General features: G+C 45.3%; 2 protein-coding genes across 2 annotated transcripts; one reads left to right on the top strand and one right to left on the bottom strand.

Moving 5' to 3' along the window:
- The first annotated feature begins 2,771 nt into the window (after positions 1-2,771).
- On the top strand, positions 2,772-73,765 carry LOC111156520 (SV2 related protein). Its single transcript, XM_022517466.1, has 16 exons — positions 2,772-2,950; positions 25,531-25,691; positions 28,761-28,846; positions 30,126-30,224; positions 34,061-34,132; positions 43,118-43,242; positions 52,575-52,638; positions 54,508-54,633; positions 54,953-55,081; positions 56,545-56,618; positions 59,604-59,680; positions 62,864-62,971; positions 66,055-66,166; positions 67,063-67,144; positions 70,461-70,550; positions 72,113-73,765. Exons 1-16 carry the CDS (start codon positions 2,916-2,918, stop codon positions 72,317-72,319), a joined length of 1,647 nt encoding a protein of 548 aa, XP_022373174.1. The 5' UTR covers positions 2,772-2,915; the 3' UTR covers positions 72,320-73,765.
- Positions 73,766-77,887: 4,122 nt separating this feature from the next.
- LOC111156521 (D-amino acid oxidase) lies at positions 77,888-96,640 on the bottom strand. The gene is made up of 10 exons (XM_022517467.1): positions 96,447-96,640; positions 93,146-93,260; positions 91,846-91,922; positions 91,124-91,189; positions 89,639-89,693; positions 88,279-88,383; positions 87,301-87,383; positions 85,717-85,834; positions 80,319-80,417; positions 77,888-79,092 (listed from the first exon to the last, which is right to left on the bottom strand). Exons 1-10 carry the CDS (start codon positions 96,638-96,640, stop codon positions 78,961-78,963), a joined length of 1,044 nt encoding a protein of 347 aa, XP_022373175.1. The 3' UTR covers positions 77,888-78,960.
- Positions 96,641-107,996: the final 11,356 nt, after the last annotated feature.

Below are 107,996 nucleotides of genomic sequence, written 5' to 3'. Positions count from 1 at the left end.
CCCGGTGGAAGAACACTGCTTCCCTCTTCCCCAAAAAGCTGGTGATCCTGTTACGTGAAATCTCTGTTTAAATGTTGACAAAACTGGAAGTCAATTTTATTATTTATTATTAAAAATTATTGAAGGTCATTTTTTAAAAAACGGCTCTATTAAAGTTTAATTACACGCCACACAATTCACTCTTTTTGTTTGTTTTGGGTTTTTTAAAAGATTTTATTTATTTATTTATTTATTTATTTGAGAGAGAGAGAGAGAGAGAGAGAGAGAGGGAGAGACAGAAAGAGAGAGCATGAGCAGAGGGAGGAGCAGAGGGAAAGGGAGAGAGAATCTCAAGTAGACTCAGTGCTGAGCTTAGAGCCTCACCTGGAGATCAATCTCATAGCTCTGGGATCATGACCTGAGCCAAAAACAAGAGTTGGACGTTCAGCTGACTGAGCCACCCAGACGTCCCCAATTCACTCCTTTTAAGTGTAAAATTTGATGACCACCTGATGAACTTTCGGGTGTTTCCACTTTTTGATGTTATGAATAATATAAACATTTGTGTACAAGCTTTGTGCACACTGTGTTTTCATTTCTTTTGGGTATTTACCTGCAATACAAGTGGTATTACAGGGTCATGAGGTAACTCTGTGTTTAAATTTTTGAGAAACTATCCAACTGTTTTCTATAGCAGGTACACCATTTTATATTCCCAGCAGCTGTGAATGAGGGGAATGTCCCATCTATATCCTCACAACACTAGTTATTGTCTGTCTTTTTAATTCTAGCCATTCCAGTGGGTATGAAGTGGTATCTCGTTGTCATTTTGATTTGCGTCTCCCTAATGGCTAATGATGTTAAGCAATTTTTTTCAAGTGCTTATTGGCTAGTCACACATTTTTTAAAAATATGTATTGATTTATTTGAGACAGAGCATGTGTGCGAGTGGGCAGGGAGGGGCAGAGGGAGAGGGAGAGAATCTCAAACACACTTCCTGCTGAGCGCAGAGCCCTACGTGGGGCTGGATCTCACAACCCTGAGATCAGGACCTGAGACGAAATCAAGAGTCAGACGCTTAACCAACTGAGCCATCCAGGTGCCACATCTGGTCACACATCTTCTTTGCAGAAATATCTATTCATATTATTTTTCCATTTTTATTTTTTATTTTTTTAAAGATTTTATTTATTTATTTGACACACAGAGAGAGAGAGAGACAGAGCAAGAGAGGGAACACAAGCAGAGAGTGGGAGAGGGAGAAGCAGGCTCCCCGCTGAGCCGGAAGCCCTATGTGGGGCTGGATCCTGGGATCCAGGACCCTGGGATCATGACCTGAGCTGAAGGCAGTTGCTTAAATAACTGAGCCACCCAGGCTCCCCTATTTTTCCATTTTTAAATTACACTGTCTTTTTATTATTGAGTTGTAAGAGTGCTTTAAATTGTTTGAAGTAAGTCTCTTATCAGGTATATAATTTGCAAATATTGTCTCCCATGCTGTGGGTTGTCTTTTCACTTTCTTGATGGCATCCTTTGAGACAGAAAAACTTTTAACTTTGATCCAGCCCAATGTACCTAATTTTTTCTGTTGTCACTTGTGTTTTTGATGTCATGTCTAAGAAACCACTGCCTAATTTAAGGTCATGAGGATCTATTCCTATGGTTTCTTCTAAGAGTTTCATAGTTTTGAATCTTTACACTTAAAAGTATTCTTGTTAACCCTTCAGGCTACTCAAAACACATCTCTCTGTGGATCTGGCTTATGACTGTCGAATAACCAACTGTCAGGCTTGCCTGGAACTCAGGGCTTCCAGGACTTGGAACTTTCAGAGCAAAGACTCAAGTTCCTCGGCAAACCAGGATGAATTGGACACACTACCAATAGACCTCCAACCTGCCAGCTCTAATAGAAATCATTACCCTTCCTCTCCATAGCTTATAATAGATACTGAATCCCTACTCACCTGGAATGAAAGATCAGTTTGCTTTCAGTTTAACAAGCGTGTATTGAGTGTACACAATGCAAAGCCCTGGGGTTGCGTTTAATGGGGAATATTAAATTCCAATTTCAGTGTCCATAAATAAAATTTTATTGTTCTAGGCCCTTGGGGTACCGAGCTTCAGTTCTAAGACGGCAGACATCCTAGACATTCTAGGAGGATGGGGAAAACAGATAGGGAGGATTTTGAAGGTGGGCATTTGGTTTTATTAATCTTTGATTCCCCAGGGTGGCTATAGAAATCACGCAATAGTGCTTGTTTGTGGAATGAATGAATGAATGAGTGAGTGACCTTTGGCTTTCTCATACTTAATTTACATCTTTTTTTCTTGGTTCACTTCACTAGACAGCTCCATGATGACAATGACGTGTCTAACTTGCCTTGCATATGCTTGGTGCCTATTACAGTGCCTGGCATACAGTAGGTGCTCAATAAACGGTGTTTTAATGCATGCCCACATCTTTGAATTTTTCATTCCCTTCATTTGCTATACCAGCCTGGGTTTCAAGAATATTACACCGGTAACAACATTAATGAATCCCCACAAATAAACATTTAGAGAGGCGTTGTCAACCAGAGTGCTCATTGGTACCTCGACAGCCATTTCACAGGCTGTTGTGCCCTATAGGCACCCAGTAAAACATGGCCAATCACAGAGAGCCTGTAAATTCCTCTAACCAGAAGGGCTCTTCCCCGCCCCCTCTCCCCGCGCCGCTTGCTCTGCCCTCCGCCTCCTCCTCTCTGCCCACTCTCCTGGCGGCGGCGGCTTTGTCTCGTGGGCTGGTCCCTGGCGGCTCCCTCCCCCGAACAGCTGCTGCCGAGGGAGGAAGCGGCGCGGGAGCTATCCAGCACCCTGGTGCTGAAACCCCGACCGCCCGTCATCCACCAACACCATGTAAGGGCCATGAAAAGGGCTCGTCCTGGCTCAGCGCGGACATGGAGGAGGATTTATTCCAGCTAAGGCAGCTGCCGTGAGTATCATGGGGGCGAGGGAGAGGAAGGCAGGCTTTCCTTTAAAAAATGAAAACCTGCAGGGGGGCATCTCTGCATGGTTTCTTGAATGTACAAGGAACTGTTGGAGAGGAAAGAATTAGGCCCCGAGGAGACAAGCCATTTTTCTATTCCAGCAGTCCAACCTCTGTATCTCTGACTCAGTTCTATTTTTCAGATCCGTCAGAATCTTATGGGGAGCTAGGGGTGTTATGTTTTCGCTTGTAATTTCTCTCAGTCCTAAAGGGATTTTTGAGGTCTGTGTTTTAAGAAAGCATTAGCTGCTGTTTTGAAATGTGGACTGAATTGATGAGTCCATGCAATGACATCGGTTTTTCCCAGCCTTTTCTCCTATGCCGTGAAATTCCCAATTTTTCTGCAAGGTCTTTTGGAAGGGAATGGTACTGCTGTTGCGAAGTGGTTTCTAAAAAGCTGGAATGCCTTCCTAGAGGGGAGGCTTGGACAAAGTCTTGTTTATGAAGTGTGTGAATGAGAGGGCTGAAACCTCTTGCCTTCTTCTGAATGAAAGGTTTTTGTAAGAGCTGGCTAGAGTGAGACTCTGTCTATGGCTATCCTTGAGAACATCAGGAATACAAAGCTAGAGGATGGGAATTTTTAGGGGATGTCAGATTTGCTCTGAGAATCTTGGAGAAATACAACCAAGCAATGGAAAGGACAGGGGCCTTGTGGAGGGGTTTACAGATTTCTCCTACTACAAGCCAGTGGTAATTTGTTAAGCAAATCCCAAGACTATGAGATGGGGCATTAATGCGGATTTTTGTTTTAATTTTCAGACGCACTAGCCATTTGGGTGGTAAAAGTAGACACTGTTTGGAGTTGTTGTAAAAGATACATCATTGTTAGTGTGTGTATTTTCTTGACTTAAAAATTTTTCCCCCTCTCTAAGCCACAGAGGAATTCTCCCAAGTGACTTTTAGTGTGATTGATACAGCTCTCTGAGGCTCTGAATACTGAAGGGTATTGTAAATGTTTACTTCTCAATTGGTGTAAAAGTTAATTTTCATTTTAAAATTTTAATTAAATTTTACTCTCAAGTTTTTATTAATTGATCCACAAATAGCATATCTTATGTAATCAGCATTATTTCACAAATGCCAAAAGATGCTCAGTTATAATATCCAGAGGTCGATGTATGAATAAATAAAAATACACATATCTGAGTGTAAATCTCTCGAGGAAAACATACCACTTTCAATGAAAATAATATCATGTTAAAAAAAACAGCCTATTATCTCAAAATTAAAAAATAATTCAGAAACTGAAATATGAAATCTCGTACTCAGAAGAAGAATACAATACATATTGGAACTACCGCTACTGAGATGAATTTTCAAATAATGTCAGAGCATGTGAACTTTGCAGATTACTCAGGGCCCATGTATATTTAATCTATTCAGCTATAGACACGACACTATTGTGACAAGTCCTTCCTTAATTAAAAAGAAAGTAAAAATGATGAGGCTTTTATTAACTTAAATTTTAAAAATCATTTAGTTTTTTATACTATTGTATATAATATAATGTACTAATATAATCTCTGAATAGAGTAAATAAAGTTCAAAAATACAAGAATAAAAACTAGTCTCTCTCTTACCAAACCACAGGTTAAGTTTCTTGGTTATTTTCATTGATACTTTAATGCATAAATACATGTAATATCTATTAGCGAGGCCAAATTGTGTATTGGCTAAGAGCATTAGCTCTTGAGTAAGACAGACTTGAGTTCAGATCCTGGCTTTGCCACTTTCTGGCTATTTGACTTTGAGCAAGTGATTTAACCTTTCTGAGATTGAGTTTCCCTCACCATGAAATGGGGCTCACAATTGTCCTTGATTCACAGAGTTATTGTAATGACCAAGTGAGAAAATGTGTGCTGAATGCCTGGTAGACATAAAGCATTCAACATATATTAACTAAGGTTATTATTATCTTTAAAAATCATTTATAAAAAATCTTTAAAAATCATTTAGGAAAATAGATATAGACTCCCTATGTTGGAGTCTTCAAAACTGTAATCTGCAATTTGAATGAAGCCAAAATTAGCCCTGAAACGTGTTGACGTCTATTTATAAAAAGGGAGTGAAGTAAAAGGAACAGCCACGTGAATCTGAGTGGGTTACAAATCACGACTTAGATGTTTTTTTAAACCACACCCTCTGTATACTGGTGCACAGACTGCAGGCAACAGATTTCCTGAGAGCAATATGGTTTTTTTAAAAAAAATCAGAATGCCTTGGAGAGGGTTGGCAAGAGTGGACTTTGGAACAGCTCAGTCCTGTGGGAATCCAAGTGTTAATAGATTATAAGCTGCTAAGTAGTTTACAGGGTTTGGGGAGGGGAAAAGGAGTTGAAGGTACCTAAGAAAACAGTCCCTCCTTGCACTTGGAAGCTCGTTCACACAGCTCTAGGATGGTTCATTTTAAGCCCCAAACAACCTCTGTCTTTCACCTGTTGTCCTTTCAGGCATGGTACCATGTACTGGAGACTTCAGAGCTAAGATTTTGTACCTAGTTCTGCCTTTTGTGTGACCTTGTACAAGGCAGACTTCTCTGGGTCTTTCTTTTCTAGGATGATTTCTTTTTTTTTTAAGATTTTATTTATTTATTTGACAGATGGAGATCACAAGTAGGCAGAGAGGCAGGCAGAGAGAGAGGGAAGCAGACTCCCTGCTGAGCAGAGAGCCCGATGTGGGCTCCATCCCAGGACCCTGAGATCATGACCTGAGCTGAAGGCAGTGGCTTAACCCACTGAGCCACCCAGGTGCCCCTAGGATGATTTCTTGAAAGCAACTTTTGCAGACTGCATTGGTTAATTGGTTGATTGATTCATTCATTATATTCATTTGGGCACATGGTACAAGGGATTCTGCAACTGAATAATATACACACGGTCCTTGCCCTCAAGGTAGTCACAGTCTGGAGCTGCAATGTCCAATATGGTCGTCACTAGCCATATGTGGTTATTTAAATTTTTTTTAAGATTTTATTTATTTATTTGACAGACAGAGATCACAAGTAGGCAGAGATGCAGGCAGAGAGAGAGAGGAGGAAGCAGGCTCCCTGTTGAGCAGAGAGCCCGATGAGGGGCTCAATCCCAGGACCCTGAGCCAAAGGCAGAGGCTTTAACCCACTGAGCCACCCAGGCGCCCCTGGTTATTTAAATTTAAACTTAAATTATATAATTTGGATATGAAATCATTTCTATAGTATAATATACAACATAAAATGTAATTTATAAATAAAATATGTGAAATTTTAAAAAATCATCTTTCTCAATTGCACTAACTACATTTCAGGTGCTCAATAGCCACATGTGGTTACTGGCTACCATATTGGACCACGCAGGCCTAAAACATTTCCATAACTGCAGAAAATTCTATTGGACAGCGCTGAACTGATGCTGGGAGAGGCAGACATCAAACACATATCATTGCCCAATAATTATGAAGATTGTTTTAAGGGCTGCAAAGGACAAGTGCAGGGTACGGTGAGACTAGTACTAGGTGGGGAAGGAGGGGAGGATCAGTGAAGGTTTCCTTGAGGAAGTGACATTGCTGTTGAGCCCCCAGAGATGTATAGGAGTCATCCAAGGAAAGAGATGGGATGAGGAGTATTATGGACAAAGGGAACTGTGTAGATAAAAGCACTGAAGTAGGAAAAAAGTGTTGCATCTCAAAATCAGGTGAGTGGAGGGAGCATACAAAACTAGGGACTTAAGGGAGGCTGCAGAGGACGACCTAGACCAGGCCATACAAGACCCTGCAGTCTGTGACAGTGAGCTGGAACTTTATCCTCTGTTTGCCCAATTTTCTCTCTCCCTCCTTTCTTACAAACTTTGTCTTCAAGATTAAACTTAAGCCCATTGTCTCAGTGAATCTCTCACTGACTTCTCCTGGGCTTAATCAACAGCCTGGATAAAACTGTGGCCTCCGAGGCAGGCAGACCTGGGTTGGAACATCTGGGTGGCCTTGGGCTAGTGACTTCACCTCCTGAAGGCTGGGTGTTCCTTCTTAAAGTCAAGATGATGGCAGTCTCTGCGTGACAGGTCTGTTGTGAAGATCAAGATAGTCATCATTGGGAAGTTCTTAGCACAGTACCTCCACACTAGCTTAGTTTCCCTTAACCTCCAACATTACCTAGAAGCCATGGCCTCCTTCTCCAAACACTAAGAAAATGTTCCCCAAAGGGGGAGATTCCTGGCCAAGGAGGAGAAGGGGTTTCAGTATCACTCACTTCACAGACAAAAAAGAAAAGAAAAGAAAAGAAAAGAAAGGAAAGGAAAGGAAAGGAAAGCAAAGGAAAGGAAAGAAAAAGAAAAGAAAAGAAAAAAAAGAAAAGAAAAGAAAAGAAAAGAAAAGAAAAGAAAAGGAAAAGAAAAGAAGAGTTATTTCAGTAGCTTAGGTCCGGATCCTCAAGGTCAACCCACCAGAACCTTTTAAAACTTCAAGTTCAAAGCTGTTAATACCCCATCATTTCCAACACATGCCACCCAGCCTCACCTCTAGGGGATATGTGTTTTAGTGACTTAAGGGGAACAATCAATCTGGAGTCCAAATAAAGAAGCTCCCTTGCAAAGAAGCCATTGCTTGGGTGATTTTAGGTTTCAGGGAGGATCGTCGAAGGGTCTGCTGGCCCAGAGAGTAGCTTTACCGCCCCAGTCAAACTCATCTCTGGCTGTCTAAAAGAATTATGCAGATATGCATGCAAGTCACTGTGTGATCTTAGGTAATGTATTTGCTTTCCCGAGACCTAAGGGGTGCCTGGGCCAACTTTAAGGGCATTTTTAACTTTATGATTCTAAGCTCTCTAGATGGGTGTGCCTGGTACCATCCTGGTTCAGGGAAATTTTCCTGCTCTAATTATTAATTACATCTCTTTTACCTTATAGTACCTGGTTTCTCGACTTTGACCCTCTACACATTGTAGACCAGATAATACTTAGCAGTGGGGGCTGTGCTGTGCTTTATGGGATGTCTAGCACCGTCCCTGGATGCTTTACCCACTAGATATCACAGCCGTCCCCCCAAGTTGTGACAATCAAGAATGTCTCCTGACATTGCCAATGTTCCCTAGGAGACAAAAATCACGCCCCATTGGGAACCACAACTCTAAAGTATTTTAGTGGAGGCAATGAATTATTCAGTCTCTCTATTTCTAGAGCATCCTTGGGTCTCTCTTTCAACCTCATTTCTCTGACCTTAGTCATGTCAGGACCCTAGTATGTGTTTTACCAGCAATTTGTGCACCTCCCTCCATCCTCCGTATACCTTTGGTAAAAGATTGTAAGATCCATGAGGACAAGAGCTCAGTGTCACACACAGAAGGTCCTCATGGCATGCTTATTGAATGAATAAGTTAAAAACTACCCAGAAACTTGTCACACAGACCTCTGTCCCCCATCCCTCTCTCCACTGAAGCCATGGCATAGAATGATCAAGTGTAGAGGCCTCTCTACTCAGGCAGACCTGGATTCAAATCCTGCCTTTCCTGATAAATTGGAAGGTAGTCTTTTCTTCTCCAGGCCTCAGGTTCAAGTGCTTAGTGGAGCTAGCAGCACATGGTAAGGGCTTAATAAATGTTAACTATTATTTACTTGTGATTGTTAACTTTTGTCCAGAATATAAACTAGTGGTCCACTACCCAGGGAACAAGATCGATGCTATTCAGGTCGATGGGGGTGGCAGGAAAGTACAAACAAATAAAATCCACAGAAAATTAAAATCCCCTTTAATGTTGGCCTTCTAGACATTCAGGAATGGAAGGGACCTTAAAGTCACTGTATCCAAACCCTCACACCTTATCTCCCCAAATCCAGAGCAGGAGGGCATCAAGGAGTGCCTATCAAACATCTGAGGCCACCATTAATAGCTTATTAAAATTCAGATCCCTGGGCTCTACTCTTCAGAGATGCACTAGCATTAGGTCAGGGCAATGACCCAGGAATTGGCATTTTAATCAGTTCCCTAGGGGTATTCTTGGCCTCAGAGAAGCATCAGCTAATTGGTTGAGACCACAGGCTGTGGGACCACCCAGGCCAGTGACTGTAGTACCCTATTTACAATCTGGGGAACCCGGGCCAATTGGTGTAATATCTGAGCTTCCATTTACTTGTTTATAATTTGGGGATTTTAATAACACGTCTCTCTCAGGGTTGAAGAGATTATATAAGAGAGTAAGTAAATATAGCATGTAGGCATATGGAAGTGCTACATGTTAAATATCCTCTACCCCGGGTCCATTCAGATGGATACCCTCCTCTCCTAGACCATCTCTCACGAAGGGGAGCTCTCTGCCTCTGAAAGCAGCCTTTTCCACCTCTGGACTTCTCTGCCCAAGAAGGCTCTCCCGACTGTGTTGAAATCTGCTCCCCTCTTCTCTAAACCCAGAAGCTCAAGCTCTGGTCTCGGGGTCCAAGTTGAACAAGCACCATCCTTCACTTGCCCAGACCTCAAATACTTGAGGACAGAGGTCCAGTCCCCGAAAAGGCACTTCCCAAATCACACAGATCAGGGAGTGCCCACGTCTTGTCTTGAAGGAAACAAAAAGCAAGTCCTATTTTAAGGGACCTTGGCAATTTCCACTGCTTCGGGTCCACAGCCTTTAATCCCATTTGTCAATAGGCCTCAGATTCCAAAGAAGCCCCTGTGTGATAGCTGAGCTCCTGGGACAAAACAGAGGGGTGCTGGTCATCAGCATTGCCGACTGTGTTCCCCAGATAAGTGGGTACTTGTCATGCCCTGCAGAAGGGTCTCCCAGGAAAGGTGTCTTCTGCCACTAATGGGGGCCAGTGGGGAAGGAGGTCAAATGACAAAAGCTTCAGCTCCCTCCATCCTTCCCTCACTCTAGTCCCTCTACCAAGCCACTGTCCCCTCTCACACAGCTGACCACACAGCCTCGTCCCTAGTCTCCCTGCTTCCTTTCTTGCCATCCTTCTGTGTTAAGCATGCCCTTTATTTCCTATCCTATAGTGTTTTGACATCTTGGGGCTTTGCTGACCCTGAAGGGATTGACCCTCCCCGAGATAACTGTAATGATTCACCTGCCAGTGTCCGTGCACAAAGTAACCAATCCAGAGCCACTCTCCACCTGTTCTCAACACCCCAGGGTCAAGTACCAGACAGCCCCTATGCCCCAGAACCCACTGACATTATTCGAACTGGCCAGTTCCCCAGCCTGGTTACCTTGCCTCGACTCTTCCTGTGGAAACCAGGATAAGGGCTCTTACCTGCCTTTCCCCCTCCACTCCCTCTGCCTTTTTACCAACTCAGGTGCTTCCCCATAGGGTGCCTGAGGTGTGACAGGCTATTGCACTTGTGATCTAGGAGTATTACAGGGTATATTTTTCCCCCTGGCAGTCATCTCCTATTCTGTTGGCCTCGCTCTACCCAAATAATAATAAAACCTGCATTTTATTTTATTTTATTTTATTTTATTTTATTTAAAGATTTTATTTATTTATTTGACAGAGAGAGACAGAGAGAGAGAGGGAGCACAAACAGGGGGAGTAGGAGAGGGAGAAGCAGGCTTCCTGCTGAGCAGGAATCCTGAGGCGGGGCTCAATCCCAGGACTTTGGGATCATGACCCGAGCAGAAGGCAGACACTTAATGACTCATTCAGGTGTGCCTAAAACCTGCATTTTAAAATACTCTCTACAATCTAGTTCCTCCTCTTGTGGACACATGTGTCTGATGAGTGATCTTCTCAAACTCAACTCTGATCATCTTCCGTCCTCTCTCGCCTACTTGAAAACTTTCAGTGGCATCTCCCTGGTCTCAGGAGAATATGGAAAATCCTCACTGTGGTGTCCAGAGCTCTGCGTGATCCAGCCTGTCTCTCCGACCTCCACATCTTGGTCCTGCCTCCGAGCCTTTGCACTGGCCATTTTCCCGGCTGTCTCCCCACCATCTGTGCACCACCCTCCTGGCCTTGCCGTCTTTATCTCAGCCTCTGTAGGGAGGTCTACGCTGACTCCTCCTTCCTCCAATTGTTCTTTATCTTGGCACCCCTTTTTTTCCTTCTCAAAATCAAAGCGTGTGCAAATCTATTATAATTTCTTCATTTACCATCTCCCCAACTAGAGCACCGGCCCCAAGAGGGCAGGGACCACATCTATTATTTTTGTTTCCTTTGGTATCTATCCCAGCAGTCAGCACATAGTCAGCACATAGTCAGCACTCACTCAGTAAACATTGAAATACTGAACGATTATGCCAGGCTCTGGAGACAATCTGTCAATATCAACTCCTTTTGTCTCCATGGCAAACCTGTGAGGTGGGCATTATCATCTCCATCCAATCAGGGAGGAAATGAAGACTCAGAGAAGTAAAGTAACCCACCCAGGGTCACACAGCAATGGAGGGGCATGAGAAGGGATCCAAACCCTGATCAGTCCGTTTGTCAAAGCTGGACCCTCTTCTCCCCTGGGGCAGACCACCTCCCTTCATGATAGGACACTAAACACCACCCTGTGAAAATCAGTTAGGAGTAAGCTTCTTTTTCTGTCTGGTAGATTCATCAACTTAGAGGATCGAAGTCCAGAAGCTCAGATGAAAAGAGAAGAAGCTTCCTTATCTAAAATACCCTAACCAAGCCTCAGACCCTAATTTAAGGTACTGGAGAGAATTACATGATGGTACAAATAAGACCTTTAAGTTGACAGCCATCTCCTCGAGCTCTTCCCTTCTTTAAATAGCAAAATTATGTGAAATAAATGTTCTCTGCTATTTTGGTAAATTACATGCTGTATATACACAACAAATGCCAAGAAATTGTGAGCCAACTTGTTTCAGAGCCCTCATACACTTAACGGATGTCCCTTCGATTTTTATCTTTTGTATCACATTCCCCATCCCCCACCTTGGGAAACCTTGGCTCTGGTGGTTGATAGATACTTTCAGGAACCCGACCGAATCAAAATGTAGTTTGGCCAATTTCCGAGTATAAGTTAGTGTCAAAGGTCTCTTTGTACCTCTGTCTTTTTTTTTTTTTTTTTTTGACAGAGAGAGATCACAAGTAGGCAGAAAGGCAGGCAGAGAGAAGAGAGAGAGGAGGAAGCAGGCCCCCCAGTGAGCAGAGAGCCCGATGCGGGGCCCGATCCCAGAACCCCGGGATCATGACCTGAGCTGAAGGCAGAGGCTTTAACCCACTGAGCCACGCAGGCGCCCCTGTACCTCTGTCTCAAAACAAGTTTTCCTAAATACAGGTGCCCTGGCTTCTAGTGATATACCAGAGTAGGAATATGAACAGATCTGGTTTACAACTGCAGGGAGGTAAGCTGCCTTCTCGGAGTCACATTGCGCAAACGTCCGTATACTCCCAGCTCAGGCAGGAAGGTGACTTGAGTTGGGCCAGGTCAAGGGAAGCTGAATGCCCACCGTCTTCCCTTTAACCTTCATAGCAGTCTTGTGATCCCACTGTCATTCCCATTCCACAGATGAAAGCATCCCCAGCACGCTTAGCAGATGCCACATGATCAACAAGAGCTCTGTAAATAGTTGTTATTATTATTTACATGGGTTACTAAAGGAATAGATGCGCAGGTTAAAAATCACAAACAGGGGCACCTGGGTGGCTCAGTGGGTTAAGCCACTGCCTTCAGCTCAGTGCATGATCCCAGGGTCCTGGGATCGAGCCCCACATCGGGCTCTCTGCTCGGCAGGGAGCTTGCTTCCCTTCCTCTCTCTCTGCCTGCCTCTCTGCCTACTTGTGATCTCTGTCAAATAAATAAATAAAATCTTAAAAAAAATTTAAAAAAAATCGCAAACATGGCAGAAAGGTCCAAAATGAAAAGCAAAAAAAAAAAAAAAAAAAAATTTCCTACCCATGCAAAAAGTCCCCATTCCCAATGCAGTCCTTCTCCTCCCCAGAAGCAACTAGTCTTTGGTTTTTTAGGGATCCTTCCAGAACGCCCAGGACTGTGGAAACATAAGTACTCGGCAGCCACGCTTCTCAGACTTGAACACGCACACAGATTGTCTAGGGGCCGCCTTAAAATGCAGATGCTGTCTCTGAAGGTCTGGGTCAAGGTCTGGGACTCTGAATTTCTAACAGGCCTGTGGGGGATGCTGGGGCCCCTGATTCAAGACCACGCTTAAATCTTAGTAACAAAGAACTTAGATCATGGGACCATATTCTAGCATATTTAATGACAAACCCCAGGACACCTGGGTGGCTCAGTCGGTTAAGCGTCCGACTCTTGATTTCAGCTCTGGTCAAGATCTCAGGGTCATGAGATCGATCCCCACATCAGGCTCTGTGCTGAGCGTGGAGCCTGCTTAGAATTCTCTTCTTCTCCCTCGGCCCCTCCTCACGTCCCCGCTTGCACTCTCTCTCTCTCTCTCTCTAAAAAAATAAAATAATAAGCCCAACAATCTTTTCCTTTTGGCTCTTACAGATCAGATCGTGTGTGTCTGTGTGTGTGTGTGTGTGCGTGTGTGCGTGTGTGCTGTGCGTGTGCCTGTGTCTGTGTTTATTGTGGTAAAATATACATGAGAAAATTTGCCATTTCGACGATTCTAAGCATAATTGTCGAAATGATAAATTTTCTCTAAGTACATTCACACTGTCCACATTCTTGTGCAACCAGCACCACAATCCGTCCCCAAAACTTTTCGTCTTCCCCAACTGAATCTCTGTCCCCATTAAACACCAACTCTCCCTTTCCCGAGCCCCTGACAACTTGCCCTTCTTCTTTCTATCCCTGTGAATGTGACTATTTTAGTCCCCCTCACATAGGTGGACTCACACGGTATTTGTCTTTTCAGGTCAGAAAAGACCTGCTTTCATTCTGCTTATTTCGTTAAGCAGAATATCTTCAAAATTCATCACGTTGTGGCATCTGTGAGACTCTCCTCTTTTTTCAAGGCTGCTTAATATTCCATTGTATGTACACACCGCACTTTATCCATTCATCCATCGATGGACACTTGGGCTGTTGTGATACTGTGACACGGATCAACAGACAAAATTTTTTTCCCCACATTTTCCTACGTGGATGTGTCATAATCTATATACTCATTCCTCTTCTGATGATTGTTTCTGGTTTTGCTGCAAACAGCACCAGAAGGGACTATAGCAAAATGGCTGGGCGTGGGGACTCAGCAGGCAGGTGGTTTTGCCAGCATCTGGGTTAGACACATGCTGTGTGACCTTGGGCCACTCTGGGCGTGACTGTCCTCATCTGTAAAATGGGGTTAGCCACAGCAAAGATGATATAAGGTAATCAATGCAGAGCACAAACATGGCACTTGGCACACGGCCAGCTAACAATGCCTATCAGCCATTGTTCAAATGGTAAGTCGTTGCCTACTCATGTCTGTCCCTGCAATGAGTTGCCAGCTGCACAATTCTGAGTGAGAGCACAGAGGACTTAACATTTTGAAAGCTATCCAGAGTACCTTCTCCAAAGTCGCAGTGGTCACTATTCCGTCACGGGGAAGATGTGTGGAGCTCCGGATGGTCCTTGAGGAGAGGATGTGATGCAAACAGGATTCAGGGAAGATTATCAGGCCGCAGAGTCATTTTCTTCCGTGAGGTTCCCCTCAGAGTCAAGGGTGATCCATCGACCTTCCCTTCATCCCTGAAAGTGGGAGGATAATGCACATAAATGTCCCTTTCCCTCTCTCCTCTGATACTTCTCTGTTCATGTTTCTGATTGGGGGGTTGGTTCTTGAGGATAGAGAGTCCCACTTATTTGCAATTCCTTCTCATTGAATACCACCCCTTACTCAGTGGGCAGAGGAGTGGACATGTCACCACCCACCCCCAGCTAGCCTTTCATGACATTTGTTATTTGTAGCATTTCTCACAATGTGCAAGACAGCTATGTTATACACACACACATACACACACACACACACATCTGTGTGCGCACGCCTTTTTAAATGTCTGCCCCCCTGGGGCACCTGGGTGTCTCAGTGAGTTAAGCCTCTGCCTTCGGCTCAGGTCATGATCTCAGGGTCCTGGGATCGAGCCCCTCATCGGGCTCTCTGCTCAGCAGGGAGCCTGCTTCCCCCACTCTCTCTCTGCCTGCCTCTCTGCCTACTTGTGATCTCTCTCTCTCTGTCAAATAAATAAATAAATAAATAAATAAATAAATGTATGTCTGACACCACCCCCCCACTTTCCAGCAGACTATGAGCACCACGGGAAGGAGCCTAAGTCGGCTTGGCTCACCTTGGAAATCCCAGCAGTACCTTGGACTTGCTATGCGAGGCAGGAGCTCAATATGTATTCGTTGAATAAATGAACCAGAGGGTTCCAGTAACATCGGTGGCTGTATTAAGGGTGGAGAATTTTTTTTTTTGGGATGGTGAATACACCTAACATAAATTTATCATCCTAATCATTTGCAAGTGTGCAATTCTGTTGCATGAAATACGTTCACAGTTGTGAACCAGCACCACCATCCTTCTCCAGGACTGTTTCATCTTCTCACACTGAAGCCCTGGCCCCATTAAACCCTAATCCCCTGTTCCTCCTTCCCCAGCCCCTGGCCACTGCTGTTCTATTTTGTGTCTGTGAAATTGACAGCTCAGAGCATCTCAAACACGGAATCATACAGTATTTGTCATTCTGTGACTGGCGTATTTCACTTAGCATGACGTTTTCAAGGTTCGTCCCTGTTGTAGCTCACATCGTTACTTCCTTCCTGTCTAAGACGGAAGAGTATCCCCTCGTGTGGATGGACCACATTTTGATTATCTTTCCATTCAGCTACTGATAACCCCCTGAATCGCTCCCGTCTTTGGGGCTATCATGAGTAACACTGCAGTGAACAGGGGCGTACATTCACAAGGGTGTGTGACCATCACCTCTCTCTGGTTCCAGAGAATTTTCATCACTCCTAAAGGAAACCCTGCACCATTAGGGAGACACTTTCCATACCCCTACTCCCCCAGGCCCTGGCAACCACAACTCTGCTTCCTGTCTTGTCTCTGTGCATTTGCCTGTTCTGGAAATTTCACCTAAATGGAATCCTACAACATGCAACCTTTTGTGTCTGGCTTCTTTCACTCAATATCAAGACCCCTCTGTGTTGTAGCAGGTGCCAGCGGCTAGAGGACTCCTGTACAGTGGTGTGCTCCAGACCATTCATACCAGCTCTAAGAACAGATTGATTGATTGTTAAATGTTTGGAATTTTTGGAGCCCATTATTTAACCATTGGCAGGTTGAAATTGGTCACATATACACTCTGGATATTGTCCTATGTTACACACCTTCATGGTTTTGGGGGGTTTTCACTGAGATTCCATTTATAGGCATACCACTGGCTTGAGAACACGCCCATGATCTCCATCAGCAGGCCCCCTAAAGCTGCCTCGGATAAATACATACTCAGAATAAAACCATGTTCTTGTTGGCAAGTGCTGCTTAAGTGAAGCCCGAGACCCCAGCTTCTAGCCAGATTTCGTCTGTCTCCTGGCCTTTGCTCCCAGGTGACACCTGCTGCCAGGGTCTCAGGGAGACCCAACTCCAGATGGCCGGGACATTTGTCTGGGTCTCTATCACAGGGGTTCTGGGCCTGTCAAATGAGGCAGATGAGCTGCTGGCACCCACCTCTGCCAACAGAGTAGGGGCTCCGTTGCTCAGCATGACAGCTTCATGATCGACATGGGGCAGGACGACAGCAGAATGGTTCGTCTGATGCCCTAAATCAGTCCCCAGGTGAGCAAGAGTGGCACCACCTGGGAATGTGTCAGAAATGCGAAATCTCAGTTACTGGCTAGGACCTTCTGAATCAGACCTTCTGGGAGTGGGGCCCAGACACCGGTGCTGTGACCAGCCTTGTGGGGGTTCTAAGGCTGCATCCAGATCAAAGCCCCCGCACCAGTGTGATGACCTGCAGAGCTGTCAGCCAGGCTGGGATGAAGCTGTGCCTTTTGATTCCTGCTCCAGAACACACCATTTCCCACTGTCTGGCAAAGTCTCCTACCTCGGCCAGCTCAGTTCAGGCCTCACGGTCATTCCCCAGACACAGGTGAATTCTGGGGAGAGAAAGTGATGCCCAGTGATTAGAACCAGGGCTCTAATAGGAAAGCCAACAAGGTTGGTCCTCAGTCTCTTCAAGCTGTGTGACCTTGGATGAGTGCCTTAACCTCTCTAAGCACTTGTTTCCTCATCTATAAAATGAGGACAAATAACAGTATCTAGTTCATAGGTGACTTGTCCAGGTAACAGGAGAGAACGTGAAAGGCTTATAGCATAGCTCTGTGCATATAACAAGTGCTCAATAAAAATTGATATGGCTTGAGAGCTATTAACTTAGGACTTTGAGGAAGGGGAATTCAATGTTTGTATGCTGCTTAAGATTTGTCTGCATAATCACTCTGGAGGGGGTGGTTTGTAGCAGATGCCATTGGTGTCTGTCCCAGATCCCCTTTACTGGGCTGGTGCATCTCCCAGGTGCCTCCAGGGTTGGCTGCTAATAGCTCACAGCTGCCATTGGCTTTAGAAAATTGTCCTTAGCCCAGAGGAACTGCCTTACCTGGGGACAACCTGGGAGGTTATGCCCTCCACCCCTGGGCGGACATACCAAGGCCTGACCCACGGGAGCCCAGACCCCAGACCTCTGGGTAGGACCATCTCAGTGGCATAACTGAGCTCCACATTCCAGAGCTCCACATCGGTTCAGATTCCCCCAGAAACCATCTCCCTATTAAGCTTGCCCCCCCCCCACCTTGTCCCCGCCTGGTCTAGCCACTCTCACTTCCCAAGGAAAGTACTTCCTTAACGAATCATTGCACAAGAATCCCTAACCCATTTTTACCAAAAGGGAAGACTTTATCCTAAAATTCATTTGGAATCTCAAGGGACCCAGAATAGCCAAAGCAATCTTGAGAAAGAAGAACAAAACTAGAGGCCTCACACTTTGTGACTTCAAACCTGACTACAACTGACTACAGTGGCCACAAGAAAGACAGAGACCAATGGAGAGAATGGTGAGCTCAGAAGTAAATCCTCACATATGCTGCGAAGTGATTTCTGACAAGCGTGCCAAGACCATTCGATGGGGGTGAAGGACAGTCTTTTGGACAACTGGTGCTGGGAAATCTGGAATATCCACCTGCAAAATAATGAAGTTGGACCCTCACCTTATACCATATACAAAAGTCAACTCAAAATAGAAAGACCTAACCCTATGAAAAGCTCTTAGAAGAAAATACAAGGAAGAAGACTCGTGGTATTGGAGTTGTCTGGATTACATCACAGTCAAAAACTTGTGTGCATCAAAGGACACAGTCAACAGGGTTAAAAGGCCACCGGCAGAATGGGAGAAAATATTTGCAAATCAATTCTCAGACAAGGGATTAATATCCAGAATAAACCGACAACGGAAACCCCCAAACATCCTGATTTAAAAATGGATATGAGGGGCGCCTGGGTGGCTCAGTGGGTTAAAGCTTCTGCCTTCGGCTCAGGTCATGATCCCAGGGTTCTGGGATCAAGCCCCACATCAGGCTCTCTGCTCAGCGGGGAGCCTGCTTCCTCCTCTCTCTCTCTCTGCCTGCCTCTCTGCCTACTTGTGATCTCTGTCTGTCAAATAAATAACTAAATAAAATCTTTAAAAAAAATAAAAAAAATTTAAAAAATAAAAATGGATATGAGAACAGACATTTAGTTCAAAGAAGATATACAAATGGCCAGTAAACACATGAAAAGATGCTCAGTTTTAGGGAAATTCAAATCAATACCACAATGAGATCCTTTTCCACACCCATTAGAGTGGATTTTATCCAAAAAATGAAACATGGTAATATCGGCAAGGATGTAGAAGCATTGGGACCTTCCTTCACTGGTGATGGAAATGTAAACTGGTGCAGATGCCTAGAACAAGAATATGCAGGCTCCTCAAAAAATTAAACACAGAATTATCACATGATCCAGCAATTCCAACTCTGGGTATAGAACCAGAAGAAGTGGAAGCAGGGACTCAATAGATACTTGCACACCCACGCTCATAACATTATTCACAACAGCCAAAAGGCAGAAGCATCCCAGGTGTCCACTGGTGCATAAATGGTTTAAAAATTATGGCATATCCACACAATGGAATATTATTTAATCTCGAAAAGGGAAGGGCATTCTGACGCTTGCTACAACATGAATGAGCCTTGAGGACATTTTTCTAAGTGAAAGAAACCAGGCACAAAAGCACCAGTACTGTATGATTCCACATACGTTGAGGAACCCAGAATAGGCAAAATCATAAACAGAAAGTCGAATGGTGGTTAGCAGGGCTTGGAGGGAAAGGGGAATGGGGAGTTAGTGCTGGGTGGGTAGGGTTTCAGCTAGGGACAATGCCTTAAATATCTCAAAATAAAACATTTCTTTTTTTTCCATTTTTGCCATTTTTTAAAATTAACATATAATGTAGTATTTGTTTCAGGGGTACAGGTTTGTGAATCATCTGTCTTACACAATACACAAAACTCACCATAGCACATACCCTCCCCAATGTCCATAACCCAGCCACCCCATCCTTCCCACCTCCCTCCCCTCCAGAAACCCTCAGTTTGCTTCCTGAGATTAAGAGTCTCTTATGGTTTGTCTCCCTCTCTGTTTTCATCTCGTTTCATTTTTCCCTCCCTTCCCCTATGATCCTCTGTCTTGTTTCTAGAATTCCTCAAATTGGTGAGATTGTATGATAATTGTATTTCTCTGATTGACAAAATAAGATATTTTTATGGAATAAAAATTGGAGTAGGTAGGGAGCGACAGAAGGGTTTGGAGGGGGAGTATCCTGACTTTGGCTGGGGATATAAGGGTTTGATCTGACAAGCATCAGGTGGAACCCTGGTTCCATGTCTAGGGTGAGTCTAGGGCCTCAGTTTTCTTGTCTGGAAAGGGGTGGTCATAATCCCAACCTCAGCAAATCAAGTGCATGGAAAACAGCAGCTAGCACAGAGCTGGAACATGAGCTCGATGCTGCTGGACTGTGTTGCTGATGCTCGAGGGGATGAATGTTAGCTCCAGGCTTCAGTGGGACCCCACCACCTACAAACTCCTGGCTCTGTGCTCCATGCTATCATTCTAGCCCAAGGTGAGCTTGATGGCTCCAGTTTTCCAGACCCAGGCTTGTTAGTGAGTGGGGGTACAGGTATTTACAAAATTGCTGTGATTTCTTCTGTTTTTCTCCTCTCCAAGTGCACCAGCAGGCTATGTTTCCCGTGCTTCTGCAATTTGGTTTACTCTTTCTATGTCAGAACCCGAGTTATTCTTTGGTGAAATATATGGAATAATGCAAGTTAACTAATAATAATAATAATAATAATACTTCAACAGATAAATGGATAAAGAAGATGTGGTCCATATATATAATGGAATATTACTCAGCCATCAGAAAGGATGAATACCCAACTTTTGCATCAACATGGGTGGGACTGAAGGAGATTATGCTGAGTGAAATAAGTCAAGCAGAGAAAGTCCATTTCCATATGGTTTTCTTTTTGTGGAATTAAGGAATAACGTGGAGGACATTAGGAGAAGAAAAGGAAAAGAGAAGCCGGGGCGGGGGGAGGGGGACGGGGAGACAAACCACGGGAGGCTTGTTTCTCGGACTCCGAGAAACGAACTGAGGATTTTAGAGGGGATGGGGGTGGGGGGGATGGGTGAGCCTGGTGATGGGTATTAAGGACACATATTGCATGGAGCACTGGGTGTTATACATAAACAATGAATCTTGGAACACTACATCAAAAACTAATGACGTATTGTATGGTGACTAACATAACACAATTAAAAAAATAAATTAATTTAAAAATAAAAAATAATAATAGCACTATGTTTTACTTAGATATTTCTCCTCTTTTACCTTGTTTTTTTATTAACATATAATGTATTATTTGCTTCAGGGCTACAGGTCTGTGAATCATCAGTCTTACACAATTCACAGCACTCATAGCACATACTCTCCCCAATGTCCATCATCCAAACACTCTATCCCTCACCCCCCTCCTCCCAGCAACCCTCAGTTTGTTTCCTGAGATTAAAAGTCTCTTGTGGTTTGTCTCCCTCCCCAGCCCCATCTTGTTTCATTTTTTCCCCTCCCTTCCCCCAACTATTGCCCGCCCTGCCTCTCAAATCCCTCATTATTGGAGATATCATATGATAGTTCTCTTGCTCTGACCGACTTTTTTCGCTTAGCATAATACCCTTTAGTCCTACCCACATCATTGCAAATGGCAAGATTTCGGGTTTTTGATGGCTGCATAGTATTCCATTGTATATATATACCACATCTTCTTTACCCATTCATCTGTTGATGGACATCTAGGTTCTTTCCATAGTTTGGCTATTGTGGACATTGCTACTATAAACATTCGGGTCCACGTGTCCCTTCAGATCAGTACATTTGTATCTTTAGGGTAAATACCCAGTAGTGTGATTGCTGGGTCATAGGGTAGCTCTATTTTCAACTTTTTGAGGACCCTCCATACTGTTTTCGAGAATGACTGCATCAGCTTGCATTCCCACCAACAATGCAGGAGGGTTCCCCTTTTTCTGCATCCTTGCCAACATCTGTCATTGCCTGACTTGTTAATTTTGGCCATTCTGACTGGTATGAGGTGGTATCTCACTGTGGTTTTGGTCTGTATATCCCTGATGCTGAGTGTTGTGGAGCACTTTTTCACGTGTCTGTTGGCCATTTGGATGTCTTCTTTGCAGAAATGTGTGTTCATGTCTTCTGCCCATTTCTTGATTGGATTATTTGTTCTTTGGGTGTTGAGTTTGATAAATTCTTTATAGATTTTGGATACTATGTCATTTGCAAGTATCTTCTCCCATTCTGTTGGTTGTCTTTGGTTCTGTTGACTGTTTGCTTTGCTGTGCAAAAGTTTTTGATCTTGATAAAGTCCCAATAGTTCATTTTTGCCTTTTTTTGCTGTCTTCTGCTCCTCTCTCTCTTTCTTCTTCTGGGATCCCAATTATTCTAATATTATTTCATCTTATGGTATCACTTATCTCTCAAATTCTCCCCTCATGGTCCAGTAGTTGTTTGTCTGTCTTATTCTCAGCTTCTTTATTTTCCATCATTTGGTCTTCTATATCACTAATTCTTTCTTCTGCCTCATTTATCCTAGCAGTAGGAGGTTCCATTTTTTATTGCACCTTATTAATAGGTTTTTTAATTTCAACTTGGTTGGATTTTAGTTCTTTTATTTCTCCAGAAAGGGATTTTATTTCCAGAAAGGGATTCTCTAGTATCTTCCATGCTTTTTTTGAGCCCAGCTAGCACCTTGATAATCGTCATTCTGAACTCTGGTTCTGACATATTACCAATGTCCATATTGATTAGGTCCCTAGCCATCAGTACTGCCTCTTGTTCTTTTTTTTTTTTTTTTGAGGTGAGTTTTTCCACCTTGTCGTTTTATCCAGCTAAGAATAGATGAATAAGAGAACAAAATACTAAAAAGGTAGCAACGACCCCAGAAAAATATACACTAATCAAATTGGAAGAGCTCTGAAACCAGGGGGAGAAGAAAAGAGAAGGAAGGAAGGAAGGAAGGAAGGAAAGAAAGAAAGATAGATACACATATATACACATGTATATATATTAGACTGGTGAATAGAACAGAGCTACACACTTGATTCTGGGTGTATTCTGGTCTGTTAGAAGAAACTGCCTCCCAAAATTTTAAAGAAAGAAAAACCTACATGTATACAAAAAACAAGGTTAAATATAATGAAAAGATAGAATATAACTATAACAATGAGAATTTTGAAAGATTTTTTTAAAAGGTATCGATAAGATAAAAAACTTTAAAAAGGTTAAAATAGGAAAGAGGAAAATTTTAAAAATAGAATAAGAAAAAGAATTTTTTTTTAATTTTTAAAGATTTTTTTGTTTATTTGACAGACAGAAATCACAAGTAGGCACAGAGGCTGGGGGGGTGGGGTGGGGGGGGCAATGCAAGCTCCCTGCCGAGCAGAGAGCCCGATGTGGGGCTCGATCCCAGGACCCTGGGATCATGACCTGAGCTGAAGGCAGAGGTTTTAACCCACTGAGCCCACCCAGGTGCCCCCAAGAAAAAAATAAAATTTAAAAAACTTAATTTTGAAAGACTAAATGATCATGGGAGGAAAAGCCATGAATTCTATACGTTGCTTTCCCCTAACTCTGGAGTTCCGCAGTTCTCCTTGATCCGTGAACTTGGTCTTGGTTGGATGTTCTTGCTGATCTTCTCGGGGAAGGGTCTGTTGCAGGAATTCTCAAATGAATTGTACCGCCCTTGCCAGGGGCCAGGCTAAGCAATGTGCTTGTGTTCACTCTCTCGGGAGCTTTTGCTCCCTGAACGCTTTTGGTACCGCTTTGGAGGATGGGAATGAAGATGGCGGCCTCCCAATATCAGGCCTGGAGTAGCGGAGAGCTCAGGGTGCCACTTCTCAGTGCAGCCTCAGAGAAAAGCCGTCAATCCTTCCCATCTCCCTGGTTTCCGGCCACACTCCGAGCTCACCTGGCCTGTGACTGAACTTTTCTATCACCCATGGCCCTGTTTAGAGTCTCCAAACCCAGCAGATTCCTGCCATGCACTCCCATACCGCTCCTCCCAGAGAAGGAAGGTGAGTCTCCCCAGATCTGCCTTTTGCCGGGTCACTGCTCAAAGAGCAGCCGCCTGACTGTGCCTTGGGTCATGGTTTAAGTTAATCCCAATCTGAGAGCCCCTTCTCAGCTCCATCTCTGCAGCCAGCTACCCCGCTCCGATACCTGGGGGCTCTGCCACACTCAGGCATCCCTGGTCTTTCTGTGACCCCACAAATCCTGATACCACATTGTCCCCGCAAGGGCTCCACCCCCGCACCCCTCCACCCCCCCGCTTAGCCTCTGGAGTGACGTTCCTCAGGGGAGCAGACTTCTAGAAGTTCCAGTTTTGTGGTCAGCTGCTCTGCTGCTTGCCCCAGGAGCTGGCCCCTCCCCCCGCTGTCTATCTTCCTGTGTATGGCCTCACTTCTCCCCACGTCCTACCTTCCAGAAAGTGGTTGCTTTTCTGCTCCTAGAATTGCTGCTCTTCTTCTCTTCGAGCTCCTGTTGAGTTTGTAGGTGCTCAGAATGGTTTGATAACTGTCTAGCTGAACTCCTGGGACCCAACAATACCCAGGTCACCTACTCCTCCACCATCTTGCCCCTCCCATCCTCTCACCTTGTTAAAACATTGCCAAATTTGCCTCCTAGCCATTCATGCCTGTGACCTCCCAGATTTCTTTCGTCAAAGCCTTGATAGGAATGGGCATTACACATTTGATATCACTCTCTGGAGGTGCTTAGTGGCTCAGTCAGTTAAGTGTCTGCCTTTGGCTCATGTGGTGATCTCAGGGTCCTGGGATCAAGCCCGGCATGGGGCTCCTGGCTCAGTGGGGAGCCTGCTTCTCCCTCTCCTTCTGTGTGTGTGCTCTCTTGCTCTCTCTCTAGCACTTGCTCTCTCTCAAGTAAATAAATAAAATGTATTTTTAAAAAATATCACTCTCTCCTGTGATGGTAGGAACAGGTCTATCTTGTCTCTGCTTTAACCCCAAAACCCAGCACAGGGCTGGCAGGCAGCAGGGGTTCTGTCTTTGGGAGTGAGGGAGTTGGAAGAACACAGGTACTTTCACTGTTGAGCCCTAGATGAAGAGATTGCTGCTCAGAGAAACCAAGGTTTGTCCAGAGTAACAAGAAACAGCATAATTTGTATTGCAAAGTGGAGTGCGTGGGTCTCAAACTCAAAAGTCTACAAGGTCAGACAAATGGCTAAGTGCCAAGTAAGAGGAACAAGGAGCGCACATCAGGCTAAGTGGCAAGAGACCCTCAGGGCTAGAGGTAATTTGGAGAGGAAGAGACTGATCAACCATGGTACGTCCTGTCTATAGGAAGGACAGATCTAGCCACATGGCTCCATTATAGGAATGTGGGCCCCAGATGACCAGATACTCTACTCTTTTTTTTTTTTTAAGTTATCTCTCCACACAATGTGGGGCTTGAACTCACAACCTCGAGATCAAGAGTCACATGCTTTACCAACTGAGCCAGCCTGGTGTTCCAGATACTCTACTTTTTAAAGAGATATGAGGAATCTGGCTTTTTACATTAGTTTTCCCAATTTAAAAACATGGGCATCCACATTAAGTTAAAAAAAAAAACAAAACCAACTGTGTGGGCAACTTTTTGTGGGCATAATGTAACCCCTAGGTGACCAAATTTTTACCTTTGTTCCATACAGAGAGACAAATCTAAATTCTGAAAATGTGATTCCAAACAGTATTTACATCTAGAACAATGATGTCCTCTTTCATATTGCCTAACATGTAAGTAGGGTCCCCCGGAGTTGTGCAGTGCCCAACCTATGCAAATGTATGTGGCAGCCCTGATATGTAACTCTGGAAGCTGTCACACCCCCCACCAGTCCAACTCAATAGAAATGCCAACACATCTTGCCCCACGTCCACTCTATTCTCTGGACCATGAGGAAAAGCCTTTCACCTGTCTTGGGCCCAAGAGCTGTGCAGCAGGGCCATCAAAGGGAAGTTCTAGCTACCATGACCAGATTTTCTCTGTCCTCTAGGGTGGTGAAATTCCGTCGCACGGGCGAGAGTGCAAGGTCAGAGGATGACGCAGCTTCGGGAGAGCATGAGGTCCAGATTGAAGGGGTCCGTACGGGCCTAGAGGCTGTCGAGTTGGACGATGGGGCAGCTGTGCCCAAGGAGTTTGCCAATCCCACAGACGGTGAGAGGGCTCTGCAATTGGGACATAAGCCTGGACCACCGTCAGGGGCTCTGAGGTGCCAGGGTTACCTCCCCAGATCGTGCTCTCAGAGGCATCTAGGGAAGGGACAGGTAGGAGGGCCCAGAGGGCCCAGAGGTGATGCTGGAAGTGTGGGCTGGCCCTACATGGCTTCCTCCAGCAGATAAGGTTACATCACAATCCCCACCAGTCAGCTTCATTGCATAACACACAGCTGAGGACCACAGCAACAATGATGGTGATGGTGGTGATGGTGATGATGGTGATAATGTTGATGATGTTGGTGATGATGGTGGTAGTGGCGGTGTGATGACAGTGATGATGATGATAATGTTGGTGGTGATGGTGCTGATGGTGGTGGTAGTGGTGGTGGCAATGATGGTGGTGATGATGATGGTGGTGATGGTGATGATGGTGGTGATGATGGTGATGATGATGAGGATGGTGATGATGGTGGTAATGATGGTGGTAGTGGTGGTGTGATGACAGTGATGATGATGAGGATGGTGGTGATGGTGCTGATGGTGGTGGTAGTGGTGGTGGTGATGATGGTGATGATGATGAGGATGGTGGTGATGGTGATGATGGTGGTGGTGATGGTGATGGTGGTGCTGATGGTGATGATGGTGGTAATGATGGTGGTAGTGGTGGTGGTGATGACAGTGATGATGATGAGGATGGTGGTGATGGTGATGATGGTGGTGGTGGTGATGACGTGATGACGATGATAATGTTGATGATGATGCTGCTGCTGGTGGTGGTGGTGGTGATGATGATGAGGAGGAGGAGGATGATAGTGAGGATGATGATGGTGGTGGTGATGATGCTGATGATGGCAAGGCTGATGACAACTCTGGTGGTGGTGATGATAGTGTAATGATAATGGTGGTGATGACAGTGATGATGACCATGGTGACAGGAACAGCTGACGTTGGCTGAGGATTTACCCTGGGCCAGGCACTGTGTGAAGCACTTTACACATAGGACCCATTTAATCTTCACACCGGTTCCAGTTGGAATTAGTACGCTCATCTTCCCCATTTTGCAGAAGAGCAAACTGAAGCCCAGAAAGATTCAGCATCTTGCCCAGAGATACACAGCTAAAAATGAGCGAAGCTGAGTCTCCAGCCAGGCCATCCGACCTCCGAGCACATATGCTAACCCATGACCTTGGGTTCCTCTGAGTAGAACTAGTCAAACAAGAGGCCGGAGGTGGGGCCGTCGGACCTGGTCTACCCTCACACGTGCTGCTGGTGGATGGAAACTTTCCATGCATTTCCAAAAGGTTCCAGATTCCCACCATGAGAAAGGGTTAATGTCTTCAACCCAAAGCCTGGTTGGGGTGGGAGGGAGTTCTAAGGAGGCAGTGGCCAGGGAGGGGGCAGACAGTGGGTGGGAACAGCAGCTTTACTCTCAGGCTTATCTGGACTTAGCTCCCAGAGCTACAGTGTGGCCTCTGGGTGACGCTGGGCAAGTCCATGTCCTCCTCTGCAACCCGGAGCTGGGACTGGTCCTGAAGTAATAGCTGAGACAGGGACTAAATGGGACAGGGTACATCAAGGTTTTTGTGCAGTGCCTGGCCCATGGTCAGCAATCAGACACACACCATTAGTTTACGTATTCCCCTTCTTATTACTGATGACTCTCCAGGACTCACTCTGCTTTCTCCTCAGTATTTTTTTGCTGGAGGAAACCAGCCCCTGCTGATATAATAAACACTAGCTCACACTTCGGGAGAAAATGATGATTGATGCGAGAGGCCCATGATTGAAATTCTGCAAAGATGACAGCTCCCAGCAGGGGCTGATGAGAGCCTCAGAAGCAGCCCACAGAAGGGCCACCCAGCGTGCTCTTTTAGTATTTTTATTTTGTAATTAAGTTTTTTTGGAAGCCCTTGTAGATTTCAGAAAGGTTGCAGACATAGCTCCCGCACACCCTCCATGCAGCTTTCCCTGCTGGTACCCCTCACTCGGCCACTGTGAGTTTGTCGAAACGGAGGAAAGAACACTGGTACCATGCTGTTGACTAAACCCCAGACTTCATTCAGACTTCACCAGTTTTTTCCAGCAGCGCTGTTGCCGGACACTATCCAGCCTACTAGATTGTGTTCGGTCTTTCCATATTTTCCCAAAACACTTTGTGTATTAATTATATCCTACTTTTTCTGAACACACAAATAACAAATGTTCCTTTGGAAAGCATTTCAACACAAGAGAAAGTTACCCAGTGGGAAAGTGAGTGCCAGCCTCAAAGATGACTCTGTTAACAGTTTGTGGACATTCAGTCTTACTTCCCCTGCATGGCACACATGCACACACATCTCATTTTATCACAAAGACCGTTCTTAATGACGCCTACCTCTCCCCAGTTACCTTTCGACTTCACAATATGACGTGGACAGCTTTCCATCTGAGTGCAGGGGCATTTAGCTTTTAAAAAGTCTCTTTCTTTCCTGACTAAGGAAGCAATACATTGTTGAAGAGAGTTGAAATCTCACAGGAGCTCTCCCTTCCTCTCTCCAAAGACAACAAAAATGAAACCGTAAGGTGAAGTTTGGTATACATTCCAGGCATCAGCACATACATACATCCATATGCATACACGTACACGTAGGCGTGTACATTTCTGAGAAGAGAGTCCTACCATACAGGCTGCACAGATTGCCTCATTTTTAAAAATTAATTAACAATATGTTGGGTACATCTTCCTATATCTGCACATTCCTTTTAACAGGCAGGTCATATTTCATAATGTGCATATATACATGTGTACATATGATGATGAGACATATAATAATTTATTTAACCAACCCCTGTTGACAGACATTCGGGGTTTTCCTGTTTTCCCTTTTATAAACAATGTTGCCGTGGACTTTGGAAGCAAGACATCTCTTCGCATTTGCGGGAATGTTTCTTTAGGATGACATTTCTAGAAGTAGCGTGTGATGCCTTTACTAAGCTTGGCTATAGATGGCCCCTCCCGACCCCCTCACATGAAGATAGCTGGGGGATGCCCTCATTCCTTCCTCTGCTCTCCCTCTCTCCTTTCCAGATACTTTCATGGTGGAGGATGCGGTGGAAGCCATTGGGTTTGGAAAATTTCAATGGAAGCTGTCTGTTCTCACCGGCTTAGCTTGGGCAAGTATTCCCAGGAACGGTGACCTCATATTCGGTCCCCGGGAAACCTCGTGCTGCTTGACTAGCTTCTGGGGGCCACAAGGAAGGACATAGTTCCCTCCACATGGAGCCTTTGCTTGAATCAACAAAAGTTTATGTTGAATGATCCTTGGCGACAATGAAGATTTGCCCTTGGTGGGAGTTTGTGGGTAATTGGCGATTGCCCTCAAGGTGGATTTGAAGCTTCTGGCTTAATTAAGGGGTTCTCAACCATTTGGGACTCAGGGCTGCCATAGGATGATGATGTCGTCTTTGGAGCTCCCCCTCAATAAACATGCGCCAATAAAAATGTGTCTCCTGCTTCAAGAGGTTCATGATGTCTTGTTAAAAATCCCCTAATCTACCTCTAGCAAGGAACACAGCTAGACCTTTAATACAACTGAAACTGACTTTTATGAAAGCTGCAAGACAGTGACCAGATGACCCACTTTTTTTCAAGTGGATCTCCAGTTTCCCCACGTCATTGAGCACCCCCCAAATTTAAAAAGCCACCAGCATTATCCATCACATTCCCACAGCCATGCGGGTCTGCTTCTGGTCTCTCATTTCTGTCTCGTCTCATAAAGATACCATGATGTGTAATTACTGGGACTTCCTGGCATGTGTTAATATAGTAAAAGGTTGTACTTATTAAATACACTGACAGTTCTGCCTGAGGTTTATAAACCAAAAATAAACCTGTCTTCCATTGAGTTAAAGAGAAAAGACCATTTTCTCTCTACCTCTACAAAAAGTTTTTCTCAGATTTTAGAAATAGAATGTCTCCTCCACTTCATTTGGGGAATGCTCCTATTGCTTTATTTTTTTTAAGTTTATTTATTTTATTTATTTATTTGAGAGAGAGAGAGAGAGAGAGAGTGTGTGTGTGTGTGTGTGTGATCATGAACCGGGAGGAAGACTCCTTGCTGAGCAAGGAGCCCAACTCAGGGCTCCATCCCAGGACCCTTGGGATCATGACCTGAGCTGAAGGCAGATGCTTAACTCACTGAGCCACCCAGGCGTCCCTGCCCCTATGGTTTGAAACGCAGAGACACACACAGAATATTAATTGCCTATTTGTCTGTTCCCGCGTGGTACTCATACTGTTTGAACTTTTCAGTGTTTTGATGTGCAGCAGGGCGCTCAGCAGCCAGTAGAAGAGGAGGGTTCTGTTTGCCCTCTCAGGGGTTATGGACTTGGTCGCAGCCTGCCCCAGCCCTGGGCAGATCCTGGCCTTACGACGTTTGCTTCCTCCCTGCAGATGGCCGACGCCATGGAAATGATGATCCTCAGCATCCTTGCCCCACAGCTGCACTGCGAATGGAGACTCCCCAGTTGGCAGGTGGCGTTGCTGACCTCGGTAGGCAGCCCTGCAGCTCTCTCCTGGTGTGCGTGCACACAGTCAGGCCCTCCCCCGGGGTGTTCTGTGGGGGTGTCTCCCTCTCTTTCTGCTGCCAAGGGCTCAGCGGGAAAGAATGAAGCCCTGGTTGGAAATCATGCACCCCCCCACCCCGTGGGGCCCCACAACCTTCCCAGCAGTTGCTGGGAAGTTGGAATCCACCTGCTCATAAATCTCATAACCTCACTTGACGGCAAAATGGAGACGCCAGCACCAGCGTGATCTGAGGATTGAAACCACTCCATTCCTGACCCATAGTAGATGTTTAATAAATGGTGGGGAGCGCTTCTCCCTGAATGAAGACTCGATGGAGAGTGACGAAGAACCCTCAATATTTGTTAGGGAAGTCCAGCGGCAACCCTCTAAAAGGGAGAGGAATGGCCAGGCTGGAGAAGAGGGTAATAATAATGGTACAAAAGCTAATATTTCTTGAGCTCTTTCTGTGCAAAGGGCTTTACATATATTGCATGCAATCTATGTATAATATATCTTGTGCTCTTTAATCCTTACAACCCTAGGAGGTAGGTACTATTATTAAATGAGGAAAATGAGGCACAGAGAGGTTAAGTCACTCACGAAGGTCATACAGCCTAGCTACTGGCACAGTACAGTAATTGCTAGCCAGGAGCTCCTCCCAGAATGCTGTAACTGTTCTGGAATGGCCTTCAGCAACCAGGCCTGGTATTAGCAGTAAAGCTGTGCAGCCCCATGGGAGGAGTTTCACAAACATATAGTCCTGCCTTTTGTGGTTTAGTCACCTGGATGTGTGTGTGACCTTGAGCAAGGTGACTTACGGCTCTATTTCATCCCCTGCAAAATGGGTGTGATGACACCTGTTTCTCCGCAAATGAGCAATGAAAATATACAGTGCCTAGCATGTGGTAGGGTTGTGTGCTTGATACTTCTCTCTGTGTTCCTGATTCTCACTGATACCCCCGAAGCATACCCACAGGGCTATGTTTTTGCAATGTGGAACCTTTCTTGGCTCTGACAACCATTTTGTTTGTAACAAACAAACCATTTACTGAGCACTTACTATGTTCCAGACTCTGTGCTAAGGGTTTGGCATACATATCTTTTTAGCCTTCTCAACCCTGTGAAGGAGGTGCTCTTATCACTCCCATTTTCAGAGAGGTGTGATGACTTGCCCAAGCTCACACAGCCCATAAGAGGCAGAGGCAGAATTGAAATCCAGGTCTGTAAGACTCAGAGTCCCCATTCCCAGCCACTGCCCTGGACTACTTCCTTATGGCATAAAATTTGGACTCATGGGCTGGGTAAAGTTATGAAGTTTCATGGCCAAGCTTCTATGGAAAAGTTAGAGCATGGCAGGAGTTGCTTTACCTGTATAAGGTACATAAAGAGGATAAGAGAGACCAACACTATTGTCATAGGAAATACGGTGCACGATTACCGTAATGACTGTGGTATAAACTAGTGTTCTGCTGTGCCTAGATCTCTCCCTCCAGGGAGGGAAAATGGGACTGCGTGCTTACAGGGAATGCTTAATTCTTCCAGGGTGCAGGGATATCCCTTACTACATGATTAAGACAAAACTGCACCCAAAGACACCAGCCTTCAAACATTTTTGTTCTAAGTTATCTAGAAAAGAATTTTATGAAAACTATGCAGGTGCCAGGACTCTCATAGAATTCAAAATTGACATTAAATGTCTTTATTTTATTTTTATAACTTTTTTGACATTACTTTTTCTTATTATTTTATTTTTTAAAGTTTTATTTATTTAAGTCATCTCAACACTCAAAGTGGGACTCAAACTCACAATACCGAGATCAAGAGTCACACACTCCTCTGACTGAGCCAGCTGGGTGCCCTAATGTTAAATGTTTTTAAATTGTATGTTGCAGATTCAAAGATTTCTGGCATATTGACATATTTTAAAAATTGAGTAAAATTTCATGTCACTTTTTAAAATGTACCAAATGGAATTGAAATATTTATCTGATACCCACTGTCTCATTTTAAAATAACATGAATAAGGTCTTCAGAAGTATTTGGAAATTTTGCCTTGTCTTGTTTTCTTCTTGGACTGGCATTTCCATTCCATATCTCTACGTTTCATCATAGCAATGTTTTACTCTACTCGAAAGCACGCCATTTATCACCTGTCAGAATTTTCCGGGACAGAATACATAAATTTTAAATTATTGCTTTTAATTTTCTGAGCTCATAAGGCTCTCCAGTGTTGACATTTTTCTTTTGCACTGAGTTTTCATGATAGTTTTTAGTAATATGCAATAGATCAAAACGAGAAAGAATTACTTTTGATAGATAATGGTTAAACACAAGTGAATTTTTATCAGGAATCTACCTTGTAATGAGTGGCGTGCAGCATCTCCCAATTACATCCCATATTCTTGGATGAGGACTTTCTATTAAAGTGAGATAAAGCTTAGCAGCAATTCCTTCCTATTTTTCATTTTTACTTCGTTTCATGTAAAAAATGAGGGGGAACTGAAGGAGTTTTGTAATAACTCAAAAAACTAGTGCCACTTATAATTTTTTTTCACCAACTTCCAAGTTATATGCTGAAGAGCACACAGCAACTGCTTATGAAAGATTATTTTTAGGGATCTAATTTGCTGACAGCTTGATTAGGCTCTCTTTCAATTCAGTTAAAAATACTAAAAAGGAATTGGAAGCATGATGACTCGCACAATGATTTGTAACTTGTCATTGGTGTCCCTTTGGAGGTGTCCTAGAAGGTTTAACCTCGAAGCATTGCCCTGGGAGGTGGAGGCACTGAGAAGCAGGAGGGGATGATTGAGAAAGGAAGAGGGCAGAAAATAGGCAAGACCTCTAGCTTGTTCTCAGGAAAGAGTTTATATGGAAGTTGAGGACTTGGAAATTAATTCCTTTGAAATTAGCCATGTCTGGTTGGAGCACCTGCCTCTGTGTCACCCCCATTTGCAGCCAGCTGCCCCACGACGTACCTGTGGTTTTGGGGGGTCAGACAGCACCAGGCAGTGCCTTCACCTCTTTGGGCCTCAGTTGCCTTATCTGCAAAATGGGGATGATAATGGCACTTACCTCATAGGGCCACCGTGAACATTAGGTAAGATATGAGTACAAATCATTTAGCGCACTGTCCTGTTCTTGGAGAGGACAAGAAGAGGACACAGGGATGAAAGCTCCATCCAGCCTTCCTGGGTTTCAGACCTGGCTCTTCCCCACCCCCCTGGGGTACTGAGCAGATTTCTTAACCCTCTGAGCCTCAGGCTCCCCATCTATAAAATGGGTATGATAGTTCAAACTTCATCGACTCTGTTTAATAATTAAGAAGCTGACAGTGAATTGCGGGGCATACCGTATTTCCTCTTAGAAATAACTTACGGTTCTCATCCCAACCTTTCTGTCTTCTGTTTCTCGCACCCTCCAAACTCTACCTTTGATCTTGTCTTAGCAACAGGGCAAGACCTTTCTTCGGTATGACGAGAAATTGGTAAGAGTCTAGTTCTATGGTTATCCTGCCCGAATCCAGCCCAGGTTGTACCGTTTACACCTGCGTGACCCTGGCCAAGGGACGTCCCCTCTGTGAGTCTCCATTTCCTTGTCTGTCCCCTGAGCATAATGATATCACCCACCCCTACAGGATCATCGTGAGGCTTACCCAATAGCATGAAGCACACAGAACAGCATTTGCGCCTTCACGGGATCCCAGCCAGTGTCAGCTCTGAGGTGTTCCTGGGCTGTGATAGCACAGTTTCACGTCATTGTTCCTTTTTTCTGCGATGCTCCGTGTCACTGTCTAACACACCCTGTCTTTCCATCCACAGGTAGTCTTTGTCGGCATGATGTCCAGCTCCACACTCTGGGGAAACATCTCAGACCAGTACGGCAGGAAAACGGTAAGGCGATCTCACCTAAGTGCATGTCCTCTGGGTTCTCTTCATGCAGCAAAATGGTGCTGCTTAGCATTTGGGAGCCCCAATTAGCTCTGTCGAAATGCAATGAGAAGACATTGCTCTGAGGCTGTGGACTCTTGAAATCACACGTGCCTAGTGGGGCCCAAGCATGTATGTTTCAGAATGCAGAAGATTCTATCGGCCCTTCCTAGTCCCCTTGGCACTCAACATTCCCTTACACGAGACTGGGGGCAGTCAGGAGCTGGTAGGTAAAGATGTCAACTTTCTTGCCCTAAATGAATCATTTCTCAATCCCAGCAGCATTGAGCTTCAGGGCCCACTGTGGGAACCTGTCTGCCTTCCCCACCCCTCCTGGGATCACCACCTAAATAAACTGTTTGTACTAGAATTCTTGTGTCAGGGTCTGCTTTGTGGGAAGCCCAGCCTCAGAGACAACACGAAATGGATTCGTAAAGAAGGAAGAAGGAGGGAAACTTTCAGGTCTGGCATCGCATTGAGCTCTTACTGTTTTCTTTGTCACTTTGTGGTCCCCTTTGTATTTTACGCTGCTCTTGCTTTGCTAGGCTGTCCCTGGGTTCTTTGAATGCTTCAGCTGGTGAAGCTACACTCCTCCAAACTATAAACTTGGGCCTTATGGGAGAAAAGATCTCTGGAGATCTAGGCAAGCTCTACTTGGTTAAGTACCCTGCTCAAAACTAATTGTGCAATTCTGAGTGATCACATGCCCTGACTGCTTTATCATTCTCTTTTCTGGACTCCCCTCCTCTGTCTGTAGTTTCTCTGAGCAGGATGGTGTAGCTGTTTACATGCTGGGGCTCTGGAATCAGGTGGGTCTGGGTACAGTTGCAACCCTGCCACCTCTGGCTGTGTGACCTCGGGCAAGTGAATTGACCTCTCTGAGCATCAGTTTCCTCTTCTGTATAAAGAAAAAAATAAGAGAGTCTACAGTGGAGGGTTCGTTGAGAGCCTAGGTGTGAACGGCTTTGCACAATGCCAGGCACAGCGTAGACACAGGACACATGTGAGCTGGCATTGCAATGATAGCATTTCTGACAAGTTCCCAGGGAATGCTGATGCTGTTGGTCTGGGGCCATACTTTGAGAACTGACTTAGTCTAGTGTAGAGATCTAAAGAAACTTAGAATTTTGTTAGGAAGGAAGAAAGAAGGTATGGATGCTGAGGCGGTAACAGGTGGGGCCCACTGTAACCAGCATGCCATGGACTGATAATAACACAGTGCCTTGTATGGCAGGCCCTGTACCAAGCATGATACATGCATTAGCTCACCCAAACCCTGGTACTGTTGTCAATCTAGTTCTGCAGAAGGGGAAACTGAGGCACAGGGTGTGGGCACCTTGCCCAAGCCACACGTTTTTATGTCACAGAGCCAGGTCTCACTCCTTCTAAGTCTAAACTCTTGCCTTAACCATGATGCTACTGGCTTGAATCCATAGATGCTCAACCAATGTATGTTGGTTCAATGTATGGATGGATGGATGGATGGATGGACAGTGCAGTCCTGCTGCAGCCCCTCCCACTGTGGCTGGACAGGAAACACATGGGCCAGCAGGCACCTGGGAGACATTATCTTATAAAACCACCAAGAAGTGGCTGGGGCAAGGATCAGAGGTGACCAGGCTGGAAAACCAGCTACAACCATTGTAGCACAGGGGCTCTCGGTTGGTTTTAGAGGCTGGGGAGGTCAGTTGGGAAGACCTCTCCAGGCCTCCCAAGGAGACTAGAACCTGGATGACTCTGGTTTTCAGGCCGTAGCTCTCTAAACTCTGCCCATACAACTCCTCCCACCCACTTCCTTTTTCTGGAGGGTGTAAGTCATTGCTTCAGCCATTTTCTGGCTGGAAGATAGAGCAGAGCCAAGGCTGGAGGGAGGGAGGAAGGGAGGGAAGGATATAGGGAGGGAGGATAGAAGGAAAGGAAGAAGACAGAAAGGAAGGAAAGAAGGAAAGATGGGAGGGAGGAAGGAAGGGAGGGAGGGATAGAAGAAAGGATGGATAGAAGGGAGGGAGGATAGAAGGAAAGGAAGGAAAGAAAGAAAGATGGGAGGGAGGGAGTGAGGAAAGGAGGGAGGGATGAAGGAAGGGAGGGAGGGATAGAAGAAAGGATGGATAGAAGGGAGGGAGGATAGAAGGAAAGGAAGGAAAGAAAGAAAGATGGGAGGGAGGGAGTGAGGAAAGGAGGGAGGGAGGGAAGAAAGAAGGAAAGAAGGGAGAGAGGGAGAGAGGGGAAACCCCTCTTAAAATGAAGCAGAGCGATTCTTGGGTGACTTGAGCATTGAAAACTGTAAATATGTGGCTGAGGCTGGAACTAACATTAGCCTTCACAGTTTTAAAATAATCGAAAGAGAAAACTCTTCTGAAGTCTTCACGTGGTCTCTTCCTGTTCAGACTGGGCACGGGGTGGACGACTTGTCCCTCAGTCTCTGGCTAAAAACAATTTTTATTTACTTGTTCTTGAGGCAAACATCCATCTGCACACACAAAATATGCAGGAGCCTGTAACAAGGAACTTTACTGTGCCCCAAATCCTCTTACCCCATTGCCGAATCACGAAGCCATGAGGAATACAGGGGGGATTCAGTGAAAACACCTGCATTTGGAGCCTGGGTCTGCCACTGGGTGAGTAAAGCAAGTTACTCTCCCCTCTTGGGGCCTCAGTTATGTCGGGGGAGATTGGATTAGTAATAGCTGATAGTAACAGCTACAGTTCCTGAAACTAAAGGGCAAATGGGTTTGTCGTCCGTTGTGTCTGTTCTAATCATTCCATAGGGGATGCCAGACACATGGATTGGAGGAGTGGGAAGGCTCAGTGGGATGGTGCCATGATCGATCAGTGATGTCTGCCAGGGGCAGGAGGGCGGCCAGGTGAGTGCCGTAAACCCCATAGGGAAGGTGGCTGTGCCTGTTTTGCTCCCTGAGATGGCCCTGGGCTCCTGGCAGAGGACCTACCTTATAGCAGACACTCTATAAATACCTCTCGAGTGGCTGAGCTCAATAGATGAAAATCAGACCTCCTTGTTGCCGCTTTCTGCTGCTCTCTCATCCTCTCCAGACCAGCAAGGGACTTTACTGCTGAGTGTTTTCTGTTTGCCGAGAAGCCCCAAAGGTCGCTAGCTTATGATTCTGACATCCCTCAGAAGAGTGTGCTCATTCTGCCACTAAGGTCAGTCATGCCTACCCTGTTCCCAGGGAGCCCTATAGAATGTAGATGTCTTCGTTTTATGATGAGGAGGAGAAAACTATAGCTCAGATTTTTAAAAGATTCGTAGACGGGTTTTCAGTAATGCCATTTACTGAATCTTGTGAGTTCTGAACACATTTTGGCAACTTCTAGAACAGTAGTTCTCACCGGAGGAGGGAGTGGGCAGATTTTTGTCTCCCCATTCCTCCAAGGGGACACTCAGCAATGTCTGGAGATGGTTTTTTTGGTTGTCACAATGGAGGGGAGGTGTGCTCCTGGCATCTAGTGAGTCAGCTTCTGCTCAATTTCCAAAAAGTCCACAGGACTGTCCAAACTGTGAAGGGCACCAGGGTTGAGAAACCAGGCTGCAGAGTGAAGGCACAGGTGATGCCAATTTGCACTAGAGTGGAGAGTTCGTTCTGTAGCATCTGATTGTGTCACCTGGGACCACTCCACCCTGATTCCCTATTTACGTCTGGTGCTCATCTGGACAAATACTAACATGGCATCCCTGTGAAAGCATGAGCTCTGGGGTCAGACTGCTGAGGTTCCTCCGCAGACAGGCTGCATGACCCTGAACAAGTTGCTCGACCTCCCTGTCCCTCAGTTCCCTCATCTGTCAGTAGGATAATAATATTCTCCCTTCCACAGGGGTGTTCTGGAGTCAATGGGCCTTTGCACAGAAAGCTCTTGGCCCAGAGGAAGCGATTCATAAATGCTCATTATTGTTTCTATCACTTGCCAAGCTCATGACAATAATTGGAAATGCCAGTGTTGAAATGCAGGTGTGTCTGGCTGCCGAGTCTGCTCCCGTGGCTGTTGAGAGACGTAACTGAATTGTCCCCCAGAACTCAGCTGAGCAGTTCGACATTCATCCATTCCCAACAGAGGAAGCCTGAGAGGATGCCTCTAGAGTGATCCTCTAGCTCTCCCGACGGGAGAGAGGAGAAAGCGCCCCCAGACTGCAGGGCCCCCTCCTCCCTGCACGGAATTCTGGCCCAACTGCAGGGAGGATGGATCAGGTTCTAATTATATGGCTTCTGTAGAACTCCTCCAGAAACAGAGGGTGAGCCGGGCAGCTGGCGAGCTTTACCAAGTGCCAAGAATCTCCTCCTAGCTCCTTGATCTGCCTCCACCCAGCTGGGAGGCTTCTGGGAGGGCGTCCGCTGCATGACTTTGCAAGGGACTCACCTAAGAGGTTAGAACGCTGTGGGTCACTTTGATTCCTACAGAAGTTTCTGCACCCTGAAGGCTTATGGCAACCTCACAAAGGAAGGGCAACTGTGGGTGTGTGGCCTTGCTGGGATGAAAATTCTCCATCCCCTATGTCGAGCGAGGGAAACTTAAGCAAGTTGTTTCACTGCTCTGAGCCTCAGTTTCTCCATCTGTAAAATTGGGTTGACAAGAGCAATAATAGTTCAGAGGGTTGCAGGGAGGGTTATATGAGAAATGGAGGTAATGTGCTTAGAGCAGTATTTACTGATGCATGGTTAGCCCGTGATCAATGGTAACTATTATTGGCTGCGACTCAAAGAAGAAACATTTCAGAATATGATCAGGTCACTAGCTAGTCCAAAGGCTATAGGTCCCTGTTATCTTTTGTGAGGGAAAAGGGGGTGGCTGGCAGTCAACAGGGCTTTCCTCTCAATATTTTGAAGATCCCGAGACCTCCTTGTCCCATGACTGTTTTTCTTGTCCTGGGCATGCCTGGAGGACACCAGGCATGAGTCTTCAGCCTTCCAGAACTGAGCGATGCTTATGATGATGACATCATCAGCTCCTTTTGGAGGCTGCAGACCTGGTGCCCAAGTGGTGGCAAGACCCTCAGCTTCTTGGAGCAGAAGCTTGAAGGCTTTCCAGGCTACAGGTTGTGAACCAGTGAGCCATGAACTGAACATGGTCTACAGATGTGTTTTATTTAACCCATGCTATGTTGTACAGGATTTTGAATCAGTTGCCTCTGCTTCAGAAATGTATTTTGCATAAAAATAAACATTTGTGGCTTTTTTTTTTTTTTTAAATTCGGCTACCTGGCAACCCGGGGTCCACATTCTGTGATGGCAACTTTTGGCTAGAGCTGAGTAGAGACTGACAAGACAGGCCGAGTTCTCTTGCAGTCACCTGTACCCACCTGTCCTTGCTGCACGACACTGTCATGTATGTTCTCTGTCAGAGGCAACTGGAGCCATCAAAGCCCCAGAAGGAGGGGAGTGCCTCATTCAGAGTACGGCATTCAGGGCTGGAAGTTCTGACTCCCGGTTTGACTCTGCTGATCCTGGACAAATCACTCAACTATTTTGACCTTCACTGTGCTGATTTGTGAAGTAGGAGTGGAAATAGAAGCTTCTTTCCACAGGAGGCTGTGACAACCCAGTATAATGATGGGGCAGTGATTTATAAAACAGGAATGAAAGGTCCCTGAAGTCAGAGACTATGGTCATCTTCCCTGCTATAGCCCAAGACAAAGTGCAGTGTTTAGCAAACTGCAGGCACTCAATGTATGCATGGCCAAGGGATGAATGAATGAATGAATAATAGCATCTTGACTGCCAGGCATGTGACAGGTGCTCAATACATGCATATTGAACAAATGATTGAATGAGTGATGCATATCATTTGTTTAAGCAGATGTCTGATACATGCATATTGAATGAATGAATAATACATAATATTATTTCCAGTGTCTGACATACAGCAGGGACTTGATATATGTTTACTATTAAATGAATAATTGAGTGAGCAATTTTTAATGAGTGCATAATGTCTAGAGCCTGGCATACAGGGAATGCTCAGTAAATGAATACGGAAGGAAGAAAAGGAGAAAGGAAGAGAAGGTAGGAGGGAGAAGGGACCAACAGTCTGAAAGGCAGGACTGATGTTAGGCAGAATGACAAGTGTGGTTAATGAAAAGCTCAAAAACCCAGGAGACATTTCTGCAGAGTCCCCAGCAGTGCTTGGATGGGGCTTGCTGTAGTACCCATGCCTTTGCAGTAGCCATGATGATACTCACCAGTGGTTGCTGAGTCCACATTTCCTGGCCAACTGGAAAGCCCCAGCATCAGCAGACAAATGCAGAGCCAGCTGCAGCCTGCAGTGACCCTACAGAACAGGTGACAAGCAGGTCTTTGCTGCCTGGCATAGGGTCATGTGAGAACCCCAATGGGATACCGCAGCTCCCAGGCAGTCCCTGGAGGGAGGCTTAGCTCTCAGGCACTGGTCTGGGGGCCGTCTTCTCTAGCCTCTCCTCTCCTGCTCTGTTTTCCCTCTCTTCGTTTTCTCTACTGCTAATGATGTCTTTTTTTTTTTTTAAAGATTGTGTTTATTTCTTTGAGAGAGAGAGTGATTGAGAGAGAGAAGGAGCAGTGGGAGGGCCAGAGGGAAAAGCAGACTCCCCACTGAGCAGAGAGCCTGACCTGGGGCTCCATACTGGGACGCCAGGATCATGACGGGAGCCAAAGGCAGATGCTTAACTGACTGAGCCCCCCAGGTGCCACCCCAATGATATCCTATTTCTGATTCAAGGCTCCTTCCAAGGAAGCAAACCCCTCTAAGTTAGCTTAAGCCAAAAGAAGAGAAGTAAGTATATGTGTGGCAAGTTACTAATTTCATAGTTATGTGTTTTAGGGTTGCAGAAATGTTGCTTTATTATTGTTGCAATAGATCCAGAGCTCCCTAGCCTTTAATAATTCCTATCCTACCTGTTTTGTTATGTACTTAATATCTATCTTTATCCCCATTTCATTAAAAAAAAAAAAAAAACAAAAAACACAGAGCACCTTGGGGGCTCAGTTGGTTGAGTGGCCAAATCTTGATTTCAGCTCAGGTCATGATCTCAGAGTCCTGAGATCAAGCCCCATGACTGACAAGTGGAGTCTGCTTGAGATCCTCTCTCTTCCTCTCCCTCTGCCCCTTCCCCCACTCCCCCAAGCCCTCTCTCTGAAATAAATAAATAGAATCTTTAAAAAAGAAAAAGAGAGAGAGACCTCAAATGCCTGTTTTTGAAAAAGGAAACTTTATAGAGCTTTAAATAGGAAATCAGTAGCAATTGCCCTAATTAGAAAATATCTGCAAAAATAAATACAATGAAAATAAAACAATGTTACTAATTCTAGTTGGTCACGGTTGCTCCCCTGACCTGTTTGTTAAAAAAAAAGATCAGTGGGTGTTTAAAAAGGTGTTAAAGACAGACTAGCTCCACATGGATACTTTCTTGGAGATAATTAGAATAATGATTGAAATAAAAAAGAAATCACTTTCTTGCAAGCTAATGGAAGTTATTTAAAATATTCCCTCTCCCACTTAAAAAACATTTTCCAGAAGACTGGGGACCTCCATATTTCCTCTCTAGTCCCTTTTAATTCATTTTAATTTTTTTTAAAGCTTTCTTAAGTAATCTCTACACCCAGCATGGGGCTTGAACTCATAACCCTGAGATGAAGAGTTGCATGCTCTTCCAACTGAGCCAGCCAGGTGCCCCAGTTCATTTTAATTTTAAAGCTAAAATCAGGGTGCTTCACACTTTCCTTCTGAATTGTCCCAGGGGGACAGGAGAGTGAACTCAAGGTTGGATCTGGGAGAATTACTTCAGAAAGAGATGTGCCCAGACACCATGTTGCTGGTCTAAAATCCATGAATGTTTGTGTTCTACTCCATAATATGTTTGGTGTTGGTTTTGATACAAAAATTACATTTTAAATTGTATTCACCCTTAATTTTTTCTCAGTCTCTAATGAACAGTGCAGGAATATGTGTGTTTTGTCTTACAGCATTGTGTCCCTGGTGGTTCTCAACCCATCAAATGCAAAGTTCCTTTTACTTAGAAATTGTAATGAAAACTCTTAATAATGTCCCTTAATTATCCAGGAGTAATTTCAAAACTTAACTGAAGTAGCCACTCACAAAATCTCCAAAGGAATCCAGGTATAAAAAAAAATTATAAAATAAATCAGGTAGAATGCCCCAAGTATGATATGATGGAAGATTTTTTTAAAGGAGGCAATTAATTAAATAAGGGTTATTTTCAATATGCAAATGTTAATGCACAATTGCCTAGATAATCAAAGGAAGTGGTTAATGTTTGTCCCTGATTATAAATAAGCTTGTATTTAACTGAATTTTATTGATTTTTTTTCTTTATATTTGACATTTTGAAATAGGATTAGTTCAGTCAGTTCATACATAACACATGGAAACCCAGTGACTGTAAACAGATACTCTGTGACTCAAATACCACATGTAGTGTTGAATTTCATAGTATGGATTTCTGGAATAATGAACAATTTTGTGAAGTTCCAGATAAAACCACAATGGACTTCCTTTGATTTACCTACAAGTTGCACCCCTGCAAAATTAAGTGCATATTCAAACTATGTCCCTCCTCCAAATCTTATTTCTGTATAAAACAGAGTGAAGGTCAAGGTGCAGATAATCCTGGTTTTCACCTGCATGACAGTCAAGTAGAATGTTCCATTTGAGATGGTACAGGATGCAAGACAAGTCTTTGTTGAGTCTCGTGCCCTGTTGGGCAACTAACATCTCAGGGCCCTAGGTACTAAATGCTGGTCATTGGGGACAACCAAGAATGTCCCATAATTCTCCCACACCACCAGCCCCAGGGGTTGGTACCATCACATAGAGAATCCCTGGTATTCCCTTGGCTGTGTGGACCGCTATTGAGCATGACCCCATTGATGGTTTTCAACAGGTTCAGGGCCATGTGGTCTGGAGGTGCTGAGAAGCCCTGTGACTCGGTGTCTTCCTCCTCTGCAGGGGCTGAAGATCAGCGTGCTCTGGACTCTGTACTACGGCATCCTCAGTGCTTTCGCGCCTGTGTACAGCTGGATCCTGGTGCTCCGAGGCCTGGTGGGCTTCGGGATCGGCGGGGTTCCCCAGTCGTAAGTAAACGCCCAGCTCTGGCCATCCAGCAAGACAGCCAGTCAGCTATGTTCATGACCTTGGACCAGATGCGGAGATGGTGCACTAGGGCTTCTGGGGTCAAGGAGGTAGCCAGAGAGGAGTACCATTATCAATATTGTAATGATTGACGATGCAAAAGCCACACAGTAGGGGCATGTGGCTGGCTCAGTCAGTGGAGCGTGGGACTCTCCATCTCGGGGTTGTAAGTTTGAGCCCCATGTTGGGTGTAGAGATTACTTAAACATAAAATCCTAAGAGGGACCTGGGTGGCTCAGTCTGTTAGGCATCTGACTCTTGGTTTTGGCTAGGGTTGTGATCTCAGGGGCCTGGAATCGAGCCCCGTATTGGGCTCCACATTCGGTATAGATTCTGCTTGGGATTCTTTCTCATTCTGTTCCTCCTGCTCATGCTCTCTCTCTCCATCCCCCCTCAAATATACACATAAATCTTTAAAAAAAAAAAAATCTTAAAAAAATGCAGAGTAATAGCTGGAAGGTCATAAATGTAAAAATGATAGATTTAGCATTGACTAGGCATTTCTCTGGGATACATCGCAGCAGCTCTGGGAGGTACATGTTTATCAGGTGATCGCAATCTCCATTTTATAGTTGAAATCAAAACGTAGTGGGGTGCGTAATGGAACTAAGAACCCGAGTCTGTCTGCCTATAGCATCCACGCTCTTAACCATCATGAGGGGCACAAGGCGCCTTCCCCCCCTTTAACCCAAGCTCAAGGTGGGGAGGGCCTAACCATATGCAAACTGAGTGTTAGTTTGTTGGTGCTGTTCTTAAGGTACTGAGAGAAGTCACTGTTGCAGGAAGAAGTTACCCTGTCCTGGGAGATTGGCAGACAATGTCATGTGGGCTGTATCCAACCTGCTGAGTCATTTTATAAAGTTTTATTGGTACATAGCCACATCCTTCATTATCATGTGAACTATGCTCATTATCATGTACAGCAACAGAGTTGAATAGTCTCAACAGAGACAATATTTACTATCCAGCCCCTTGTAGAAAAGGTGCATTGACCCCAACCTAGAGAATGATGATGGCCAATATTTAGTGTTTACTAAGAAGCAGGTACTTTTCTAAACAGTTTACCAGACTATTTCCTTTAATCCCCCCAAAATTTCCCAGGTAAATTCTATTGTTCATCCCATTTCACAGATACAGAAACTGAAGCACAGAAAGGTAAAGTGACTTGGCCCAGGTGACACTGCCAGGAAGAGGCAGAGTCAGAATCTGAACTCAGACCCTCTAACTCCAGAGCCTAGGCTCTAACCATTGCAATGTACTGCCTTTCTATTAAGGATTGGGAAAGAGTCAAAGGCCGATTGGGAATGATGTAGGATATTTCATAGGAAGAGATCTGAATGAAAAGAGGGATCTATAGCTGAGTCCAAGGAAGGCTAAGTGTCCATTCTGGTTAGTTTGTTGGGGTGAGATATGTGAGAACTGAAAGCTGAGGTTGGACAGGTAGACCAGGGCAAGCTTCCTAGAAGTCTTGAATGCCAGGCCAAAGGGATTGTCCACAGGCACTGGGGAGCCACTGAGAGTTCTTGAGCAAGGGAAGTACTTTAGAAGTAGTCATCCGGCAATGGTGGGTAGGATGGGTTGAAGATAAGGAATAATAATTCCTCTTGCAATAATTTAGGGAAATTTCCCATAGGGACTAGTTTATTCATTTATTCAGCCAATATTTCTTGAGTGCCTACTATGGCACTGGCCTAGTACTAGATGCTGGGGATATAACAAGCAGTGAGCAAGACAGACATGGTCCCGGTTATAGATGGGGACCTCGCAAAACAGAATGTGAGTTGGAGATGAGTGTGCAAGTGGTTATTGAGATCAGCACTGGCAAGGGAGTGAGTAAAGCTGGAATGGGCAGAGGGAGGTGTTGAGCACAGCCGACTCTGTAGGAGTTCCAGAGCTAGGATGGCTTTTTAGAGTTGTTCCAAAATGAGCCATGGGGGCTGGACTTTTGTACCTTCACATCAACCCCATTAGACATGGGCTGCCCTTTAAGAGCGAGCATGACCTTGAGCAAGGCAGCTGCTTTTGGTCAAAGCCAGGAACCCAATTCTGAGTTTTTAGCAGGTAACATTCCTGGTCATTCCAGAGGGACTGTGTGCTTCAGTCCTGAAGGGTGAGTCCAGGTGGTATATCAAAGGACCCTTCACAGTCTACCCTCTGCACATCTTGGATCCCCTTTCTTCATATAATAAACCCATCCCATCTGGGAACAGTTTCTCCAGGATTCCCCTTGATCTTTTCCCTGAAAAGATTTAAAAGAGGATAGCTAGTGGAATAAACTAAAGTCCCTATTATTGCTGCTGGCCTCCAGGCTACCCCTGAGGCCCAGTATCTCCCACCCTTGCTACTCATTCTACGTTCCCATGACCTCTGGCCAGCACTTCTGCAATTGAGATGGTTTACCTGGTGGGATGATCCAGACCCCATGCCTGAGTCACTGTGTCCTTCCCAGGCTGTAGCTGCTCCTTGTCCATTTTAACACCAAAATTGGGCAGGGGGTTACTGAGAGATGTCCATTGCATCACCTGGGTGTCCCATTAGATGCAGCAGCCCCACTGCTTCCTGATGCTCAAGGTCAACTCTTCAGACAGAATGCTGACTCTCTTTCTTGAGAGGAACCCAAAGTTACTAAGTGGGAAACTTTGCCTAAAGTCTAATGGGATGCTTTTTTTTTTTTTTTTAGATTTTATTTATTTATTTGACAGACATAGATCACAAGTAGGCAGAGAGACAGGCAGAGAGAGAGGAGGAAGCAGACTCCCTGCTGAGCAGAAAGCCCGATGTGGGACTCAATCCCAGGAACCTGGGATCATGACCTGAGCTGAAGGCAGAGGCTTTAACCCACTGAGCCACCCAAGCACCCTCAGGGGAAGGGCAAGCATCCCCTGAGGGAAGCATGCCCTCTCTGGGAACTGGGACCTCTAAGCCCACAGGTGGTAGAAGTACAAATTCCTCCTTCAACCCTTTGACTTCTGAACGATGTATTCGTTCTACATTGCACAATACGATAGGCATTGATTTAAGGGTGTGTTATGTCCTGGAAGACAGTATCTCATCCTCACAGAGCATCATCTCCAAGCTGATGCCTCCGTGCCACCTCCAAGAGTCTGTTCCATTCCCCTGTCCAGCCAGCAGCTGCAAGGTACCATAAGATATGATAGGACCAGTGGATTCCATGGTCCTATACCCACTGCTGCATCTCCTTTGTTATGTATCAGCTCCCTTGGTCCCAAGCACTGAAATGTGGGATTCTGTGTCAGTGAGTCAAACACCAAAAAGCCCTCAGATAGTGGTGCTGGGTGGGACCCCTAGGGGCAGGAAAGGCAAACTGATACCCAGGATATGTGCCAGTTCCTTCAAGATGAATCACTATTCCTTCCACAATGGAAAGATGTTCGGTATAAATGATTCGCCACCACGTGACATGGGATGGCTCCATCCTGGGGGGTCTGCGTTGGCCTCTGTCAGTGGAAGATGGGCTTTGGTGCATGAAGATCTGGCCCAATTGCCTCTCGAGGGTTAACAGTTCACTGGCTGGCTTCTTGAGCCTGTTGAGTGTCACGGGTGGGGAAGACCAGGAAAGGGCATCTAGAAGGGTAAGGCTAACACTTAAATAATGTGACTTGGTCATGACTACCAGATTCAAATCCTGACTCTGTCACATAACAGCTGTATGCCCTTAGGCGAGTCCCTAAACCTTTCTGTGCCTCAGTTTCTTCATCTCTAAAATGGGGATAATAGCATACCTATGTCATGGGGTCACTTAGGATATTACATGACAACACATGTGAAGTGCCCGCGACAGTGCCCGGCAGAGTGCTCAGGGAATGTTAGCACGTGTCGGGTCTGCCAAAGGCCGTGAAACTCAGGTGTCAGTGTGATGGATGTTGGACTCCGTGGGTAATTATGGAAAGAGTAAATGGGAACGGGAGATGTAACCACATGGAGTGAACACAGGAACAAATCCCCAGACTCTTTCTGCCACTTAGAGGCTGGAAGGGCACTGAGTGGCTCTCAGTCTCCCCAGTCCTTCCTTTCCTATTCATTATTGATCCCTCCAGGGCTCTGTGGAGTAGACATCTGACATACACTCCTGGACCTAGGATGGGCTTAAAAACCACTGGAGCTTGAGGCAGAAGCCATTAAGCGAAGCCCATAAATCTGGGCTGGCAGGAGCTCGGGGCCAATGGCCTCCACGTCTGGACCAACTCCAGGAATTCCTGCGGACACAGCCACTGTCCCATTCATGGGCCACTCATTGACTAGAGAACAGTTTTCCTCTAGGGGCTGGAAGGAAGGCATTCACAGAAGTACCCATTAAATTCCTTTCCCAGGGAAATGACAGCAGAACCAGCCTCCAAAGAGCTACCTGGATTTTCCTCCCACAAGAGGGAAGGGAAAGGAACTACATATCCAGAATGTCCAGCGATTCTTGTCTGAAATGGGGGGAATGAGAAGAGCTGCTTTCTATTTCTTCTTCTCCACAGTGTCTGAAAATGTCATCAAAGGTCTAAGAAATAGAATATATCTATGACAGTGCTGGGAAACAAGAAAACGGCGCCATCAGCCAACCAGAAATTTTGAGTAGCCTCTGGAAGATTGTAGGCAGATGGGATTCCAAAGGCAGAGTAACCGGAAGAGAGAACACCCACCCCCTAAACCTGCAAAAGGGAGAGATCATTGGGGAGAGAGGACAGGACACCAGGGGAATAAAATTAAGAACACAGAGCAGCTGGGAGGGTCTTTGCCCCTTACTCATCTGTCATGAGGGTCCTCAGCTTGCCTGCCTGCTCCCTACCCCCACCTCCCAAACACCATGCCTCCCCACTTAGCTGTTCCTTTACTTAACCCTAACCCAGCCCTTCTGCTTGTTTATGGAGCTATTGTCCACATGACCATTTTAAAACTCTCCAAACCTCAAGACACAGGTATTATCACTGCCATTTTACAGATAAGAAAACTGGGGTTTTGAAGATTATGTAACATGCCCAAGTCCGCACAGCTAACAAAGGGCAGAGCTAAGTTTCAAACATCACTTGATCCTACAAACATTTTCTCTTGAATACTCCACTCTATAGCTCTTTTGTCCATGAAGAGAGCAAGTAAAAACAAACAAAATTACAGAAGAGATATTCAGCCACCCAAGAGAGCCATTGGCTTCCCAGAACTTCCACTCCAGCCATTTATGTAAAAATAATCGTGGTTTAATTATGCAATGTTCTTAACTAGTTATAAAAATGGCTCCCTTAAGTTCATTATTTGGAAACATTGAGTTGAAGATTTTTTTTTTTAGTTGAAGATATTTTTATGTAATTAAATGTAACCAAGAGTTTCCATTCATTTAGGCTTTGCACCACCTCATAAAACCAAATGAGTGAGACTTTGCTGTGTAATTTTTAAAAGTGAAACAAGCAAGAAGTTCTTATAATGAGTTTTTAGTATAAATACAAATTATATTACTTAAAATTGAAAATTGTTAAAATTAAATTAAAAACTGTTTATATTTTAGTTTTATCCATGTGTAACTGACATCCAGAACTCAAGGTATAGAGCATAATGACTTGACTTACCTATCCTGCAAAATGATCAGCTCAATAAGTTTAGTTAATGCACATCATCTTGTCTATAAACTATATTATTAATAAAGAGCCCATCCATCAGCCCTGATCTGTGCTTTTCTATGTGCTTCCTTCTATCTCTCTTTTTGTAATTTTTAAGAAGATTTTCCTGTAAGTCATCTCTACACCCAATATGGGGCTTGAACTCACAACTCCGAGATCAAGAATCGTGTACTCTACTGACTGAGCCAGATGCCCCATTCCTCTTTTTCTTCTTTGGGGAAAGAGTCATTATTTCTTCCCCTGAAGTGGGTGTTTATATTGGTCCTTGGTGATAACGACTGTAACATTAATAGTGATAATAATCATGTCCATGGAGTGCTTACCAAGTGGCAGGCACTATGCTAAGTGCTCTCTTCCCACTACCTCATCTTGTTCACTGACAACCCTATCATCCCCAGTTTACAGAAGAGAAAAGTGAAGCTCAACGATTGTTAAATGGCTTGCTTAAGGCCAGATGGTTATAAAATGGAGCATGATATTACCTCTTGCTTTGTAACAAACCATCCCGACATTTATGGCTTAACAACAATTTATTGAACTCCTGATTCTGCAGTTGGGCAGTTTTGTTGTTCTGGGCTCAGCAGGGCTTGCTTGTGTGTCTCCAGTCAACTGGCGAATTGGATGGGGGCTGGCTGGGCTAGCATGGCCACAGCTGACTCATCTATGCTCCATAAGCCTTTCAAACTCCAGCTGGCTAGCCTGGTCACCTGGGCAGAGGGTCCAAGTGAGCAAGCAAAAGCCAAGAACATCTTGAGACCCAAGCTTGGAATGGGCACGATATCATGTCTGCAACATTCTGTTGAACAAGGGCAAGTCGCAAGGCCCAGATTCAAGGGATACGTTCGTAGACTTTGCCTGGAGTGACCTGCAGGGAAGCAAGACACAGGGAGGGAAAATAGTGGGGCACTTAGTGCAAACCACCTACCACGTGGAGAAACCAGATTCAAATCCACACCCATCTAATGCCAAAGCTCTTACATTTGAACAGATGTCATGAAAAGATTCTGAGCTTATGTAGTCAGAAAGTCCTGGTAAATCGGTAATGTCCACTGGGTCCCTGGTACTGATTGGAAGATGACTCTGGAGATGTAGAACTGGAGGTTCTGAGTGGTTTCTATTCCCTTTAATTAAGATAGGAAAGAGAAGCACGTTTATTTAGGATGCCAAGTAATTACTTTTTCTGTCTATGAAAGAGCGTCAAGAGGGAAGAGACTTTAACTCAAGCAAAAAAAATTGGAAGTAATTTAATTTTTATCATTATAAGTAATACATTTTTGTTTTAGAAAATGTAGAGGGGTGCCTGGGTGGCTCAATGGGTGAAGTCTCTGCCTTCGGCTCAGGTCATGATCTCAGGGTCCTGGGATCGAGCCCCACATAGGGCTCTCTGCTCAGTGGGAAGCCTGCTTCCCCCTCTCTGCCTGTTTACCTCTCTGACTACTTGTGATCTCTGTCTGTCAAATAAATAAATCAAATATTTTAAAAAAAAAGAAATGTTTGAGTGAGATTATCCATGTAAAACATCTCAAAGAATGTTTGGCACATAGTAGGTCCTCAATAAAAAGTATCTATTATTAAGAAAAGTATGGTTCATTCATAGGATAGAATTTATGTGTGGGGAAAAAAAGAATATATGTGTGTAAGAGGATTTTAAATGGCATGGAAATGCTATTTATAAATCAAAAAGTAGGGTTCAAAATTCTTAAGTATGAGCTCAGCTACAGAGAGAGATTGAGAAAGAGAATGGGGGAGAGATAAAGACAAAAGATCAAGACAGGAAGAGAGAATATATTAAAATACTTATCCCATTAATTAAACTAGGTGATATCGACTTTCTGTTCATGTTTTTCTCTAAATAGAATATATCTAAACTACTAAAGTCCTGGCCTTTTCACTGAGGCTCCTAAGAAGTCTTCCTTCTTTGGACAGAGATATCTTTTATCATAACCCTAAGAAGGACTTCTACTGGAGATAGAACGCTTCCTAAATCTCAGTGGTATTACTAAGACCAACTTTTCAAATGTTAGATGTTATGCAGGGAAAGACATCTTTCTGGTGAGGCAGCTCCAATTGTTCAAAAGCAATGCTAGGAGAAGGTTGTGGGTATGAGCCATTAGTAGCAGCAGCTGGAAATCAGGCAAACTGAACTAGTAAAATGATCCCAGGAGATCTTGATAGGTCATCAGCAACATCTGCCTCAAAATGGTCAATGGAAATGAACCTCTCTCTACCCCGTCTCCCTTATGAGGAGCCAGGAGAGTAACATGAAGCCATCTAGTTGCTCAGATGCTTGACTTAGGTGGGAGATGTGAGAAAAAAGAAGCCCTCTTCCTAGCAAAATGGGAAGCAGCATGGAGAAGAAGTTTAGAGGTTTCCTTCACTTTCTGGCATGGCCAGTGGCTGACGAAGTGAAAGATAGGGGAGGGGGGGCATGAATGTAGAGGCAGCCAGTATAGTTAGGTAGTCAGAGCATTGGTTACATTCAGCAAGCTAATAAATGGATTAGGCAAATAGGAAATATACAGAGAATAATGAGGCCTGGGTGTCTCAATGTTGGAGAAGGGAATTACAATCATGGAAACTGGGGCAGGCTAGAATGAACCCTAAACTTGGAGTGCCTGGCTGGCTCGGTCAGTGGAGCATGCAACTCTTGATCTCAGGGTTGTGTGTTTAAGCCCACATTGAGTATAGAGATTACTTAGAGAGAAAGAAAGGGCCCTAACATTCTGGTTGTACTAGAATTGAAAGTATCAGTGTGAACTCAATGTTTTTTTAAATACATATACGCAGATAGATATAGAAACAGACATAAATGTATGGTGTGCATGTGGAGAGAAAGAAAGAAAGGGACAGACCAAGATAGATAGATAGCTAGATCTCTTAGCTGTGTCCCCTGAGAAGGCCTAGAAGCAATGGCAGACCAGTAGTAATGAGCACACTGAGTGCTCAGATCTTGGTTTCTAAGTACCAAGTACCACAAGGAACCAGGACCTCTTAGACAAATGCCTGACTTCATTGTTGGGGCCAGAAAAGTACACCATGTGCCTGGACATATTGGTGTGCCAGAATGTAAAGAACGATGGAGGCATATAAAAAAGACACAGGGACTAGATTGAAAGATCTTCCAATGGCCAGACTGGGACAGTCTGAGCATTGAAAGAATAATGGTAGTAGTGGCTTACAACCCACTGAATGAAATAGGAATTCACAGGTCCATAATGATTAAATGAATGAATAGGTAGATAGATAGATTGAAAGACAGACAGAGGTCTGGGATAGGGTCTGAGGATCTAAGCACTCAGCCATTGTCCCAAGAAATTCTGAAGTTAAGTGTTCCACAGACCATCCTCAGAAGAATGTTGACCTAGAAATTCAGAAAGTGGGGTGCCTGGGTGTCTCAGTTGGTTAAGCATTAGACTCTTGATTTCAGCTCCAGTCGTGATCTCAAAGTTGTAAGATTGAGCCCCATGTCCAGGCTTCATGCTCAGTGTGGAGTCTGCTTGTCTCTCGCCCCCTACGCACTCACATGTTCTCACTCTTTCTCAAATAAATAAATAAATGAAATCTTTAAAAAAAAGAAAAAGAAAAGGAAGTCAGAAAGCTGTGGCAATCTTCTCAGTCCTGACCTTAACTCCTTTCCTATCTCTCTGCTTTCCCAGGGTGACACTGTACGCTGAGTTCCTTCCCATGAAGGCCAGAGCTAAGTGCATTTTGCTGATTGAGGTAAGGAAGGTGGTCTGGGTTCCCCCAAGAGAGCTCAGTCTCTGAGCAAGAGATCCTCAGGCATCCTGAACCTCAGGATAAGGAAATGGGATTTTGTCGGGTTTGTTAATTTGAACTTTGTTGTTGTTGTTTTGGGTTTGGGGGTTTTATTTGCTATATGGATAAATTCTTCAACTGACCAAAAAAATCCAGTCTCTTAAACTGGTGGCAGGCAGGTGGTATGTCATTCTTGGACTGGACATGGCTTTTATCTGAGAGTTGCAGCCAAACAACAGAGACTAGGGGACCAAAACTCCTGCTTCTTGTCCATAGCATCCCCCTCCACCCCTATGTGTATCTGGACTCACCTGTGTCTTGTGTGAGTGGTCACCTCTGTAGCTGCCTTAAAAGACCCTTGATCCACCTAGCCCCTCTCAAGCCCTCTTTCTGCCAGTGTCTTATGACCCATTTTCCAATCATGATCTTGGAATCTCACGGGGCAAGTATGTAACTGCCCCCATGACACCATGCAGTAGCAGTAGTGTTTATTTGTCCTTTCCGGACACCAGTGTCCACAGTGATGACTATGATGCCACTCTCTAGTCACCATGACCACACTGACAATATTCATTACATTAACCCCACAGCCCAATTTACCACCCTGATTGTATCTCCCTTGACCAGTAAGGATGGTAGTCAGCTGGTCCACACTGGCATGGATGAACCAACTGTTTAAATATTGAGATTGTATCTGTGCCAGCAGAGCCTGGTCGCTGATTACCCCTCATCACCTGACACACCCTGTCCTCTCAGAGGACCCGGTAGAACTTCCCATGATCTAGCAACTAAAGAGTTAACTCCTGGCACAGTCATGGAGTGTGTGTGTGTGTGTGTGTGTGTGTTGGGAGCAGGGTGTGTATGACCAGTGTCTGGTATCCATTCTGGTTGGTCTGTACTGTATCAGTTTGTTAGACATCTTAGCCATCATCACTGGTTATAAGCAACAGAAATAGACTGTGGTTAATTTAAGCAAAAGGGGATTTAGGAAGGCTCTTACAGGCTCCCAGAACTGATGGGCAAGTTGAAGGACCAGGTTTGTCCATGGTCAATGGTTGTAGGGTCCCAGCAGGAACCAGCATACTCAAATTAGAGTAATCTGAAGAGGGTTTGGCAAAGGGACTACTTCTAAGTAGCCCCAGGCTAGAAGTTCCAGTTGCCAGGCAAAGGCAGGAAGTAGTTAGCAGTTCAGAGAGAGAGTTATATGTCAAGGGCTGTTGGACAGGAGCTGTGCCCTTCTGCTGAGAGATGCAGCAAGCCCATGAGCATCCTGCAGAGAGGGAGCCAGAGTCCCATCTCTCTTACCTTCTTCCTCCCCTTTCCTGTAGGGCTCCCCATTGGCTGTGCCCAATGGGAAGCCAGAAGACAGAGAGCCTATGGCAGCAGTGCACACAAAGAGCAAGGTGGGGAAAGATGGGGAGTGACTGGGAGAGGCACAGAAGATACTCAGCTCTGCAGGGAAGAAGCAATTGTGATAAGAATACTAGGGCCCTTGTGGGCAAGAGAGGTGGATGTCAGTAGATAAAAACCAATGTGTCCATCACCATATTGACCTCACACAAGGTGGTATTGGTCTCCTTAACTGGAGCTGCCACACTGTACACTCCAGTGGGTACCACGCCAATATTAGACCATGTGCATGGCACCATCGGGAGATGGACAACATAGTGGCCCTGGCCCAACCGTATGGACCACAGAAAAGTGGTGGTCATTCCAACTTTGCAGACCCCAAGGACCTCTTACCCATATTGAGAGTGTCGTCTGTCATGATGCTGACATTGCTCATGAGTTGACCATGCTGCTCCCATCACTGATCCTGTTTTCCCATCCCAGGTCTTCTGGGCCATCGGGACAGTGTTCGAGGTCATCCTGGCTGTGTTTGTGATGCCCAGCCTGGGCTGGCGCTGGCTACTCATCCTCTCGGCTCTCCCGCTGCTCCTCTTTGCAGTCTTGTGTTTTGTAGGTATCCTTTAAGACATCTCAACCTTTGCCCTCTTGGCCTCCTGCTATTCACTGTATTTCAGTGGGGAGGGGGTGGAGGAGGACACCGTCCCATAAGGAGTATTTTTAAGATTTTTTTTTTGGGGGGGGGACTTTGACAGCAACACCAGTTAATAATAATTGTAACAACAGCAGCAATCATAACTACAAGAACCCATCCCGTTCCATTCCTCTGGGTCCAGAGACCCCACCCTTAAAGACTCCACATCTAGATGAGAGTATGTGGCTGGGACCCAGTGTTCTGTGCCACCCTAACCTGTCACTCCTGTCCCCACAGTGGCTGCCAGAGAGCGCAAGGTACGATGTGTTGTCCGGGAATCAGGAAAAGGCCATCGCCACCTTAAAGAGGATAGCAACTGAAAATGGAGCCCCCATGCCACTGGGGAAACTGATCATCTCCAGACAGGTCCGTGCCTGGCCCACTGTCTGTGGCGTGTGTGTTTGTGCACCTGCATGGGAGTGTGTACGTGGGTGGAGTGGGGTAAATCCTGAGACACACAAAAAGAGCAGAAGCAGAAAGCAGACCAATTCTCCAAAAGCCAATTTTCCTGAATTTACTTGGGAATGTATCTTTTTACCAAAAACATGTTTCAGGGATCCTTCTTTTTGAATATATGTAGTAAATAGGAATGTATTTTTCCTAATATATATTAATATATTTATTTCCTCAATATGTTCTCTTTATAAATATATTGAGGAGCCTATTTTAAAATATATTCAACAAAAACAAACATTCTCAAATATATTCAATTAACATTTGAAGAGTGTTATCTTTTCATTCAAGAATATACTAAAAAATACATTTTTATTCATGAAAGCAATATTCACAGGTAGACTAAACCACCTATAGTCCATAATCTGTTTTTATATGTTTAAATAAGCAAGCATTTCTCAAACTAAGAAAAATATATTTGTTAAATATATCTAAGGAGAATATAATCACAGTCAAAGAATACACTTAAAAAAAAGAAAATACTTTTTTTAAGATTTTATTTATTTATTTATTTGTCAGAGAGAGAGAGAGAGAGAGAGAGAGCAGGGGGAGCAGCAGGCAGAGGGAGAAGCAGGTTCCCCGCTGAGCAGGAAATCCGAAGTGGGACTCAATCCCAGAACCCTGGGATTATGACTGGAGCCAAAGGCAGATGCTTAGCCAATAAGCCACCCAGGCTCTATGTGGCATTCCCCATAGAATATTCTCTTAAAAAGAATATTGTAGCATAGCTCAGTCTGTTAAGTGTCTGCCTTCAGCTCAACTCAGTGGGGAGCCTACCTCGCCCTCTTCCTCTCTCCCATTGTCCCTCCCCCTGTTCAGGCTCTCTCTCTGTCTCTCAAACAAATAAATAAAATCTTTAAAAAAAATTATAGAGCAAAAATTTGATAAATTAGAAAATTATATGAAATTGGCAAGTGGGTCATTCAACTAATCAATCTTTCGGCACATTGGCTTCTGGTGAATTGATTTTCAATACATGAGTGTTTGCGATCTTAACCTAGAGCTGACTAACCAGGGCATGAAATGGTTAGACACAGCTTGGACAGACTGTCTGCTCCCCGGGTCCATGGGACTACCTGAGAGTCCTCAGGGCAGGGAGTCTGCTTCCTGGCTCCAGGATTTCAGGCTGGGGTTGGGGGTTGCAGGATGTCTCCATCCTTGGGGAATCAAGCCTGCAGACGTTGCTGGGTCCTGGCTAGAAGGCCTCACCGGGCTGGGGGACTTTGTGCTATGGGATTGAGTGCTGGGCTCTCGGATCCTGAGCGTGCAGCCCACCAGCAGCCTCCCTCCCAGCCGTGGGTGTTCACCAGTCCCAGGCCAAGGTCAGCGCTGCTGGAGGAGACGAGAGCAAACAGCATGTCCTTGTCTTGAAACAGGAAGACCGAGGCAGAATGAGGGACCTTTTCACGCCACATTTTAGATGGACAACCTTGTTGCTGTGGTTTATATGGTAAGAGCTGCTTCTTGACCTCTTGACACTTTGATCCCCTTCACCCGGCCCTGTTTTGGGTTCTGTTTTTATGTAATGCACGGAGAACTCTTTGAACTTAGGCAACATTTACCAAATTTGGTGGTTTGAACATCACTTTCCTGATCTCTGCCTTATCCAGGTATAACCTGTACTATTATTTTCTTAGTCTTTTTCTTTAATTGGACTCACTTCCAACTCAGATAACTGTCTTATTTTTAATTAAGTTATTAATTTTATTTCCAATATAGATCACATACAATGTTATGTTAGTTTCAGGTATACAATACAGTGATTCAGCAAGTTTATACATTACTCGGTGCTCATCATGATCAGTGTATCCTTAATCCCCATCACCTGTTTAATCCGTCCCCCCCCAGCTCCCCTCTGGTAACCATCAGTTTGTTCTAATAGTTAAGGGCCTGTTTTTTGGTTTGTCCCTTTTTCTTTCCCTTTGTTTTGTTCCTTAAATTCCACATATGAGTGAAATCATATGGTATTTGTCTTTCTCTGACTGACTTATTTCACTTAGCATAATATACTCTAGCTCCATCCGCATCATTACAAATGGCAAGATTTCATTCTTTTTATGGCAGAATAATATTCCATTGTGGTCTATGTGTGTATATAAATGTGTGTGTGTATCACATCTTCTTTTCCATTCATCTATCAATGGACATGGGCTACTTCCATAATTTGGCTATAATAAATAATGCTTTAATAAACACAGGGGCACATATATCCTTTTGATTTAGTGTTTTTGTACCCTTTGGGTGAATACCCAGTAATGCACTTACTGGATCATAGGGTAGTTGTATTTTTAATTTTTTGAGGACCCTCCATACTGTTTTCCAGAGTGGCTGTACCAATCTGCATTCCCACCATTAGTGCACAAGGCTTCAGATAAATATCTTTCAAGAGGCAATTTTATATGTCTGCTTTAAAGGGAAAAAACCTTAACCACAGGCCATATATTTTTAAGAGATATACAGTAAAACGTAGCTAGATTGATGATCTGCCGAGGGAGGAGACAAGATGGCAGAGAAGTAGGAGGCGCTGTTTCAACCTGTCCCCTAAAGTGAGCTGATTACCTACCAAAGAACTCTGATCACCCATGAAATCAGCCTGAGATTAGAATTATAGATTGATGATCTGCCAAGGCACTGAGCTGCTGTATTTAATAGAGAGATGCAGAGAGAGGGTAGGTGTCAAGGACACATTCATTAGCAAGTAAGTGAGAGGAAACCATCAAAATACAGTTGACCTTGAACAGTGCAGAAAGGGGGTTAAAGGCATAGACCACTGAGCAGTCGAAAATCTTTTGACTCCCCCAAAACTTAACTAATAACCTCCTATTGACTAGAAGCTTTGCTGGCAACATAAACAGTCAACGAACACATATTTTGTATGCTATATGTATTATACATTATATCTTAAAGTAGGCTAGAGAAAAAATGTTATTAAAATCACCTGGAAGAGAAAATGCACTTGCAGTGGTGTACTGTATTTGTTGGAAAAAATCCCTTTATAAGTGGACTGTGTGGTTCAAACCCATGCTGTCCCAGAGTTGACTACGATTGAAAGGAAATGTAAAATGGGATTTTTGTCACAATTGAGATTTAATATTGCCATATTGCCTTGGATATCAGCAGTGGCATGGGGCCTGCCATATTTGGGAACCATTAATTTGGTCAACACAGGCATCCTTAGAACTTTCAGTCCTGATCCTGGTCCGTCTTCCTTAAATAACAGCCATTGGCAATGTGTGGATGTGGGCAGGATGGAAGGGAAGGATTTATACTGAGTAATCCCCTGAAAATGCACAACTAGTTAAATCTCAGCTATTCTTTGAACCTTTTTCTATCAAATCATGTACACACCATGAACAGTGTGCAGAAGGAGCCTGGCTAACACTCTGCATTCTGGTTTAACCAGTGCTCACTTTTCCCATGCACCTTTGAGTAGAAGGGCTAATTAGCAGGGGATTGTCCTGAAAAGTGGTCAGTTGTAGGAAGTGGAAGGGAAAGCTTTGAAAATAGATAGAACTGGGCTTTAGCTCTGTCCCTGCATTCCTAAGAGCTGAACCAGGCACTTATTAAACACTGCTGTGTGCCCAACACAAGCGTAGAGTCTATAGGGTTTTTTTTTAAAAAGATAGTGGAGATGAGAGTTGAGAGTCTCTGTCTTTGCAGGCAGGTGATTCAGTTGGGCCAACACTACCCAAATACTGAAGTGATTAATTGGAGACTAATTTTTGCACACTATAGAAATTGCTAAACTTGCTGGCACATATTGCAATGCAAGGAAATTAATTGCTGCTGTCTGGTTATGACAGTTCCCACATAACTGTACTACAGGATAAGAATGTTCTGGTCCTACACACTTGAGTGTTCTAGTTCCTAGGACAATTGGGAATTAATCAACTGTTTCATTCTGATCTGAAATTTTAGGGAAGTCTGCAGAATCTGCACTTGTACGGGCCACACAGCAGGTGTTTAATAAATGCTTGGTGAGTTGATTCAGCTCTCAGGAGTTCAAGGGAAGAGCTGGAGCCCACTTCTTGATATTATCAAAGCTTTCCCCTCTTCTTCTCTCTTCATGTTGACCAAATTGGCCCAGAAGTCCTGATTGATGTCATTCATGACTGTGTTCTTCCAAATATTGGTACCCCAAAGTTGTTCTCCCTATTGCCAGTTGAATAAACAGCCTTGGGTGTTTTCTGTGATACAATACAGTTTTTAGTCTTTCAAAGGACACAAGATCATGTCCCTTCATCACATCGCTATGCTTTGTACCTGCCATTTTCCTTCTCAAGGGTCCCAAGAAAGGCCCCAAAGGTCCACTGTCACCCATGCCCAAAGACTGGTCCTCACTGCTATAGAAGCAAGTCCTTCCTGAGGGGTTGGGGAAAGGGGACTTGCATGTCTCCCATCATTTCTTGATATCTTCTTGCTTCCTTCCTGGCAGGTTTTCCAATGCGTTTTCTTACTACGGATTAGTTCTGCTCACCACTGAGCTCTTTCAGGCAGGAGATGTCTGCAGCAGTGAGTATCAGACCACCCTCCTCCCCCCTACACAGTCAGATACGCATGCCCACCCCATATTCCACCGCTCCTGAGCTTGGCCATTGCACAGATGCCCGTGACTTTACCCTGCTGACTCCCTGGAGAAATTCTCTGCCAAATCTGAGCATAGAAGACCTGGACTGTGGTCCCCAAGAAACTCTGTGGAAAACCAAATAATCCTGAAGTGACATTGCAGCACAGTCATATCTTATGTCCCCTAAAGGGTGCGGTGAAGTACAGCACTGTGTTTGATGGCCATGACCCTATGCAGCTGTTCTCACATGCATATGAAGTCTGAAAACCAGGTTGGATCTCAACCCTAGCCACACAACAGGATCACCTGAAGGAGCTTTTATTTTTTTATTTTTTAAAGATTTTATTTATTTATTTGAGAGCATGAGCATGCATGTGAGGGAGCACTTGAGCAAGGGAAGAGGGGGGCAGAGAGCGAGGAAGAAGCAGACTCCCTGCTGAGCAGGGAACCCCATTCGGGGCTGAATCCCAGGAATCCAGGATCATGACCTGAGCTGAAGGCAGATTCTCTTGTACAGCTAGAGGTGGGAACCGCTGGACAAAAGGAACAAAACAGAAAGCAAAGTCTCTATGTGGATGTCTGGGCTTTCAAACCATTCTATCTCCAAGAACAGGTTCTTAGCATTGAACCTGGGGTGGAGGATAAAGGGATGAAGTTCCTACTTGTGTGCGGGATTTGCCCAGTTATCTTTTTCATAAGCCTCTGTAATCTTAGTTAATAGTTTGGTTTATTGGTATAAAGATTTAATGAGCTGGTGACTCAGCTGCAGATTTGGGGTTTGGTATTGAGAGAGTATAAATCGCATGTCCCTAACAGGGGACCCACTGAAACAAAGCAGAGGATCCAGGAGAATGTTACAAAGCAGGGATTGGCAAACTTTTTCTATAAAGGGCCGGATAGTTAATATTTTAGGCTTTGGGAGCCATACACCTCTGCCGTTGGAGCAGGAAAGTAGCCGTGGATAGCAGGTTAGTGAACAAACATTGCTAGTGTTCTGACAAAACCTTTTTTGTGAATACAAATTTGGATGTCATATCATTTCCATGTCATGAAGTGCTATTCCTCTTTGATTTTTTTTTTTTTTTTTTTTAGTTTTTTAAATTTGTTTGACAGAAAGACACAGCGAGAGAGGGAACACAAGCAGACAAGCAGGGAGAGTGGGAGGGGGAGAAGCAGGCTATCTGCTGAGCAGCCAGCCTGAAGCAGGGCTCGATCCCAGGACCCTGGGATCTTGACCTGAGCCGAAGGCAGACACTTAATGGCTGAGCCACACAGGCGCCCCTCCTCTTTGATTTTGAAAAATCATTTTAGAATGTAAAACCCATTCTTAGCATGCAGGCCAGGAAGAAACAGGCAGGAGACCAGATGTCAAATCTGCGGTGAGGGACGCCTGGGTGGCTCAGTTGGTTGAGCGGCTGCCTTCGGCTCGGGTCATGATCCCGGCGTCCTGGGATCGGGTCCCGCATCGGGCTCCTTGCTCGGCGGGGAGCCTGCTTCTCCCTCTGCCTCTGCGTGCCTCTCTGTCTGCCTGTGCTCGTTCGCTCTCTCTCCCTCTGTCCCTGACAAATAAATAAATAAAATCTTTAAAAAAAAAAAAATCTGCTGGTGATAGTTTACCAACTCCTGTTTAAAGCTCTCTCTTATACCTGAGTAATAAAATGAATGAGCTCGTAGCTGAAAATCAGAGAGCCTAGGTTCTAGCACCAACTAGTTATGAGACCTTGGACAAGTCATTCATTTGATATTTTCTATATGCCAGGTACTGATCTAGGTGTTAGGCTATATCAGTGAACACAAAGGACACATATCCCTACCGTGTAAGCTCATGTTTTGGTGGGGAGAGAGAAAAAGAGGGAAAGTAACATAATAAGTAAATAACGTAGTGTGTTGGAAGGTGATAGGTGCATCAAAGAAAAAAATTAAGAAAAGGTAAACTCCTGCCTCTCCTTCAAATATGCAATGAACAGATGTCAAAGATTTTATTTTATTTAACTCCTCAATTACTGAATGAACCAGTTAAGAACTGTGAAAAGTCCGAGGATTTATCTCTTTATAAGTTAACAAGTTAGCCTTCCATAGCGTCCACAGATGCCTGCAAAAGACACAACACTCCTGGGTTAGAGACAAAGGACTTTGTTACTCAAAATAATAGCAGTGGCTGAAGTATCAGTACTTCCTTACACCAGCAAGGAGCTCCCGTTCCCACAGGGTGATGTGAAGAGGGGAGACCACAGCTGCAGAAGCTGTGAGTTATGTTACAAGAGAGCATCTCAGACCTTAGGGCACCTCGCTCTCTTCTACTGGATGGTAAAGGTTTAAAGCAGGTAAAGCCTGCTCTTGCCCTGCGGGAAGACACTATGTCATCGAAGGCTATAAGCAAACCTGCCCCTTGCTCCAAAGGTAGACACTTCCTGTCAAAGTTGTTGGTTGAACCAAGATCCTTGAAAAGATAGTTCAGGAACAGCAAGAAGACCAGTGTAGCTGGTCAAGGGAGAGAGATGGAGAGAGCAGAGCAAAGGAGAGAGATGGAAGGTGGGATCAAGGAATGGCCAGATAATATAGGTAGGGATCATAGAGGCCTCCCTGGAGTTTGTCTGCCACCTAGAGTCTGTCTGCCACAAAAACACCTGGGATGTGCCAATTCTGGGCTAAGTACATTCATATGCACAGGCTGAGTTCAGGCTCCCAACTACCTTGCCCAGTGGTTTTATTAGCTCCAGGTTTGTGAAGAAACTGAGACTCAGAGAGATTAAAGCTGAGCTCTGGGACACCTGGGTGGCTCAGTTGGTTGAGCAACTGCCTTTGGCTCGGGTCATGATCCCGGACTTCCAGGATCGAGTCCCACATCAGGCTCCCAGCTCCATGGGGAGTCTGCTTCTCCCTCCAACCTTCTCCCTTCTCATGCTCTCTCTCTCTCACTGTCTCTCTCTCAAATAAATAAATTAAAAAAAAAAAAAAGCTGAGATCTGCTGTTTGGGGTTCGGACCTGAATCTGTCTGACTCCAGAGCCTGGGATCTTTCCACGGTATCCCAGCTGAAACATACGCAGGGAAGGAGGTGTAGGAGCAGGAGGGTATGATTCAAGGTTCTGTACATGGCTCTTCTTTCTCCCATCTCCCACCTCCCAGTCTCCAGCCAGAAGAAGGCAGTGGAAGCAAAATGCAGCCTGGCCTGTGAGTACCTGAGTGAGGAGGATTACATGGACCTGCTGTGGACGACCCTCTCTGAGTTCCCAGGTGAGGAACCTGTGTGAGGTGGGGCCGGGGCAGCCAAGCCTGTGAACGTGGCAGCTGGTCCTGTGGTGGTTCCAGCTGGTGCTGTTTGGAAGCAAATCCCCTTTCCAGGGAAGCTGGAGATTCTTTTTTTTCAACCCTTAGCTGCAAGTTGACAAGAACCGTGAAGGCTCCTCTCCTTGAAGGCTAGCAAATTAAGCCGCCCCTTGTCACATTCACTGGCAGAAGACATGAGACTCCTGGGTCACAAACAAAGACTACTATGCATGGCACAGAAAGCAATAGGAATAGTATATTAGTGTCAGCTCCCCTTGCTCCCAAATCTCACAGGGATGATGACGAAGGGTCCAGGTGGATGCTGCATATGCAATGATGTAGTGGGTACAACTGTTGGGCTCTAACTCTTGTCCTATGACAAGAACTAGCTCACCCAAATGCATGCAAATGCTGATAATGGATGATGGTCGCTCCCTGAGGAATTACCTGAGTGTTCCCTTCCAGGTACCCGATTGATCTATTCTGCCCTATATTCTTGACCCTGTATTCCAGTTTTCCTTGCCTTCCCAATATCTTCCTCAATCCCTTTGCTTCCCTGAGGAATCCCAGGCTTAGGGAAATCAAATCTTCTGTAGTGGGTTCCCAGAAATCTGCCCAGCTTTTGTCCAGAGAGAGACATCATCTTTATTATGTTGGGCAGTAAACAGACCTGCCCTTTGCTCTGGAAGGAGACAGTATCTCTCTCTTCCAAGGTTGTTGAGTATCCAAATGAAAGGACAGCCTGGAACAAAGGCTTCCTGGAACAAATTGCTTCTGCATGCAAGAAATACAAGAGACCCATGGAGAATTGTCCCCCATCAGCACTCACACTGGAAGGATCAGTGGGGCATCAAAAAATCCAAAGTTGCACATAGAGTGAAGGTGATCTATCTTTTTCCTTTAAAAAACTGAATAATTATTATAACAATAGTAGTATTTAGTATTTATTGAATGCTTACTCAATAAATGAGTACATATTTGATTTTATGCTCTATACAATGAGTATATATTTGGTTCTATGCTCAGTGTTTTATAGATATATCTCATTTCGTCTTGTGAAGTACATAATTATCCCCCATTTTACAACTGAAAAAACTAAGGCATAGAAAGGGGTAGCAAAAACTGTTCCTAAACTTTCAGGTGCCAGTCTCTGTATCTTTGTGCCTGAGGGCTAACTCAAGAGGAAAAGAAATCCTCAGGACCTAAAAGCACCCCAGGGAGCTGAGAGTGCCAAGGAGTTAAAACCTGGGAGCTGCCTTTGAACAATAAATGCAGGAGTTGGTGGTGTACAAATAGCCCAGCTTCCTCCCTCCTTAGGCAGCAGAATGCTAGGATGCATTTTCCACACTGGCTCCCAGAACTCCCCAGCGGAATCTGAGAGTAACTGCCCACAGTGGTAACTGTCTTGACAGGCTCTCTTGCCTTCCCTTCCCTATCTTGCTTTCCCACCCTCCCACTGGTGCTTCTTTGGGTTACCTCTCAAGTAAACACTTGTACTTGGACCCTTGTCCCAGGGTCTGCTTCTGGGAGAGCTCAGCTAAAACACTCAGTGTCCTACACCTGGCAGAGCTAAGAGTTGGGGTCCCACCCCAGAGCCCACAGTCTTCATTCCTGTATGATCCTGTCTATCTTTTTCTTAAAACCCTTCCCCTATATGGCTCAGTGGGTAAGACTAGGGACATGGAATTAGACATCACGTCGCCAATAACCATTTCCATGACTTTGGGCACTCACCATGATTTTCCAACAATTTCCATGATGTTGTCTTTCTGAAACTCAGATAATTCTTATTTATTACATTTATGATTTGTTGTGTCTGTTCCCTGACAGCCTCGGGATGCCGAGACTCCTAGAATAGTTCCTTTTTAATTTATTAAAAAGTTTAATTTAATTTAAAAATTAGTTTTTTAAATTTATTTGTTTAATTTATTAAAAAGTTTAATTTAATTTAAAAATTAGTTCCACTTAATTTTTTGACTGAAGAAGTGTGGGAAATTGACAGCATTTATTTTAGGGGGTTGTTTTTGATGATTAAGCAAGATAATAGATGCAAAAGTGTTGGGCCCAGAGTTAATTATTATTAATAAAAACCACCATGCTATACTGCCTCTACTGAAGTAGGGAGTCTTATTTTATTGAGCCCCATTTTACCAGTGAAGTAACTAAGGCTCTGAAAAGGCAAGGGACAAACCCAAGACCACAGGACAAGCCAGAGACAGGTCTGACTCCCATCCCTGGTGTCCATTGCCTGGATCCAGTGAACCCTACATCCCTTGGTGCCTATTTCGTTATCCATTGCCATGCAACAAATTATCCCATATTTTAGTGGCTTCAAATAACATATTTATTACTCACAGTTTCTGTGGGTCAGGAAGCTGGGCGTGGCCTACCTGGGTCCTCTGCTTTGGCGTAACCAACAAGATGACAATGGCGGTGTTGGCCCAACATCCGTAGTCACATCTGGAAGTTCAGCAGGAGCAGGGTCTGTTTCCACACTCGCTCATGTGCTTGCTGGCAAGATTCAATGCCTCCAAGGGCTGTTGGCCTGAGGACCTCAGTTCCTCACTGGCTGTTGGCCAGAGGCCACTTATAGGCCACTGCCTAAGAAGAGTCAGGGGGACAGAGAATGCTAGGAAAACAGAAGCCACATTCTTTTATAACTTCATCTCAGAAATGACCTGTAGTGTTTTTCTGTATTCTAGTCTTTAGAAGAGACTCCCTAGGTCCAGCCTGCTCTCAGGGGCAGGGAATTCTTTTTTTTTTTTTTTTTTAGGATTTTATTTATTTATTTTATGGAGAGAGATCACAAGTAGGCAGAGAGGCAGGTGGGGGGTGGGAAGCAGGCTCCCTGCTGAGCAGAGAGCCCCATGCAGGGCTCGATCCCAGGACCCTGAGATCATGACCTGAGCCGAAGGCAGAGGCTTCACCAACACTGAGCCAGGCAGGAACCCCAGGGGCAGGGAATTCTATGGGGTGTGAATACCAGGAGGTGGGGGGTGCTGGGAGCCATATTGGAAGCTGCCTGCTATGGTGTCCCTGCTCTCTCCCAGGTGTCCTTGTAACTCTGTGGATCATTGATCGCCTGGGCCGCAAGAAGACCATGGCCCTGTGCTTTGTCATCTTCTCCCTCTGCAGCCTCCTGCTGTTCATCTGTGTTGGAAGGTGGGTCAAGAGACCGGCTCTCTCCGACCAGCAGGCTCACGTCTCAGGTCACAGTCAGTGGCTCTTTGGGCCTGTAAGCTGTGGGCTGCACTCTTGTCAGTGATCTGAGAGCTCACTGCCTGCCCCAGCCCCTCACTGGGACTGAGACTTTTGACCAAAAGATCAGACTCAATTTGGGGCCTCTGAAGGGGGTAGGGCTGGGAGGTTTTGCTCCAACACTGTCACATTTAGACTGTTGACATTGTCTTCCAGTGAGATCATGCGTGCAACTGTTCATGTATGGTTTAAAAGCATTCCTCTGTTCAATGGAAATACTTCAAGGTCCTGTTGTATAATCCCTTTTCTGGCATTTCTCCATTTTTCCATCTATCAAGGACCTCAAAATATGGAAAGGGCTTGTGTCTCTCTTGACCTCAGAGAAGCCCCAGACCAAAGCTGATGAGGACTGTGTGGAAGGTCTGGAGAGGTAGCTTAGACCCTGACGTGTTGGTGTTCTTAGGCATTTTGGGGAACCATGGAACAGGGGGTCGGGGACAGGATTATCCTAAAAATACTGCATAGAAGTTTACTGTCCCTGGCTCAGCTGGCTCCTGACTCTATCAGGTCCCGTCTGGGTTTTCAATGATTTGTATCACTTCTCTCTGACCTTGCGACCAACCTGGGCACCACAGATGTTTGCAGCTCTTAGCCCAGAACTTTGGAGAACAATAAACTTATAAAGGCAGGCCTTTGGAGAAAGCACCAGGATTGTGTGCCTGTGTGGATGTGTTGGGTGGGGGCGGGCTGTGCCAATTTCTAGGTTCTAAATTCTGCCTGGGCAGATAGGACTTTGCTGGAACAAACTGACAGAAAAAAAAAAAAAAGTGCTCATCTTCTTTTTTTATTTCTCTCCCTAGAAACATGCTCACTCTGTTACTCTTCATTGCAAGAGCATTTATTTCTGGAGGCTTCCAGGCAGCCTATGTTTACACACCTGAGGTAAGAGGGGTGCCTGGGAACAGCTGGGAAGGGGAAGGAGTGAGCTCTGCCTCCAGAAACACCCAGCCTGGGCTCCTCAGAATGGGATTTGTCCAGGGGCCTGTCTGAGTAGTGACTGTGAAGTTCTTCATTCCTGCAGGCTATCTTCCAATTGTTTTGTTTTTTTTCATTTTTTTTGCTTCTTATAAAAGCTGATGTTCAGCGTAAAAGTTCCAAATGGTATCGAACTGCATAAAACCAAAAATTAAAGGGCCCCACGATCCCCCTTCCTAGACACAACCTTTCTGAATAGTGTTTTCTAGGCACGTACTGATTTATGTTAGTGCAGGTACCGAATTGGGGAAGTGAACAGCTATTTCTCAATAAAGAAACTAATTATAATTGTGTGGGACAAGACTTAGGGAAACAAGAAAACAATAAAGCAGTGCCCCAGAGCTTGCAATGGGGGTGGAGGTGGCTGGGAACACAGCTGTCACCTGAGGCCAGTGGGATGAGGAGAGGGGAGTGTTCCAGAGTTCCAGGAGAGAGATGTAGAGAGAAGTAGTGGCCCTTAGTTGAGGGACACATGTGGCCTGAGGCAACCCGGAAGGGAAGGAGTGGGAGAATAAATACCCAGACCTCTCTCTCTTCTACCTCTTTCCCATCTCCCACTGGGGCTCCCATCTTCCCAACCAGAAGCCAGAGGGCCAGGGGCCCTTAATGGTCCACATAGGCCAGGCCCAAGGCAGGGAACGAGGTGGGGAATTTTGGAGGAGAAGATTGAAGACAGTGAGTACAAGACACGTGGATCTACTTTGTTTCCAACCCTTGCTCTACTATGCTATGTAGTAAACAGTATATACTATATATAGTATATCCTACATATAATATACTAATGTATACTACATACTATACAGTACACTATATAGTATATATATATTATATATATTATATGCTATCCCTTTACTTGTATATAATATATGTGTATATTATATACTCTATTTTACTATGCTATATTTTATATATACTATGTTTATATACTTCACTATATATGTGTATATATGTATATATGTTACACATAGTATATACCCATAGTATATACTATGGGTATATACTTTATATGTATTATGTATATGTACTTCACTAAACAGTATATATACTTTATATTGCATACTATATTATACTATATGGCACATATATGCATATATATTATATATTTTACTATACTATATAGTATAGTGTGGGCAAATCATCATTTTATAATAATTCTCCTACTAACAGATATTTGGATTTTTTACAAATTTTCACTATCACAAACAATACCAAGATGAACAGCTTTATATAGTCATGTGTGTGTGTGTGTGCTTCCCTTAGAATAAATGTCAAGATGTGGAGTTGCTGAGTTTAAAGCCTGTAAACATTGAGTGGAATTGAAAGCTCACCCCCTAAAATGTGGCACAAATTTACACTCCACACAGCAGAGCCTGAGCAGTTCTAATTTCCCACAGTCAGGGATTATGGGTTAATTTTTTTATACCTATTATATTTTATTTCACCTTATTTTAGATAGGAGCAAAAGAAGGAGGAGGATATTATGTAACAGATGCTGTGCCAGGGGAAGGAGGGTGTCTAGATTATCCCTCATTCCCACAACACTCCAGAGCCCTCACTGAGTCATCATCCTGAACCCTGCTCCCTCCACCCCACCTCAGGCCTATCACCAATCCTGCCTCCTCCAAGGAGGCCTCCCAGATCTCCCCCTCCCCTGACTTGCTTTTGCTGGTCAGTGCCTGTGTCCCTCATTTAATCCAATGCCTATCAATCTGTATTAAATTGTAAACTGTGGAATATCCATCACGGAATACAATTGCAGCAGTGAAAGAGAATGAGGTAAATGTCTATAAACTGCTGTCCATAGGATTTTAAGACATAATGCTGAATGGATAAAGCAAGTTGGACTGGTGAGTATGATATGACACCATTTATATTTTGAAAATAATGCTATATTTTGTATACACATATGTTTAATGCATCTGGATGGATACCTTCCAAACTTCATGACAGTCGGGACCTCTGAGGAATATAGGAAAACCTGGGATAGGTTCTGGGTCAAAGGGAGTTCAGGTGTCTTGATTTCTGTTAAGGAGAATATATTTATATATTGCTGTATCATTGGGTGAATTAAAATATCATATGGTATGCACTCAAAGTATTTGTTGAGTGAATAAATAAATGAATGAATGTCAATGTATCTATAGTCATAGAAAAATCTAGAAGGATATACAGGGAAATGTGACAATGGTTACTTCTGAGTGTTGGGATCCTGCATGAGCTTTGCTTTTCCCTGTATATTCATTCTTCCTGAGCTTCAACACCGAGCACTGTACTTGTTAGAGGTGTTCTAGCTGCTGTAACAGAAGATTCCCCAAGTGCAATGTATTGACACAGGGAAGTTTCTCACTAATGAAACAGGCCGATATGGATGTGCTTTCACTTCCGCAGTGTGATTCAGGGACCCAGGCTCTTTGCATCTTGCCAATTCCTCATCCAGTAATTGTTAATCAAGGGTGATTTTACCCCTGCCCCAGGGGACATTTACAATGCCTGTGGGTATTTTGGGTTGTAACAACTCGGGAGAGCAGTGCAGAAGGTGCTGCAGGCATCTAGTGGGTAGAGGTCAGGAGTGTTGCCAAACATCCTACAATGCACAGGACAGCCCCCACCATGAAGAAGGACCCATCCCCAAATGTCCCTTGCGCTAAGGTTGAGAAATCTTGCCACAGGGCCTCAGAGGCCTTGAGTCCTCTTTCAAGCTAGCAGACTGGGAAAGGGAGTAGAGAAGACGTGCCTACTTTTTAATTCTCTTGGCCTGGAAGATGTGCAGTGACATCTCACTTTGCCCAAGGGAGAGCTAGGCATGGGGCCCCCTCTGTTACAAACTGAGACACCGTGTAAACATTTCTACCTCTGTCTTTATGAAATGCAGGTCACAACCCTTCAAGGTGAATGAATGAAAAGAAGCAGGTGGGGTAGGGTCTGGATTCTGAATGTGCACCAGTTCTGGTGGAGCTTTGGGGGACCTCCCAGGGCAGGGAGGACCCCCTCACTGGGTTCCCACCCACAGCTTGGTCTCTTGCCTTCTTTCTCAGTTGAACTTCCTATCCCCCTTGAGATGAGACTCCCCACCTGGTCTCCCACCCCTTGAAGTGGTTACCAACACCTGTGTGATTCACGCTAACTTCAGGCCTGCCCACGGGTGGCAGTCCCATCACTCCTGAGCTAGAGAGGAGGGAGGATCCTACATTTTCTCAGCCCTACACGAATGCCTGTGTTTCAGGTCTATCCCACGGCGACTCGAGCGCTGGGCCTGGGTACCTGCAGCGGCATGGCAAGAGTGGGTGCTCTCATTACTCCGTTCATTGCTCAGGTGGGTGTCACCCTCAAATACCAGGGGGTGGAGGGGGCATGACAAAAGCCAAAGCATGGCGAGCAGCTCCTCCACGCTGAGCCTTCTGCAGAGCCCGCGGTGGTGTGCATCACCTTCTCTTACCCTAACAACCATCCTATGAAAGGAGTCATATCACTTGCAAATGAGAAAACAGGCTCAAAAAGGTAAAGAGACTCATCCAAGATCACACAGCTGGGAAGCAGAGAAGCTGGGACTTAGACCCGAGATCCCAGAAGACCCTGGGGGTGCCATATGATTTGGCCAAAAACTAATTGGATGAGAATAAGTAAGATGAAAACAAACTGTTGAAAACAACATGATTTGATGGGAAACATGTCTCAGGCCCTGGTTTCTGAGTTGCATGATTAGGTGTATTTGCAGAATTTTGTAGCCCCAGTAGGTCTTGGAACATTTCTCTCTACTTCCAGGGACCTTATTTTGAAGTCATTTTGCTTTTTTTTTATTTTATTTTATTTATTTATTTGTCAGAGAGAGAGAGGGAGAGAGAGCAAGCACAGGCAGACAGAATGGCAGGCAGAGGCAGAGGGAGAAGCAGGCTCCCTGATGAGCAAGGAGCCCGATGTGGGACTCAATCCCAGGACGCTGGGATCATGACCTGAGCCGAAGGCAGTTGCTTAACCAACTGAGCCACCCAGGCGTCCCTCATTTTGCTTTTTTGATAGCCAATTCATTTTTTTTCCTGTCTTTTTCATTTTTTTTTTTTTTACCAAGGTAAAAGTCACAGAATGTAAAATTAACCATGTTAAGGTGAACAATCCAGTGGCGTTTAGCACATTTCATAGTCTAGTTTCCAAACATTCCCATCAAATAAAACTTCGTATCCATGAGGCAGCCACTCCCCGTGTCTCCTCTCCCCCAGCCCACCAATGTGAGTTTTTTTAAAAATAAGCTGTACACCCAACGTGGGGCTTGAACTCACAACCCGGAGATCCAGAGTCCCGTGCCATACTGACCAAGCCAGGTGGGTACCCCCTGTGCATTCCGTTTGCATGAATTTACCTGTTCTGGGTATTTCACATAAACAGAATTCCAATACAAGTTTTAGCCAAGTGTCTCTGTTCTGGGCCGCTGTGTGTGGCCGTTGTGAGACACTATTACCCGCTGCAGAGGGCCGGCCACATGCCTGCATGGTGCCAAGTCCTCTCAGGTATCCTATCCTCAGGAGGTAGATACTGCCCTACCCATTTGGCAGGTGAGAAAACAGGGTTTAGCTCTGCTGTTAAGCTAGAAAGTAAACAGAGGTACTGCTCTGAGAGAGTGTAGTTGAAGGAAGACAGACCCTTGAGCCTGATGGGGTGTGAGCTCAAACCCCAGGCCCATCCTTTGTGTGAGCTGGAGTATGCTACTTGGCCCTCTCTGAGGCTCAGTTTTTCTGTCTGGAAAATGGGGACAATTCCCTTGCTCTTAGTGGACGGGAAGGAACTGAATGGGATAATCCCATAGAGGGCTTACAAGACGGCCTGGCATTATCCATACTTCCTAAATATCCCCTCTCACGGGCCCATGTCTCCCTCCCCCAGGTCATGCTGGAATCTTCCGTGTACCTGACCCTGGCGGTGTACAGCGGCTGCTGCCTCCTGGCTGCCCTGGCCTCCTGCTTCTTGCCCATCGAGACCAAAGGCCGCGGACTACAGGAGTCCAGCCACCGGGAGTGGGGCCAGGAGATGGTCGGCCGAGGGATGCATGGCACAGGTGTCACCAGGTCGAACTCTGGCTCTCAGGAGTAGTGACCAAATGTGGGGCCGAGCTGGTCTTTGAGGCCGTAGAACGCAGGGAGCTGGTGAAGCCCAGCTGGGGCTCCGACCCTCACAGCCCACGTCAAGAACTCACCCCGAAGGACAACCTGGACCAACAGGGTTTTGTGTCTTGACTCCGTTTGCTCATATTCACTGAGATCCCCCTGGGGCTGGGGAGGCATTTGCTCCGGGGGGTTCTCTGGAGGTGTGGGGGGAGGTTTGTTAATAACCTGTGGACCTGCATGGGGAAAACTGCCACATTAGGAGTGGCCGGTGTCACCGGTCGCCAACCAGATGCCGCCCAGAGTCAGCCAGTCACACCCTTGGTGAACAACCCCCCCCATACATCTCTGTAGATACAGTCCAGGCCCAGGGCCTGGTAGACACCCGCCTCAAAGGACTCAACACCTGCCACCGGGACCTGTTCAGGAGGTTTCTTCTCCATCCCCGGCCCTGGAGTCTTCTTCTTTGAAATTGCAGGTGACCCGGCTGTGGCCTGGACAGCTTCTTCCTGGGTCTGAGAGATGCTGTCTCCGAAGGGGTCCCTTGGTCTGCCTCCCCAGGGCCTGACTAGCGGAGACTCTGGCATATGGACATGTGTTTGAACTTGAGCCACGTGTCCCCTCCTGGTCCCCTCTGGAGTTGCTCTCTCTGGATCCAGCAGATCTACGGGTCTGTGGGGACGGCTGGGTTTCTACCAGATGACCACCTCAGAGAGCTGTCGTCCTCCCCCTCCCCCAGGAATTGGGGACTGAGGCCAGAGGAGGTGAGGATAAAGTCCAAAGCCAAAGCCGGGGCCTCCCATTTGGAAACAACGAAGGCCAATGCCAGGGGCTTCTTTTCTGACCCCCTCGTTGGTCAGGCTGGTTGGTGACTCTTGGAGAAAGAAAATAGTTAACTCAGGTTTCAGTGCTGTGGATGTTGGGGGTGGGTAACTGGCTACTCGGGCAGAGAAATGGAAAAGATACTACACCAACCACCCCCTCCTGTCAGGGTCAGGGAACCAGGAATCCTTGCCCACCCCTTGGTTTCTTGTTTCCCCTTGCCGTCAAGGGCCGGCTTGGTCTTTGCATAGAGGCAGCTCCTGGGGGTCCAGCAATAGTTCTCTGCCATCAGTGGGGAGGACCAGGAGGGCCCACATGTGTGACATGTGTACATTTGCAAAGGAAGAGAGGGCAGTTAGTTGGGTTTTGGGTTGGCCTCGGGAGGAAGGGCTAATGCCATTGTCTCAGCAGACAACATCCACCTCCAGGATCTGGTTTCCATGAGCCCTTTCCCCATCCTGAAGGCAGGGAACCTAGAACAGGAGGGTGGAAGCTGCTGGATCCCATCAAAGGCCAGAGAAGACTGACCTTCTGCGTGGAGACGCCTGCTTGAAGTCAACATTTTGAGAAAGCCAAACGTGTACGTTCATCTCTTATTAAAACATGTTGGTGATGGACATTGTAAGGTTTGTAGTTTGTCCATGTGTCATGATGTCTTAGTGACGGTTCAACTTGCCAACTTTGTCTATTCAAGGTAATCTCAATGCCTTAATATGATATTCTTTCCAATAAGGTGGGCAAGTCGCACCATTGGCTGTCAATGTTGTGACCTTGAGCCTGTCGGAGATACTTTCTTCCAATGGCGTGGGTGGGTAACTATTGCAGATTCAGGTCCTAGGTCAATGGCAAACAATCCCACATTCCCAAAATATAGACTATAGCCCCCTCAGCCCAGGCAGCCAGAGAGGAAGCAGCTTAGCAGATCTACCTCTCCCTAACATCCCCATTTCCTTGAGCCATGGTGGCTATGGCTCTAATTCTTTCTGGCCTGTTGAGCTCTTCTGGGTAATAGAAACTTAGCTTGCCTTCCTTCCTTCCTTCTTTCACCTTCTAGCTAGTCAGACAACGCTGGATGAGTATGTCCACTCCCATCCCCCTCAAATAACCTGGCAGAGCTGGGGGCTGGAGTGGAACAGAAATGCTTGATGGGAAGGAATGTTTTCCAGGCCCCAGGGTAAAGAAGCTTGCAGTTGAGGGCTTTCTCTTCTTGAGAAAATGAAAATTTAAATCTCTTTGCCCTCTAGATTGCCTACCCTTAGAAAAAAATTAGTATTATTGAATGATACAAGAGCTGCCACCAAAACTGTCCAAGCTCTGAATTACACAAGATCTTTAGCTGAAGACATTCGTATCTAATTTCAAACTTCCAAAAGCTTCTGTTTCCATTAATGGAAATGTCAGCAGTTTCTCTCAGTGTTAGGAAAGATTTCAGAAAACGTAAAAGATGGTCAATGTGGCTAAGACTATGTGGTTTCTTTCTTTCCCTTATTGCGAGTATTCTTACAACACAGAAGTGAGATGTGTTGGCAATGACATTAGAGTACCTTGGTACGGACTTGGAAATGAATATAGATATTCATTACTTTGGGCAAATGTTAAGTAACAGAGAGCCTTGAAGGGTGAGATCGAGAGTCTCCCTTGGTTGCTACTAGTAAATTAGTTTGGGATAACAGGGAGATGCAAACGACAATAAAAGCAGTTGATAATAATAGTTTACCCATTTGAATATTAATTTCTCATTTAACAACAAGCACTGGGTCAGGCCGTTCTAAGGAAGGTTCAGCAGCTCAAGAATGTCATCAAGAACCCAGCTTCTTTTTGTTTTTCTTCTCCGCCCTCCTCTGCCTGTTGGCCATTTGACCCTATGCAGGAAACCTCATGACTCCAAGATGGCTGCCAAGGTACCAGGTATCGGATTTTTTCAAAGGAGGCAGAAAGGGAAAGGAACAGTCACAAAAAGTTTTCTTGCTAAAAGATCTGAGTCTAAAAGCATGAGTCTTCCCCCAGAGCTGGAGAAAGAAGGACCTCCTTCCCACAGGATCAAGGGATACCCACAACTTCTTGACCATGAAATTGGGATTCTGTTAGCATGAAGAAAGAAGGATGGTGATGGGGCATGGTCGAGAGGAGCCTTGCTACAGAGCTCTCATCAAGGCTGCTTTAATTGCAAGGAATCAAAATTGGACTCGTGTTCATTCAAATGAAGAAGTACAGCTTTATTATAAGGCTGGGATCAATAGTGAATTTCCTCCAGGGGACAGCCAGGGAACATAAGTGAGTGGAACAGGTGTAAGGAACAACAGGGAGAGGGAAGAATTGTGGCAGAGTGAGAAGCACAGACCCCCTCCAAAGGGGACATCTATTGCTCACCTCTACCTGATTTTGTTGCATGGTGGGAGCTCCCAATTTTCAAGACTGGAATCTGGCTTTTTACATGAACTCTCCCCCAATTTTAGTATGTTAGATCAAAAACATTTATGTGACGTGTGAGCCCATACAATTCACCTGTGGGCCAAGTTTCACTGATGGGTTGCCAGTTTGCACCTCTGAGAGATTAGAAAAATCTCAGAAATAAAGTGCAGCCTGGCTTCACAAATGAAACCAGAACCAGGGAACCACCAGAGCCCAAGGAAGCCCCCTCTCTGGAGCTGTGGCCTGGTTCCACCCTCCTCTACAGACTGGCTTCCTTCTGCCTCCTCATGGCTGCTGTACATGCGTAATCATGCGTATGGTTTCCCTTCACCCTGACTCAGCTCTGCAAACATATCCGACTCAGTTGTTCAGGGCACCACTTTCAAATTCGCAAGAGAGGCAGCTGATGGGACCAGATGAATGTTGGTTCCAGTCTTGGTCCAACAAAGTTGAGTCAGGAAGGGGTGGATTCAAGAAGTGGCTTTGGCCGGCCCTTTCTGGAACCCACAGCAACATGTACGTCAACTCTTGTGTCTGTTCATTATAACTCCATCATGGATCAGGGCATATGGTCATGGCATGTGGTCAGTGTGCATGGAGCATCTACCACATGTGTATCAGGCATGCTACTCAATCCTGAGGATCCAGAAAAAGAAGACGTGGTCCTTATCTTCATGCACTCATGGTGCAGTGGGGAGAACAGGCATAAACAGATCACTGCGATACAGGACAATGTGAGCCCTAACGGAAGTATACACAGAGTTGTGGGAGGCGCACAGAATGCCAATTTGAAAGCCCTTTCTCACTCTTCAAAGATTCAGTGGTTTCAATCAGACTTTAGTCATTGGTGGTACGATGTCGTATTCTGCTTCCATGACATTTAAACATACAGATATGTCACATACTCATGATTAATCAAGAATACTCGATGATGAACCACTTCAAATCCCCCTCCCCCCACCATGCCAGAGAACAGAACACTTTCTAAATTCATCAGAAAACAATTCCACTCACAATACTGTCTAAAAGAGTAAAATTCTTAGGGATAAGTTTAACAAAAGGAGGGCAAGCCTTTTACAAACTGCGAAACATCGCTTAAAGGAATTGAAGATTTGAATAAATGGAGAAAGAGTCCATGTTCATGGATCAGAAGACTTACTATTGTTGAGGTGTCCATCAATACCCCCCCCAAATTGATCTAGAATTCATACGGAGCTACAAAGGATGCAGAAGAGTCAAAAAAAAAAAAAAAGAAAGCCCACTTGAGAAAGAGGAATAAACGTGGAAGACTCACACTTCCTAATTGTAAGACTTTTTACAAAGCTACAGTAATCAAGATAGTGTGGTACTAGTGCAAGGATAGACATAGATCAATGGAATAGAATTGAAATTCCAAAAAATACACCCATATAGTTATGGTCAATTGATTATTGACAAAAGAGCTAAGGCATTTCCACAAGGAACGATAATACTCCCTAAATTCATCAAGCTGCCAAAAATTCATCGAAAAATATGGTCATAGATCACCTTCAGGGAGAGAGCAGGAATGGCAGGTGAAGGGAAGGTGGAGAAATCAAGCCTTGCCAAACCTCCTCCAATGTCATGTGGGTTGGGGAATGTTCCCCATGCTCCTTCTGCTCTGAATTTCAGGCAGAATGGAGTGGAAACCACATTGCAAAGAGGTTCTTAACCATTTACAAAGAAAACAGGAAGGGTGTAGGGTGGACTTCCGGGCCCCTGTATTTTTTTTGTCGGTTCTCTGTCTTCTAAGTTCGATGCTTGACCACCTAGCCTTGACCGGTAGGGGTTTCTCTCCCTCGGGAATTTTAGATTGGGGAAAGTCATCACTTTGGCCCAATACTGAATGCTGTGTTCCACTCCGGACACCAGGAGATGCCCCCAACCAATCTTGGGCGAGTCCTTAGACTTGACCCAATGAGGCTCTGAGGAGGAGGGAGCTAGTTCCTTCTTCTAAAGGAGTCAAGGGAATACTCAGCAGCTTCCTCCATAGCTGGATCTTAACGTCCCAGCCCCGGATTCAGTGTTGTGCACTGGTTGTAAGTGGGGCACTTGAATCACCCAACGCCTGGCTCTCGATCTCCTTCCTACTCCTTCCTAGCCGTTGGCCAGAACTGCCTCTCTGTACCTTGTTCACCAGTGAAATGGGAATGGGAGCTACTTTGTGGGCGGGTGTGTGTGTGACTGCACATTACACGAGTAATGTGTGCAAGAGTTGAGTACCAATGCCCAGTGAGAAGGCAATATGTTTTAGGTATAATAATAATAATAATTAATAATTTATTCTTATTCTTATGATTAGGATGGGAACTCTAACAGATCTCGGTTCCCTCACTCTACTTAGCTCAGTGTCAGTCAAAATCATGGCAGATGCTTCATGGAGACCCCACCAGATGACACAGTGTGGGAAGCAGCAGATAGTGATGGCGTGGATGTAGATGGCATGACGTGGGCCAATCAAGACCTTGTCACAGCACATAGGGTGCCACGGGTCCCAGGTACTTGAAGGCTTCCTCCAGGTTCTGGTCTTTCTCAAAAACCCAGACAGATGCAAATTCCACCCCAGAGCCTGATACAGCTAATTAGAGATAAAAATGCTAAGGTGCCCTCTAGGTTCACTTAAAGCTTTCAGAAACATCTGGAAGTCTGTTTATCATCTCAGAGGGTACCAGTCAGAACAGAAGAGAGACATTAAATCTGCCCCCAAACAAGGATTATGCTTGGTGAGTTCAGTTCCTTGTGGGATGAAACCTCTGGCGGCCCCTCCTTAGGGGTTACCATGGGACCATTCAGCAGGTCGCTGATGCTGTTGGGAATCCCGGATGTCGAATGGGTATCATGTTGTTAGTTCAACTCCTTCCCTCTTCTGCCTCCCTGCACTCCAGCTCTGCATGTGACTTCCTACAATGAGATCTATCACAGCCTTCCCCCAAGTGCACTCTGTGGCATCAGTGCTCTGGGCAAAAAGGGTTCCATAGCTAAATAAGTTTAGGTCCGGATGAAAGAACATCAGTTAGATGTCTTTGTTGCAGGACTTTTCAGAACCTTTTTGATATGTTAATGTAATTTGTCCTCAAGTTACCTAACCTCAACTGTCCTCAATTTTCTGCTGGCCCCTTTGATTTTCTGAGCTTTCCTTTCTTCTGAGGACTTAGAATGTAACAGCCCCCAGCTGTTCTTTATTCTGTGCAGCCCAGAGTGGGTAGAGACCCCAGTGATCAGAGTGAGTCCCAAGTAGGGCCCAACTTGCCTCTGTCTCATCTTGTTTCTTGCAGAAAGGAACCAGGGTAGAAGTGGAGCGTAAGTGACAGCTGGGGAGGGGGATAACATTGATTGATTGGCTGAGAGGCATGGGGAGTCCTTGGGGCGGCAGTGTTTTCAGAGGTGTGGTGGTGGCATCCTGAGCAACTTCCTTTCTTCTAGGATCTTCCCAAAGAGCTTGGCGGCCTCCATGGCACAGCCCCAGTGGATGGTGAGCCCATAGCCTCCATGACCATAGTTGTGGATGACCTGGGAAAGGCAAGAGAAAAGGTAGCCAGGAGGGCCCTGGAAGACTCAGGAGCTCCCTGAAGAGTTCTGAGGAAAGCCAGAGGGCACCAGAGGGCACCAGAGGGCCTTTGAGTTCCCTGGCAGGATGGTGGGGCCCCAAAAACTCCAGTAAGGGGACTGTTCGGGGAGCTAGAGATCAACACCCTAGGCTCTCTTTTGCTTAGAAGATGGACCTGCTTTATATACTCAGCATGGGAAAAGTACAGTCACCTAGAACTTGAGGTCAGGGATTCCCTCCCCCAATCAAATTGCTTGAAGTTCCCTAAATCACCTTTCTTCTTTCCATCCTGCTCCGGAATGCCAAACCTCTTGTGTTAATAGATAGACTCTTCTACCCACCTCGGGAGGAAAGAAAAGCCAGGGCATCCTACGGGGTTACTCTGGCTAGCATGCTAATTTGTCCCAGGGACAGAGGCAAGACCCCTGGGGCCTTTTTTAAAGCTAAAACCATCAGCAGGGAGTCTGAGTCCATATATGACCCTTTGCTCTGTATGTGTGTACACAGGCATGCAAGCACATACACATCCCATATACACATATCACATACACAAAATTGTCCTACACACACAGACACACACACAGACACACACACCACATGCCCGGCATAAGGGAGGAAGGAGGACATACACAAGGAGGATGGCATTCCTGTGGCAACCCCAGCTACCACCTGGTCAGGTCAGTTCCTTAAGCCAGGGCATCCTCTGCCATCTCAATAAGCCCCCTTCTTACCCCAGAAGAAGGAACATGAAAGAGGAACTCCAGAGAGCTGATGGAGCAGCCACAAAATGGACATCTGCAAAATGGCTCTGGAGTCAAGTTCAAACCTACCTCCCAGCCATGCCTTTCACCAGTTGTCTGATTCAGCCAAATGATTTGGGGTCTTAGATCCCATTATCCTCACCTGAAGCGTGGGGAAGCAGTCCTTGCCCCAAAGAACTGGAGGAAAGATTCAGTGAGGTCGTTGGACCACAGGCTTTGACAAACCGAGGTGCACTGTCCTCTCTGTAACCTTGAACAAGTCCCTTACCATCACTGAACCTCAGTTTCTTTACAGAGGAGGGGAGGTTAGCCAGCATTGTCCTGGTCTGCCAGTAGGCTATGTGAAGCCAGATGTCAGGCAAGACTGGAAATGCCAGAGCCTATCAGGGGTAGGAAAGGACTTTGCTTTCCTTGCCAAGAGAGCATACCTCTGTGTTTAAAGATCCAAAGTGAAGCCGTTCTCTTTCTAGCCGAATTTGGGGGCGTACTGGCCGGAGGCCAGTAAATTCAGCAACAATTTTGGCATCCTGGAAAAAAAGGTGTTAAGAATTCATCTCTGGATTTTTTTTTTTTTTGCTGCTGCCATTTTTGGGTGATAGAGTTAGCTTTGGAGTCTCATTATCATCACCAACAAGAACACCATCACTTTCATTAACCATCACTACCATTACCACCTTTATCAGCCACCAACATCATTATTGTCACTCTTACCACACCACTACCGGTTCTATCAATGACCCCATCTCCATCAACCACCACTACTAGCCACCACCATGATGTCAACAGTCCTGCCTGAATGAGCACGTTCATCACCATCAACACCACCATGGTCATTGTCACCAACAGGCAAAGGAAAAAACTGAGATTTCAAAACACACAAATAGCAAACACTGAGATTTCTAGGACAAATGTATCTGCTCCTTGTGCAGACAGACTAAAAGTGTTTTTAGGGATGTCACCTCAAAAGACAGCAACTCTTATTGGAGAGAATTATTGGAGAGAATTTCCCCAATATGGCAAAGGGAACAAGCATCAAAATCCAGGAGGTTCAGAGAAACCCCCTCAAAATCAATAAGAATAGGTCCACACCCCGTCACCTAATAGTAAAATTTACAAGTCTTAGTGACAAAGAGAAGATCCTGAAAGCAGCCCGGGAAAAGAAGTCTGTAACATACAATGGTAAAAATATTAGATTGGCAGCAGACTTATCCACAGAGACCTGGCAGGCCAGAAAGAGCTGGCATGATATATTCAGAGCACTAAACGAGAAAAACATGCAGCCAAGAATACTATATCCAGCTAGGCTATCATTGAAAATAGAAGGAGAGATTAAAAGCTTCCAGGACAAACAAAAACTGAAAGAATTTGCAAACGCCAAACCAGCTCTACAGGAAATATTGAAAGGGGTCCTCTAAGCAAAGAGAGACCCTAAAAGTAGTAGATCAGAAAGAAACAGAGACAATATACAATAACAGTCACCTTACAGGCAATACAATGGCACTAAATTCATATCTCTCAATACTTACCCTGAATGTTAATGGGCTAAATGCCCCAATCAAAAGACACAGGGTATCAGAATGGATAAAAAAACAAAACCCATCTATATGTTGCCTACAAGAAATTCATCTTAAACCCGAAGACACCTCCAGATTTAAAGTGAGGGGTTGGAAAAGAATTTACCATGCTAATGGACATCAGAAGAAAGCAGGAGTGGCAATCCTTATATCAGATCAATTAGATTTTAAGCCAAAGACTATAATAAGAGATGAGGAAGGACACTATATCATACTCAAAGGAACTGTCCAACAAGAAGATCTAACAATTTTAAATATCTATGCCCCTAACGTGGGAGCAGCCAACTATATAAACCAATTAATAACAAAATCAAAGAAACATCGACAATAATACAATAATAGTAGGGGACTTTAACACTCCCCTCACTGAAATGGACAGATCATCCAAGCAAAAGATCAACAAGGAAATCAAGGCCTTAAATGACACACTGGACCAGATGGACATCACAGATATATTCAGAACATTTCATCCCAAAGCAACAGAATACACATTCTTCTCTAGTGCGCATGGAACATTCTCCAGAATAGATCACATTCTTGGTCCTAAATCAGGTCTCAACCGTTATCAAAATATTGGAATCATTCCCTGCATATTTTCAGACCACAATGCTCTGAAGCTAGAACTCAATCACAAGAGGAAATTTGGAAAGAACCCAAATACATGGAGACTAAACAGCATCCTTCTAAAGAATGAATGGGTCAACCAGGAAATTAAAGAAGAATTGAAAAAATTCATGGAAACAAATGATAATGAAAACACAACGGTTCAAAATTTGTGGGACACAACAAAGGCAGTCCTGAGAGGAAAATATATAGCGGTACAAGCCTTTCTCAAGAAACAAGAAAGGTCTCAGGTACACAACCTAACCCTACACCTAAAGGAGCTGGAGAAAGAACAAGAAAGAAACCCTAAACCCAGCAGGAGAAGAGAAATCATAAAGATCAGAGCAGAAATCAATGAAATAGAAACCAAAAAAAACAATAGAACAAATCAACGAAACTAGGAGCTGGTTCTTTGAAACAATTAATAAGATCGATAAACCCCTAGCCAGACTTATCAAAAAGAAAAGAGAAAGGACCCAAATAAATAAAATCATGAATGAAAGAGGAGAGATCACAACTAACACCAAAGAAATACAGACAATTATAGGAACATACTATGAGCAACTCTACACCAACAAATTTGACAATCTGGAAGAAATGGATGCATTCCTAGAGAAATATAACCTACCACAACTGAACCAGGAAGATATAGAAAGCCTCAACAGACCCATAACCAGTAAGGAGATTAAAACAGTCATCAAAAATCTCCAAACAAACAAAAGCCCAGGGCCAGATGGCTTCCCGGGGGAATTCTACCAAACATTTAAAGAAGAACTAATTCCTATTCTCCTGAAACTGTTCCAAAAAATAGAAATGGAAGGAAAACTTCCAAACTCATTTTATGAGGCCAGCATCACCTTGATCGCAAAACCAGACAAGGATCCCATCAAAAAAGAGAACTACAGACCAATATCCTTGATGAACACAGATGCAAAAATTCTCGCCAAAATACTAGCCAATAGGATTCAACAGTACATTAAAAGGATTATTCACCACGACCAAGTGGGATTTATTCCAGGGCTGCAAGGTTGGTTCAACATCCGCAAATCAATCAATGTGATACAACACATTAATAAAAGAAAGAACAAGAACCATATGATACTCTCCATAGATGCTGAAAAAGCATTTGACAAAGTACAGCATCCCTTCCTGATCAAAACTCTTCAAAGTGTAGGGATAGAGGGCACATACCTCAATATTATCAAAGCCATCTATGAAAAACCCACTGCAAATATCATTCTCAATGGAGAAAAACTGAAAGCTTTTCCGCTAAGGTCAGGAACACGGCAGGGATGTCCGTTATCACCACTGCTATTCAACATAGTACTAGAAGTCCTAGCCTCAGCAATCAGACAACAAAAGGAAATTAAAGGCATCCAAATCAGCAAAGAAGAAGTCAAACTATCACTCTTTGCAGATGATATGATACTATATGTGGAAAACCCAAAAGACTCCACTCCAAAACTGCTAGAACTTGTACAGGAATTCAGTAAAGTGTCAGGATATAAAATCAATGCCCAGAAATCAGTTGCATTTCTCTACACCAACAACAAGACAGAAGAAAGAGAAATTAAGGAGTCCATCCCATTTACAATTGCACCCAAAACTATAAGATACCTAGGAATAAATCTAACCAAAGAGACTAAGAATCTATACACAGAAAACTATAAAGTACTCATGAAAGAAATTGAGGAAGACACAAAGAAATGGAAAAATGTTCCATGCTCCTGGATTGGAAGAATAAATATTGTGAAAATGTCTATGCTACCTAAAGCAATCTACACATTTAATGCAATTCCTATCAAAGTACCATCCATTTTTTTCAAAGAAATGGAACAAATAATCCTAAAATTTATATGGAACCAGAAAAGACCTCGAATAGCCAAAGCAATATTGAAAAAGAAAGCCAAAGTTGGTGGCATCACAATTCCGGACTTCAAGCTCTATTACAAAGCTGTCATCATCAAGACAGCATGGTACTGGCACAAAAACAGACACATAGATCAATGGAACAGAATAGAGAGCCCAGAAATAGACCCTCAACTCTATGGTCAACTAATCTTCGACAAAGCAGGAAAGAATATCCAATGGAAAAAAGACAGCCTCTTCAACAAATGGTGTTGGGAAAATTGGACAGCCACATGCAGAAAAATGAAATTGGATCATTTCCTTACACCACACATGAAAATAGACTCAAAATGGATGAAGGATCTCAATGTGAGAAAGGAATCCATCAAAATCCTTGAGGAGAACACAGGCAGCAACCTCTTCGACCTCAGCCGCAGCAACATCTTCCTAGGAACATCGCCAAAGGCAAGGGAAGCAAGGGCAAAAATGAACTATTGGGATTTTATCAAGATCAAAAGCTTTTGCACAGCAAAGGAAACAGTTAACAAAACCAAAAGACAACTGACAGAATGGGAGAAGATATTTGCAAACGACATATCAGATAAAGGGCTAGTGTCCAAAATCTATAAAGAACTTAGCAAACTCAACACCCAAAGAACAAATAATCCAATCAAGAAATGGGCAGAGGACATGAACAGACATTTCTGCAAAGAAGATATCCAGATGGCCAACAGACACATGAAAAAGTGCTCCGCATCACTCGGCATCAGGGAAATACAAATCAAAACCACAATGAGATATCACCTCACACCAGTCAGAATGGCTAAAATTAACAAGTCAGGAAATGACAGATGCTGGCGAGGATGCGGAGAAAGGGGAACCCTCCTACACTGTTGGTGGGAATGCAAGCTGGTGCAACCACTCTGGAAAACAGCATGGAGGTTCCTCAAAATGTTGAAAATAGAACTACCCTATGACCCAGCAATTGCACTGCTGGGTATTTACCCTAAAGATACAAACGTAGTGATCCGAAGGGGCACGTGCACCCGAATGTTTATAGCAGCAATGTCTACAATAGCCAAAGTATGGAAAGAACGTAGATGTCCATCAACAGACGAATGGATAAAGAAGATGTGGTATATATACACAATGGAATACTATGCAGCCATTAAAAGAAATGAAATCTTGCCATTTGCAACGACGTGGATGGAACTAGAGGGTATCATGCTTAGCGAAATAAGTCAATTGGAGAAAGACAACTATCATATGATCTCCCTGATATGAGGGAGAGGAGATGCAACATGGGGGATTAAGGGGGTAGGAGAAGAGTAAATGAAACAAGATGGGATTGGGAGGGAGACAAACCATAAGTGACTCTTAATCTCACAAAACAAACTGAGGGTTGATGGGGGAAGGGGGGTTGGGGGGGTGGGATTATGGACATTGGGGAGGGTATGTGCTATGGTGAGTGCTGTGAAGTGTGTAAACCTGGCGATTCACAGACCTGTACCCCTGGGGATAAAAATATATTATATGTTTATAAAAATAAAATTAAAAAAAATTGTTAAGTTACACAATAAAAAAAAAAAAAGACAGCAACTCTTAGTCAAGGATCGATAGGGGTCACCAGCTCACAGTAGGACTTCCTTGTGCATTATCAAATTCTAGTGAATTTCACAGTCCCTTGCTGGAATAAATTTGCCCAGTTATCCCAAGGGCAGTGTCTTCCCATCCTCAAGGGGCCTCATGATCAAGCTGCCAAGACCCTGGTCTAGGGTACTGATACCCCTCCCCGCCTTACCTTCAGTGTGGGCTCCAGTCTGCAGCAGCCTTCCCAGATGGTATTGTGGTCCTGGATGTTGTTTACCTCACTCCAATTCTCCAGCTGGAAGATGCCTCCCAGGGTCACTGCCTGCATCCTAGGTAAAAGTGACGAGGGTCAATGACGAAGGGACATGTAGCCTTTGAGGTGAATGGGGGCCATTGCTATGTTCACCCTTCCAGCCATCTCTACCTAAATCCCCATGACCATCTGCATTGTCATCCTTGCTAACACCACCATCAACACCATTGCAATTGCCACTGTCATCAGCACCCGCCGCCATCTTCACTGTCACCATTAATGTCACTATCAACCTCATCATCTCTTCCAATGCACAGCATGGTGACTATAGTTAACAATACTGTATTACATACTTGAAAATTGCTAAGAGAGTGAGTTTTTTTTTAAGATTTTATTATTTACTTGACAGAGATCATAAGTAGGCAGAGGGGCAGGCAGAGGTGGGGGGTAATCAGGCTCCCCGCTGAGCAGAGAACCTGATGCAGGTCTCGATCCCAGGACCCCGGACCATGACCTGAGCAGAAGGCAGAGGCTTTAACCCACTGAGCCACCCAAGCGCCCCAAGAGAGTGAATCTCAAATGTTCTCACTGCACACAGGGAAATCATAATTACGTGACATGATAGATGTCTTAGCTAATCTTATTGTGGTAATCATCCCACAATATATACATATATCAAATTGTCATGTACGTTGTAAATGTTCACCATTTGTCAATTATATCTTACTGAAACTGGAAAAAATGTCATCTATGTCAACAACATCATCTTCACAACTGCCTTCTTTGCTACCATGAATATGTCATCACCATCAACCCCATTCACCATTTCCACCACCAGCATTCATGTTGCCATTGATAATGTCACCTCTGCAACACCACTAACATTCCCATGAAGATAGCACAGCCCCACTTAACATTAATGTCCCAGTCAACATGAATTATCATTGCCTTTGAGTTTGTCATCTCCACTATACATCATCATTGATGGCATCTTCTCAGTCAGCACCAGATACTGTCTCCACTCCCAGTCACTGCCATCATCATCGACCTCCTCAACAACACCACGCCACCCCATTAATGTTAGCATTCTACCATCCTTGTCCCAATCACCACCCCTGTGAACTTTCCCAACAATGACAGTACGATCTCCACTATCACCACTATCTCGATGACATTGTCATCCCATCAACATGGCCATCATCTTCACTAACATCACCTCTCCCATTAATACCATCATCACCAACAACCCAGATCCCTATTCCCACCACACTCCTGTTATTTCTGTTCACATCTTCCAATGTCATTGCCCTCACACCCACTACCATTGTCTCCAGGATCACCACTCCTGTTGTCCAAAAGCGTATTCAAGATGGAGTCCAGTTAAGGCTGAGTTCTGCCTTTCCAGGGATTTAATGGCTCAACCTCACTTAGAAAACATTGGAAGAAAAAAACCTGAAGGGACTAAGCAAAGGGCCTAGGGTGGGCAGCATGGAGAGGGCATGAAGGTGTCCCTTCTTCTGCCCTAAGATGTCAGATTCTTACCCTGGGATGATGTATGGGGACTGGTAGATGCCTTTCTCTGGGTCATGGGTGAGAATAAAGTGCTTCATCCAAGGGGCATCCACCTGTTGATTGAGGGCAGACAAGTCTCATTAGAGGAGTTGGATCACTGGGCTTCCCTGCCCTGCTCCCGTCTGCCTAGATGTTCTGACAAGTGTGGCAAAACCCATTCCTCAGCACTCCACTGACCCCTGTGCTCCAAGTCTGCACTGACTGCTTACCCTTGCAGGAAGAGCCATCCCTGGTCCCTGAAATATCACACATTCTCACTTACATAACCACAGAAAAGCCCAGTACACATGAACAATATGCATACACATCAGCCCACATCAGGAACACACCAACACTCACACAGGCACACATATACACACATGTCCACAAATGGGCATCCTTCACACACAGGCACACATACACAGTGAAGGGCAATGTGGGATGATGTTTATAAGACACAGGCTCTTAAACCAGGTTGCTAGGGTATCAATCCCAATTCCACAACCCACTACCATAAGAACTTGTGCATGTTACTTAATTCCTGTAACTCAGTTTTCCCATCTGTAAAATAGCAATGGCTATATGATAGACCTCATCTCAAAGGGTTCCGGTAAGGATGAAATTAATAACACAATAAAGTGCTCACTCCTGTACCTGGCACTTAATAAACACTCCAAAATTGTTTGCTCTTTTTATTGTAATACAGGAATATGCAACTCCTACATAGATACAAACACATACATGCATGCTTTGCTATATTATGAAGGAAAAAAAAAACCAAAAGAGAATGTTTGGAGGGGTTATGTTGGTCCTTCTTATTTCTTTAATATGTCAATTGCCCTAAATCTGTGAGGCTCCTCTAACAGATGTCCCCAACACATCCTCTATTTTCAGAGAGGAAATAAACAGGCAGCTACAATCTCTCTGTCAAGAAAATCAGCAGGTTCCATCCTTCACCTTCACACTCACCTTAATAATTTGTCCCCGGCCTGGCTTCAGTAGAGGGTCTGGCTGCAATGCCCCAGCACACACCCCGGTACAGTTGACAATCACATCAGCACCGTCTCTTGCCACCTGGCAGCAATGAACAGAGCAGGTGGCATGGGAGCGGGGGAGGGCCCTGGTATCCCCTGCCCCCTCCTTCCCTCCACCCTTCACCCTGCAGCTCTCTGCCCCCTATGGAACAGCAGGGAGGGGACTCAATGAGGAATACAAGGAACAGACTCCAGATCTCCACTCCACCCACTTACCTGCTATGTGACCTCAGAAATGTCCCATCACCTCCTCAAAGCTCATCTGCCTTCCCTATTAAGTAGGGCTGGTAATATCTGTTCTTAGGCTGTGTGAGGATCCAGTGTGACCCTGGATGTGAAAGTGTTCAGGAAGGAGGACTGTGGAGTGGGGGAAAGCTTCTTGGGACTTCCCAGAAGAAGTCAGATGCAGAGATAGTTTTCTTCCTCCTTCTGACTCCTTTTTATTTCATTCTCTTGCCTTCTGCTCTGCTGAGGCATTTTCAGAAGGCATGTGGGAACCCCAGGCTCTGTGCAGGTGTAGGATACTTGACAGTTCAAGGGTATAGCATGATGGGCACCCAACCCCCCAGACCAGTGCCAGGGACTCCCCTCACAGGGCAGTCATGGGACATACACATTGCAAGGCACTATTGTCATTCAAGAGACAGTAGTTGCTACAATGGACTATGAGCTTCTTGGGAATAAGGGCTGTGTCTGAATCAACCATGTATCCCAAGTGCCCATTAGGACTCAACCTGGAGTAGGTACTCATATATAATGCTAGTAGCTGTATTTACCAACACCTTCACATGCCAAGCACATTCTAGGTGCTAGGATTGAGTGAAGTCTTGCAACAAAGCTCCTGGTGTTGAGCCAGTGCCTGATGGTGATAGCTGCTACTATCATTGTTATTGATGATGGTGTCACTCTGGAACCAAGTCAGCTAAGAGCCTTGACTTTGCAGAAACATTAACTCTGATTTATGTAGGAGGCAACCAAGTATCTGGAACTCAAGAGTGGAGTGCAGCTGATACTGGTAAGAGGCAGCTAGCTCTCTAGCACAAAAACCCATGGAGGCTCAGAGGTAGATTAGCCCCTAATGTCCACCACTATCTTACCATCCCTTTGTTCTAGCCACCAACATCAAGACAGAATGCTTGAGTCTCTGTGAGTTGAAGAAAGGCCTGGAGACAAGAACAGGCCTCAAGGGGACCCTGGGAGTCTGACCAGGGGGCTCCCAACCCAGCAACAGGAAGCAGAGGCCTCCCCTCTTCACCTTTCTCCCACATCCAGCCCCTTCCAGCCCTTCAACTCACCTCCTCAAAAGACTCTACCTTCTGGTGGAAGAATTTCACTCCCCTCTCAGTTAACCTGGGGGGATCAGACACATCAAAAAGCCCAGTATTCAGTTCTTTGTCCCATCTCTCCAAGAAGATGGCATGGTGGGTGTTCCCTCAAAGAACCTTCTGTGGATGTTAGTCCCACAGGATGCTCCTTGAGAAAATGGCTGTGTAGTCAGATCAGATCAATTCATAAGCACCTTGATGGACTAGTGGTCCATGAAATGTCCCTTGAGATGGCCCAAGCCCCTTGTCAAGCAGATGGAGATGGGAGAAGAGCTTTGGTGAAGGTCGTACAGTGAGTTAATGATGGGATTGGGACTTAGACCCAGACCGCTTAGTTCAAAACTCTTCTTACTACCACCACATTGCTTTTTTGTACCATCAAAGAGAATGAGATGCAGGGTGGAGGAGGGGCAGAGTTGGACCAATGCTAAAAACTCTTTTGTCAGAAGCAAGGCATGAGGAGGAAGGTGGGCTGGGGACATCCACCCCTCCCTCAAAATGTCCCAGAGGAAAAATAACTGTCATTTTTAGAAATGTAGGAGAAACATGAAAAGAACAGGAAGTAAATCCTATGAAAGGTGAAGCATAACTCCAGGACTATTTCCTAAAGATAGAAAAAATGAGGTTTTTAGTTTAGTTAGAGGCTAGATAGGAGTCACAAGTACCCTAATGTTAGGAGAAATAACTATGATTTAGTGCAATGATTCCCAAACCTGGCTGATAATTAGAATCACTAAGGGAACTTCTTAAAACACAATTTTCTAAGCCCCACCCCAGAGGATCTGATTCAGTAGATATAAAGTGGGGTCCTGAAATCTGCATTTCTAAAACTCTCCTCAGGTCATTTGACAAAAGCTGCAATCCACTCTAGATTTTTTTTTTAAATCTTAATAAAATAGTAAAACATAGGAAATATATGGAATCTTCCTTAATACTAATATAAATATAAATATGTCTCTCAAGATAGTGTTTGCTAATTTAGAACACTGCAGGATTTCTATTAACATCATGAACCAGAAAGAGACAACCACTATCCCCTGTATTAGTTAACATTGTTCTGGAGGTAGTGGCCACAGCAGTTAGATAAGAAAAAAAAAAAAAAGAGGTATAAAAATAAAAGATAACTTATGTTTTGCAAATGATTTAAATATGTCTGGAAAACTTAAGAGAATCCATTTAAAACAATTACACAAACACTATGGATTTTGGTGAGGTCAGTAATAAATATTACACTTCAAGAGCTGCCCAGGTGGTTCTGATGCCCAATCAGATATGGAAACCATGGTTTAGTACACAGAGGTGATCAGAATCAATGATAGCTCCCACCAAGACTGAGCTTTCCTTTAACATTTGGGGTTTGTAAATATAAGAACAAAAACAAATCCCATGAACAATTGTCTGTAGACACCCTGGTCCTTGGGAGGTGCTTTCCTTAAACCAAAGTTGAATTCTCACCTTTCAGTCAGCCATGGTAGATACCTCCTCCCCTCCACAATCAAGCTTGTGTTGAACCAGCCATAGCTAGAGTCAAAACCAGGCAAGAGAGGTGATAAAGAATCAGAATCAGAACAATATTCAGACTTTCAACGGGAGGTGGGAGGAGTCTTACTTTGGGGGACCCCCAAGTGTAGAGCCAGGACCACTGAGTGAAGTTCAAATGAGGACTGGTTTTCAGTGCAAAGAAAATTTTTTTTATCAGAAAACCCATCTCTGACATTGGGGTGTGCACATGGAGACTGGATGTGCATTCTTAGAGGGGATTCAGGTATGGGGTGGGGTGAGGGGAGGGCCAAAGAGACATCAGGCTGCAAGAGAAAGAATAGAGGTGTTTGGAGTCACACAGACTGGGTTGGAATCCCATTTTGGTTGCTTGGTTGTGTGACCTTGGGATGTCAGCTTCTCTGTAGCTCAGTTTCTTCATCTACAAAAGAGGGTAGTGACATGGAGCTTCTGGGCTTCAGATCTGTGACTCCATATCCCCCACCGTCTTAGCCCAGGCCCCATTGGGTGGGTAGCTTCTCCAAAGAAGCTGGACAGAGCAGCAGGAGTCCAATATACCAGTTGCTTTTGGCTTCGGATGGGACAGAAAACTTGGTGCCTCCATCTTCTGCTGCTTTCTGGGCAGATCTGTCTGAATCATGGGACCACAGCCCCTTTGCCCCTGACAACAACCTCACCTATAATCAGGGAACATGTCTAACTCTCTGCCGGTCAGCTTCCGAAATCCCAAAACTGTGTCCTTCCAGGAAGGATCCTGCCAAGGGAAGAGAGAGGGAGGCACAGGGATGAGTGGAAGTGAATTGAAAGTTGTCCAATGTGTACCATGTGTAAGGTGCCTTTCCAAGTATGTTACTTATACCTATCCATTTAATATCCCCACCAATTCATTGAGATATATACTATTCTTATCTCCATTTTCACAGATGGGCCAGCTGAGACTTAAAGAGGTTAAGCAACTTGTCTAAAGTCACACCGCTAATAAACAATGGAGCTGAACCAACACAGTCTGGCTTCAGAGTCCATGGTCTTAACCATGATCCTATACGAAGGAAGGGTAAGGTGAGAATAAGGCTGAGGGCAAGTGATAGGGTAAGAGTCAGAAATAGGACAGAAACCACTGACAGTGAGGGTTATACCAAGGGTGAGGGTGGGAGGCAGCAGAGCATAGAATCAGACAACCTGGTGGAGTTTTGGGCCTCCCCAGAGACCACCTTGAATTCTCTGAGACTTCCATTTTTCTTGTCTGTATCATGGAGTTAATAATCACTCTTGGTCCCACGGAAGAGAACAGATAATATGGGTGATGCCCGTCGCCCAGTGCTAAACATTGACTCAGCCTTAGAGAGCTGGCCTGGGTTTCTGGACGCACAGCCAAAACCATCTCCTCCAAGCAACTTGAGAACATCCCCCAAGGCTGTGTCCTTCTTAGCGCATTGGGCACCATGGGGTCCCAGACAACCTGGGTTCAAATCCCAGGTCTGTCATGTAAGAGATTTGTGACTTGAGGAAGTTACTCCATTTCTCTGAGCTTCTATTTCCTCATTGTACAAAGAGGCTAATGATAACACTTTTGATTAATTATGAGAATTAAACAAGTCACTAGTTGAAAAGTAGTTAGCACAGGGCCTGATACAAAGTAAGGCTCCTGTGCCACGATGAGTGTTTTAGTCTCTCTTGGTGGAAAGTCCTGGCATCTCCAGGGGCCCAGGCAACCTTGTGACTTCAGCATGAAATCACCACCAGTACATGATGTGTCTGGATTTGCCTCGACCAAAGGCTAGTTCCCCTGGTTCATCAGAAAATTCTTTGGTCTCTGCCAATTTAAGGACAAAATCAGAACCAAAAATAATTTTAAAGCAGAAATAGAATTTAAAGGAAACCTGATTTGAATGTAAGAGGCTGTCATCTACAAGACTCAAAGTACTCCCTAGAGTTGGGCTTCCAGCTCTGGTCTGTGATCAAGGATGCCTCACTCACCGGAAAAGCTTCACGGAAGAGGTTGTAGCCTGAGATTAGGGCCAGGCCCATGTTTGCAGCGTTGGGAGAATGGATGTGGCTCAGGAGATAGTCGAATGTTTGCCGGTTCCAATGCCTGGAAGGATCCCGCAGATTCTCGGTCACCTAATACCCCGAGCTGGATGAGAAATCTCTTAGGGTTGGCTTGCATTGGGATTGTGACCAGGCTGGTGGGGATAGGTCAAAATTCAGAAACCCACCACATTCCCTTCTGCAATATCTCAAATGCTTATGGGTCTTCCCTATCCCCAGACTTTCTAGTAGTTTTCCCCATTGATAGGAAAGAGAAGGTAGGAAGCAAGGGATGGTCCAGCACAACCATTTGGAGCCCACCTCAGCCTTGGGATTATGTAGCTGCAAGTTTAAATGATGGCTTGGGCCCGCTTTGAGATCTGTCCCATAATTCAGGCTCACTCCAAGCACTCCCCTCTCCATATAAATGCCAGCAGGAGACCTTAGCTTGCTGCTCCCGAACACTTTCCTCCTCCTCTTCCTGGGCACAGAACCTGGCTATGTCTCCTCGGCTCCCAGGCAGCCGGGTGTGGTCACGTGACTGCACTCCGCCCAATGGACCCTAAGACTGCACACGTCATCTTCATGCTGTATTCCTTCCAAAACCAAAGCCTAGTGACATCAGAAGGTATGATGACACAGGTACTGTGGCCACATGAGAAGCCACAGAGGAGGACAGCAGAGCTGTGAGATGCAAGGAACCAGGGCCCCTGAATTGCCACCCACTGGTCAGGAACATCAGTTCTAGAATTTATGGGAGAATGTAACTTCTGTTTGAGTCTTTACACACTTGGGGATTCTTTCCTGAAGCAGTCAGCAGTTTGCAGTTTCTAAACAGACAAAATAACCTTTGCTACACCTGGACATCCACCTACCCAAACATCCACCTGGAGGATCCTCAGAAAGTTAAAACTAGCATTACCCTATGATCCGGCAATCACACTACTGGGTATTTACCCAAAGAATACAAAAACACTAATTCAAACGGATACATGCATCCTGTTCATAGCAGCATTATTGGCAATAGCCAAGATACGGAAGCAGCCCAAGCATCCGTCAATTGATGAATGGATAAAGATATGGTCTACATATACAATGGACTACTGCTCAGCCATAAAAGAGAATGAAATCTTTTTTTTTTTTTAAGATTTTATTTATTTATTTGACAGAGAGAGATCACAAGTAGACAGAGAGGCAGGCAGAGAGAGAGAGAGAGAGAGAAGCAGGCTCCCTGCCGAGCAGTGAGCCCGATGCGGGACTCGATCCCAGGACCCCGAGATCATGACCTGAGCCGAAGGCAGCGGCTTAACCCACTGAGCCACCCAGGCACCCAAGAGAATGAAATCTTGCCATGTGCAACGACATGGACAGAGCTAGAGAGGACAATGCTAAGCGAAATAAGGGAAAGACAAATGCCCTATGATCTCACTCCTCTGTGGAATTAAAGAAACAAAACAACTGAGCAAAGGGGAAAAGAGAAAAAGAGAGACTCTCAACTGTAGAGAACAAAGTGATGGTTCCCAGAGAGGAGGTGGGTGGGGGGTGCAGGGAAATAGGTGATGGGGATGAAGGAAAACACTCATGGCAAGCACCAGGCATTCAATCCATGTAGTGCACACCTGAAACTAATGTAACACTGTATGTCACCTAACTGGAGCTAAAGTAAACACATTTAAAAATTGTTAAATAAAAATTGTCACGGGCGTCTGGGTGGCTTAGTGGGTTAAGCCTTTGCCTCCAGCTCAGGTCATGATCTCTGCTCAGCAGGGAGCCTGCTTCCCCCTCCCCCTCTGCCTGCCTCTCTCCTACTTGTGATCTCTCTCTCTGTTAAATAAAGAAATAAAAAATCTTAAAAAAAATGATTGTCGCAATGGGCAAATTCAGGGGAGATACATTTCTAAGCTGTTAAATACAGCCGAGAGACTGTTAGAAATGGCAATTGGAATGAGTTCAAATAAACCGAAAGATCTTTTTACGAATTCATATATGGAAAAAAAATACATCTCCAAGGGCAAAATTGCCCCCTACTGTACCCAGTATCAAGGACTTTAGTGCATTTTGTCCTTCTTTGTAATTATTGCTGGGATTCGAAGGGCCTGTCTCCTTTTTTTCTTTTTTTTAGATTTTTTTTTTAATTTGAAAGAGAAATGAGAGAGAGAGAGAGAACAAGGAGGGGCAGCGGCAGAGGGGGAGGGAGAAGCAGACCCCCCACTGAGCAGAGAGCCCAGGACCCTGAGCTGAAGGCAGCCTCCTAAATGACTGAGCCACCCATGTGCCCCCAAAGGGCTCTGTTTCCTATTAGCCCCTGGGGAAATCAGATGAAAATGACCTTTAAATAAATAAACTAGGAAAAAATATCCCAGTATTCCTGACCCATCCATGCACATGGCATCCACAGCCACCCAGTTTATGGGAGGCATGGAGGAAAGCTTCCATTCATCTAGCACATAGTAGGGCTTACTATTTAGTAGTATTTTCTTCTAAGCCTTGACAAGGCACTTTTTCTTTTTTTTTTTATGTTATTTTTTCAGTGTTCCAAGATTCATTGTTTATGCACCACACCGAGTACTCCATGCAATACGTGCCCTCCTTAATACCCACCACCAGGCTCACCCAACCTCCCACCCACCTCCCTTCCAAAACCCTCAGTTTATTTCTCTGAGTCCACTGTCTTTCTTGGTTCATCTCCCCCTCCGATTTCTCCCAAATCACTTCTCCTCTCCTTCACCCAATGTCCTCTGTGTTATTCCTTATGCTCTACAAATAAACAAAACCATATGATAATTGACGCTCTCTGCTTGACTTATTTCACTCAGCAGAATCTCCTCCAGTCCGGTCCACATTGACGAAAACGTTGGGTATTCATCCTTTCTGATGGAGGCATAATACTCCATAGTGTATATGGACCACATCTTCCTTATCCATTCATCCGTTGAAGGGCATCTTGGCTCTTTCCACAGTTTGGCGACTGTGGCCATTGCTGCTATGCACATTGGGGTACAGATGGCCCTTCTTTCCACTACATCTGTATCTTTGTATCTAAATACCCAGTAGTGCAATGGCAGGGTCATAGGGAAGCTCTATTTTTAATTTCTCAAGGAATGTCCACACTGTTTTCCAAAGTGGCTGCACCAACTTGCATTCCCAACAAGGAGCTTGTTCTTGCTGATGGGAACCCTGAGAGGGAGCGTCCCCTCTTCGAATTCAGCCCCTCCACTTCCCCGGGCCGCCCTCTGGGACCCTCACTCACACTTCCTGTGGGTTGCTGGGGTCCGAGAGGTAGGCCTGACAGAGGCCAGCAGCCACGTCGCTGTTGGTGAATGGGGTGAAGCGGTCCGCATAGACCCTCACATCCAGCGACGGCAGGACCGAATGGTAATGCTCGTGGATGTACAGGGCAGTGGAGAGCCCAATGACACCTGCTCCAATCACCACCACGCGCATCGTGCCAGCCTGCAGGGAGGAAAGTTTGCAGTGTGCCATCACCACCATCGCCGCTGTCCCCTGAAAGCTTAGAAAGTGCTAGACAGGGGCGCCTGGGTGGCTCAGTGGATTAAAGCCTCTGCCTTCGGCTCAGGTCATGATCCCAGGGTCCTGGGATCGAGTCCCGCATCGTGCTCTCTGCTCAGCAGGGAGCCTGCTTCCTCCTCTCTCTCTGCCTGCCTCTCTGCCTACTTGTGTTCTCTGTCTGTCAAATAAATAAATAAAAATCTTTAAAAAAAAATAAAAAAAAATAAAGTGCTAGACACCGCCAAGCGCTTCTACACCTGATCCTCCTACTGAACCTCAGAAACAGAAAAATGGAATCACAGAGAGGCAAAGCAACTTGCCCAAGGTCACACAGTGGGTAAGTGAAGCAGCTGTGGTTGGGGAGCCTTGCCCAAAGACCTTGCCCCAAGCCAGGAATGTAACTAGGACCGGAGAGAGTTTTCTGACCAGCTGCCGACTGGGGGGGTAGCAGAGAGGACCATGAGCTCCAGCTTCAACGCTGCCTCAACTCTGCCACCTACTGGCCATTGGCTTTGGGCAGGATGCTCATGAGCCTTCACCTGGGAAACGGTGGGAAAAAGGACTCATGCCTTGGAGAAGAGATGGGACTTTTAACTAGATGGCCAGTGTGAAAACCTCAACATAGTGTCAAGTGCAAAAGAAGATGTTTACTGACATTTGTGGAGCACCTACTGCGTGCATCCCCAGTGCTGAGTGCTTCTCCCCACGTCCTTAGGAGGCTGGGGCTGGTGTTATTGGCCCCATTGTTCAGATGAGGAAAAAGAGGCTCAGAGAGGTGAAGTAAGTTACCTGAGGTCACACAGCCAGTAAGTGATGCTGCTGGGATTTCATTTCAATTCAAGAAAACTCAATGTCCACGTAGGGCACACCTACTATGTGCCAAGCTTGGAGCGAGTGGGTGCAGGTCTGACTTATAGAACTCAGGTCTTCCAGCACACCCACTCAGGGAACGCCTCGGTGGCTGGGCTGGCTGGGTCCTCAGAAGTTGAAAAGGCCTAGCAGCTTTTGACCTTGAAGCTGCTTGGGCCCTGCACAGCAGGGAAATACCCTGTGGGCTCCTGCTGAGGCAGAACAAGAGGACTTTTTATGCCCGGAAGGGCCAAATTCAACTTTCCCTCCTCTACACTCACAGCCCTCTTCCCACAGACCGAGCCTCCTGGCAACCCGGTGGCCCTGAACGGCAGGACATTCTCAATATGGCCTAGTTTTATAAAAGGGGAAAATGGCTCCAGCCCACAAGAACTGGACTCCGTTGGGGTTTCAGCAGCCAAGTTGGAGATAAAACCAGGAAACGGAAAGGCATTGCTCATTGTCCTTCCAGCTGCGAGGCTTGGTTGCAGGGGCAGACCCTCTCAAGGACCCCTAGGCTCCTCCCATCCCTCCTCCCCACTACTTTGACTTAAGAGATTCAATATCCTCTTCTGTAAACTAAGAGTGACCTTGACCTCACAGGGTCACCCTGAAAATGAATCCACTAGCCTGGCGGAAGTTTCTGGTGTGGCCCTTGGCACAGAGTAGGCCCTCAGTATGTAGTGACCTCCTTCTGTCCCACGGCCTCTTGAAGATAACAAGGGAAAGAACACCGAGGGAAGGAGAAGAGGAAGAAGGGAGAATCAAACCCGGCTTTACTTCTTACTCTCTGTGCGGCCTTGACCAAGTTACTTCCCCTCTCTGGGCCTTCTGACTCTCTCTATGAAACTCCGGAGAGTTGACCACTTTTGTGCATTAACAGTAAGAAGGCAAGAATAGAGGGCTTTCCTGTAATTTCCAAATACCCCGAATGAATCCCGGAGGCGGTAGTAAACAGCCCAGGCTGGGGGTCAGACATACGCGGGTTCATAGCCTGGCATCTGGTCCACACCAGCTGTGTGTCCCTGGGCAAGACGCTTAACTCAACTGAGTGAGGGTGACCAATCTCCTCCATGTCTCAGGACTGAGGATGTTCCCAGGACGTGGACTCTGAGAGAGAAAACCAGGGGAGTCCTGGGGCAAACAGGGCTGAGTTGGTCATCCTCACTGAGGACTTTTAAGGGTTAACAAAGCTTCCTGCCCATTGTCTCCCTACCAGAGTATCAGCTCCAGGAGGACAGGGCATTTCTTTTTTAAGGTTTATTTATTTATTTGAGAGAGAGAGAGTGAGTGCACAAGTTCGTGGGGGCGGGGGGAGTACAGAGGGAGAGAAGCTCAAGCAGATGCCCTGCTGAGCCCAGGGCCTGACACGGGGCTTGATCTCACAACCTATGAGGTCATGATCTGAGCTGAAACCAAGAGTCAGACGCTTAACCAACTGGACCCTGAGCAGGGTTTTTTATGTACTGCCCTATACCCAGGGCCTAGAATAGTGCCCTGCCTATAGCAGGGATGAATGAATGAATGAATGATTCAAGTTTTTATGAGGCTCAAAAGAGAAAATACTGGTTAAACGCTGGGAAGCTCATAAATTACCACACTTGATTTTCACCATCCCAGTTCACAGGTGAGGGAGCCAAGGGCAGAGAGAGGAAGCTAAGTTATTTGAGGTCATAACAAGGGTTGGAGGAAAAGTGGGGTATGAACCCCACTCTGCCTTTTCCAGGGCCCGAGTTTTTGTTGTTGTTGTTGTTTTCCATTCTCATGCCACCTAGAAAACCAGCAAAGGATGGAGAAAAAGAAGCTGCTTCTATAAGGGAGGTTGTGAGGGATGAGGAAAGCGTGAAAACCCTCCAGAGGTTTCTGGGCAGGGAGAAAGAGGCCTCGGACCGAAGCAAAGCAGGCACACCGCCTGTCTTTCAATAACCAGGCTGGTCAGGTGTGTCAAAGCCTCTGGTTAGGAGCAGGAGCACGTGCCGAAGAGAAGAGCTTGGGGGACGCCCAGAACAACATCTGGAACCAAATGGCCAATCCGAACAGGGAAAAGTCACAGCGTGGGACTCAGTTTCTCCAGCGCATAAAGTTCTAAAGATGAGTTAGACATTGTCATGCAGACGGTGAAACTGAGGTCCGGAAAAGCGGAGGGACTCAACCAAAATGATGCATTTGTGATAAAAGGGTTTGTGTGGTCTTGGGATGAAAAAGTCTCCATAGGTTGAATCAGGAAAAGAACGGGCCATACAGAGACGTCAGTAAGCCTGCTAGCATGTTCAAGTCACTGCACTAAGAACTTTACGTGCTTTTATCTGCTTTCATCCTCTGACAGCCCTCGGGGTTATCATTATGCCCATTTTCCAGATGAAGCAAGTGAGGCTCAGACACCCGCGAGCAGCAGAGCCCGTGTCCCTAAACCCCACCAAGAGAAGCTGGCAAATCACACTATTTGAAAAAACATCCGAGAGCTAAGCAGGTGAACATAAAGAGACAGTATTTCAGGGTCCTGCGTTGAAAGAACCCATACCATACAACGTGCGTGCGAATTCTTAACGTGTTGCTAGTAGGCGCAGACTCGAGAAGGAGGAATGTGTTTCCTAAAGCCAATCATCTTCAGCTGCGTGAATCTAATCTGATGCTGATTAGAGCAAATTGTGAGTATGTATTAAAGCACACTATAAACGCGTGACGTTTTTCCACGAAGCAGAAGCCGAGCTGTAGGATCGGACAGATCCAGCCTCCGGTTAAAATCATTCATGCATGTGGATCATGAACTTGGGGACTGGCATGCACACGGCTCGACTGCAAAGTCCGCCATTTCTCGCTGTTGCTGGTGTTCCTGTTAGTGTGGCTTCTCCTGTGTCTTATGCCATTACTTCAATCAAGCATGCTCAGGGTGGGAAGGGGGTACGTCCAGGAAGATGCCAGGGTTCCCACATTTATCTGCATGTGTGTGTCATTATAATGTCTCCATCAGCGTGGGGCGGGAGGGGAATTTTGGGCGTCTGCCCCTCACCACGCACATGTAGGTTCAGTACAGATGGTCCTCTTGCTTCCTCCTCTCAACTGCTCTGGGAGGTTTTACAGATGTGGGGCTGAGATTCGGGGAGAGGAAGTCACTCTGCCAAAGTCACAAGCCAGTGTGGGACAGCACTGGGACCTGGATCCTGCTCTGGGCTTTCCACACCGTGCTAGGTAATTATTAGCCAACAGGCGGTAAGTGGGCACCTGACGCTTTCTGCTTGCTTTTTAGTCTCGCATTTGTTTGCTTATAACCCTTGTCCCTCAAAAAGAATTTAGGGCAGCTTGTGCCTTTGACTGCTATTTGCGTGTAGCAAAAAAAAAAAAAGAGAGAGAGAGAGACTTGTTACAAAAAAATCGGGCGAGATATTTGCCTGAACTAAATCAGGTTGTCCCATACGGCTACTTCTTCTGCTGCTGATATTTTCACAATTTACCTTTAAAAGGAACAGATTCAATAAATGCTTGACAAGCAGGCTACCAGCCCCCTGTCCCCAAATAATAATGACCATTTACTGAGTACTTGCTACATGCCCAGTTCTGTGCTAAGCTCTTTCTGTTCATCACCTCTTTTGATATTCAGACTAGCCCTATAAGAGGTGATTATGATCCTTGTCTTCCAGAGGAGAAGGAGATCTGGAGAGGTGAAGGCACCTGCCTAGCCACAGAGCTGTCGCTTGCCTTGGGCTCCGACATGGAGCCTTCTCCTTGGCGCTGGGAGAACTTTGAGTCCCGGGGCACCGCCACCCCCACTCACCTGGACTTCCAGACTTCTGAAGAGACAGCTGCTGTAGACGCAGGATCTTATCTCCTGAGGGGAGCCTCCTGATTCTGGGGCGTCCTGTCCTCAGCCCTCTGCCCGCCAACTGGGACTGGAGCTCAGGGTCAAAATCTGGAGTTACGGACAGGACACAGCAAGGGGCGGGGCTTGGCACTGTGCTGCTCACAGGCTGGGAGACCTCCCCTCCCCCCCTTCCTTCTGGTCACTGAAAAGTTGCCTGACTTTTCTGGCTGATCCCAAGCCCCTGGGGACAGCCCTCGGGGGAAGGAGGGTGGGAGGGCTGATGGGGACAAGGAGGTCTGTCTCTCGGGCCAGCTGGAGACGATCCTTTCTTCCTCCTTCCTGCTGCCACCCTGGGGGAAGGGAGGGTTGTTCCCTGGGCCACTGTGGGCCTGGCAGCCTGGCAGCCCTGTGGGGAGGCCACAGATACAGGACAGGGCCTCCAGCGGCCAGCCTAATGCCATTCTTGGATGCTGGATGCCTGAGGCCAAGGAGAGACTCAAGGCAACGCCTGTTTGGGCCATAAGGATGCGTGGCTCTTTGCTGCCGTATCCCAGAGACACAGGCGGCAGAACTCCAGGTCCCTCCTCTGCCAGGGCTAGACGTGGAGTTGTGATTATTGGAGCCAAAGGATTACCAGGCGCCTACTGTGTGGATGGGAAGACTGAGGTCCGGAGACAGGGACTAACCAGCCCCAAGTCAGGCATCCTTTGGGTCAGCTTTGAAGATCCAGCCTCCATTTCCCTGTCTTCAGCATCATCAAATAAACAAGTGAGGATAAAATAAGAAAATGCATAGAAAAAAACTTAGTGCATGGTATTTTTCAATAATAACTTTAATTTTTAAATTTTAGATTTTTTCTTTATTTGACAGAGATAGAGAAAGAGCAAGCACAAGCAGCGGGAGCAGGGGAGGGAGAAGCAGGCTCCCCACTGAGCAGGGAGTCTGATGCGGGGCTCCATCTGAGGACCCCAGGACCATGACCTGAGCCAAAGGCAGACACCCAACCAACAGAGCCACCCAGGTGTCCCTTTTTTAATAATAATTTTTTAAAAGATGGAGTGAACTTTACATTTTACTCTATATATTTCTGTTTCATTTGAATTTTTAAAATAATAGTCATGTATCACTTTCATATCGCATGACCTTGTGTCCCTAATTCCTTGTGCCTCTAGTTCATCATGGCAATATTTAAAATTAACAGTTAATTTAAAGTTAACAGAAATTCACCAGATAGCTTCATGTGCCCCCCAACTCTTATCCCAGCAACGATGTATATCTTATAAATTTCAGTATGCCAGTTTTATGTATTATTTTTTTTAAAGGGTTTCTTTTTAAGTGATCTCTAGACAGGGCTCGAACTCCTAACCCTGAGATCTAGAGTCCTGTTCTCCACCAACTGAGCCGGCCAGGAACCCCATGATGTGACAGTTTTAAATACTTTGCCTGGATTATCTCATTAAAAAAAAGTTTATTTATGTATTTATTTGAGAGAGAGTGTTCACAAGCAAGAGCACGAGCTGGGGGTCGGGAGCAGAGGAAGAGGAAGACAGAGAGGCAGACTCCTCGCTGAGTAGGGAGCCTGATACTGGGCTCGATCCCAAGACCCTGGGACCATGACCCAAGCCAAAAGCAAACACTTAATGGACTGAGCCATCCCAGGTGTTCTGGATTATCTCATTTAATCTCACAACAGCCCTATACACTAGAGGTTATTATGATCAGCCCTCCCTTCAGTTAAAAAACTTGTTCCCCATGTCCACTCATGCTAGATACACAATTATCCCCATACCCAGGAACCCTGAATCGTACACACATCCCCAAGAGAAATTAAAACATGCCTCAACCAAAAAGCTTGTACAAGAACATTCACAGCCCAAAAGTGGAAACAACTCAAATTATCTATCAGCTGGAGAATAAATGAAACCAGTGGTGGAGTTCTCGCACAATTCCCACCATGGAATATTACACAGCGATGAAAAAGTCAAATATTGCCACATGCAACAGCCCAGAGGAATGCCATAGTTGCTCTGTTGAGCGGAAGAAGCCATACAGCGGAGGAAACCCATACAGCATGCTTCCATATTTGTGAAATACAAGAAAAAGGCAAAACAAATTAATGGTCATAGAAGATATGGGAAGATCGATTGCCTCTGGGGGAGGCACTGAGGAGAACGGGGCACAAAGACATCTTCTGAGAGGCTGGAAAGGTGCTCCTTAATAAGTTGGTGGTTACGGGAATATGTATACATAAAAATTCATACGGTTACACATTTAAAATTAAGATCAATTAGAAGAGGGGGGTGGGACACCTGGGTGGCTCAGTGGGTTGGTCCGCTGTCTTTGGCTCCGGTCATAGTCCCAGGGTCCTGGGATCAAGTCCCGCATTGGGCTCCTTGCTCAGCAGGGAGCCTGCTTCTCTCTCTGCCTCTGCCTGACACTCTGCCTGCTTGTGCTCTCTCTCTCTGACAAATAAATAAAATCTTTAGAAGTGGGGGGGAGGGAGAGAGGGAAAGAAAGAAGGAAAGAAGTCCCACAGACTGGGTATAGGGCTCACGTGGTCTCAGTGATCATTAAGGCCCTTAAGAATCTACTCTAAATCCCCAAAGCTCACTGCTTGTGCTGGTAGAAGCTTCCCAAAGAGGCCCCCAAAAGGACCTCTGGAGGCAATTTCTGTACATTTGGGTGGAGCTCTGGGAGTCAAAGATCCTTCTGTTCCAGTGGCTGGTTGACAAACAGCGTGACCTCGGAGCAGCTCTGAACCACTCTTGGTTAAGGCGAAAGAATCATTCACAGAGAGAATTCCCTGCGGGAGGCAGAATTCTGCCTCCCGCAGGGAATTTGAGGTGGGGCAGGTGAAGCTGTAGAACAAGTTAGCGCATAGCTGCTCTCCCTCAGAGAAACTGAAGTTTTACTTTAACTTTTCTAAGTATGAAGATCATCAGAACCTCTGTAAATGTGTATAACACTGGAGGGATAAAGAAGAAAGGGCTCATCACCTGCCACCAATCCCACCACTAGTAAATAGGGGCTGTTAATGTCTGATGAATAAGGGTGCCTGGGTGGCTCAGTGGGTTAAAGCCTCTGCCTTCCACTTGGGTCATAACCCTGGGGTCCTGGGATCGAGCCCCACATCGGGCTCTCTTCTCAGTGGGGAGCCTGCTTCCTCCTCTCTCTCTGCCTGCCTCTCTGCCTATTTGTGATCTCTGTCAAATGAATAAATAAAATCTTTAAAAAAAAAATAAGGGCACCTGCGTGGCTCAGTCATTAAGCATCTGCCTTACTCAGGTCATGATCCCAGGGTCCTGGGATCAAACCCCACTTTGGGTTCCCCACTCAGTTGGAAAGCCTGCTTCTCCCTGTCCCTCTCCCTTTCCCCATGTCTCTCTCTGTCAAATAAATAAACAAATAAAATCTTTAAAAAAAAATGTTGGATGAACATCTGAGTGAAAAAATGGGATTGTGTTATATGTTGCCGTGTCTCCTGTTCTGTTTACTTATCAGTGTGGTAGTCCTGGAATATATCTCTCTGAGCAACTAGGGAACAACAGCATCCATCTCGCACAGGGTACAAGTGTCTACGGATGTAACGGTTTTTCAACTCAGTCCCTATGGGGGGCTGTCCCTATACTTTTTTTTTTTAATGTTACAAAGAAATATCCTGAACATGTTTCTTGGCACACTCGTCTAATTATTTCCTTAGACTCAATTCCTAAAAATGAAATCATTGTGCCAAAGAGTTTGCATGTTTAGAATGTTGCTCCAGGGACGCCTGGGTGGCTCAGTGGGTTAAAGCCTCTGTCTTCGGCTCAGGTCATGATCTCAGGGTCCTGGGATTGAGCCCTGTATCGGGCTCTCTGTTCAGCAGGGAGCCTGCTTCCCTCTCTCTCTGCCTGCCTCTCTGCCTACTTGTGATCTCTGCCTGTCAAATAAATAAATAAAATCTTTTAAAAAAATTACTTGCACAGACTTTTAAGAACCTCTGAGGGCTTTTTTTTTCACATTTATTTATTTACTTTTAAAGATTTTATTTATTTATTTGAGAGAGAGAGAGAGAATGGCAGTGGGAGAGTGAGAGGGAGAAGCAGGCTCCCCACTGAGCAGGGAGCCTGATGTGGGGCTCAATTCTAGGACCCTGGGATCATGACCTCTGGCAGAGGCAGGCACTTAACCAACTGAGCCACGCAGGTGCCCTTTTTGGTTTTTTTACACTTAGATATTTGATTTATTTGAAATTAATTTTGGAGACTAGAAGCAGGGTATGGATCTTGCTGTACTGGCTAGCTAATGGCACAAAAACCATTGGGTAAGTCACTTAGATTTTCTCTACGGATACCTACCTGATTTTATCATTCACTAAACTCCTCATATGTCTGGGTCTATTCCTGAACTCTCCATCGAGCTATCTGTGGCTTTCTAACCCAGTGTCCATTCTGTTTCAATTTCTGCAGCTTCATCATGTGTTTTATAATATCTGGTAGAACAGACCCCTTCTCTTTACTTTTCCTTCTCAGAGTTTATCCCTCCCTCTTCTCCCACAGTTACCTTTCCAGGGAAGGTCATGGACTCTGGAGTGCAACAAGCAGACTCAATTGGCAGCCCAGCTTTGCCCTCTCTACCTGTGTGGTCTTGCACTGATGTTTAAGGAAACCAGAGCACCATAGAGCATGGGACTCTCAATCTTAGGGCCATGAGTTCAAGCCCCACGTTGGCCTAGAGCTTCCTTAAAAAAAAAAAAAAAATCATCATCATAAATGCCAACTATGAAATTATTCAAAAGAAGGCAAAAAGGAAATCAGAGCACAATTGGGAGGCACATGGCAGGAGGTCCAAGAGCACACGCTTTGATATCAGACATGTCAACCCCCAGCTCCACACCTCATGGTCCTCCCGATCTCCAGCCAGTGCCCCCCTTCCCCGCCATGTTTCGTGTGGAATAGGGGAGGGGCCTGGGAATTGCTCCTTATTATTGGAAAAATTACATAACTAGGGCCTTTCTCCAACTGTGGAATTAAGATGAAATAGTGATTGTCAGAGGACGCAGTACACGGTATATGCCCAACAAACATTCGCTTGTTCTGTTATCTCTCGTCAGGACCCCTTACACTCCCAAAAAATCAGGCTGAGATTTTCACTGGAATTGCATTTGATTTAATAGAGAGAGAGAGAGACGGATAATCCTACTATAATAAGTCTTTTCAACAAAAACAGGCAACTTTTTCCAGGGCGCCTGGCTGGCTCAGTCAGTGGAGCACGCGACTCCTAATCTCGGGGTTGTGTGTTCAAGCCCCACACTGGCATAGAGATTTCTTAAAAATTATTATTTTGGGGGGCACCTGGGTGGCTCAGTGGGTTAAGCCTCTGCTTTCGGCTCAGGTCATGATCTCAGGGTCCTGGGATCGAGTCCCGGGTCTGGCTCTCTGCTCTGCAGGGAACCTGCTTCCCCCTTCTCTCTGCCTGCCTCTCTGCCTACTTGTGATCTCTCTCCCTCTGTCAAATAAGTAAATAAACCACCCCAAGGACCTCATTATCATTCGATCATCAGCAGAGACCCTGTTTCCAAATCAGGCCACCTACGCAGGTCCTGACGGGGAGGACTTCGATGTCTCCCTGGAGAGGACAGAGTTCAACCCGCTACACGAGGTAACATGAACAAACGGAACAGCTGCCTATTCCTTTGATGCGCCTGGTGGGGTTCAGTCCTCACAACCAACCTGTGAAATAAATGAGTGCTGTCATTCTTATCCCCATGTTACAGAGGAAGAGGGTGAGCCTCCGATGATGGACGCGTCTGATCGGGAGATCTGTAGCTCCTAAGTCAGGACGCTGGGTTGAACCCAGCAGATCCCAATGTCTCTATACCTCCCCGGTGGGCTTGTCATGTGTTCCTTCTGCCCAAATGTCACCTTGTCCAGAGCTTTCCCTGATCACTCGCCTAAACAACCATCCTCATCACCCTTCTCCCCTTGGTCTGCTTTCTTTTTCTCTCAAACCCTTTTCACTACTTGACATCCTATTTCATTTATCTGACCTTTATCTGTACCTGCCTTAGGCTAAGAAATTTGCCGATATTTATTTAAGCAAGAGATATTTCCCATGTATTATAGCAAGTATATTTGTTTATATGTTGTTTGGCTCTATCCCCCTCCCCAGCTTGACTGAACGCCCTCAACACACAGTGACTGTTCCATTCACTTGTGGACCCTAAATTCCTATGGACAGCAGAGACACTCCATACACACCTGTTGAATGAACTGAGTAAATGAGAAAGTGATACAATATCCAGAAAGTGTCTGGTATATACTGCATTATGACATTATAATGATTTTTTTTTCTTACAGTATATATGCAGGTAGGTTTTCATATTCATTGTCTATGACTGCTATCCCCGATTACCAGAAACATAGTGGCTTAAAACTACAGGAGATTTTTTTCTCTTGTAGTTCCAGAGGCTAGAATTCTGAAATCAGGTAGGGCTGAGTTCTTCCGGAGACAGTGAGTGGAGAATCCATTTGCTTGCCTTTTTCTGCTTCTAGAGGCCTTGGCTCAGGGTCTTACTTACATCCCTCCAACCTCTTCCTTTTGTTGTTAGGTCTCTTTCAGCTCACTCTGATCCTGCTACCTCTTTTGTTTGTTTGTTTGTTT

This window comes from Enhydra lutris, unplaced genomic scaffold (assembly GCF_002288905.1).
Source record: "Enhydra lutris kenyoni isolate GAN:26980312 unplaced genomic scaffold, ASM228890v2 scaffoldscaffold46, whole genome shotgun sequence".
Lineage (NCBI taxonomy): Eukaryota > Metazoa > Chordata > Mammalia > Carnivora > Mustelidae > Enhydra > Enhydra lutris.
Note: the sequence above shows the minus strand (reverse complement) of the source record. Positions and strands in the feature narration are given on the sequence as shown.

Excerpts from the sequence above, each read along its gene's own strand:
- LOC111156520 (XM_022517466.1), top strand. The coding sequence starts at position 2,916 with ATGGAGGAGGATTTATTCCAGCTAAGGCAGCTGCC. Across the intron at positions 28,847-30,125 it reads TTCTCACCGGCTTAGCTTGG|ATGGCCGACGCCATGGAAAT; the intron begins GCAAGTATTCCC and ends TCCTCCCTGCAG. Across the intron at positions 59,681-62,863 it reads GGCAGGAGATGTCTGCAGCA|TCTCCAGCCAGAAGAAGGCA; the intron begins GTGAGTATCAGA and ends CCCACCTCCCAG.
- LOC111156521 (XM_022517467.1), bottom strand. The coding sequence starts at position 96,640 with ATGCGCGTGGTGGTGATTGGAGCAGGTGTCATTGGGCTCTCCACTGCC. Across the intron at positions 88,384-89,638 it reads AGGTAGAGTCTTTTGAGGAG|GTGGCAAGAGACGGTGCTGA; the intron begins GTGAGTTGAAGG and ends CATTGCTGCCAG. Across the intron at positions 85,835-87,300 it reads TCCCCATACATCATCCCAGG|GATGCAGGCAGTGACCCTGG; the intron begins GTAAGAATCTGA and ends ACTTTTACCTAG.